Source organism: Columba livia, chromosome Z, assembly GCF_036013475.1.
Source record: "Columba livia isolate bColLiv1 breed racing homer chromosome Z, bColLiv1.pat.W.v2, whole genome shotgun sequence".
NCBI lineage: Eukaryota > Metazoa > Chordata > Aves > Columbiformes > Columbidae > Columba > Columba livia.
The window spans coordinates 21,987,655-22,131,833 of record NC_088642.1 but is presented as its reverse complement, the minus strand read 5'-3'; the positions used below and the strand labels follow the sequence as shown (position 1 = coordinate 22,131,833).

The 144,179-nt window shown below is 40.6% G+C and overlaps 1 protein-coding gene across 9 annotated transcripts; it reads left to right on the top strand.

Annotated features, from left to right (window-relative positions):
* Positions 1 to 52,453: 52,453 nt before the first annotated feature.
* LOC102086487 (LIF receptor subunit alpha) lies at positions 52,454 to 143,365 on the top strand. Of its 9 annotated transcripts, none has more exons than XM_065047588.1 (22): positions 87,651 to 87,803; positions 96,274 to 96,385; positions 108,961 to 109,011; positions 109,313 to 109,463; positions 110,173 to 110,293; positions 112,298 to 112,449; positions 114,175 to 114,338; positions 115,290 to 115,464; positions 115,742 to 116,011; positions 118,285 to 118,414; positions 120,219 to 120,382; positions 121,341 to 121,486; positions 124,236 to 124,401; positions 124,560 to 124,630; positions 125,035 to 125,248; positions 128,277 to 128,456; positions 130,051 to 130,152; positions 132,543 to 132,710; positions 133,355 to 133,516; positions 134,592 to 134,685; positions 135,238 to 135,316; positions 135,995 to 143,365. In XM_065047588.1, the coding sequence occupies exons 4-22, from the start codon at positions 109,385 to 109,387 to the stop codon at positions 136,631 to 136,633; spliced, it is 3,276 nt and encodes a 1,091-aa protein (XP_064903660.1). In that variant the 5' UTR covers positions 87,651 to 87,803; positions 96,274 to 96,385; positions 108,961 to 109,011; positions 109,313 to 109,384; the 3' UTR covers positions 136,634 to 143,365. The 9 variants fall into 9 exon arrangements, with proteins under 9 accessions (XP_021150987.1, XP_064903660.1, XP_064903658.1 ...); XM_065047591.1 differs by lacking the exon at positions 87,651 to 87,803 and adding an exon at positions 87,941 to 88,258; XM_065047589.1 differs by lacking the exon at positions 87,651 to 87,803 and adding an exon at positions 87,941 to 88,286.
* The last annotated feature ends 814 nt before the right edge of the window (positions 143,366 to 144,179 follow it).

Genomic DNA, 144,179 nt, shown 5'->3' with positions numbered 1-144,179 from the left:
TTGTAACAGATGTGAGGGGGAGATGTCCTCCAGGCAAGGCTAGATGGCGCAGTAGGTTAATGCATTGAAATTTTTCAGACGTTTTAAGGTCTTCAGATTCCTGTAAATTTCCACAGCCTCACATGTTTATTGACACATCGATGCATTGATTAATGTGGGAGAACTTCCTTGCTTTTTGTGGCTTTTCTGATTCATGATTTTTCATTTTCATCCAAGTAACAATCCACAAAGAAAAGCTTCCAAGGTACTTTCTGTACAAAACAACATAAATATTTTTCTCACTTTTTGTACATTGCCTTCCAAACAGAAGTATAGCTGAGGGTAAACAGAGTTTGGCTGCTTCTAATTTGGGAAAATTAGAGCTTATTTCATTCTTACTGCCCTCTTGCATACCACAGGGGTGTGTTTATAGATGTTTTGTATACCAATAAACCACTGTCTCCAAATACTTACCAAACATTAAAGAAATCCTCAATGTCAGCTTTTTCCCTCACCAAAAAGGAAAAATTTCTGAAAATACATTATTAGTGTGCCCTCAATGCTTCTTCCATCTACCATAAAAAAGTAGGCTGAGTCTAGTAGTAAAAAAATGCTGTTTTGCTTGGAAAAACTCAGAAGAACTACCTGGGCAACTTTGTGAAGCTACTTAGTAAGCTTCAAATGAATAACTTTTGTTGCCAAATTAGGTTGTAGCAGACTGCTAGTTTCTCAAATAGAGAATATTGTTTACATAAAAAGCTCAAGATAAGTGTCCGTCTCTTGTATTGTTATTTGCAGAAGATAACTAAGTGATGATTAATGAGTTATTTATATTCTTCAGAAGAGGTCAGGGTAGGAGTTATCAATATTTGAGCATCAGTATGTGGCATTTTAAATAACCCCAATTATCAAAAAGGTTGAGGGTAACAGTCAGATGGTTAATGTACTGAGCATTTAGCATCTGCTCCTGTGAGGTGTCAAGTGCCTTTGCAAGGTACTGAGTGCACTCAAATTACATTAAAATAATGAGGGAACTCACTTCCTTCCAGGAGATTTTCAGCCCCTGGCAGGATAAAGCTATTAGCACCCAGGCAGTAATGGATAGTAGGAAAAACCCATTTCCTTCTTTCAATTATATATATTTTTTTTTTTTTTTTTTTTTTTTTTTTGGTAGATTTCTACTTCTGAAATGGCCTGCAGAAGCTACCAATGCTCTGTAAACACCAAGCTGAGAGCTGAGTGCCTGAAAGCAAAATATTTCCTGTCTGCTCTGGGGCACAGGGTAAGCACAAAAGCTGAAGACAACAGAGGGAAACTGAAGAGAGCAAGAGGTCAGGAAAATCTTTGTGTGGCAGATTTAAGCCCTTCACTAGAATCTATTTCTGCAGCATAAGGCAGCTTCAGGCATCTCAGTGTCATGTGGCCTAGTCCTTCGTATGCAGACACATTGGTGTTAGCTCTCTGCTGCCAGGCTCTGCCCTGAGCTAGAAATGCAATTGTTAGGCAAGCTACTTCTGCATAAATTCCAAGAATCACAGCACACAGCTCATACCAGCACTCACATCTCATATTTGTAACTTGTTCCAGGGTAATCTACTTGTCCCATTATGGGGTTAAGGAAGAAGCTGGTTTAGATCCACTTTGATAGTGTTCTGTTAGGGTTCCCAAATTGTGCTAGGGTTCTTAAAATTGCCAGAGCTTTGCCAGCTTTCTGTGGTGTTTTCAACCACTACAAAACTGTTTCTGGCAGATATAGACCAAAAGAAAAGTAACAGTAGTATTCCACAGGAAAGCAATGGCGACTGAAAGAATCCAGGTGGATGTAGAAGTGTGAATCAAGGTGATGCTGCTTTATAACAGCAAATAACTCCTATTTTAGCGTTTTTATTGAGTCAGTTTTACCAAGCCAGTGTCCACACACTTTGTACTGTGTAATCATAAGATATAACTGCAGAAAACTGCATGAGGAAATATTCTGGAGTTTGAGTGTTAAGACACCCTAATGAAAAAGCCACCCATAGGCAAGTGTTTAAATCAGAGGAAGCTCTCTCTTGGAACCTCAGTCTCCTCTACGCCAGGTCCTTCACAAATATTGAACAAAGTGCATGTAAACTCCAAACAGTTGTGCAAATTGAAAGTAAGGGACAGCTGATGATTAGACGCAGAAAGGGAAGCACAAAGAATCAATATTTGATATGTGATAAGTAGCAGTAGTAGGAATATATGACAGTCTAACTATGGTTGAAATTTCAACAACCTTATGACACTGAGTGTGAAGGTGTTCTGGGGAAGCAAACACACTTCATGCACTTCTCAGGCTGCTCAAGTTCCATTTTAGGTCTATGTCATGCCACCAGGGCTGCGCCTGCTGAGTGTTCTCAGCTCCTCTCTGTGGGAGAAAGTAAGCCAACAAAGGCTTCTGAAGCTGGCACTGTGAGATAATGCCAGGACCCAGCTTAACCCCAAACCACAGATAGAATTGTGGGTCTCCTGGGGAGCCACTTTCATCTTTGTAGGACTATGCTCTTTCTCCACTCAGCTCTCTGAGGGATATGGTGAGTGTCTTGTGGTTCCTAGCTCTCTGTTTTAAGGGTCAACAAGGTTGTCTGTGCTTGGGTTAGTCCACAAAAGGCCTTGAAAGAACAGGTATTTGATATCACAAAGAAGGGGAATCGGTAGCGTGGTACAGAAAGAAAGGTAACCAGTGAAAATGAGAGACAAAGACAAAATGCTGGCGATAGTATACTGGATAGATATGAGCAGGTCAAGCTAGGCAAGGCTGGAGTGGGGAATTTCTTAGTGGCTGACAAGGGATAAAGCAGTCTTCAGAAAAGTTTTAGCTAGCTATATAGGTAAAAGAGGGTAAGAAGTAGAAATTATATGTGGAAAGGATGCTAAAAATTTGGATGTAACCTTCAGGTAAAGCCATGAGAGAACATAGTCAGGGATATTTCCTGGGTTATTGACTTGGAAGACTAAGTGGTGTTATCTCATAAAAGGACAGCATCAGAAGTGTGTAGTTTCTTTCTGAGAAGATTCAGAGTGCCATCAAATTTAGAGTTTAAGCAAACAGTTTAAAGTTGGAAAAATCTATGAGTAATATGGTGAACTGAATATAAATGAAAAGAACTGGACAAAGTATTAGTATATCTGGGTTTATTCTGCTGAATGGGTCACACAGTGAGCTTGTTTGTACTGACTTGGTAGTGGGCTTTGGCTCATCCTCTACCTCTTCTAGGAATTGTTCTTCATATTCTATGGTACATAGTAGCATTAAGATTATGCCAGGCAATTCAAGATTAGTGGAGGTTTGCTGCCGTGGTTTATAACTCAAATTTACCTGTTAAACCCATTGACATCATTGAAACACCAAGTCTTACTCACTGATGACACAATTGTGTGGAAGATGCTCTTGTTTCACCTCACCTCAGGAGAAAAGGAATGGTGAGAGACAAGTTATTTCTTTCTTGTATAGCTGACATGGTTGTTAATCCTTTGAGTGTTCAGTGAATGCTTAGATGTACTTTGAAGAGTTTGTGGTTGTACTGGGCTTGGTTCATTTTGACTCAGAGGAAGGGATTAGAGGATCATGATAACTCTGTTGTGATTGCCCATAGCTGCACGTTTTCTTTCTGGTAACGTGCAGTAATAGAACGCCTTGAAAGCTACTATGAAATTTGACCCATGGCTTACCTAATGGTAGACATCTCACCATATAGCAGTGAAAATGGAGTGTAGTTGTCTGAGTGTTGGTCAAGGAGGAAACCATAGATGAGAGGAGAAAATAAAGATGTTTAAAGATGACCATCAAACAGTGAGAAAAACATCTGCAGTATTTGAACTAACAACTGTAAGGATATATTATTTCTAGAAAGATTTTGATCTGCAACATTATGTTCAAACTTCAAAGTATGTATGACTTAATGGGCTAAAAACTCTTAAATTTCTTGAATTGGTGTGATCCAGATTTCACTGGTGCATGGTTAGTATTTCGGCTATAATATGTCTTAATCTGTAACAACCACCAGTCACAATCTAAGGGTATCAAAGGATCTGGTCTGTGCTACTTTTTGTGTATCATTTGAATCCCCTTCAGGTTAGCACAGTGTGAATAAACCATTAGGTTGCTCTTACCACAATTCATACCCCAGCCATCTGTAAATGGCTTGCAGGTTACATTCAAATCCTTGAGGGATAAGAGGTGAGTGGATCCATTTGCTGGGCTGCTTTGAATGGCCTTGTGAAAACGTAGTACCTCCCTCAATGTAAGGTATTTCTACCACTAGTCAAAGACTTTTTGTGGTACCTTTCTATAGCCTGTCAGTTCCTCAAAATCTCTTGAAAATGTGGACTGTATGACACTGTATCATTTTGACATAGATCTCAGTGGTTTACCCCTAGCAATACTACTACTTCCCTCTATTTGAATTCTTCCTCCCTGTCACATCAGCTTTACTGTTCAGTCACCATATCACTCTGACATATCTGTGGAGTTCCTTGTCCACTTGGCCCCATGTCCATTTCAAATTTTCTGTTTCTAGGGAACTCTCCCTCCTTTTCTTCTTCTAAACCCAGCTCAACCAAGTGATTTGTGGTTGTTCTCTGCTTACCTTAATTTTTACTTGCCACATAGCTGATTTTGTGTCATCCACAAAGGTGATTTCATATTTATTCTCAAATGAAAACTATTTCTGAAAATGGGGGATAGTATCCAGTCCTGGAAACTGATGACTGATGATTTTCCCTTGAAAAGGCCTCAACCAGTTATGACTCCTAGTGACTGCAGCTTTTAGAAATCTGGGAAGTGACTTGTTTTTATCCCTGCTGAGTATATACTTTTTCAGCGGGTTTTGGCTCAATACCCTCTCCTAGTTTCTGAAATTTCTCTCTTCTTCCAAGCCTTATTAGAAACAAGTATCAGCAGGCAGAATTTCTGCTCAACCAGTCTTCTAGAAGGATTTGCCCACCCAGAAGCATAACTATTACACTGAGAGGGTTTCTTCTGTTTCAGATACAATTACATTTTTTTTTCCCATGTTTGTTATCCTGATAGTTACAGATTTCTCTATAATTTTCTGCTTTCCTTGTCAGCTGTACGTATTTGTTCACTTCTAATTTATATTAATTAGTCTCCTTTTAATGCTTATTTTCATTCTTCATTTATTTCTTATGCTAACCCAGACTTCTAGAAAAACATTTCACCTTTTTGATTATGGGAGCATGGTTTTAGATTTTTTTGTTGTTGTTACATAATACATACCACCTGGAAACTTTATAATTTGTTTTCCTATTCTTTAATCTTCTATTTTTCTTCTAATAATAATTTCTTTAAGCTTGGCTAAAATAGTACTTGTGATATATGGCTTTATGTAGGTCTATAGATTTAAAACTCATCTTGATAAAAAAGGTGCTTGCCATACTGGAACAGAAGCAGGTCCAATAAAGTTTTCAAGTCTCAGCTTCTAATTCCATGATTGCTCTTCACTATTGTTAAAAAAACCCAAACCCTTAGCTCATGATGAAAACAGTTTGATGTAAGTTTGGGAAATTCTAATAATATTTTCTCTACATCTGCAGAAGGCATCCAACTTGTATTTTCTAATGCAGCATGCATGCCTAACCATTAATATTGTTTCTTACTAAGCTGAATGTTTATTAAGTGTTTAGCTATAATTTTCCAGGATGACCACTCCCTATCGACCTTCGCTATTACCTTCTACAGTGTTATATTAGTGAACTGATTCATATGTGTATTCCTTGGTGTGTGAGGTTTCAGTGATTCCAGAGTAGTCGATCTCTTCTGCACAGACCTTTTACATTTGCCCTACCAGTTACAGGGTGGTTTTATGTTTCAGTTACAAAAATTAACAAGAGAGACTGGACTGTTCCCTCTCATCCAGGGGAATTTCTGGCTCTGTTTATTAGTTACCTGGAGTCCCTGTTTTAGCATGTAAGCAATTAAGAATTTTGTATCATTTGCCATGTAGATTCAGTTTCACTCTTAGTTATATTCTTAGCTTGTACAACACTTGATTTGTTTTCCTAATTTTTCATATCTCTGCCCTTTTCATTGCTTACCAAATGTATTAGGTGCTACCAAAATTTTGGACCAGAAGGATTTTTAAGAAGAACACTGGAACATGCTGTGCTTGGATTTCAGTGAAGACATCTGGAACATTCAAGCACAGAAAAGCCAGGTTCTGCCTGTAGTTGTAAACTCAAACACAAACAAAAAATATCCACAGTCAGATCCATATCAACAATAGTCTGATTGTATCGTACAAGATTAGAGATGCTAAATTGAAAGAAACACTGTATTTTCCTCTTTTTATTAGTACACAGATGCAGTGACAATGCAAACAGAGTTTTCCAATGGTTTTATTGTACTTTGACACATAGGCAGCTTGGTAATAGTGAAGGAAAATGATATTAGAGCTGATCTGCTTTCTTCAAGACTTGAAAATCCGCACCTATACAGAGAGCATCTTGACTGTTCTTCTCAAATAAGATATTAATTTGAATTTAATAAAGACAGGTCTGTCTCCAGAAATCAGTGCTGCAAGCATTTAATTATCCCGGGCTAAAGCGGGAAGTATTGCATCAATTTATTTGCTACAGTAAGGCTGAAGGAAGTGTAACAGGTCACCTGCAAATCTTATGAAAAGTTAGGAATGGTAAGGCCTGCCAGAAATGACTGACTTTTTCATTTACAGTAAAACTTGCCTGGACTCATCTGTATTTGTGTGTGCGTGTGTGAGTAGGAGAGATAAAAATGAACCTAAAGATGCTACAGGATATTACTATCTGTTTCTAAATTGAAAACATTAAGATAGAAGAGCAGTGCTGCCAAAAGTCTTGTGTGACATTTGTGTACTCAGCAGACTCATCACAAGTTGTCCAGTGTCAGCAGGATTCCTTTGTATTTGACCAAGTTTTTGGAGACTTCTGGCAGAGGGGTCCTGGCCCTTATCTCACTCCAATAGGGACTATTCCTTTTGCTAAGAAAAATTCAACTCAGTGCAGTCACCCAAGAATCAAGAACAGGCAGGAATGGATCCCTGGCCCCCTGCAATATGGTTTCCTCAGTAACTCTCATATTTTGCACCTTCACGCTGTCTCTTTGGCTACCTAGATCAGCATCCACTCAGAATTTAGAATTTCAGCTTTGTGACAAAATACATTTGCATACATGAAATCATGGTTTCATGTGTAGGGCAGCACAAAACTCTCCCAGCAATAGGCAGAAGCCTCCAGAATTTTTCTTTACAAGATTTAGTCACAGGCAGAAAGGAAAGCCAGAGATAGAAGACCAACATGCAGACATGAAAGGCATATCTGCTGTCATCTATCTTTCAGCACTAGAAGTGGTTGCAGCCTCTTTCTACTTAATTAGATATTGCTAGTTCAGGGGATAGTTAGGGTGGAACAGGGAGGACACTGCTCAGGTTCTCAAAGCTGCACGTGGCGTAGACCCAGTTTTGTGTTGTGCTTACTTGGTCCAATCTTTATGCTTGGAAAACGGCTTTGAAAATCATGATTTTTGTGAAGATTGTTTTTCTTCACTGTAGTACCTGGAGCTCTCTTTCAGGAGCGTGTGGAGGAAAAATGCATGTAATGATTGGGACTTGCATGTCAAATCTGAGGTTGCAGTGGGGCAAAGTCTTCCCACAGCCCTGTTGTGGTGGCAGCATTATAGTTACTGAGCTTGCTTTTCCTCCTAAGCACGCTGTGCTCTAAGATGCATGGTTTCTTGCTGTGAGCGGTTGTGAGATCACACCATTGTTGTCTCTTTTGAGGGTGAGCTGAGAATGGGGATTTTTTTTTCAGCATGAGTCAGTGCCACTATTTGAGAAACGCAGCCTGCCTTTTGAAATGCCCCTTGTTGTAACCACGGGCCGTCTTTAAAATAGTAGATCACAAGACCATAAACCTTAGCTGACATGCTCATGATCTGCTTTTGTTTAATTAGTCACAAAATTCTTCTACTAGCCACCCTCCCCACTTGCCATTCAGGAGAAGAGGTCTATGATGCTATGAGCCTCTTAAAGCCTGCTAAAAGAGTAGGTCTGAGATTTTTAAAGAAAAAAAAAAGGAAAGTCCTTTGGGTCTCAGACCCTGTTAGGATGAGTGAATTTCCTGTTTTCGCACTAGTACTTCTAAGCCAGTTCTAAGTCAGCACTCCTGAAGGGCAGCACGTGGGCACTCGGGTGGGAGACTCAGGACTAGTACATAGGACTCAAATGAGGAAAGTGGAAACATACTGCTGATGACCGCTTGGTTTTCTTTTCATGTTTTTTCCTCAAAAAAATGGCAAATACATATAGGAAATATTTTCATTTATAGCAGAAGGCAGATGGTAGGCTATTTTTTGAATGCTACTGCAGGATTAATATCTTTAAATCCTTCCTGTAAGAAATGGACTTGAAGTTTATTTCTAATTTTACAGTATTAGGCAGACAATATTTCTGTGCAGTAAGTCCTACATATTATGTTCTCAGGTAACTTCTCGTGCCATTATAAAAATGCACCTATGGCTGTCTTGTTTATTTTCCATTTTTTCCCTCAGAAAGATTATTTTCTTTGTATCTTCATTCTAAAAGCACTTCTTTCACATATTATTTTTGACTATACAGGTATAACCTTTTGTTTTGGTAGCTGGCATTACTAAACTTTTCTTTTTCCTAGGTCTTAATTTTCTTGCCTGAATCAACATGAAAATAAAACGCTTGAGTATGCAGCACAAACCGATCTGTGGTGGAATTGTGGTCCTCATTCATCAAATAATTCTATCTATTCCTTTAAAGTATCTATTAAAACTTTTTAAGTGCTGACTACTATACACAATAACTTTCTGGTATTTGAATAAGCAAATACGGTCAGATTTCAGTAATCTTGTTGCAGATATTTTTATTTCCTCCCCACTGCCCGTGTTTTCATATGGATAGAGGGAGAAATCAGGGTTATATTTAAGAATTGACCATTTTTGGATTTGCTTTAACTCTAATTAGGAGATATGGATTGTCTTTCTTACATGACCCTGGACAAGTTTATTTCCCTATCTTTGTAGATAAGAACTTTTTTGTAATGTGATTCTGACCCACAAAAACTCTGTAAAGTACTTAGGTCTGCAGGAGCTGAAGGTTCTTGGAAAATAACATTGATACCAGGTCTGACAAGCATTGAGCATAGGTTTTACAGCAAGACCTGATGTTGAGCTTCCATCAAATGTATGTCTCTGCAAGTTATGTTTTTTTCAGCAATCCTTCACTGGCTGTCTGTGTTATGAAGACTCAGTCATGTTCTTCTCAGCATGAGAAACGTTTTTTTTGTCCTGATAAATAGCCTCCAGTTTCTAATTCTTAAGAATTTGCAAATTAATTTTCTAATTACACCCAAGCAACTTTGCTATACTGGAGCAGGCAGGATTTAGAAATGTTCTAAATGTCAGACTTTAGCTGTTTCTTGTTTGCAGTCAAACACACTGAAAAAGAGATCAAATTACTTAGTACAGGTTGCAGAAACAATTGTTGGTTGATCTGGAGTGAAGTCATCATACCTTACCTTTTTCTAGGCCTCTTCTCTGACCAACAATCTAGTTCTCTCTCTCTCTCCCATAGTGAGACAGGTTTATCTGAAAAGAACTGTGATCATTAAGCTCTAAAGTACAGTACCAGAAAAAAACAATAGTGTCTTTTATTCCACAATGTAATTTGTTTTGGCAACATAACACAACTGCACATTCCAGAAGCTTAACTGTATCATATGGATAAACTCATTAATGGAACTACGTTGCTGTAGTCTTTCCAATTTATTCTTGATATAATGAGCACCATTCAGGTTGCTGTTAACTGGAGCCGGGCAGATTTGTTCAGACTATGTCATAGTTCTGTTTTTCTCAGACTGCTAGGTGAAGGAGGTGGCCTTTCTTAGTCGTCAGTGTAACTGGAAAAAAACTGGAAAAAAAGACCTTTAAATGGCTAATGAACTTTCCATGGAACCACATAATCACTCCAAATGTCTGAAGAGAGAGTCAGGAGAAACCTGATGGAAACAAATGAGGTTCTTTAGTTTCTTAGGTTTTTGAAAAATCTTTCATAACACTCAGAACATCTAAATAATTTAATGAAAATAAAGTTTATACAAAGATCCTGACAAAATAGCTTTTTGCAGCCACTCTGATAGTATTCTTGTATCTCTTGGTTTGGAATGATTTCAAGAAAACAGCACTTTCTTGAAGAGAAACACACAAGGCTCAAGCAAAGGATAAAGAGTCAGTGAAACTCAGGGGCAGCAGCATTGATCCTACTACTTCCTCGTTTTACATTCTGGTTTTTTTTTGTAAGAAAGTCCTTGAGAAAATCTGGATTGAAGAAAGAAAACAAAAAAACAAACAAGCAAAAACCAACAACCACCAAAAAAACCCACAAAAGGTTCAAAGAAGAGCCAAATTGTGGCTGAATTTAAATTGCAGTAGATGGTAAGGCAGACTTATGCATTGCATTCTGATAAGAAAGCAAAGAAAGGGGAAGAGGCCTGAAAAAAAACATATTAAAGGGACACAAAGCAGGAGGACACTCAGTGGTAGGGAAGAGGAGATAAAATAGCTCCAAAGAAGGAGCCAGTCAAGTTTGAAGAGATTAAGAATGCTTGTTATTCCAAAAGAAAAAAAGAGAAGTTCATAAATTGCCTGACTAAAAACCCAAGCCTTATTCCTTGCAGCTGAAGGCAGCAGGAAAGGTGCCTGTATGGGAGTGGGCAAGTGTTGTCTATAAATGAGTGTTGAAAAAGGAGACTTTAAACAAAATCTCATCTTCCTTTATAACATTCCTTAACAATAAAATCTTCTTTATAGAATAGACTCACTCTGTGGGATTTTATTTTCATTCCATCTGCCCTTCTTCATGACTTCAAACATACCAGTATTTCTAAAAGCCAAGCTAAGTTCCTTCTAGGTCAGTCATGGTCTCCAGGGACTAAAGTATAAAAGGGAAGCTTTAGATGACAGCTTTATTGATGACATATGAGGCAGAACAGAATTCAGTGTTGTTTTCTATAGCTGTACTAGTTATGCTCTGCTGACAATTAAATATAATTTTCAGCAGTAAAGTAAGCTAACACAATCGTTTGGGGTGATTTCTTATCCCTTGAAAAGCTCTCCCATACTGGTGAAGTGTAATCACAGCACATCATCAGCAGATGACCTTGAAAAAAGAATTCGTGAGGTTGAAGGAACAGAATTGTATGGTTGCATATGTAAGCTCAGAATACTCATCTGAATATTGACCAAGATCTATGGAGACTACTATAGACAACCTGTAGATTCTGAAGAAGGGATGACAAATAAGGAGGGAACAGAGGAGAAAGAGCTTACCATCACATAAGAGAAAAAGAGGGAACTGGTGAAGGAAATGGATGGGATGGGATGGGATGGGATGGGATGGGATGGGATGGGATGGGATGGGATGGGGTGGTGAGAATCCTGACTGGACCTAAACAGAGCTAAAACCACTGCCTTGTACTGAGTACAGATTTCTCTACAGGTGATTAGGAATTGATGACCTGTGGAGAGATGGTAAAAACTCAGTGGATTCCCTGGGAAAGGAGTAAAGAAGTCTCTCTGAGCAAGGGCTGTATGTGTGGTGTATAGCTTCTCCAGGACCTGGGAGCAGTCTGCTTGTACCATACGTATACAGCAAAGAGCTGAGACAGAACGGGGTGTTCTCTAAGTGCCTTTCCTGCCTGAAATTGTTTGGATCCTTGACATTGGTTCTGAGTGATTAGCTGCTCAGAAAATAAGACATGGACAGTGGGACTCAGTGCAGACTCAGCATGTGTGCCAATGACACCAACCTGAGTGGTGAGGCTGGCATGCTGGAGGCAAGGCATGCCATTCAGAGGGACCTTGACAGGCTTGAGATGTGGGTCCATCTGAATCTCATGAAGTTTAACAAAGCCATGTGCAAGATCCTGCATGTGGGTCAGGGAAGTCCCAAGCACAAATACAGGCTGAGTGGAGAATTAATTGAGAGCAGCCCTGAGGAGAAGGACTTGGGGGGAGTTCAACATAAGCCAGCAACATGCACTTGCAACCCAAAAAAACAACCGTATCCTGGGCTGCATCAAAAGAAGCGTGGCTACCAAGTTGAGAGAGGTAATTCTGCCCCTTTACTCCACTCTGGTGAGACCCCATCCGGAGTATTGTTTTCAGTTCTGGGGCCCCAAACTTGAGAAGAACATGGACCTGGTGGAGAAAACAAAGAATAGGGCCCCACAGATGATCAGAGGGATGGAGCAGCTGTCCTATGAAGACAGGCTGAGGAAGTTGTGATTGTTCTGCCTGGAGAATAGAAGGCTCCAGGGAGACCTTCTAGCAGCCTTCCAGTACCTAATGGGGACCTGCAAGAAAGCCGGAGAGGGACTTTTACAAAACCATGTAGTGATAGAACAAGGTGTAGTGGCTTTAAACTGAAAGAGTAGATTTGTCTTAGATATAAGGAAAAAATTCTTCCCCATGTGGGTGGTGAGGCACTGGAACAGACAGCCAAGAGCAGTTGTGGGTACTCCTGGATCCCTGGAAGTGTTCAAGGCCAGGCTGGATGGAGCTTTGAGCAACCTGGTCTAGTGGAAGGTGTCTCTGCCTGTGACAGGGAAGTTGGAACTCAATGATGTTTAAGATCCCTTCCAAGCCAAACCATTCCATTGTTCTATGACATATACCACTTTCATAGGGCCTTAGCTGAATGCCAGTATTCATATCACACTTCAGATCTTCAGCTCAGCCTGCACGCACTGAAGCAATGCTACTTGAAATAGCCAGTCCTACCTCTCTGAAGATGGTATATATTCAACTCAAGGGTATTGAATGGGACATGATATGGAAAAGGGAACAAAGGAACACAATCTGGAAGATACAACAGCTTACTTCTGATACCAAAGCTAAGCTGCAAGTGATAGTGAGTGGAGTTTTACTTTTGCAGGCAATCTGATGTCTCATCATTGGGCCTTGGCATCCGAAAGCAAAAAAATTCTTGTCCATAAAGATAAGAATTATCTTTATTTGTGTACAATTTATTTAGTGTTGAAGAAAATGTTTTTTTTCTTGGCCTTTTGTTGTAGGCTATGTCTGTCCTTCTTGATGATTGAGGTAGTGTCGTCAGCCTCAGAGTTGTGAATGAGAGCAGATGTGACACAGCCTTTTGGGTGTAATTGACCAGTGGTTTGTGCTTTAAATGGGGCCTTCACAAGGGGATAATATTTCAATTTAAGCTTTCAATGTAAAATTACACAATTGTTTCAGGATCAATTGAGCATTTGAGGATAAGTATTAAAACAAACAAACAAACAAACAAATAATCTGGTGAATGTGGAGAAGCTTAACTACCTTTTCCCAAGAAGACCAGAGAAGTGAAGGGAGGATTATGGCTGTGGGACCTGCTGAAATTCCTCACCTGTTTTTGGACTAATAATGAAAGGATTTGAAGGGAGTCATTCAGTGTATGAATGCCATTTATTTCCCCAGCTGGTTAGAGAAGGTGGAGTTCAGACTTTTAACATGGGATCAAATGTTTTCTTAAAATCCCTGAGCCTCATTTAGAGCTTTGAGAAGATTTGAAGATACTTGCAATTCTATTACATCCAAGTTTATACAATCCGTATCCATTGATGCCCATCTGAAATACAGAAGGCCTTCCTTATAAATAGGGGGAATTAATGTAATCTGTGAGGATGCTAGAGTGCCATGGGAGCCATTTTGTCTCATTTGCTTCAGTGAACATTTTACAGATTGAGCAGCTGTTCAACACAAACACGTAATTTCTTTGGGCATTCAGCAGCTCCACAGTTCTGTGAAGCACACTGAAGAAATATCCATGTGAATGACTTCTCAAATCTGATTTTTCCTGCACAGAACTGCAAAAACTGCTGTACCAGCCTGGCTATATCAGCCACTGAATGTGTATTGAGAGGCCACATCCACAGACTCCTACTAGAACAAACGCTGAGATCTATATTTCATTTTGTTCTAGAGCTGAACTGAGTCTTTTCTTTTGGGCTGGTGGCTTAAGAATGCTTTCTGTCTTCTCATATAATGTTTCTAGGGATGAAGTCCATCCTTGTGATATTCTGCCAGGAAGGAAACCACACATTCAAGGTCATGACTGCTGTCTGACTGTTCAGTCAAGAGCTTGCCATGCAGCTTACCTTCCAAAACTCCTTAGAGCTCAGCTCATGACTTTTCATGGGTCTCTGTTTTCTACAACTTCTAATTTATGGCTGACCAGGACAATCTAGGGAAGAAATTGTACACAATATTCAGTTTCTGAGAGACTGTTAAGCAGTTTTAGGTATCTTTGGAGACTTTTAATAATCTCTTTTTCACTGCCATTACTAACAGTAATGCTACCCATTGACACACTGAAATGACAGTGTCTTAATCTCTCTCTAAATATTTGATGAGAGAAGGAGGACATTTAATTTGCCAAATGATAGTTTCATAATGCAAAGTTTAGGGATAACTACCACTTCTATTTTCCAAACATCTGAAATATAATTAGGCAATTCTTAAGTACTTCTGAGCACCCTGTTCTAGGATGACAGCACTGATTCCATGTTAAAGGACAAGTAATGCAAGTCTCTACATATTGTCTTTGAAAAGTGAAAGAGGTTGGCAGAAGCATCAAATAATGATACTTATCTCTTGGACAACATTTTGGCTGTAGATAATCAGTGGCTCTCCAAGTATTGTTGCAGCTTACTAAACTACAGCTGGTAAGTGCAGGCACCCCCACTTTTTCTTTTTCTTACTGATCTGGCACTAACCTTAACTGACTCACCCCAGGATACTGGTCACAATGAGGAATCAAAGCCCCTTGCTGTTGTTTGGAGATTCCTTTGTTTAAAGGACTTCCTTGTTTTCAGAAAAGTTTGGAGATCATGATGCCTTACTCCAGGGAGACACATGGAACAGAGCCTGTTTTGTCTTATATTGGATTCCACTTTCCATTCCAGTGCAGGATAGGAGAGACACAACAGACAAGCTAACACTAGTGATGCTAGCCTGCATAGAAATTCAGGGAAGTGGAATAACTATAACAGAACCATGTCCTCCCATTCCAGCTACCTGCATAGCTTTTATCCCTACAGGCTTCTCTCCATGCCCCAACTCACCTAGGACCAGTTGAAGGTTTCTGGGAAACTCCTGCAGAAAGTTAGCATTTCAAGGTTCCGCCAGGGCATATCAGAGCCCTACATCAGCTACTAATACGGGTTTATCTTTCTTGTCCTGGTGTTTTCCATAAGCCATATTTATTGCTTTTTTTTTCTGCTTGTCGGGTAAAGACAAAGGGGTTGATTCTCTGAGAACAGCAAATTCTTTTCATATAGACTCTGAGTAGTAAGATTGTAGGAAGCTACGTGGTGAAAAAAAAGTTAACCCTGAAATATTTCCATTTTTATTTCAGAAGTAAGAATATGCATTGAATTCCAGCAGTTTCCAGTACTAATTCTGAGCTTTATTTGATTCTTGATCTATTTCTGACCTCTGCTTTGTTTCCCAAATGGAACGTCCTTCAGCATCACTGCATTGTCCCAACTTGGACATTAAATTTAGCACTTCTGATCATAACCGAGAGAGTCAGAGCATGCTTAGAAGAACAGTAACTCCCAGCAAAAGCCTTTCTTGCCCTTAAACAAAAGAAAGCTTCAAAAATATCAGAGAATCACACAGTTCTTCAAAATTGTTTCAATTCCATAAGCATATTCCTCCCTCCAAAAGCACAAATATTCAGGTGTTTTCCTAAACATGCAAACTATTCTCAAGCAAGATTGTCGGAACTATCACCCAGTAAAGCTAGGATTAACTTTGCTGACAAGATATCTAGAGCTTTTCAATACCTTTTCCTTTCTCTGGAAAGCTCAAAGATATAGGATACTGTTTTTCTAGGAGAGATTCAGAACTGCCAGTTAAAAGTGGTAGGTATCTTCTGCTGTACAGAAATCTTAAAATACATTATTAAGTATGTTTAAGATAGTGTAGCCACCATATGGGAAAATCTTCATTTGCCTTTAGGATAACTAGAGTTTTATCTAAGTTTGTTCTGCATCTGGCCTAGCAGAGAGCTGACTCCAAGGGTTTCAGTAGTGTCACCTTTGGAACAAAATTTTATTTTTGAAAACTTGAAAGTAACAATTTACTTAGAAATTCCAAGGCAAAGCAAGTGAAAGTCATGAGTCCATCAGTGTTGTAAGAGATCTTGTGGGAAGGTCTCCTGGGGAAGACTTGTTCCAGCCACTGAAATCAAACACTGTTTTAATGTATAATAACATGTTTCCTTTCCTTTGGCCTGGCTTCCCTCTACAAAATGTTAAAGTGTAGCTGAGTGGTAAGGGAAAGAAGCCAACTGTCTCCGAGCAGTTCTACTGGGCTTTGTATCGCAGTTATGTACTGGACCACAGAAGTGCACAAGTAAGATCTCAGCTGTGCAACAGAGGTGAAAATATTGTCTATCCACTTACTCTCTCAATGATCTTCCAACACTAAAGTCAGGAGAAGTTTTCCCGTTTTCTGACTGCACAGATAGCCTAAAGTACATGAATGAGAAGGTGGTGCTTGAAACAACATAAAGCCACCACGTCTTGGTCCCATGCACATAGTTTTTAATACATCTTCTGTTAGAGCAGCCAAAGCATCCAACCTTCTCTCCAAATGCATTGATTTCATTATCATGCAGCACTACCTATGCTTCATCTTCATAACTCTATTTTTCTCTTTTCACTCTTCAACTCCTTTGAACTCATTGCATGCATGACTGGAACTACCTAGCACTGACAGCAGTGATCAACTCTGATCTCTACCCATGTTGAGAAATCACAGAATCACAGAATGTTAGGAATTGGAAGGAACCTCGAAAGACCATCTAGTCCAATCCCTCTGTCGTAGCAGAAACACCTAGATGAGGTTACACAGAAATGTGCCCAGGTGGGTTTTGAATGTCTCCAGAGAAGGAGACTCCACAACACCCCTGGGCAGCCTGTTCCAGTGTTCTGTCACCCTCACTGTGAAGAAGTTTCTTCTCAAATTTAAATGAAACCTCCTGTGTTCCAGCTTATACCCACTGTCCCTTATCGTTGGTTGTCACCAAGAAGAGCCTGGCTCCATCCTCATGTCACTCACCCTTTACATATGTATAAACATTAATAAGGTCACCCCTCAGTCTCCTCTTCTCCAAGCTAAAGAGACCCAGCTCTCTCAGTCTTTCTTCATAAGGGAGATGCTTCACTCCCTTAATCATCTTTGTTGCCCTGTGCTGGACTCTCTCCAGCAGTTCCCTGTCCTTCTTGAACTGAGGGGCCCAGAACTGGACACAATATTTCAGGTGTGGTCTCACCAGGGCAGAGTAGAGGGGGAGGAGAACCTCTCTTGATCTACTAACCAACCCCCTTCTAATACACTCCATTGGCCTTCCTGGCCACAAGGGCACAGTACTGGTTCGTGGTCATCCTGCTGTCCACCAGGACTCCCAGGTCCCTTTCCCCTATGCTGCTCTCTAATGGATCATTCCCCAACTTATACTGGAACCTGGGATTGTTCCTGCCCAGATGCAAGGCTCTACACTTGCCCTTGTTATATTTCATTAAATTTTTCTCCACCCAACTCTCCAGCCTGTCCAGGTCTTGCTGGATGTCAGCACAGCCTTCTGCTGTGTTAGCCACTCCTCCCACCTTGGTGTCATCAGCAAACTTGCTGATAGTACACTCTGTTTCCTTATCCAAGTCATTGATGAGTATATCGAATAATACTAGACCCAGTACTGACCCTTGAGGCACTCCACTAGGTACAGGCCTCCAGCTAGACTCTGCCCCATTGACCACAACTCTCTGGCTTCTTTCCTTCAGGCAGTTCCCAGTCTACCTCACTATCCAATTATCCAGTCCACACTTCCTCAGTTAGAAGCGAGGATGCTGTGGGAGACTGTGTCAAATACTTGGCTGAAATCAAGATAGACCACATCCCCTGCTTTGCCATGATCTATCTACATGGTTATGTCCACATAAAAGGCGATGAGGTTGGCCTAGCACAACTTCCCCTTGGTGAAGCCATGTTGACTGCCCCTAATGACCCTCATATCCTTGATATGCCTTTACATGGCATCAAGGATAAGTTGTTCCACCACCTTTCTAGGGGTGGAGGTGAGGCTGACAAGTCTGTAGTTACCCAGGTCCTCCTTCTTGCCATTTTTGAAGACTGGAGTGACGCTGACTTTCCTTCAGTCCTCAGGCACCTCTCCCATTTCCCAAGACTTAGCAAAGATGATGGAGAGTGGCCTGGCATTGACTTCAGCCAGTGTCATCACCACCTGTGGGTGCATCCCATCTGGACCCATGGATTTATGGATGTCCAGATTGCTTAATTGCTCCCTAATCCAGTCCTCATCAATGGAGGCAAACTCCTCCATTGTCCCAACTTCCTCTGGGGCCTCGGGGGTACAGAGCTCCTCAGGACAGCCTCCGACAGTGTAGACAGAGAGAAAGAAGGCATTCAGTAACTCTGCCTTCTCTGTATCTTCTGTCACCAGGGCACTCACCTCATTCATCAGTGGGCCTACATTGCCTCTGGTATTAGTTTTATCTGCCATGTATTTGAAGAAGCTCTTTCTGTTGTCCTTGACCCCTCTTGCAAGGTTTAGTTTTAAGGAGGCCTTAGCTTTCCTAGTTGCCTTCCTACATCCTTTGACAACTGTCTTATATTCTTCTCAAGTGGCCAGCCCTTCCTTCCATGATCTGTAAACTCTCCTCTTCCACTTGAGCTTGCCCCGCAGCTCCCTGTTTAACCAAGTAGGACTCCTGGCTCCCTTCCTTGACTTCCTACGTGTCGGGATGCTCTGATCTTGAGCTTGGAAGAAGCAGTCCCTGAATGCTAACAAACTATCTTGGACACCGTTACCTTCAAGTACCCTTTCCCATGGGATTTCCCCTAGCAATTGCTTGAAAAGGCCATAGTTGGCTCTACTGAAGTCCAGGATTGCGATTCTGCTTGGTATTCTGTTTCTGTCACATGAGATCCTGAACTCCACCATCTCATGATTGATGCAACCAATGCAGCCCTCAGCACTTACTGCTTCAACCAGACCCTCCTTATTAGTGAGGATGAGGTCCAGCAGCGCTCCACTTCTAGTTGGCTCATCCAACATTTGCATCAGAAAGTTATCACCAAGGCACTGGAGGAACCTCCTGGACTGTGGCAGGCTGGCTGAGTAGTCCTTCCAGCAAACATCAGGGTTGTCCCCATGACAGCCAGGGCCTGTGACTGTGAGGCTGCTCTCGGCTGTCTGTAGAAGGCCTCATCAACTTTCTTACCCTGATTTGGTGGCCTGTAATAGGCATCCACAACAGTATCACCCCTGCCAGCCTGCCCCTTAATTCTCACCCATAGACTCTTAACTCACTCCTCATCCATGCCTGGACAATACTCGATACATTGTAGTTGCTCTCTCAGGTAAAGGGCAACTCCACCACCTTGCTTTGCTGGCCTGTCTTTCCTGAGAAGGACATAGCCATCCATGACCACATTCCAGTCATGTGAGCTGTCCCACCGTGTCTCTGCAATTGCCACCAGGTCATAATCTCCTGCCTGAACACAGGTTTCTAACTCCTCCTGCTTATTCCCCATGCTGCATGCATTTGTGTACAGGCATTTCAGGGAGCGAGCAGAGCACACTGATTTCACCCTAGGGGGATGGGAGGCCTCCCAGTCTTTATCAGTTCTAGAGTGCTGCCCCGCCGGTGCAAGCCTAGCTACAGCCCCATCCCCCTTCAAATCTAGTTTAAAGCTCTCCAAATGAGCTCTGCTAATTCCTGTCCTTTTGCCCTGGTGAGATAAATCTTTTGCATGTATCACTGTCTGGACTGGTTCTTATATAACCAGTCATTATCAAAGAATCCGAAGCCCTGCCTGTAGCACCAGTCTTGTAGCCAATCATTTATGGACTGAATTCTTCTATTCCATCCCACTTCAGCACCTGAAAATAGAAGGAGGGAAGAGACAATAACTTGTTCCCCAGACTCGTTCACCAACCATCCCAAGGCCTTAAGATCTTTCTTCATTCCCCTCAGACTGCGGGATGCAGCTTCCTCCCCACCTGTCTGGAAGATCAGCAGTGGGTAGTAGTCTGTTGAGTGCACCAGGCTGGGGAATGTCCTGGTGATATCCCTGATCCGAGCTCCTGGTAGCCTACATACTTCCCTATGATGAGGGTCAACTCTGCGTATTGGGCCCTCTATCCCTCTCAGAAGGGAATTGCCTACTACAACTACCCTTCTTTCTTTCTTATCGGAGGCAGTCTTGAGGTATGGAGTCAACCACCTCTTCCTACGTGACCTTGTAGGTGGGTCTTGCACCACATCCTCACCCACTTCTCCATCAAGATCCAGGGCCTCAAAACTATTACAGAGGGGCACCTGGAGAAGCAAAGCAGGTAGGGAGGAGGGTTGCCCATGACACTGAACTAGAACTTGCCCTCTGTATGGGTCACCACAATCAAGCTTTATGACAAGCTCTGTCTGGAGAAGACCATGGTCAGCTGCAGTCTGGGACACTGGCAATAGGTGAGATGGTCTAACAAGCAAGGAGGTACAATCTCTGCAACCTGCTGCATGAGCTACCACACCCACTGCTGCAGCATATTGTGGGTGGTCCTCACTTGCTTCACACGCAGGTCGCACCTCTCAGTGCCTGGTGAGCAGTGACTAATGCCAGTGTACTAATATGGAAAAGGACAAGGATTGCAGGAAAAGCTGTTGGACTTGACAAACCACAGCAGTAAGGTTCAACTATTCTCCTGGAGAGATGGAAAGATGCCAGGGAGAAATGATAAAAAACCCAGATCCTTTGATTGGGTTTTCTACCTGACTGTTGCTGAGTACTATTACACCAACAGTATGTGAATTCAGGTCCATTGGAGGTCAAGATAAATTTGGCAGCTGGTCAGTCTGCAAAGTGCTTCAGCTGTAACTCAGTGCCTTCAGATGTCCACACAAAGGACTATGGCAAGTTGCAGTAGCAGATGTGTGGCCTCACTGTATGACATGCTGCTCACAGGTATTGAGAAAAGGATTAAGACGTTTATGATGAGATGCAACAGATGATTTAAAACAAACAAACTGAATGGGCTGGAGATGAAAAATCGGCAGCACATGAGCACGGTTTTAATCTAATGACTAGTTGCCTCCACTGGGCAAACTGCCTAACCTTGGTACAACTGAGTTGCATCATTTCAGGGAATATTGTCATAGATTGATTTGTACTGCAATAAAGTTACAGGTCAAAAGGTCTGAAACAGGACCTGTTAGGAATGATGGAAAGTTGGTTGTTTAGTCTGGAGGACAGAAAACTGTGGGGACGTGTGCTACAGTTTCAAATATGTTATATGCTGTGGAAAAGAGGAAAGGAATAAAATGTTGCAGAGAGGACAAGAAGTAGCGGGTACAAATTGCAACAACAGAGATAGGTACTGGAAGCGTTAATGTGAAGTTTAGTTGGTCTGTCTCTGGGTTAAATTAATTAGGATATTGTTGAATGCCCATCACTGAAACCAATAATTAATTAGACAAGGATCACTGAGGGTGGCATTGATACTATAGATGGGCAGGGAGATGACCTAGATGACCTCATGCTTTCTTCTAGCAGTAATTTCAGTAGTTTTTATGGTATCTCTGTGTTCTTAATATAAAATACAAAAGGCTGTGTACTTTAGAAGCTGGTCATGAAGGGCTTTTCCTAATCTTTAGGGCTGCTTGATTTTAGACAGCTGCACAGAACATTTTGCACAGAAAACCAGGATTTCTTCTCCTCTTAACCTTTTTATAGCATCCCATATTTGAGTGGAATATGAGCATCTCTTTGCCATTTTAGTACCTGTGTGATAAAGAGGTTTATTGTTTTGTTTCCCTCCTTGTGTTTGCCATCTCTTGATTTTTTTTTTTTGCCATGTTGCATTGTCACCAGGTTCAAAGCAGAGAAGGTAGAGTTGGAACAAACTTTGTAAACATTGACAGTGGTTCATCATACCATATCACCAATTTCAGTTTCTAAGGGTTTCTTTCTGATTCTCAGGATTGTATATGATAAACAAACATGCTATTAGCTATAGTCAAGACTCTCCTAAGCCTAAACAACAGTAGCTAGTCCAAACGTGTAGAGGTTCACAGGGAGTAGAGTGATCAGGGAGCCAAGGATCTGTCTAATTCTCCAGTAAAGTAACACACCAAGAGCACAGAACTAACAGGTTACTTTTCACTACTTGTTAGTATTTTAGTAGAGAGAAATAGCTCTCTCAACTGTTCACTGCAGTCTTTTCCTCTGCCAGTTCTACGCTGGTCTTTGAAATAGCATTATGTCTCTGTTTCCCTTCAGACTCCATGATGAACATTCATGAAACTTCTTAAGTCAATGGTGTGACTTTTTGCTTGAGTATAAGGATCTCTGAGAGGGGAAATGCATGAAAGAATACAACAGGGTGGTGTTTGCTTGCTTTACTTAGCTTGCCAAGAAATTTAGGCAGCTATAATCTAAGGGTGCAAATATCAATGCCACTCAGAGACACTGGACTCAAATCCAAATAACCATGTTTGCATGGCAGTCTGTTGTGCTCAGACCTAGTTCAGATGTCCCTAAACATTCCCATAAATGGTATTTCTATTAGTTTGTGCTTTGACCGAACCTGGATAGATCTCCATGCAATCAATACAAGGTCTCATATTGTCAGACTGTCCCATTATCATATTGCAAGATTTAGTCCAAATCTTGAAGTTTTTGAAAAGAATGAATAAATTTAATAAAACCTGTTTTCTTCTTATTTTACCATTGGGAATGGAGGTGGTGTTTTACCAAAACTAGGAAAAAAAACAGAGGAGTGTATCAACACTTCTTTGAATAGTTAAAGTTTGGCAAAAGAAAATTAAGGTATGTAACAGTGTAATTGAAACAAACAATGTTGCCAACTGTCTTGTTTATGGTCAGATCTGTATTTTTCTAGAGAAAAAAACAATGATCAATGAATTTATTTCTGATTCTTAGAGTCGATAACTTTTATCTTGAAGTTTATACCTTGCTTCATTGAAAACTAAGCTTTGAATGTGACATGACCTTTGCATTTCTTATAAGAGCCAGGTCACCCAAAGTTATTAATAATGAAGTATTTGAAATTCTATTCCAGCTCTGGGCTGACAAGTGGCATGCACTATGTTATCAGTTGGCTCTCTCCTGCATACCTTCTTAGAGAAGTAAATAGCTGGCACAGTTGGATGCCTCTGGTTAAGATAATCTGGGGACAAGAGCAGGGGAGCTGGAGATATTGGAGACCTGCCTACACTATTTGTGGTTCTAACTTTTGCTTTTTATTCGTTTCTAATCATTAGCCTGATTAAGAATTTTAGATGAAAGGTTCAAGGAAAAGGTTAAGTGCAATTCCTTTTACCTTTTGTGCAGCTTGCAAATCTGAAACCTAAACCTAAACCAACTCCTATGACCGTATGACTCAGAGAGAGAAGAGGAGAGGAGAGAAGGCAAACCAAAGAGATGGTGACATTTGTGGCTAGACTCTGAGAATGTAGGAAAATTGGAGCGTGGTAGGTGCATGGCCTTCTTCTGGAAAATATAGAAGACCAGGAGAGTGAGTCACCAAAATGTTTTTAAAAACCTAGCCCCAGTGACTTCCATTTTCACAGTACTCTGCAGTATCAAGGCTATCCAGTGCCTTCAAGAACAAAATTAGCTGTCTCTTCCCCAACTACAGAAATACACGTGGGCACATGGGTTTTGTATAATAGATTCTCATAGAACTGAACACTATTGCTTGTCTCCTGCTTCACGTACCAGATGCAGCTAATTAGTTTCACTTAGTCAATGGCATCTGCACATGTGGCTCTGAGCAGGGTAGTGGTCATTCTACAATATTGCAGCCATGACAAGAAAGGAGAATTTGTCTGTACCTCATAGAATTGCCTTTCAAACAACAGAGTGCTTCCAGAGGCACATGCCAAAATGGCAGACAGTCCCAGCCCCACTGTGTCACATGTTGACCCCTGTTTTTAAAGGAAATACTCCCCATCATGTGTCCTAGCATGCCTCTGTCTGTCAATATCAAAGAGAAAGTCACTGGCAAGGTCTGCAAACGTCCTGTGGTGAACAGCTGATTTTCTTAAACATTGAGTCCTCTCTTTAGTCAGTTGTGTATTGTACTAAGTTCCTGTGTTAAACATGAGCTTCATGGGCCATGTCAGCAAGAGGTTTTATTTGTGACTCCTACAGCCCAACGTTATGCAGCCAAAGAGTACAACTACATAGCAAAGAAGAAATAAACCTCAGCTTGCATTGCTGTAGGTTTTCTTAAGCCTATATTGGCAAAATTATTACAAACTGATAGTAATATGTCATTTTGGGTAGATCTCATCCTTTTTTTTAAGTGACAATTTTCAAAAAATATATCAGGTGAAACAAGGGTGGATTATCACTGCATAAAAATAAATTAATGCATTATTAAATGCCGGAAGATGGTTTTATGCACATGTTTTTGCTGTGCCCCAATGCCAAGTAAATATCATAGAATCATTGCATGACTGCATGCAAGTGAAAATTTATTACAGGTAATTTCTTTGGTGTGTTTTGCCTTTGGGCAGGGATTGTCTGTAAAAAGGTTATGATTTTCTAAACTTGAGTCATACTTTGCATGCAAAGCAGCTAGAAATAATAAGATTATAAAACATAATTTAAGATTACAGATTTCATGTTTTTAAAATCCTTTTTCTTCCTAAGAAGTCAGTGTTTATAAACACAGGAAAATCCCCAGAATATGCTGGATAACAAGACTACACGTAAGTTTGGTATTTGTTAGGAGACCTCTTCAGCATGCTGCTACCTAAAAACAACATGGTAGGCAAGAAAATAATATATTTTCCTCTTCAACCCTTGAGGGTTCAATCATTAGTCTGACTGTTTATAAGAACTGTCATGCTGACAAGCCTGTTAAGCAGACAAGATCTCTTGTCCTATATCCTGTCTCTGACAGGGACCAGCAATAGATCCCTAGCAGGAGCTGGAACAGTGTGACCTGCTGCCTGATATGCTGTCCTAATTGTCAGTCTTTGGCAGCTTAATGACCTCCTGAGCCTGTGGTTGCATCTGGACACTGCCTAACAGCCACTAACAGATTCAACGTAATATTCTTCACTTCTTTCTTGTGCGTGCAAGCATTGCATTTTACTGCGTCTTGTCTGTGCGTTCTCCTGGGAGAAGCAGGTCAGGTAACAGAGAGGACATTTGCTTTTGATGGCCCTCCCTCCAAGAGCACCTGAATGTGCTTACCAGGAGCAGGACAGAAAGGTGGGGAAACAGCAATTTCCTTGGTTCAGTGTGGAGCAGGCAGAAAAGAGACACAAAGGTGTTACATCTGTTCCTAAAAGAGACAGGCTTAGGAGAGGACCTCAAACACTGAGCTGCTTCTCAGTTACTAAAACTAAGTACATTCTGGCTTGTGCCAGCTAGCACTTTCTGAATATACTGCCCGAATATGATTCAGGCAATAGCATGTGCCAGGTCATTCCCAATAGATATTCATATGCTGAAGCCCTACCCCTGAACACAGCCCTTTTTTTTTTTTTTTCTTTCATACCTTAAATTGAAAGAAAAAACAAGTAAAACATGCTTGAGAACCACATAATCACCACATGGAACACAAAGGAGACCTGGAGCCAGCCCTGTGCTGTGTGAATACTGTCATTTGGCCCAGGACATGGGAGCAGTCCCTGCCCTTGGGTCACTTAACAGAAGGAATGGATCCAGAGACACTGGGAAACTGACGAGAACACTGGGAAACATACCCCCAGCCAGATCTCAGAGGTGGTAGAGTGCTTTTTTAATGAACCTGAGGAGTTGTGTGCAACTCTTTGCATGTTGGAAGTCCACTACACGCTGGAGCAAGAATAAGCCTGAGTCCAACAGCAGGATAATCAGGATTCTTAAAGACCTTCTTAACATCTATTCTGCTTCCATATGAGCTTCTCTACTTTAGAACAAGTTTGTTCTCCTCATTTATTTCCTCTCACCTCAAAAATACTAAAGCTTAGCCAAATTCAAACTATTGTCGCCTTCATAGAGGCACCCTGAAGTCTCCATTAGACCCATGTTCTGGCACACTCATAAATCACTGATGTGAGCTGTACTTTTCAGCTGTCCCGAACAGAACATTTGCCTTGTTCCACAGAAAAAAAATATAGGTAATATTCTACTGTCACTCCTCTGGGTAAGTTGTCCTCTATACTACTTCCTTTTAGTGATCATTAAACTTATATAGCACAGTACTTGGGAGTAGGGCCTCTGCCACACAGCCTAGGTAATGCAGTCCTGAAAGGCTGATGGACAAGAGGTGTAAGTAACTCTTTAATCACAGGTATAGCAGACATAAAGGACCTCACATAAATTTCTCCTCCAAAGGGCAATGGCCTTTCAAACTATCTCTTATCATAATACTGATTCAACCAAGCTGTGCCAGGCACCATTTTCAGACAAGTCAATCTGACACGATTAATTTAACTACATCTTTTCCATTTTGTTTCTACTGGCTAGCACTAGCTACATGTGGTTAAAATTATGTTCGTTCTTTCTGTTTCTTGTTTTCAGAAATCTGAATATGTTATTTCTGGAAATTGAAAAGTTATCTATCAGCAGACATAAATTCCTGTAACAATATCATCTTCTATCATTGAATTCACATATTTTGCTTCGTAATTGATCTCACAAAAGTTGATTTCTCAGCTCTCCAAAAAGAAATATTCTGATCTTGAAGAAAGCACAAAAAATGTAAAAGCTTTTAAAAGGAGAAGAAACATTTGCTGAAATAACTGCATGTTGGGCATACATGTAAGAAATATTAACACTTTCTTGTTCATGTTTACAGTGACCTCTTCATTCCTGCAAAGGAAAGAAGAAGACAGCCAGGATAAAGACAGATGTGTAACCTGAGAAAAAAATTAAATCTTAATAGTGCTGAATTTATTCACCCTATAAATCACTTTGGATGCCTCTATCTCTGAATACACAAGACTGTCAGAGTGCTTTCCAACACCTCATCAATTTGTTGTGGAGAACAAAACAGAATGCTAACTTGGGAAAGTTCTGTTTTTCCATTGGCATTCTCTGGTGCCAGCAAATCACTAACCCCCTGTCACAGCTGAGAAACCAACATATTGAACTTAGCTGGACAAAGTGGGGCCTTATTTGAAAAGTGCTCAGCTGAGCTATTGTCCGACAGGAGGAATATTTATAGAGAGAATATTAATAAAATTCATAAGCATGATGAGAAAAGGCAAAACCAATCTCTTGAGTAAAAAAAATGAAAAGGGCAAAAGTAGAAGTATTTTCTTATTGACTCATTCCCTGATTCAGCACAGTAACAACATACAGATTATTTTTCTGTGCTGCAAATGGCATTTGCTAAAAAGCAGGTTGAAGATGACTGAAAAAAAAGTTTTAGGTGTTCAGAGCCCATAATATCACAGTATCACAGTATGTTTGGGATTGGAAGGGACCTCAAAAGATCATCTAGTCCAATCCCCCTGCTGGAGCAGGAAAGCCTAGGTGAGGTCACACAGAAACAGAGAAGGAGACTCCACAACACCCCTGGGCAGCCTGTTCCAGTGTTCTGTCACCCTCACTGTGAGGAAGATTTTTCTCAAATTTAAGTGGAACCTCTTGTGTTCCAGCTTGATCCCATTACCCCTTATCCTATCATTGTTTGCCACCAAGAAGAGCCTGGCTCCATCCTTGTGGCACTCAGCCTTTATATATTTATAAACATTAATAAGGTCACCCCTCAGTCTCCTCTTCTCCAAACTAAAGAGACCCAGCTCCCTCAGTCTTTCTTCATAAGGGAGATGCTCCACTCCCTTCATCATCTTTGTTGCCCTACGCTGGACTCTCTCCAGCAGTTCCCTGTCGTTTTTGAACTGAGGGGCCCAAAACTGGACACAATATTCCAGATGTGGTCTCACCAGGGCGGAGTAGAGGGGAAGGCAGACCTCTCTTGCTCTACTAACCGCCTCCCTTGTAATACACCCCAGGATGCCATTGGCTTTCCTAGCCACAAGGGCACAGTGCTGGCTCATGCTCATCCTGTTGTCTACCAGGACTCCCAGGTCCCTTTCCCCTATGCTGCTCTCTAATATGTAATTTCCCAACCTATACTGGAACCTGGGGTTGTTCCTGCCCAGATGCGGGACTCTACACTTGCCCTTGTTAAATTTCATCAGGTTATTCCCCGCCCAACTCTCCAGCCTGTCCACGTCCCGCTGGATGGCAGCACAGCCTTCTGGCGTGTCAGCCACTCCTCCCAGCTTAGTGTCATCAGCAAACTTGCTGATAGTACACTCTATTCCCTCGTCTAAATCGTTAATGTATATATTGAATAATATTGGCCTCAGTAATGACGCCTGAGGCACTCCACTAGATACTGGCCTCCAACTAGACTCTGCACCATTGACTGCCACTCTCTGGCTTCTCTCCTTAAGCCAGTTTGCAACCCACCTCACTACTCTATTGTCTAGACTACACCTCCTCAACTTAGCTGTGAGGATGCTGTGGGAGACTGTGTCAAAGGCTTTACTGAAGGCAAGGTAGACCACATCCACCGCTCTGCCATCATCCATCCACCTTGTTACATTCTCATAAAAGGCTATGAGGTTGGTCAAGCATGACTTACCCTTGGTAAAGCCATGCTGACTGCCCCTAATAACCCTCTTATCCTTGATATGCCTTGAGATGGCACCAAGGATAAGCTGTTCCATTACTTTCCCAGGGACAGAGTTGAGGCTGACTGGTCTATAATTACCCGGGTCCTCCTTCTTGCCCTTTTTGAAGACTGGAGTGACATTTGCTTTCCTCCAATCCTCAGGCACCTCTCCCGTTTCCCAAGACTTGGCAAAGATGATGGAGAGCGGTCCAGCAATGACTTCAGCCAGCTCCCTCAGCACCCACAGATGCATCCCATCTGGACCCATCGATTTATGGATGTCCAGACTATTTAATTGCTCCCTAACCCAGTCCTCATTGACTAAAGCAAACTCTTCCATTGACCTGGCTTCATCCAGGGTCTCAGGGGTACAGGGCTCCCCAGGACAGCCTTCGGCAGAGTAGACAGAGACAAAGAAGGCATTCAGTAATTCTGCCTTCTCTGTATCTTCTGCCACCAGGGCACCCACCCCATTCATCAGTGGACCTACATTGCCTCTGGTATTAGTTTTATCTGCTATGTATTTGAAAAAGTCCTTTTTGCTGTCCTTGACCCCTCTCGCCAGCTGTAATTCTAAGGAGGCCTTGGCTATCCCAGCTGCCTTCCTACATCCTCTAACAGCAGCCTTATATTCCTCCCAAGTGGCCAGCCCCTGCTTCCATGACCTGTAAACTCTCCTCTTCCACTTGAGCATATCCAACAGATCCCTATTCAACCACACAGGCCTCCTGGCTCCCTTCCTTGACTTCCTATGTGTGGGGATGCTCTGATCCTGAGCGTGGAAGAAGCAATCTCTGAATGCAACCCAGCTATCTTGGGCCCCTTTTCCTTCAAGCCGTCTTGCCCGTGGGATTTCCCCCAGCAATTGCTTGAAAAGGCCGAAGTTAGCCCTGCTAAAGTCCAGGGTTGCAATTCTACTTGCTATTCTGTTCCTGCCACACAAGATGCTGAACTCCACCATCTCATAGTCACTGCAACCCCAGCAGCCCACAACTTTTACTGCTTCAACCAGACCCTCCTTGTTAGTGAGGATGAGATCCAGCAGTGCACCTCTCCTAGTCGACTCCTCCAACATCTGCATGAGGAAGTTATCGTCAATGCACTGGAGGAACCTCCTGGACTGTGGCTGGCTGGCTGAATGGTCCTTCCAACAAACATCAGGGAAGTTAAAGTCCCCCACAACAACCAGGGCCTGTGACTGTGAGGCCACTCTCAGCTGCCCATAGAAGGCCTCATCAACTTCCTCAGCCTGATCTGGTGGCCTGTAATAGATGCTCACAACAGTGTCACCCCTGCCAGCCTGCCCCTTAATTCTGACCCATACACTCTCAACTCAATATAGTGAATTCACTGTTTTCATTCTCTTCCTCAACACACATTCAGAAGCATGTCTGCTCTGTACCTCAGCAACTTGATGCACAGACACTTCAGACCATTACACCTATTAAAACTGATGAAAGTTCTTCAGCTGAATTCCCACATGCCCTTAGCTGAAAACACACTTTTGATGGTGTCTGAGCTTGTTTTGCTTTATGAGTTTTTCTCTATAAGTTTTTTACCTTCTATGTCTTTAAGAATTGCAGCACAGTTTGCATGTTCTGCAGTCACTATGTCCACATGTGACATAGCGGCACTGGTGAGGCCACAGCTCAAATCCTGTGTCAGTTGTGAGTCTCCCACTACAGGAAAGACATTGAGATTCTGGAGAGAGTTCAAAGAAGGGCAACAAAGCTAGTGAAGGGTCTGGAGCACAAGTCTGATGAGGAGCAGCTGAGGGATCTGCGGCTCTTCAGCCTGGAGAAAAGGAAGCTGAGGGGAGACCTTGTCACTGTCTATGACTATATGAAAGCAGGTTGTAGTATGGAGCGTGTTGGTCTCTTCTCCCAAGTAGCAAGAGATAGGACAAGAAGAAGTGGTCTCAAGTTGTGCCAGGGGAGATTTAGATTGGATATTAGGAAAAATTTCTTCACAGAAAGGGTTGTCAGGCATTGGAACAGGCTGCCCAGGGAAGTGGTTGAGTCACCATCCCTGAAGGTGTTTAAGAGACGTGTAGATGAGGGTCTTAGGGACATTGTTTAGTGCCAGTTAGGTTAATGACTGGACTCAATGATCTTAAGGGTGTCTTCCAACCAAAATGATTCTATCGTTCTGTGATTTTATGTTGTAATCACGTATTTTCCTCATTAGCTGAATTTTAGCAGAGTTACTCTTCATGCTTTAAGGGACAGGGCATGAAGTGTTGACATACTGCACTGATCTGCACTACTGTCTCCACCTGCCGAATGAGATCCTGACTTTGTTCATTTATGGTAGGTTCTATTAATTTACTGACTGCCTTCAGTTTTTGTGGTCATGTTTTGCATCTTATTTTTCTGTAAGTGCTTTTCTTTTCCCTCCTTTTTACCTACTATCTTGATTTTCTTCTCAACTGTATAATGAACAGAGAGTATTTTCTCATTATATATTAATGGCCTACATGTTCCCAAAGCTTTTAGCAGATCTTTTCACCTGAAAAAACATGTGAGGAAGCAACATCACAGGTCTTCAAAACAGAGCTGTTACTTTTTGTTTTGTCAGTGACTTTTTCCCTGTTCTTTTAATCATTTACATAAGATTATAGACTGTTCTGGACAAATTCTGATTTCATTTAAGTATCATTATGTACAGCAAAACTTCAGGAAATATCTTGGTTTTTACAATGGAGATTGCAGCTTGGCCCAATGCACTGAATAGAAATGTGCAAATATTTATGAAAAAAGACTGCTAGTTTAGTATTTGATCTTACATGAACTCACCCTAGTTGGTGAAGGATCCCTAAAATCTGTCTTTGTCTTGTGTGTCATGAAGGAACAAGAGAAGACCAGTCTACAAGGCAGGACAAACCAAGAGCAACCACAACATAGACTGTGCTCTTACCAGCGCACAGCCCCATCACAGCTAAACAGACTGGACAGAATAAGGCTGATGGTAACTGGTTCCATCAACAGCTGCATACAAGAGGAGGTGGCGAATGAGGTTCAGGGTCCATCCAAGGAGTCTGGTGAGGAGCACCAAGAGATGGGACCAGAGGCAGGACTGTAAACCAGGCTAGAGCATAGGTCCAGGAGTCATCTAGGAGGCAGAGCTGAAGGCAGGTGGACTGACAGCATAGCTCAAGCAAGGAGTGAAAGGCTCAAGTCTGAGAGTACATGTAGCTCCTGGGTCATGGGAAGAGGGTAGAGATCCCAGGTGAGGTGGGTCAGAGCAATTAAGACCTGTTGGTACAGTCAAAGTCCTGACAGTGTGGTCTTGGATTAATTTCTTAGTGCCAACTTTTTCTGCTTTTTCATCTAATTCCTACCTAGTTCAAAAATAGAATCAAATGAGCTGTTTAAATGTCTTCAAAAACCTGCATGTAAGTGCAAATGATACTTATCTGTTATACACCTAAGAAGCTTTCAAGCACATCTTTGAGGTCAGTAAGCAATTTATTCAGTCAGCAAATGTTTGTATTGCATTTAAGCTTTAATCTCTCTGTCTCCTAGCTTTGTTTTCTTTAAGACAGCGTTCTCATGAAGATTAGTTAGTTCACATCTGTATTGCATGTGAGAACAAAAACTTATACAAAACACAAACTGTTATGCTAAGGGTTACTTTACCTGTTAAACCTGACATCAGAATAGATATTCACACCGTATAAGCTGAATGATAGATCCAGTAGAAGTCATTTAAATTCCTCCACCTCCTTGTGCTTGTGCTTAATCAGTTTGTTCCGCACTAACAAGCATGTGGAAAGTCAACACAAGAGAAGTTTCCTTGCAGTGCCTCAGTAGGTGAGACAGAGGAGCAATGGTGAGGAACCGTGAACGTCAGATGTGCAAAGCTTGACAGATCCATACTTTTTGGTAATAAATACCTTGAACATCCATGGTGCCTCACAAATCACTCAAGAGAGAAAGAACAAAACACATGAGAGTGCAAGTATGAGATGAGACTGAATTCAGATTGAATGTACTTTGTAATAGATAGGGACAGGTCTTCAAAGTCATGGGGACGGAACCTATTGCATCATTGATCTTGCAAATTCCAAATGTCATCATCCCTTTTGACCCGAGTATTGCAACTGAGACATATGCAGGGCATTGAGGGTGTCTGTGGGAGAAGAGGAAACTGTCATACTTTGAAAGGAAAAATGGTAGGGAATACAGATGAACCTCTAATGCATCCCTTGATGTCTATATCTAGCAAATATTATGCACCTATTTGTAATTTCCAAGGCTCGTTTTGAATTTTTAACAGTTCAGCTATGTGGCTGTATAGCTGAATTACTAATTTTGTGGTAGTGCTGTCTTTGGAAGGTGAGTCATTAATAGCTGATTTTTGTAGCAATCAGTATGTTGAGTTAAATTTACCCTGACATGACTGATCTGCTCAACAGGTCTCTTTATGGGATTTCCAGACAGTAATTCACATCCTCACAGTGCTGAACACTTTCTATTTCAGGTCCAGGTATCCAGGCAAGGCTTAACACTGCATTATTTCACATTTATACTGGTAGAACTCCTTTGGACAAGTTGGCGTAAAACTGGAAGAATACAATGATAAAATAGACTTCCTATTGATATTTTCAGGACACTAAGAGTACCTCCCTAAGATAAGGATGAACAGACATATTCTGTTCCAAATTGCTGCCTCAGCATGTATTTTTCACGTATTGCTTTGGATCCTTGAAGCTTTGAAGTATTTGCTGTATGTTTCTAAGCACCCCTATTGGGTTACTCTGATTTGGTTTTTCCCACAGAAAACTGGCATTAAGTGGTCCTTTTCCCAGAAATAATAATCTCATTTACTATAAACTATTTTATTTGTAGTACCTTGGAGACACTATAATGCTTTTACATATAAAAGAATGATTTATTTAAAAATATTTTAAAGCTTGCTTTCAGTGGTTTTTTTTCTTATTTTAAAGTGGAAATCATTGAACTTGATAGGAGAAGAACCGCTATTATAAAAAAGTCATTTATACAAGAATAATTTCATGTGAAGGGACAGAAACAAGGAAACACCTTTTTCTTAAACATACAAAGGAAAATATGAACTTTTTATAGGTAAATAAAATGAAAAGTAGATGAAACATGTAAAGCATGCACTGGAATGAGATTTTTGTTGACATTTACATTAAAGTTTACAGCTGTCTGCATGAAAGAGATGCCTGATAATAAGGCAGGTTTTCAATATCAAACTTGTCCCAGCATGACTTTGATTTTTAGGCACGTACATCTGGCTAAAAGGAGAAAACTTCAAACCCCAGTTTTAGAGGGAAGGTGAGGTAATGGTACAGACTAAGAATTTGCATAATTCTTACATAATCCGGGAAAGAGAGCAGTCAGGTGGGGCAGCTCAGTGTACACTGGCAAGAGGATGCATAAAATACTCCGGCAGCCTAAAAATAAGACCATTTTGTTTTCCTAGTATTTATGAAATATGTTCCAAATGAGGAATTGTTCTGTGACCCTCTAAAGGGCCCCAGTGTACCTTCTAGAGACCTGAACAAGTTGGCCCAGCCCAGCCCCGTTTTTCTCACTGAGGGGCTGGGACCTGCTTTGGCAGCTTGTGGCAGGGTGAGATTTCCAGGGTGTGCTTCTAAATAAGCCATCCTCTCAAGCTGCATGGGTGACAGCCAGGAGGTCGAAAGGATTTAGCCCTGTCTGTTTAGCACTCCTTAAATCCAGGTCAAATGCAGAGCAGATGCAAATGTTGCTCCTCCAGAAAGACCCTGTGATGAGTGGCTGTGTGATGGGAAACAGCATACATAGCTAATGGACCAGGCAGCACAGGGGCTGTGGGACATCATACGGAAAGGGCAGATTGTGTAGCATGGAAGGCTGAGTGGGGTCTGGGCCAGAGGTGTTAATGCTTTCATATAAATGCCATCAATTTTATTTCTAATTGTTTATTTTGGTTCCTGGTAGCTGCCTTCAGTTCAAGGCTTAGATTTGATACCTAGAGGAGAGCGTGGTAAATGCGTGTAAGCACATATGGATGTGTGTTTGCAAGATTACTGCTCCTGTTCAGCAAATGCACTTTATTGCCATCTGTCAGGAATTAAAAGCTAACACACACAGATCGGTGGATTTGATGTGCTGGGTGTACAGACCTTTTTGGAGACATTCCTAATTCAAGGACTTTGTCCCACTAGTGGCAGTCAGACGTCTTCTTGTGTGAAGGGGTAGCAAACTTGAAGCCAAGCCAGAGTTACAAACCAATGTTTATCCTGTGGGTCATGGCACACATTACAAATCATGCTATCAGGAAAAAAACCCACAACAAAACAACAACAAAAACAACAACAACAAAACAACAAACAACAATAACAACAAAAAAACCCCACCCACACACACACAAAAAAACAACAAAAAACCCCTACCTTTTCTGAACTGACAGTAAGGTTTAAAGAGTAATTAATAAGAAGTCAAAGGTTATGATGATTTTGCTTTGGTCCAAGTACTTTCCCAAAATTTTGATGCCTGTTTCCTATGAATACTTGATTACATTTTTTTATGGAAGCAGTTATCAACATTTACATTTATCATTGTACTCAGATATCACCATGATCCTTTGATCTGACTATTCTTTGAACAATTATGTGTGTATATAGAATGCTGTGTTATGCTTGTAAACGTAAACATACTGTCTGAATCATAAGTAATTACTGGTATAGTTTGTCTTCCTACATACTTAGAAGAGATGTGCACTTTCCAGGTAAACCTGGAGATCCCATTTTGGCCTTCTCTTCTCCAGGCTGAACAGACCCAGCTCTCTCAGTCTTTCTTCATAAGAAAGCTGCTCCAGATGCCTCATCACCTTTGCAGCTCTCTACTGGACTCCCTCCAGTAATTCCTTGTCCTTCTTAAACTGGGGAGCCCAGAACTGAATGCAGTACTCCAGATGTGGCCTCACCAGGACAGAATAGGGGGGAAGGACAACCTCCCTTGACCTCACACTTCTCCTAATGCACCCCAGCATTCCGTTTGCTTTCTTGGCCACAAGGGCACATTGCTGACTCATGGTCAACCTGTTGTCGACCAGAACTCCCAGGTCCTCCTCCTCAATGCTGATTTCCAGCAGGCCCACCCCTAACCTGTACTGGTGCCTGGGGTTATTTCTCCACTTGCCCTTGTTGAACTTCATTAGGTTCTTCCCTGCCCAGTCCTCCAGCCTATCCAGGCCTCGCTGAATGGCAGCACAGCCTTCTGGTGTATCAACCACTCTTCCTAGTTTCATATCATCAGCAAATGTGCTGAGGGTGCACTCTGTCTCTTCATCCAGGTCATTGATGAACATCTTGAACAGGACTTGACCTAACACAGACCCCTGGACAACCTCACTAACTACAGTTACATCAGCAACTCCAACAAGACTCTGCACCATTGATCACAACCCTATGAGCTCTGTCATCCAACCTGTTCTCGATCCATCTCACCATGCACTCATTCAACCCACACTTCCTGAGCTTGCCTATGAGGATGTTCTAAGAGACAGTTTCAAAAGCCTTGCTGAATTCAAGGTAGACAACATGCACTGCTCTCCACTCATCTACGCAGCCAGTCATACCATCACAGGAGGCTACCAGGTTGGTCAAACATGATTTTCCCTCAGTCAGTCCATGCTGACTACTCCTGATAACCTTCTTTTCCTCCACATGCTTGGAGATGACCTCCAGAATGAGTTGTTCCATCACCTTTTCAGGGATTGAGGTGAAGCTGACTGGCCTGTAGTTTCCTGGGTCCTCCTTCTTGCCCTTTTTGAAGACTGGGGTGACGTTGGCTTTCCTCCAGCCCTCAGTCACCTCTCCTATTCTCCAAGATATTTCAGAGGTGATGAAGAGTGGCTTACCAATAACATCTGCCAACTCTCTCTGCAATTGTGGGTGTGTCCCATAAGGGCCCATGGATCTGTGGATGCCCAGTTTGCCTAAACAATCTCCAACCTGATCCTCCTCAACCAAGGGAAAGTTTTCCTTTCGCCAGATTTTCTCTCCTCCTTCTGAAGTCTGGGATTCCTGAGGGCCAGTTTTAGTGGTAAAGATGGAAGCGAAGAAGGCATTCAGTAACTCTGCCTTCTCTGTATCCTCTGTCACCAGGACACCCACCACATTCAGCAGTGGACCTACATTTTCCCTAACCTTCCATTAGCTGCTGATGTGCTTGAAGAAGCCCTTTCTGTTGTCCTTGATATCCTTGGCCAGATTTAATCCCAAGTGGAGCTTGGGCTTCCTCACCACATCCCTGCATATTCTAACAGCTTCCTTGTATTCTCCCCAGGTGGTCTGTTCCTTTTTCCTCATTCCATAAACTTCCTTCTTCCACCTGAGTTTTGACAGGAGCTCCTTACTCATTCATGCTGGTCTCTTACTCCCTTTAATTGATTTATTGTTCACAGGGATGCATCAGTCTTGAGCTTGAGTGACGTCTGAATATTAGCCAGCTCTCTCGGACCCCCCTACCTTCTAGAGCCCTAAGCCATGGGATTCTTCCAAGCAGGAAGCTGAGGAGGCAAAACTTTGCCCTGCTGAAGTCCATGGTTTTAGTCCTACTTATTGTCCTGCTTCCTTCACACAGGGTCCTGAACTTTCATTTGTCACTGGATCAGTTTGGCAAATGCTCATTTTGAATGACTAATGTTGAACAACTGGACAGGCACATAAAATAGCCGTGAAGACGCTCTTTAGAAACATGCAGTACACAGGGAATAGAATCTCTTCTATATTTACCCCACAGCAGATACTGCAGATGACTACAGTGGGCTTTTTACTTTATGGAGTCCTGTCAAAACAGGGTGCAAATCTTTACATTCAATATATGCACTGTACAGAAGCTACAATAAAGAGGAATGGCCACATTGATTTTTCCGGTAAGAATTCTGGGTTTTTTATTCTTAGGTCTCTGAGAGCTAAGTTATTAGCTATCAGTAGAGGTTGCAGGATGTTTGAACTCTGCTTTTTAGTGGCAAGAAAGTGAGATTAATGGGAGTTCTAGTGTCTCTCTGCTGACAAGAAGCCCATTTCAATTTTGCTGTTAAAGGAAAGCGCCACATTTCTCGTAATTTGCAGGAGAGCCATCAGCTAGATATAAAGAAAATAACATATATTCAACTTCTCTTCTGAGACACAGCATCCTGGTTGTCACACTTACTGGCAAATAGGCATGCAAAAGCACTACACTGCTATGTTTGTTGAGCAGTTATGTTCAGACTTTAGTATATTGGGACTTCAAAAACCACCTATCTCCACCCCCCACACCAGTCAATTAACCCACGTGTTGACTTTGCATTCTTCTCCTAGGCTTCTGTCTTGCATGTTTTGGGGTTTTTTTTCTGCCTACTGCAGACAGTTTCACAGAAATCTGTACTGAAACAGGGTCAAGCCCTGCGTCCTTTCTCAAGCAAATTTTGCCCAGTGAAGCTTGCCTTTGGGAGCTGTGGGCTGTGGGGAGTGAAACCCTGCACAAACCATTCTGTCTCCACTGGTTTGTGTGCATAGAGCTGTAACACAGACTTGTATTTGCCCTGAAAGCTTGTCTGGCACCTTTTGATTGATTGTGCAATCATTAATTTCCTCCTTTTATTTTCCCAATCAACACGTACCAGCACTGATAAGAGGCTGCACAAAGCCTTTTAGCCTATGTGGTTTCTGTAATGGAGTGTCTACTCCTAGGCTCCTATATTTCATAGAATCATACAGGATCTCATGTTGGAAGGCACCCATAAGGAATATTGAGTCCTTGCTTCTTGCAGGGCTACCTAAAATTAAGTCATATCAGTAAGAGCATCGACCAGGTGCTTTCCTGTGAACTCTAAAGTTGTTCCCAAGAACCAGTATATCATAAGCCATTCTCGGACTGCCACACCTAGATTATCCAAGAATGGCTTGCAATGTGTTACTTAGATCCCTCAGTTCTAGTTTTTAAGCCAGTCGTGATTAGAGAGCATCGAATAGATAACATTGTTTTCCCTTGTGAAGAGCAAGAAGGAACTGACTGAAGAGGAAGATAGTGAAACCAACAGTGCAAACATCTCCCCCTCTTTTGCTAGTGCCAGAGGGCATTTTGGTAACAGTACCCCCTCCTCTAACCCTCCAAGTTTTTGAAAAATAATCGGTTTGGAAGCTTTAGACCTGAAAAATTTCAAAAATGAAAATGTTTGTTGAAAAGATACTTCTCAGTTTTTTGTTTGTTTTTGATCTGAAAATTATTTTCTGCTCTGTTTTACTGGAAGGCAAGGTAGACCACACTGTGCATAGTCCAGGCACTTCAGGAAGGCAGGTTTCCTGTCCTCTCAATAAATGCACTGTGATTGCTGCCCATTTACACTTGTTTCTCATCTGTTTCTAGCTGCACAGGTGTCTTCAATTATGAACATTTTCATAAATAGCTACCGTGTTTAAAACTAGAGGCAGTGGAAAGGAAGCAGGCCCATTCTATTGTCATCCTAATGTATGTGAGAAAAAGTAAGTAGGAAGACCTAAGCTGCTCCTGTCTGCAGGTTTTATGAGATCTGCTAAGGCAGAGAAAAAGAGAAGCAAGTGCTAGCAGAGGCGTTACAGTGAGAATATGTGACAGCAAGTGTCTGCCAGAGCAGCGCTTCTGAGGTCCCCAAAAGAGTCTTAGATTTAGCCTAAGGATGGCCAATCTAAGCTGCATACATTTATGGGACAAACACAGCTTTTCAACTTTTGGCTGCTCTGGGATTGGGAAGAAGAAGGTAACATTGAATTTGAGGATCCTGGGATAGAAGGAACTGAAAAGGTGGAGTGGAAGGGAAGAACATGTTTGTTAGGAAGCGGATAAAATCTTGACCAGGCTAATTAAGGCCTATTGGTGTACTTGGCCCTGACAGCCATCTAGGAATATTAGGTTAGTAGTGATGATTGCTGCTGAGGAGAAAGGAACCATATGAGACTGTTGCAGCAATGAAGGCAAAGAGGGAGTTGGGAGGAAGGAAAGCAACATGTTTTGGAAATGCTGTGGAACACAGGCAGTAGAGGAAAAAGGGGATATCTGGATGGAAGACATAACCTCATACTGAGAGATTACAGTCTTCGATTGCTCAACTTCTTGTTATAAAAAAGCATCAGTGAAATACTAAATGAAGCACCACCATAAAGTTTATGGCTGTTTCACACTGGAAATCTTATTTTGCTGTGCTTTGCTCTCAAAAGGTTATCTCTTCTGTGCCAGGAGGTGCTATAGAAACACAGAGTGTCTAGTAGGATGATAAAGGTCTGAAGTAAAGTTAATGGGTTTTGATTTTGTTTCATTCAGAGCATAACACACAAGTTGAAAAACAAAGCCATGTTCATCGAAGTTTCCTTGTTTCCATACGTATTTTCCACAGTCACTCTCTGCACTAATTTTAGCCCTGTAAAACAATGGGAGGAAAAATGTACATGACAGAGTATTGTACAGGAGGCAATAAGAAGGCTTTTGCAGCTTCCCAGGCTTCTGAGTCACACATGAGATGTCTAAATCTGTTGTTCTTTGGAATCCCCTTTCTTGTTTGAGTATACCTTCCCTGTTATTGCCTGAGCCTGCAATTTTACTCTCTTCTACAAAAGTGTTATTGCCACCACCTAATAAATACCCATGGCTTAGTATTTCTATGTGATCTGCTTAACAACTGTTTTGATATGTTCTCCTAAAGCACCTCTTACTGCATGCCTTACTGCAATCACCTTTACTCAGAGAATAAAGTGGCTTCAGACTATCTCAGCTTCTGGACTATTTTAACTTCTCTGTTATATTTGAAGAGGTATAACCCAGGCTCTTCAGGCCTTATTTATAGTAGTTATAGTGATGCACTTCCTTCCTTGGGGAAAAGACATGTACACTGGCAAAAAAGTTGTTTTGTGGTTACTGCCTTTACCAGTTCCCGGAATTCGATAGCTTTACTGTCTTTTAGGCTGGTACGACTATGGCTTTATACCTTGCGTCAATGTCAGCAAAATACCTTGCTTCTCATGTGGGCAGAACATACACAGACAGTTACAGTTATCCTGAAGAAACTTGTTTTGTCTATCTAGGGACACCTCTGGGGTGTCTGCCAGCACAGTTGTCAGAGATGTGTGTGATGTTTTTTCCCCACTCTCTTAACAAGCGTGCCTCTGCCAGTAAAACTTCCAAGTTTAGACTGGGTGTAGTGTAAATGCAGTTGTATCATTGAGGGTTGTTTCTGTATTAGAAGGGGACTATGTTGTACTGTTGTAAGTAGCCTTATCGTCATGCTTATATTAGGGGCTTTATCAGCATAAGCACTTTGGTACAAGTGAGAATTAGGCCATTTGTCTATCACACACCCTGCAGCTGACGAAGGAGCCCAGTTACAATCAGCTCTGAACCTCTGAGGAAAAACTGCAGGATTTGCTGATTGAGACAAGATTATGTATCACTGGAGAGATTCACAGTGTCATGCAGTTGCAGTGGTGGTTTTGAAAAAAGTATGGGAGCCAAGTGCTAAAAAAATCCAACTGTTAACAACAGCAACCTTATGGGTCACTACATATTTCCTGGCTGGTGGCATCACCCTTGTTTGCAGGGTTTGTTGGGCTGGCCAAGGCTTTTTGGTCTTGATACTTCATGCATTTCTTAATGAGATATGATTCTGTAAGCTTTTCGAAGGCTTTCTTAAGGCTACACCTAGATTTCATGCATTTTATTTTCAATAAGATTATTCAAGAGAAACAAAAGCTCCGTTGGCAAAACACTGGAGTGTAAGAACAGCATGACAGGATGAAGAGAAACACAATGAGCTTACAATTTTAATAGCTTGCTTATGAAACTATGGCCCTGTCATGCCCAGCTGTGTAATCATAATACCTGTTCATGTTATGTTCCTCACCATTTTTTTCCATTACAAAACACAGCTGAAGGAAACCTGTAAATATCTTCCAAGGGCCAGAATTGTCTGAAATCTGTCCTTTACCTGTGAAACTCAAGCCTTTGAGCTTGGAGAGTTTTCTGGCAAGGACATGAATTTGTACTTAGCCTGGTTTCAGTAGGATGTGGAAAAGATGAAAGTAGCAATATATCTGTGCATGTCAGTGCTCACAAGAGAGGGTGTATAGGAAGAAAAAGCAGCAGCAGGATCTGACTGCCTGCAAGGCAAGATTTCTAAGCTTCTCATAGTATCTAGTGTATAGACTCCAGAGGCGATGTTTCTGCTACTACCTGAGACACCCCAGCTGTCCCTGTCTGTACACAAAATATTGCAATGCTTTTCTACCTTTTAATAGTATCATGAGTATGAATAGTATTTATTCCTTCTGTAGAAATACTTGCAAACTCCTGAGAAAATGTTAAAAAAGGACTGACTTTTGTCTCTCTCAAGCAGTAGTAAACTGTTTTGGATGGGCAATAACAGGGTTTAAAGGCAAAGATTGTGATCTATCTAAACCAACAAAACTTCTGCCATAGTCCAGGATGAAGAGAGACACAGTCCTAACCTGAAACAGGAGAAAGCCTGAGAGAGCATTTGCTTGTCTTGCCTGACTCTGACTACGGGAGAGCACTGCAGGCTCCCACCTCAGCACCTCACCCCAGGCTGTGTGGTGGCCAGGCACATTCTTGCATTGCTCGCATAACTAGCATAAAGCAACCCTATCAGGAGAATTAAAGCAAAGTGAGAAGCTAAAACATATTCACTAGTGTTTCAGCTGATCTGTTTGCTCATTTTGGTTATCTTTATAAGAAAAATATTACAGTCTAGTTCTCCCTTGTAGATGGTCCAAAATCAAATGATGAAGCTCCCAGCATTTTTTCTTAAACAGAAATAATGTCCAGCATATACAACAGACTAGGCAAGTTGTGTCTGGTTGGCTCTGTTTGTGAACTGAAGAGCAAACTTCTGCCCTGTCTTACATAAGTTTGCTTCAGGGTAGAGACCCTTCAGCTCTCTCTAGGCTCTGGCAGTTGCATGTGAGAGCAGGAAACCCTGTGCCGTCCTTGGCACATGCTAATATTCTGCCACTAAGAAGAAGCAGTTAATAAAGCACTGAAAGTTAGCAGTTAATAAAGTACTTTTTCTCCTCCATGCACACATGGCTCTTTCTGGTAGGAGCGGAGTTTTAGAGGTCGTTGTTCCAGCCCTTTGAACCTCAGTGTTCTGTATATCTTTTGAAACATTCTGTTCTTCATTACATACAGCTTCTAACCTGTTTCCATCAGCACATTTGGTGTAGTAATCTGCTCTCTGAGTCTCAGTAAATATGACCTATCCAAACTTTTAAGATGACTATATGTTTAGTCTCAAGTTCTCCAGTCGGCTCTTCTACTCTAAACCCATTTCTCAGGGGATGAAGTGCAAAAAGCAGTAGTGAGTTTCTGTAAATGTCTGGAACTGGTCCGAGGAATTTGGTAAAATTTGGGGGATTGGAATATAAATGGTACAGTGTGTTTTCTGTTTTTGATTTTTCTGCCTCTGCATTCATCTATAATTTGTGGAATCACAGTTAAGTCATGTTATGCCACTGACATTTTTGTGTGGTGCAATCATTCCTGATTGCTGTCTCTGCCCTTTGCTAGCTGGTTTCTGTCTGCAGCACAGCTCTCTTGAGACCCTGCAACTGAAAAAAAAAATAAATAAAAAAAATAAAAGAAAAGGAAGAGAGTACCAGCAACACACCTTATTTTCATTTTATGTTCATCTCCGAATGTTTGACTTAAACAGGTCTCCTTGTCATCTTTCTAACTGATTTCTTCCAAAGCAAAAGAAATTTGCTCTCATTAGCAAGTCTTAAGAAGCTTTGGTTGCTGGAAGGGACGCAGTTCACATTCTAGTAAGGCATGTGCCTCACCATGACAGTCCACATTCTAGTAAGGCATGTGCCTCACCATGAAGGGAAATGAAGGCATGATTCACATGAAATCTGCCCTGTTTCTGTATTGCACCATGTGAACCTCTCTTGAACTCCTGGCAGGCCCTAGCACTGTGTGCCTTGCTGTTTCTGGTTATTCTCAGTGTCCCTGGGGTAGACAGGTTGTGAAGGAGGCCTGTCCACCGATACAGACAGTGCTTTCTGCCAATTCTGTCCTATGCTGGCCTCAAACAGCGCAACAAGGAAGCTGTTCTCTGAACAAACTATTGCTCATAAGGTGAATGAAAGACAGTGTTGTGGCCTGGCACTGGAAATGTCAACCAAGGTTTGCTGGCTGGGAAATGTTGGGAAGCTTCCTCCACTCTGGCCATATGCCCACAGTCTCCACAGCCCTGTACTCCCTGTCCAGATGCCTGCATCTTCAAGGTCAGGAAATCTGTAGACAATACCATCCTACAGCCAAAAGTGTTTGTGACCTCGGAGGCATTGCTTAGAATGTATGAGCAGTGTTGCAGCAGGCTTTTACAAAGGCATCCGTCTCTGTGTCACTGGCATATTGTCTCACATAACATTTAACTCCAGATGGGTTTTAACCATTACTACAGCATATCTGGCTCTGAGAGGACAAAACATAATGTATAAAGTCTTTTTCATTCAGATTCTCCAAAATGGTGAGCTGTGTATGAGGTCTTTTCAAATACACTTTTAACCAGACACATTCTGGACAGTCAACCTGGTGATACTAACTTTAGCCAAATACCTGCTAGATTCTTCCTGAGAGTAACCATCTGTCCTGGTTTTGTTAAAAAAACAAGTTTCTCTTTTAGTGAATTTTGCCTGTCAGCTAAAGCCTTCATATTAGCTGCATTTTCCTGAAGAACCAGATACGTGTTTTGGTAAACATAGCAATGGAATTCGAAGTTGTTGATAATGAATCGATGCACCTCTCCTGAGAGGGGCAATAAGGAACAGGTGACCAAGAAACTGACCAACGGAGTATAACATTCCATTCACGTGAATACTTCATGTAAAAATGGGAGATCACGAGGATCTCGTCCCCTTTTTTGCTTATGGCCAAATTAGGAGAGGACCCTGCGAGTCGTCCCTGCGAACTGAGGCCTAGTGAGAGACTGAATCCAGCTCTGGTTGGCTGCAGAATCCAGTCCAAGACTTAGGGTGCCAGCTCTGCAGTTGCTGGGACTTTCAAGATTGGTTTTGTATATTTTGTATTCTTTTCTCTGTTCTTATTGATAGCATTAGTAAAACACTTTTAATTTTTCCAACTCTCTTCTCTCCATCCTTCTTTTCCTCCCAATCACCTGTCTTTAGTGGGAATGGGGGAGAGGGAGGGACTGAAGGGAAAAGCAGGGGGCAGGGGGTTAACAATACATCTGCCACTGTTCTATTGTCACCCTGCAATCAAAAGCTTGACACCATCTCACCAGTCTCAGCTGATTTAATCTGATAAGTCGTTAGCTGGTGCATTTGTGAGGCAAGACTGAGAGCAATGGTGAGAGAGGATTCACTGGCAGCTTACTTTTGGCATACAGGCACTGGCTATGCTTATGATTTTATATAACTCATTAATACAGAATGAGGGAGCCAAAGGTGCTGGAGCTCATAATCACACAGGATTGCTTGGCAGCTTTCTGTGTGGAATTTGCACTGTTTTAGTTCTTCCTATCCTCCTTATAATGCTATGGACTATGGTCCGTAAGACAAATGACAAAAGCGTACTTTAAAAGCATTTGTTTCCAAGCATACATATGAATACCCACAATGAAAGAAACAAGCAAAATGGAAGAAACTGAAGTAATAGATGAACATGCAAAGTTTAGGCTAATGTTCATATGTTTATAAGTCAGAACCTATATAGCAGCTTTTCCCCATATGCCTTTAGGATAAAAAAACTAAGATGCATCCTCATGAGTTTATTTCAAAGTGGTTTTTTATTTGGTTAGTTGTTTTTCCCATGGTGTTCTGTATTGTTTGTTTGTTTGCTTCCTTGCTTGTTTCTAATTATGATTTATTTAATATGAATGCTTTATGTTCTTTAAATTTAGCCTTTTGGACATTTTTAGCTACTTTGAGTTCTTCTTATAAGTGACAATATCTTGCATCCCCATCTGTACAAGAAGGCAATATGAATAATGAGTCTTTCAAATAATGTGTTATTTAGATCAACCCCATGAAATTTGAAAATACCACCCATTTTTTTGTGTATGTTAGTGCCTATTACCATAAACAAACTCTAGGCTTATGAAAAAATTTTACTGGCAATGTAAGCCCTTACATTTGAAAATCTGATCTTTAATATATCTGTGTATTAGTTCCCATTTGTAGAAACAATGAGATCTAATTGGCCTCTGCAAATTTTTTTGAGTAATAGAATTCAAGTCTTTGTGGGACCATGTTAATTAGTTAATCTGATATTTTACTGAAGACTGACTGATACATGGAGTTCTCCAAGACCAGAGGGAATTTTTTTTCATTCATGCAGTTAAATAAGAAGGACAGTCTTCCTTGCAGTTGAAATACAGCCTATTTTTCAGAAAACAAATCAATGTAAAGACTTAAAGGATTAAGTTTGTCTTACATTATTTCAGCTTTAGTCTCTGGTGTTTGTGTAGGTTCTCTCTACAGTCAACACAGAAACAGGTATTGCAGTCTGACATGTAAGAATGATGGGCTCTATCACCTCCAAAAGACGTCTCTCTGTCGCCACTCACTACAGAGGGAACCCAGACAAGTAGCTGACGACAGATTTTCACAAGCAATAATGGAAAAGTAGATGCCATCCCAAGTGCTAGTGTGGACATATGGCATCACCTCTAATAAATAACACATATCACATTTTATTTTTAATTTTTTTTTTTAAGTATGGCTTCCCACCACAAACACTTGCCTGTATCCTTGGTAGATTAAATTGCCAGTTAGGTAAATGAGAACTCCCCTTCTTGTGGTATATATCAGAAAGCAGTGACTCCACGGAGTTTCTGATCTTTTCCACAAACTTAGTAGATCAATTTATTTTTAACGTCCATTAATAAGCCATATTTTCCAGACCATGAAGCATCTCTGGTGAAATGCAAAGAATTAGAAAAGAATCCTGCAAAAGACCCTTAGAGATTGTTTTGTCACTCTCCTTTCCCAGGGTAAGATCACCTCCTTCCTCCAGACAAAATGTTTGTCATTCTTAACAGATATTAGCACAGTCTGTTCTTTAAAGCCTCCAGAGGTGGAGATTCCCCTTTGGATTCTGTAACCAAGCCAGGCTAGAGCTTCACTATTTTTTAGAAGAAAGAATTCATTAAGATTTAAGTTTCTCTGTTGTGGCTGCAATTTAAAGTCCATTATTGCACCTTATGTAGTCTTCTACTCTCTGGGTGTGGAACAGTAGTGGTTTTCTCAACAGCACATACAGGAAAATACTTCACTTTTCCCCCCTCCCCTTGTTTCAGCAGAGTGCAAAGAAGCATGACTATCTGATTTTTTTTTAACCTCTATGTGGAGTATGTGTGTTACCTGATGATCTGTCCTTGTCTATCTATGCACCACTAACATAACTCCTCGATAATTTTATGCTGATGAGATACTGAGATAAATACATAGTGAAACCGTTCACCTAACTTTGGGATACTAAGCATAGACAAAGCATGACTAACAGTTCTTAATAAGAACGGGCATGCTCAAAATGTAATCACCAGGCTAACTAAGTATAGAAATAAAAGGCATGGCTGTGGCAAAAGCGTTCTGCTGATGGTTTCAAGTCGAATGTCTCCAGATTAGAAGAGTGTCAGACAGTAGTAGCTGACAGGCTATTGTTCTTTCCAGATACAGAATCTGCTGAGACAGGAAGGTGAGGAGATAGGTAGCTAAGTTTTAACTTGCATGCAAAGCACTGCCAGAACAAACAAGCTTTCTGGATCATTTCCCAACACAGAATCAGGGGTATCATTTTACTTCAAGGATGTATTAACAATAGAAGGCTGCTGAACTGATGATCTCCCGGTCATACAAAATGCCACAAGCTTCCAGAGTTGTAATAATCTAGTGAAAATGATGGTCCTGTTCAGCAGAGAAAATGCATGACTACAAGCCAAAGGAGGTGCACTTATCCTATTTAGCTTATCTTTCTGCAGCTGTGTGTGGTGTTTCACAGGGATTTAGGTCAGTATCCTTTCCACAGTGCCCCTTCTGAGTGGTTTAGCAGTTACTATATTACTGAAGAATATAGTAACTCTTCAAGTCCACCATTTATCTTGTGACAAAAATATCAGGAATAGAATAGAATAGAATAGAATAGAATAGAATAGAATAGAATAGAATAGAATAGAATAGAATAGAATAGAATACAATACAATACAATACAATACAATACAATACAATACAATACAATACAATACAATACAATACAATACTCATTATTTAGGTTGGAGAAGACCTTTAAGGTCATCACGTCCAACCATTAACCTAACGCTACCAAGTCCACTGCTAAACCGTGTTCCTAAGCACCACATCTACACATTTTTAAAATGCCTCCAGGGCTTAACCACTTCCCTGGGCAGTTTGTTCCAGTGTCTGACAACCTTTTTGGTAAAGATGTTTCTCCTGATACACAAACTTCTCCTGGCACAACTTGTGTCCACTTCGTCTTGTCCTATTGCTTGTTATTTGGGAGAAGAGACTCCATGCTACATGCTACAACGTCCTTTCGGGTACTTGTAGAAAGCAATAAGGTTTCCCCTCATGCTACAACGTCCTTTCGGGTACTTGTAGAGAGCAATAAGGTCTCCCCTCAGACTCCTGTTTTGTTTTGTTTTACACTTTTGACTACAGTAAATCTACAAGTAATCCAAGTTCCTTTAACCTTCAGGCTGTATGCATACCAGCATAGCACAGTCTTCTAGACCAATGCCAGACACACAGTGTGTGTATCACAGAAAGACATGACCTAAAGAGAGACAGTGCTTGGTATAATTGGAAGCATCTTGGAGTGTTCCTGTGTAAGTATGTGATCTTTGTAACAATTCCAAAGCAGGACTCCACATTCTTGATTCTCCGCTTAAATCTGAATGGGAGCCTGAAATGAGAGTGTTGACTGTAACTGCGACTGTGAAGTATCAGGTGTTTAATTATTTGGACACTCAAACCAGATATGTCAAAAAGAGCACAGGATCAAGGCTTACAAAGCTATACACACGCAAAACCTGGTCTAAAATTCTGTGAACTTTAGAGAAAGATAAAATAGTCTTTCATTGAATTTCTTTCCTTCTGAGCATTCACTTCTCTCTGTATGTGCTGCAGTGTTACTTGTGGTGCCACAGAGAGTCTGTTTCATTATCAGGGTCATGGTTTAATACCTTCATAACCCCATACTTTAGAACATATGGCAAAACTAGAGCACACAATATCTGTGACCGCTTATAACACCTCTATTTCTGAAACAGTTTTTGGCTGGATCCTCCATCCAAATATTCACTAGGTGAAAAGCCTTCTTGTATGACGCATGGCTGGTTGACCATGAACAGTAATACATCAGATAAGCTCAGTGCACTGAAAAAAGCAGTGTAGTCTAAGAACAGTGTTATGAGGGCATAGAGAAAAATAAGTTTTGCTACTGAAAATGAATTGTCTTCCAATAATGTCAGTATGAGAGTGAATGAAAGCTGAGGAGAAGGCAGATAGCACAGTAGTGAGTAAAGCTGCAGTACAAACCTAGTTAAGGAAAAATTAGATCACACCTTTATTGTATTAAAATTACATACTAATTTCATTATGTAAGAACTTATAATACAGAGATTTCTAATATTATTATATATATAAAATATCATACTAGAAGATTATGGATTTAGGAGGAACTATCTCCTCATACACACAGATTCCAAAGTAAGAGACTGCATTAGTCTTTAAGACTGTGGCTGCTAAGACTGGATCTTGTCAGTTCTTTGTGTGTACCCATAGGCCTTCATTGCCTTGACCAGCCTCACCGGAGGCCTCCACCCACACTCTACTCTTGGAGCCAGGTGCCTTTTTTAAGCTCATGTCAGGGGTTTAGTCCCTGATGGAGGTATGCTGTAGAATTACTGATCTCTAACTCAGCCACAGCCCAGCCTATCAGTGGGTCCCATTCATCCTGACCTGCAGATCCACTTGCTTGCTTGTTCTCAGGTCTGTCTCACTACTGTGAACCTGCCCCATGATCACTCAGCTGTGTCTTGCCTTGTGTTGCCCTGGTCAAATCTGATCCTGGTCGTGAGCTATGGATTTACCTCCTGGCTCAACCTCGGAGCCACTGTATCACCATGAACTGGTCTGATAATCTGGATGCTTTTTTGAACTCGGCTACCACCTCTCAGTCTGTCCTTCGTACCTTGCTTGGGCAGTGTGGGGTCCAGACTTCTGTTGGCCTTTTATCATGTTCAGGTCCTGAGTCCCCTTCCCTTAGGGAGCAGCCAGCCCTCACTGTATCCTGAAAGATCTGTCCAAAGAAAAGTTACCCATGTTGCTTCTCCAAAGTACTCTGTTCAGATTACAGGAAAGTTCAAAATATTTATGCTACATTTCCAAGACCCTCTAAAAGGATGCAATTTCAATCTCTTTTCTGCATCTCTGCAATCTCTGTATTGTACAGAGTTTATTGTATAATATTTTAATGCTTGGTAATGCATTAAAATACTCCAATATGGAATACCTCTGTATTCTTATTAGCTCATATGGAGCTATAACTAGTGCATCCTGATTCTTGGGCTGAGTACACTTCTAGGAGATACGAAAATGAAAAATCTGTTTCCCAAAATGGCTTTACAAAGACTTAATGTATAAGCTCAATGGAACTAGCTAAGGTCTCTAGCAGTATGTTGTGTTGTGCAAACCTGACATCCCAAGTTTTCCATATTACTAATGGATGTAAGTGTCATATAAATATTTTAGTGTGAAGATCTCTCTATGTAGTTACATTATGTGTGTGTTTACCAAAGGCTGTCACAGGGAGGACTTGCTGATGGAACTAACAGATCTGATGGAAGGAGTTGTACATGAATGAGTGTTTCCTGCAGAGAATATAGATTTTCATAAAGTGTGGATTGTGAATGGATGATCCTCATTCATTCCTCATGACTGAATTAAAATTGTATTCATTTCTCCCTAAGAATGTAACTTTAGAGATAATTTGTCCTCTGTTCATGTTAAAAGTTGTATCTGTTAATGGTAAAAGACTTCTAAAACCTCCTGGAAGGAAGGAAAGTTAAATAGTTGAATCAGAGGCCTGAGCAAAACAAAAAACAGCTTAGTATTGTCTTAAGGAATGAATGAAATATTGAAGACCTTCTTAAGTTTTATTAGATCTCAGACAAACTCCTGGACTGCAGACAGTTTGTAGTGTTGTTGGTTTTTTTTTTTCAAAAATAAAATGGGTTCAATTACAGTCTGTGCCATTCCTCTACAGTCTATTATTCAAGTTTCATTGTGCTAAAATCAGGTTATGAAAGGATCCAAATAAATGTGTCCAGTTTTAATATAAATACATCCTTTACTCATATTTGGCATTATTAAGGAAGTAACTGGTGTATAAATACCTAAATATATTGAGAAGTTGGGGCTTGGCTGTAAATTTTGCACAGATGAATAGCATTTTTTTTTTTCTTTTTTCCAAATATGTAACTCTGTATGTGCCTGTATATAAGTAAGGCAGCCCCATTGGTATAGTCAGACTCATACAGCTGTGGTCTTTCCTACATGTGTGATACCAAGAACTGTGCTGGCAGGATGGCACAAGTTGCTCAGATGAGATAGGGGAGATTAAACTGACGGCTGTCTACTGGCAAGTGGTTGAGCAAACTACTGTCTGTACTTGAAAAAGGAATTATGATACAGAAACATGATAACATGGCTAATCTCTTTGAACAGGGAAAGCAAAAGTTTGCCTGCTCCCTGAATAATGTCTGACTATTCTGGGAATACTCCGGTTTGACTCTGAAAGCTGTGGCTTCAGGAAGCACAAAGTGAGCAGAAAATAAAGAAATAAAAATACACACATTCCCACACATTCAAGCAGAACAGGGAAAAATAGAAAGGGATAAACACTGAGTTCCGTTTATTTACTTGGTTGTGAATGAAAGTCACTGTGGCAGTCAGTCACAACACGGGCCTTGAATTGTTTTTCAAAGAGGTGAGGCAGTCTTTGCTTAGAACTAGAAGAGAAGTACTGGTTTGAGACAATGTGCCTCAAAGAATGTGCCAGACTTTCAGAGTGCTTGTGCCTCATTTATGTCCTACTTAAGCCTGAAGCCTTAATTAAGTCTCTATTATTATGGCATTACTGGAGACTTCTAAATTTAAGTATTTGAGTCTAGTAATTATCCAAAGTCATTTAGGTCAGTAGCAGTTTCATGGACTTCAGCAAACTTGAGATCATGTCCTCCAAGAGAGTATTTAGTTGCTATGTACATATACACAAAAAATACACAATATATACATAATGTGTGTATTTCTACAGAATAAAGCTATATATTACATACAGCTTTTCCAGATCTACTAAACATTAGTAAAGAAGGTTAAGTGTACCACATCTCTTTTCTTTTTTTTTTTTTTTTTTTAAATTTTTTTTTCCTTAAGATGACCTTTTTCAGAAATGAACAATCCGGTTTTTGCAAGTTAACTATTACACAGTGAGTTATTAACTTTAAACACCCTTAATTCCTGAAAACTATGTGGTAGAGACATTTTAGGTTGGGGCAACTCCTCTTACATAAGAGAGTTTTTCTGCCAAGTTATTACCTCAGATGGTCTTTATGGTGTCGGTGAATGTTTATACAGAGATTTCTCCTCCTCAGACAACAAAGGGCTACTGGAGAGTGCAGATGCCAAGCATATGGCAAAACCAGGAAAAAGGCAGTCTTGTGCTTGATAAAATTGAAGAAAAACATTTCCAAAAAGAGTAGAGAAAGGAAGCCAAATACTGAATGGTGATCCTGTCTCCTGTGGAGTCCTCCTCACTCCTGCTGCTTCCAGCAAAAGCAGAGATCTCTTGACACCTTGCAGAAGCTCTGAAACACCTGGCTGACTCTCAAGGGTAAGTCTAAACTTGCCTATGAGTTCACTAGAAAAGCACTAGTATGTTTTTCTTTTTCCACCTGATTTTTCTTTCAGTTTGCCTAGAGAGGCTCTGGTCAGTGCAGTTTCAGTTTCTCAGAAATTCCACCAAACAAACGCTGATACGCTTGGCTTGCAACTTAAAGTGCCAAGTTAAGCAGCTGTCCTGAAGGTCTTGGGCTCCCTTGGGTGCCTGAGGTTTCTATGTCCTTGTAAAAAGAATAGAGAAGACTACATAAATACACACTCCTTTATTTTTCTGTTTTCACTGGTTTGCTGGTCTAGGGACAGCACGTACTAGCTAACAAGTTCTGCCCTGTACTATTGTTATCCTAAATTGCTACTTTTTGGTCAGACAATTAGATCAGGCAATTAGAGGGCTTTGTTGTTAGGTTCTCTTTTAACGTGTATTTAGGTTATGGTCAGCCTGAAAAGACTACTGTGGGTGTCTGGCTAGATCCATACTATAGGGCTCAGAGCTACTCAGTCAAATTCTCTTTTTTCTCCCAGCCAATAAAAATATCAGGGTGTCTAAGAAAGAAGAAAGTGAGGAGTTTCTCACTAAGCTGTAGTCAGACTATTAAGAAGTGCTAACTATGAATGAACTGAGGGAAGGCTGGAGAAGTCCTACAGATGAAAACTGCTTTGGCCTTAAAAAAGAGGTGTGAGCACAAAAAGCTTTCAGACACTGGCTTGCTTCACACTCCCGCTGGATTGAGAATGCTTGTAATTGATTTCAAAGAGAGAGATCATGCCAGCATTTGCACAGAAATGCTATTTTTTGTATACTTCAATATGTGGGACCAAAGTTCTGGCCCTTCTGTAGCTTATGTAATGGAGTAATCTCCAAGGAAAGGGAAAATTGGCTGCTATATAGATGTGGAAACACTCATTAATCATGGGATCAGCACTCTAAACATTTCCTGTTTATATCCAGAGTGACACTTCTTTAAATTACGTTGCCAGCTCCAATTTGGCATTGATGTCTTATTTTGTAAAAACAAGCTGTTATCAAATTTAACAGAAATAGAACAGTTTCCATGAAGAAAAGGATTTTGAATGGCCTTTGCTTCAGATCTTGTTTCAGAAAACAAACTTTCTTCAAAAGTTGTGATCCAGTCACCTCAGACTGAAAAACTGAAGAGAATCCAGTTGAAAAATATAAGTTTGGAGTTGTCTTGTGTTGTCCACTTCATGAGAAAAACAAAAATTAATTATTATAGAGATTTCCAATTGACTGGCTCAGCTAATGGTAAACGAGCCTCTGATGGATTTATTTCTAAAGAGAAACCGCAGTTGTACTGCTCACACACCCAGAAACATCCATTCTGATTCTTGTTGTTTGTTATTAATGCTCTTTCAAAATTGCCATGATCAACAGTTCTCTCTCTCTTTATAAGACACAGATTTTAGCATATTTGGGACCACTGCAGAAGTACATAGATAGATTTTGCAGGGAGAAAGAAGGACAGAAAGAATTGGGGGGGAGGGGGCGGAAACAAAACAAAACAAACAACACAGCTGAAAGCCAAACTTTTTAATATGCCATTTCTATCACTTGTCTTCAGCGTGGCAAAGCTACACTTCTCAAGCTAAACGTATACTAGGAAATTCCCATACTAGGAAACAAAAATCATTCTTTGGCACTGAGTTTAACTGTGTCTATGCTGTTAAGCTATTTTGCCCTCCCAAACAGGTTGGATGTATACAGACTGCCAGTTGTGACTGATTCCTGGAAGCATGCCTGGGCATTGTTTGAGAGAGCCCTACTTCGCCTTAGCCAAAGCCATACACCAACATTCAACTATTTTGACAGCTGAACACTGAAGGCAGTTGATTTTCAATGTGCACACAGGTTTCCTGGCACTACGTAGTTTACTAGTATAAACACAGCTTAATTGTCCCCTGGACTGTAACAACTATGGACACTATAACAAAATAAAAAGTGCAACAAAAGTTCAAATTATAAAATAACCTGGGTTCAAGGATCTCTGTTAATCACAAAGCTTAATCTTGACACCCTGATATACCTCCTCTTCCTCCTACACATATCTAACCAGGGAAGGACCCATGTGGTAGGATGCTGGCAGGCGTAGCTGCAAGCTCTGTATTCACTAAGATATGTGTGGCTTATAAAGGAAGAGGAAAAGGACTTTTTCAGGGAAGATAGTGAAGCAACACATCCAGATTCCAATTTTTTTCCCCTGCCTCTGTGTCTGAGCCACCACATCAGTGCATGAGAACATCATTCCCCAATGTCAAACTCCCATATCTCTCACCCCTTGGAAAACAGGTGGGTGAGCAATTGACCTGAGACATGGTTGGTTAAAATATAGTAAATACCAGAACACTATGTCTGTTCCTGTTTCTTATCTGTTCTGCTGTTTCAGCACACAAAAGAAACAGACTTTAATGGCATATAAACTGTTAATGGAAGTGTGAGTCTCTAGTTATATTCTGTGTGAAGCAATTGTGATTCCCAGAGTTTGGTTTGCAAGGTAAAATCTCTTTAGCAGTCTCAGCAGAAAAGTATTGTTGATGCTTCAGTGTCTTGGCATTGTTAAATCAAGTCAGAAACATTTCAAGAAGGAAGGCTGAAGTTTAATTCAAGCAAATTCAGTTCAGTCTAAGAGGAACTGTTTCAAATTCAGCGGGTTACATCAAAAGAGACTACAGAATAACTTCGTCTAGTAATAATCTGTTAAGTGTTTTTTAAGCTCAGGTCCCAAGATATGGCCAGCAAAGGAACTGTAAAACTTTGGCTTTCTATTCAAGCTGTCCTAACATACATTACCCACAACAAAGCATTCAGCCTTTGCCTCTACAACACTGCCTTGTTACATGGCAGGGCCAGGAATGTAGGAATGTGGCTCCAAGCCAAGCTGGTGGGGAAAGAATTCCCTCGACCTGGAGGATTCCAGCTCTCTCCTTGCCTGCATCTTTTGTTCAGCACTTTGTGCTGTTTGCAGTGTGTCCTTCTCCATGTTGCCCACAGCTGTTGTTCTCCCTCCTGCATCTGCCATTCTGGGTGGCCTTGTTGGGTTTGTACATTGCAGGCTAGCCAGGATGTGGCTACTGAAAGGGCAAATGCAGGGGAGGCCAGAGCTTGGCTATATGTGCATAATATCAAGTCAGACAATGTTCACAGGCTGAGAATACCACAGTGTTTGAGCTAAGGGAAGCTTTTTGTTTGCTTTTCCTTGCACTAGTGACTGGGTTATTTCAGCCTAATAGAAGGCTCTTTCTTTTATGCTCTGTGAATCCAATTCATCACAAATCAATTACAGAAAGCTTATAGGTTCTTCCCTCCTGCTCCTCCCAGGAAGGGCAGCTGAGAATAATTACCGATGAATAAACTCAGTAGTTTCTGGAGGACTGTATTCAGTAAGCTCCAAGTTTTGCCTTCTGCTTCAAACTCTCTTGTTAAAGGAGAGAGATGAATTTCGGGTTCCGTAGTAGTAGTAGGAGAACAGGCGTTTTACACTTTATCTTCACCAGCAGGCAACTCCTGGCTGCCCCTCTGATGTGCTCTGTAACTTTGAGAAGCATCATCACCCAAGGTCCTCTCAGGAGGTAAAGCCAGTCTCTTCGTTGATACAGAGATGGAGTTTTTCTTCACAGTTCTCATCTGAATGTACCAATTTCTGGGAAGTTTAGGGTTAAAGAAGTGAGTGTTTTGTTGTAAAGACAGGAACTGTTGTGAATTTATGTTAAAGTTGACTGAGGCACATCTCTCACTCTAAACTCAGTGGTAGTTTACAAAGGAATGAAACTAATCAGCAAGGATTTAAATTACATCTTTTTCCAAAGCCTGTTTATATTCTTTGCTTTAATCATACTTTAATTGGGCCAGCAAATAATAACGTTGTAATAACATTGTGCCAGATAAGCCACTTCAAAAACAGGAAGAAACAGAAATTACAAACACTGAATTGGCAGAGAAGACTACCACTAGAAATTGCCCAAACTGGTGCCACAATGTCTGCAGACATTGCAGGGACACAATAGGAGACAATTCAAAGGGGATAGAAAAGGTTTTGGGGGCAGTGTGTTTGAGGAGGGGATGGAGAATGGCAGCCTCTGAGATTATTTGATGTGCCTTATTTAAGGCCATGTTTTAAAAAGCATTTAAGTATCTGAAGAGTCAGTTTAGTATCTGTGGGATTTCAGATGGGAGCACGGGATGTAGATGTTTTTGAGATCTTGTTAGTCACCATGCTGCTGCTTTAAATACTGTAAGAGTATGACATTTTTAGAATGGTTTCTCAAAAGCACTTCGCGACACTGAGGGATGAAACAACAAAATTTGAGGGATGCCCAATGTTGTGTAAACACTGAGCAGGCTCCGTTCCCTTTCACACTGGTAGAGGTATGGAGGTCCAGTTCTCTGCGTCCATGTTCCCACAACCTGTTATTTAAAATCCCTAGGCCTAAAGGTAAATTTTGACCTACAGGAGATTGCTCCAACAAGTGATGGTTTGTTGCCAGCTTTCTAATTTCCTTTTCACCTTGCAAGAGTGTTGTGATGCATATTTGAGTTTGCAAATTGCTCTGGCAGGAAAACACTCTGTCAAGCAATATATCGTGTGCTGTAGAATTTGGTTTTAGTCCAAAGAGACAGAAAAGCAGCCGGAAGAAGGCCAGAATTTTATTCAATCCCCTGTATTTCTGAATTTGTATAGAATGCAGCTAAACAGGTCCAGAAATCTCCATATGTTGGACAACATGTGAATATGCTTAGTTGCTGGTTTTGAAACTGTATGGGAATCTTTCGCTTGTCGTTGGCTCTTGCAGGTCTGACACGTTCAGCGGCTGTAAGCTGAGAGAGGGGCAGCAGTGAAGTTCAGGCTGAGCAAGGCAGATTGAAGGTATGCCTCTAGGTATAAATGGTGCCTAACTCCTAGCACCTCACCTCTTTAGATATATGTGACAGCAACAAGTGGATTAATTCACAAGGGATAGGAAAGGATACTTCGTTCACTGTAGTGTGTACAGCAGAGGAGATATGAATGTTTGTGCAAGGAGAATACATGGCAAACACAGTGGCCACAGAGAACAACCTCTGACTCATTATATGGTTATTGGCTAACTTCTTTAACTTAAAATTTCCTCTTGGTTAAATGGAGAACATTGGAATTTTGGAGTTTGTACATTCTTTCATCATTTAATGGGGCTTAGAAGGAGGTGTGCTTAAACTGCCTATAGAGTACGGACATAAAAGAAATTGCTGGGTTTTGTGCTAATTCAAACACTTGGAGCAGCTTTGATTTTTGCACTTAGCCAGTCCCAACTATTATGTGTGAGGAAAGACCAGGTGCTAGCAGTTTGATTTTCTGCCACTTGCTAGCTGGCAGGATGCAGGAGGGCTTGGGCAAGGGAAAGTCAGATTTGTTGCCTTTCTTCTCAGCTTTGAAGAGCCCACATGACTTCCAGCACATATCATGTTCACTTTATAAAGAGAAGTCTTCTTTGGCAGGAAGATAAAGGGGAATAGGCATGTACCTAGGGATTAACACATACAGACATGCATATTATCTTGGAATTAAAGTCAGTGTGTGTGTGTGTATATTATGTACATATGTGCATCATTGTGTATATACATACACATAAAAGCAACAGTGTAAATATGTTTCCACAAGGAAAAGCAGGAAGGAATTAATAGCAGTCTACAACACAGGCATCCACAGCTGAGCTAGTCACTCCACACTTCCTTACAGTCAATGGCAAGAAACAGGCACTTAGCAGAGCATAATTCATCTTATCATCCAAAATTAATCACATTTTTCAAAGGTTGTTTCTGTCTATCATCTGTAAAGGAGCACAGGACAACCTTTTTGGCAGCAGAGATCCATGTTGCAGAGGTGTAACATGAAGTGAAACTAATCCCATCTTTCTTGTCTGAGCTCTCCAGAGTATTCCACATACAGTTTACCATATTATGTGTTGCTTACAATGCTTTTTGTGTGACCTGAGTGCTCACTTGCTGAAAGCCAATGAGTAAACCTGATCTGAATCCAGCTGAGAATTTTAACAGATTTCTCCACACAACAATCCCAGGATTTATTTCAATGGGTAGTGCTTTCTCAAATGTAGTCTTCAGTCTAAGGGATCTTCAGTTTATGGAGGCTTTTTTTCTCAAATTACATTTGTTTATTGATCTACATTACAACGTAGATCAATGTAGATTGCAGAGACAGTAGGGTTAGCACAATAAGGAGAGCTCTGTGTCATGGCATGGGGCAAGGGACAGGAATCTGTTAAGCAAATATTTCTGCTAAAATTCGTGTTAGGAGAGAAAGCGTGAAGGACTGGTTTGGCATACAGCTGTTACCAGCTGAATGAATTTACTTCATCAGTAAAATAAGCAGAGTAGATGCCCATCTGCTGCATACACAACTGACTAGAATGTTAGAGGGCATCCCCCATGAGGAGCTAAACAATCTATGTAATGTAAATGTTCACATTTCAGTAGCATCTACACTGACCACAGTTTTGCATAACATAAGGCGCATCTCTGAGATTCTTAGCACAGTTTGGGTTGAAATAACGCAGAGAAAATGTCTGATGACACGAGCCTGGTTACATATCTTCTGCTTATTTATACACACAGATAGGGACACAGGTGAAACACAGGGGTTTCCTGAGGATACCCAGATTCACCCTACCTAGCTTCAGATGCTCAGATGCCCAAGTCACAAGTCTAGCTGTCTTAACTCACTGTGGAGTTAGTGGAGAGACAGAAGGAGGAACCCCCAGAGACCACTTCAGTTTTGGATTTAAATTAATCTCAATAGGTCCCTCTCTACACTGACTATAGAAAGATTCTAGAATAACTGAGCACCAAATGTAGATGCTCTGGTTAAATGGATGAATATAGATGCTATTTCTGTCAGCGTCCTAGTAGTCATGATATTTGTAGGATCCACAGAAAGTCTAGATTCAGCTCTGCATTTGGTATTTCAAGGAAACAGCATATTTTTCCCTAGTTACTCAAGCACTGATGTGTCAGTCAGCAGCATGTCACTGTGTTTGCTGATAATCTCAAGACCTCTTTCCTGACAGTGCTGACAGAGGAGTACGTGGTGTAGATTTTTCAGGCTGTACTAGCTAGAGAGAACAGTACTTACAAACAGTTTATTAACTCCACTTGCATTAGGTATTTACACAGAGGATGTTTACTGACTGTCTTGGATGGAGTTGTTATGGCAAGTGGTTGCTAGGAGGCAGGGATGGATTCATCCTAAACAGAAATAACATGACATGCAAGTACACTGTCCTCTGAAAAAAAGCCCAAGATATCCAGCTAACCAGACCAAACCTGATGGAGGTACTACAGAAAATTTGAAAGTGTAACACTAGGAATATGTAGATCAAGGCTGCAGGACCCTGGTTTTTTGCTTCTAGTTTTGACGATGCAATGCAAAAAAAAAAAAGATAATGCTGCCCTGGATAACGTTGCAAAGAACAAATGGAGATTCTGTCACATCTAGCAGACTGACTAGTGAAACATGGTATATTGTCAGGACTTAATGCGTTGGCCCTAGGAACATGTTTTCCCCCTTTTGATAAATGCTATAACCAGTGTCAAACAAAAGGCTAAGGTATCCTGCTTGGAAACACGCACTATGTTTTCTCTGTTATTCTTAGAGATTTTGTAAGGAACATTTATAATGAGGAAGTATGTGAAATTTCTGCAAAACAGCCTTTTCATAGCCTTTTCATATTCTCAGAGGTAATTTTTTGAGTTTTTTTTTGGTGGGGTTGTTTGGGCGGAGGTGTTGGTTTGTTTATTTCTTAAAGGGGATCTAAAGTGCTGGAGAGCAGGCCACTCCATCAGGGATTGGAAGGCACTTTCATCCTCTTTTCCACCATTCAGTTGAATTGAGAGGGACTTCTAGAAACCTTTCCTCATCTAGCATGTTTGTGATGGGAAATAGTATTTCACTGACCACACGGGGTGCTCTTTGCTATTGTTGAAAATAAAAAGAAGCCTTGTGCAGTAGGTAGTAGAACCTACATGGAGCTACTGGAGAGAGTTCAGAGAAGGGCCACGAAGGTGATTAAGGGATTAGAGCATCTCTTCTATGAGGAAAGGCTGAGAGCTGGGGCTGTTAAGGCTGGAGAAGAGAAGGCTCAGGGAGTGATCTCACTGATGTCTATAAAAATCTGAAGGGAGGATGTAAAGAAGATGGAGCCAGGCTCTTTCCAGAGTCACCCAGTGACAGGACCAGAGGCAATGGGCACAAACTGAAACACAGGAGGTTCCATCAGAACGTGAGGAAACAGTGAAGTGTTTTACTGTGCTGGTGACTGAGCTAAGGAACAGGTTCCTGAGAGAGGTGGTAAAGTCTCCAACCTTGGAGACTTTAATAGCCATCTGGACATGGTCCTGGGCATCTGGTGACCTGCTTGAGCAGAAGGTTGAACCAGGTGGCCTCCAGAGGTCCTTTCCAAGCTCAGCCATTCTGAAATTCTGTGTATGTGAGCCTGGAGAGCATCTATGGATTTGTAATTGTCAAAGCTCAAGGGAAGGAAGCTGCCCTTGCACATGTGAGAGATTGACAGCTGGGACATGGTAACCCTGGCTGTACATACAGACTGGTGGACAAGATGCTGGAAAGCAGCTCTGCAGAGAGGGATCTGGGGGTTCTGGTCAACGGCAAGTTGAACATGAGCCAACAGTGTGTCATGGCAGCCAAGAGGGCAACCGTGTCCTGGGTGCATCCAGCACAGCATTGCCGGCCAGGCAGGGAGGTGATTGTCGTGCTCTGCTCTGCACTGGTGTGGCCTCACCTGGAACACTGTGTGCAGTTCTGGGTGCCACAGCATCAAAAGGATATAAAGCTACTGCAGAGTGTCCAGAGGAGGGCCATGATGTTGGTGAAGGGTTTGTAGAGGAAACCGTATGAGGAGCAGCTAAAGTCACTTGGTTTGTTCAGCCTGGAGAAGAGGAGACTGAGAGGAGACCTCATGGTGGCTACAGCTTCCTCACAAGGGAGGAGGACAGGCAGACGCAGATCTCTTATCTTTAGTGACCAGTGACAGAACCTGAGGGAATGGCAGGAAGATGTGCCAGGGGAGGTTTAGGTTGGACATTAGGAAAAGGTTCTTCCCCCAGAGGGTGGTGGAGCACTGGAACAGGCTCTCCACAGAGGTGTCACGGCCTCAAGCCCGACAGCACTGAAGAAGAGGCTGGACAACACCCTCAGACACATAGTGTGAACTGTGGGGTTGTCATGTGCAGGGACAGGAGTTGGACTCGATCCTAGTGGATCCTTTCCAACTCAGGGCATTCTGTGATTCTGTTATTGTATGTTAGTGGGGAAGAGATGACTTCCAGCTTATCCTTGGATGTCACTGTCCTTGCAAATTCTTGTTATCACACACGGTAGCACCAGCTCTTGCAGGAGGTGGGATCTGTGGACCAAGTCGAGCCACATGCCTGCTACACAAGAGGAATAGCTGAGAAAAATTGTCTCACTGTTACCAATGTTGGGTTATTTGTTTGCACTACCATGAGCCAGCTTGCTTTGGCTTCTTTCCAACTCTGGGACCCAGCTGCCAGCAGCCTGGTTTGGGTTCTGTAGATCATTTGTTTTCTTTTTATTTTAAATATTGCAGACCCAGAAGGTTAAAAAACTTAAAGGAGAAAACAAATTTAATAGCAATGATTCATAACAGTTAAGTAGAATAAGAATTTCTTTCATATGTGGGATGTTCATAACGAAGTGTGTTTGGTAAACACCTGGCCTATGTCCTCCTATTACACCATGCTTGAAAGAAATCCTGTGCTGCTCCTCTTTCTCAAAAGAAGAAGGCTGTGATCCAGGACACGTACCACTAAGGAGTCCTGCTAACTTTTGCAAAGTACCCTAGATCCTTTCCATAGCCTTTCCCTTGCAAATTCATCAGATAAATAAGCCATAATTCTGCTTATTTGATGGGAAAAAGTTTTCATTAAACTTTTAAATAAGTTGAGATTCTATTTGTTTAGACTCAACAGGAGAAAAGAGGTCATGTGAAAATGACCTAGGGCTAAATCATTTTTGGGGCCCTTGAGCAACAGTCTTCTTACTGAGCAGAAGCAGAATAAATGTGGTAAAAGATCTCATGCATATGAATGAAATAATTCTAGAAGTGTTGGACCCAAACAGTCCTGGCAAAACACAACTGCACTTTTGCAGTCAGTTGCTCAGTTACAGTTGCAGTCAGTTACAGTTTTTGTGCACCTCAATCATGGCTTTTGTCAGGCATTGGAACAGGCGGCCCAGGGAAGTGGTGGAGTCACTATCCCTAGAGGTGTTTAAAAAGTTTTTAGATGAGGTTTTTAGGGACATGGTTATGTTTGGACTCAGTGATGCTGAGGGTCTCTTCCAACTGAGATGATTCTATGGTCTACATCCCTTGCAATAACAGGATCTTTTCTGCATGATACAAACGCCACATCCCAAGATGTATCCAAAGACCTACACAAACAGTTGTGGTACGGCTCCCTAATACAGAAAGGCTGTTTGAAAAGTAGGCAGAAAACCACAGAATCACAGAATGTCAGGGATTGGAAGGGACCTCAAAAGATCATCTAGTCCAATCCCCCTGCTGGAGCAGGAACACCTAGATGAGGTTACACAGGAATGTGTCCAGACGGGTTTTGAATGTCTCCAGAGAAGGAGACTGCACAATCCCCCTGGGCAGCCTGTGAAATGAAAATGTTATATGATCCAGAGTCCTCTGTTTTCAAACTCGATCTTTTTTATATACAGAACATGGCTAATATGGTCTCTCTGTATGAACTGAGAACTGTAAAGCTACCGGGGTTTGTGAAGGGTAAATGCTTCCTGATGGTATTTTAAAGCACATGGAGGCAGCCTTGAAACAATGTAGCCGCTCAAGAAATTCTTTAAATAGCTCAGGAAGTATGATGAACTCTGAGTCTGCCAGTGACAACACAGGAAGAGGAAAACCAGAGATTAAATAAGACTTTGGTAGCAGGAATGATGGTGGGATAATTTATTTTTGCAGGGGTTATCACATGCTTGACTCTCATACAGGTAGACTCTCACTAATAAAGAGGAGATCCTACCTTGATGAGTTACGCTCTTCTAATATAGAGCTGTTTCTGTAGTAACAGATAGAAACCACATTTACCTTGGTTTTGATGGCTTACTGCATGTGCATCTTTAATAGTATATTTACAGAGAAAGAAGAAGAAAATGAACAGTGATTTGTAGGAAAGGGACAACATAGGAACATTGTTTGTTCTGCTGTCTTACATGAACACACTGACAAAATAAAACTTGGTAAAAAGATAATTCTGGCTACTTTTTAAAGAAGTTTCCCTTACAAACTCAGAGCTTTGAGCTCCAATGTCCTTCTTATGCTGGGTAGAAAAACTCTTGCTATCAGACACCGTATTTAATTATAGTTTTAATTATAGTCCTACCACTAGAACAGTATTCCATATTATGGGGGGAAAAAGCCTTATTCTTATTAGTAGTACATTGTTGCTATTAACGACTGCAGAGTCCAGATCCCTCTCCTTTGTCTGTTGATTTATGTGGGTGTTGCCTCACAGAATTAGCTGATAATCTCATTATAGCTAATCCTGTTTGCTCCTTCTGCAAAACAGTCTTGCCATGACTGGCAGAGCTCCCTTTTCCTCCTATTTCTCTTTTCCCTTAGTTATTTTCAGAGACATTCTCTAGAACACATGGACTTTCAGGGTGAATGTTTATCCTGTTTACTAGCTATAATTCCAGCCTAATCAAATCCACCTCTCTGCCCTATCCCTTTCAATAGATATTTTCTTTGAGCCAAACAGCATATGAATATTAGCTGTAGCTCTTTCATGTTCAGTTCACATAACTGCACTATTCTGAAGCAATTAAAGCTTCTCAAATGACATTTGGGTTTACATTATCTTTTAGGCCTTTGAAAAGTGATATCCATTACAAGGCTTCTTTTGGGGCAACAAAGTAAAGAAGACTCATAAAACTAAATATATTTTTGGTAACTGGATGCTAAGATGCTTAATAAGGTAGATTCACTTAATCCTGGATATTTCTAAAGCATTACTAATCACAAGTATATTTTTGATGACCAGCAGCTCTTGATGAGGTTACTAAAAGCACCTAAGGGTTGTTGAGGAGAATACAAGAATTAGAACCATACACACAGTAAAGAAAGGTGAGAAACAAAACCACATCTACCTATTTACCTTCTTAAGTGCTCATTGTATTCAACAATAGCATATCTGATTTGATGTGCATTTGCATAGATACACTTTGTATTTAGTGCTTGTGAAACATGCTAAAGAAAATGAAGACTTCATGACTATTTGTATGACCTAGGCAGTGAATAAATACAGAAAATAAAATAAAATAAAATAAAATAAAATAAAATAAAATAAAATAAAATAAAATAAAATAAAATAAAATGAGAATAAATCCCACGATTCCCCTGCAGTTACATCAGACAGTATTTCCAGGCTGAGACAAACCAAAATATCCTTCAGAAAAGGTCTGAATATAATACTTGCATCCCTGCACTGTTCGGCAGCTCTGCTTCTCTGCACGTGAGGAGCAAGATGTCTTAGATAACAGCTAACAGGAGACAGACTTACCTGCCTTTTCCCTAAGTTAGTGTTTTTAGCATTAACCTCATAGTTGTTAGCTGCCCTGTGATGAAACAACATGCTGTCACCTCTGTTAGCAGCATGCCTGTGATAACGTTTATTACCCAAGACTGGCAAACCAGGAAATTTAACATTTTGAGATGTCAGTGTTTTATCTACTTTTCTATTTGAAGCTAGTAGGACTTGTTGACTCCTCTTCATATTTATAATCACTCTTGTGCCTTTAAACAGTAAAAGCTTATACTATCTGCTCAGGTTTTCTGGCCCACTCAACAAAACTGCACTTTTTTATTCTTTAATATTGGGTTGTATTTATCTCAAGAATATAAAACCAGTAAAGACAACAGAGAGTCTTTCTGAAGAAACTTTCATTTGATCAGGCAATAAATTATCTGGTCTTCCACTGAAGTCTTCGAAATTGTTTGACAGTTCCAATACAGAAGTACTGGAGGTAGGTGAGTATCTTCTGCAATAGCAACATTCTTTTTTTTTTCTCCAGTCTTGTAATTCTGTAATCAGTCTGTAATTCTTCATCTACACCAAACAGGGAAAGAATTATTGGGGAAAGAACTGCTCCATTTTGATTCAGCCCAGAAAAAAGTAGATAAGATTTTGGGGCATTTAATAAGAATAGTTCCACTCAAAAAATCTTACCTTCAAACTTTTGGACCAAAAAGTGTGATATAAGACTACTTACAGCTTTAACACTATGTATGTTTTAGGCATATTGGTCATGAGAAAATAATTTCAGCCTATTTATACAAGCTGCAGTTTTGTTATTAAACAGTATCTCAAGATCCCCTGCTCAGAGCTGCCATGCAAGGCAATGAGTGATGTTTATTCCTTATGATTATTTTGCATGCAGAAATATCTTGAGGCTTTGATCAGGATCCACTGAACACACAATCCTCACCAGGAAAATTTTCAGTCTAAATAGGAAAGATCATCCGATTGTGACAATGCAGAATCTCACTGAGAGAGAAGAGAAAAGGTCTCAGCACAGCCTCCAAAGTCACAGTAACTTATGAGGACCATTAAGTGCCTGTGTATTAGGGCCCATATTTCAGTACAAATTCACCAGTAAGAACTTCCACAGCAGAGTCAGTTGCAATGCAGCTGTCTAACTGCTTAAAATCTTTGTGCTTGACTTCCTGCATTTAACATTTCTGAAGTTTCTACTGTTAGGCCTCTGCATTTGGCTTCATTCAGAAGTCAGACAGCAAGAGTGGGTCCCTGTAAGTGGAAGAATTTGTTTTAAAACCTTACTCCAAATTATTTAAAGAAGAAAGAATTTAAATCTAGTCCTGCCATCTCCCATTTGAGCACTCTAGTCACTGCACTTGAAAGCAAATAATTTAGGCTGCTAGATATTTTAGGCTGTTCAAGTTTTTCTGCTTCTCATAAAATGCTGAAATACTGCTTGGAGCACAGACAGGAATCCCAGTGCTCCAGCATAGTGTCCTAAACATCAAGAGACAGAAACAGTTCTATTTTTATAGCCCAAAGACTATTTCAATAATTTATATGAAGAGGGATAACATGGAGGAATTTTGCCCTGTTTGACATAAGAAAGATCTGCTCTCAAATTTGAACCAGAGGAGATGTCAGGTCACAGGTATGTGCTTTAATTAACAGGTTATTAAGTTATTAATGGAGGCCATTTTTCCTTGAGAACAGCTGATCTGGCTACAAATGGATCCAGCTGAGAAGCTGACAAGCAGAAACAGGAGGAACACATACACAGACTCCCCCATCACGTGATGGGAAATATGTCCTACTAGATGGTACCAGTGTGGGGAGAAGGGAGATTGTGACCCACTCAGTAAGTACACATCCTCTTATTGTTTCCTTCTTGGTCTGCTCTAAGCAGATTCAGTACTCCTAGGTCTGCGTGTTGGCTTCTGGGCCTCCAGTTCTTGAGTCTGTCATAGGCAAAATACATTGGATGTTCAACCAAAGCCTGTTATTTCTGTCTAAGTGAAGAAGGTACACATTCTCAATTATAAGACTTGTAGTATTCACCATCAGTGACTTTCTCAGAGATTAACAGCTTCGGATGCATGTGAAACTGAGCCCAGACCTGATTTCCACGCTATTGTCTTGCACTTTACAAGGTCTCTTTTTCTCTACTCATCTCTGGCCCTATGGAAATGATTCTTAAGCTAGAGGTAACAGATTTGCAATCAAGTATATCCTGTGGTTGTATTAATGTGTAATAATTTACAATAAGAATCCATTAGAAATGTATCTATTAAAATGGCACAGGAAGTGTCCCAAGTACTTACCCATTTCAGAATTTTCCTCAGTTTCACTCGTTTCTCCCCTTTAAAATCTGAGAGCTTTTGAAGTGCAGAGCGTCATCAGAGAATATTCCCTGGGTACTTCAGGATGTTGGCATGTGAGGTAAAGGCTTTTTCAGACAGCTGCTCTTCCTTCTGCTGCCCTCTTGCTAATGCCAGCCTGTTTATCTCATGTCTGTTCACTTGTACCTGTAAGAGTCTTGCAAAACTCTGCACAGTTGGGCAGATTGGGGAAGGAGACAAGGAAACACTTGTATATCCTCTCCAGTTCAAACCCAGAAGACAAACACATAGAGATACTCTCTATGTGCAACTTTGGGGTATAACTTGGTTTAGGCTGCTGAGAGCTCTGTAGGGGGACTTTGTAAAGTCTTCTCTACCCCACAGAATCACTATTGGTTTTGAGATGATGACTCAACAGAGCATTTCAGAATAGAGATATGTTTTAATTCTATTCTCAAATCCACCTGTGTTCAACAAAAAAAAACCCTAATTATACACTTGAATTAAAACTTGCTTATATAATTTGCTGAATCAGTCCTCTACAGGCAGCCTTCTTTTTATTCAGTGTTTTACTTCCTACTTCATTGTAGCTGTGATCCTGGTATCTCAACAGCAGGAAAGTATGGCCCTGAGGCTGTGCCCTAGTATTACAAACAATGGAATTTGAGATAAAAACATTCTGAGGAGAAATTCTAAGTCATGGTTTCCTTTTAATAGTTAAACTGGACCTGCAGTGGCAATACCATCCTGCAGATATGCACAATCAGACATAGATATATAGATATACCCAGAGAAAGGGCATTCATGCTGTTATTACCTAAAAGGACACAGAGGGGTTTTTTTTGCTTTACGGGAATTCCCACAGACTTCTAGACGCGACATTGATGAGAGCAAGCTGTCTCTTGCCTAAACAATTTCAACTGATTTTATTAAGAAAAAGAAATCTTGGAATAACATCTGCTTTAAAAGATAATTTCTTTCTTATTCTGACATAATAAGTGCTGACAGAAAAGAGCATAGATGTATATCTTCTGTGAGATGTCTCAAAGTCTCTGACAGCTGCATTCAGTGCTGTATTTGGGCTGTGATTTTCAAAAGAGTGCAAGGATGTAGGTACTCACATTCTGTGTGAGTTGGGGCCTTTGTTCTTTAGGTGCCTTTGAAGCTTAGACGTAGCATTTGCTGCAAGAAATACTCTTTGCTGAATAGTAATCTTTGCTAGACGTACAAGTAACACTGTTACCCAGGCTAGGAGCACTCCAAACAAATATAGAATGACATGCACATGATAACCTTGCTAATAAAGTTTGTGAAATCTATGCTGGTTTACTCAGACAAGGAAATCAACAGTGTCATGGAAATAAATTTTATAGTGAGTGGTGCCATGGCCATGGAAAGAGAGGTATTATACCCAGGTGGTCTATAAGGGCTTATCGTACCAGCAAGGGTGCTGGAAGAAGGTCAAGGAAGAGGATATTGTATCTCCACTGATATATTGTCAACCCACTGAAACGATATTCTCAACTTTTATAAGGTTTGAAAGCAAACAGGAGCATACTGTCTGACTCTCAAGCTGGTAGAACATCCAGTACATTAGGAATAAAGAAATACTTAACAACATAAAAGATTAACTCTGTGCTGATTGTGATAGTAGTTTTCAAGAATCCTGCAAAGTGTAGCAGCAAAGTGGTGGTGGATGGCTGCAACACTGAAGTAGAAAAGGAAGAGGTGGAAGACAGTGAGAGGCATCTTAATGTTTATCATGTAACAATTAACAACGCTACATGAGATTAATTGGTTTTGTCAAAGGTAAGGATACAGTTGGATAACACAGAAAGTTTCTTAATAAAAATGTTCCCAAGCATATCCATTTGTCTACAGAAGTGGCTCCTACTAATGAGATTCCATGTTTTGTCTCAAGATGCAAACCAAAGACAGGAAGCATAAGAGCTGATCATAGAGTGATAGCATGAAAGTGATAAGCAAATTCAATAGACAAGTTACAGATACAACACAACATTCTGGACGTATATGAAAAATAGGCTAGAATAAGTAGGCTTCAGGAGACATCATGACAGACTGAAACAACATATTTTAGGGTAATTCCAAGTAGGAGGAACAGTTCATGGGAATGTAAATGGAGACAGACATGCAACAGGGAGAATATAGCTTCCAAGTTGGTCTCATGCTGCATGTGATAAGGTCAAAAAAAGACCTAAAAGGTTGTAGGACCATGCAGAATTTGGTGTACCAAATGGAGCAAGAGGAAAATGCATATATGTGGGAGTATTTTATGAGAGCTACAACACAGGGAGACAAGAAGACCAACTGTAAATGTGATAAAGGAGAAAATGCAAGAATGCAGTTAAGGACGGAGGAAGGGAAATCTTTGAGCTAATGTTACAGATAGCTGAGCTGTTTGTAGGAGAGAAATTTATAGGAGATTTAAGAGGCATTTTGAACTCTCAGCAACAATGAAGAACAAAGTGTTGGGAATTTTAGAACTGGCTTATTGAAACCAGAAAAATGATGGAAAGGACTTTGTGGGATGGTGGCATAAGATAGCTTAAAGACTGTGCAAACTGACTGTGTTGGACTGAGAATAGCATTTCTCCAGCATTTTTAAAGAAGCATTGAAGTAGACAGTAATAAGTATCACAAAACTTCCTGCTCATTGCAGTTTATAAATTTCTGTTTGTGACATTTTTTATACCCAGCCCTTACACAGAAGAGATAACAGCTGAATAGCAATGTAGTTGCTGGAAAACAGGAGTGGGAGTAGACAGAAAGATTGACTCCATGTCTTCTTAATGTGTCCTGGGAGTCATAGCACACTTATAAAATTCGCTGGAGAGACTGAAATTAGATGACCTTCACCAGTCCTTCTGATGTGACTAATAATTTTGGTGACTACAGAAGAAAGAAAATATGACACACAGGATAATTGGAGACTTGAAGGAAGTAGAAAGAAAAATGGGACTTGAGATAAAGATAAAACCAACTATGGGCTTTAACCTGACAAGAGGATTTTAGACCAGCTTCTCTAGCAGCTGTTAACTGTAAATATGAAAACTTTGGTCACTGAAGTAACTCAGAGCATTGACAATCAGAATACCAGTGAGAACACTCATATTAAGGCAAATCTGAGGAGGTAAATGTGTGTTCCTTTATTTTAAAATCAGAAAAACAGAGTTTAGGACATACTAGACCATTGTCATGTATTTTGTTTTTTGCAGAAGTGACACTTGGTCACTTACTAAAAAGACAGAGAAAGAAACTAAATAACTTCAGAAATAAAGGATGTGTGGGTAAGATTTAATTAGGAATGATGAGGGGTCAATAAAGAACACGACTAGTTATTTAATCTCCATAGCTTCTGAGGGCTAAGTGTGTCTTCAGAGTGATACAAGACAGCCCAAGAAGCACGTGGAGAAAGCCCTTCCACTGCTGCTTGAGGCTGGTCAATCAAAATGAAGTGGAAACAGTAAGTTGAAACTATGTTCTTAATGTCTGTGATGAACTATGCAAAAAAAAACCCCATGCTCTAACAGAAAGGGTTTTGGGTAAACTGAGAAACAATGGGTCCTTATGATCTCTGAAACTGTGGATGAAGCAAGTAAATAGGAATGAATGGACCATCAGCAGAGACTTGTGCTTTGCAGGCATAGCCACACACAGTAAGAGACAGTCTTATAACAGATAGAGACATCATTATTATGGTCTGCCAAATGATAAGCAAACCAAATTTTAAGCCATTATCACCGTTAACAACATTCCTGAGTTCATTCATCTGGATCTCAAAATAAACGAAAGATGACCATCATATTGTAAGAGGTTCAACTTCAGCTTAAGCAAAAGTTTGAACATATTCGCCAAGTCCAAAAAGATGTGGAGAATGTCCAGCTGCCACTGATGCCAATGCCTCTGAGGTGACAGTGAAGTTGGGTTGTAGGTGCTTATGATGCACACTGTACTGCAGGACTGGTTACACACAATATTGAAAGTAACAACAAAAACTGAAATGTAGCTTACTGCTCATTTATAATATGGTGCAGAAGATGCACAAGGAGATAATATGCCCAGAATTATCAAGCAGGCTGTGGATTGCAAGACAGATTTAATGGCCATTATGAAAGAAAAATCTTTCCCACTTATTTTCTGGAGACTCTATCTTTTTTTCCTAAGTATTTGAAAATGCACCCACTGCTGCCCTGGAATACACAGTTGTGAATAATAATGCTCCTGGTTCTTGCATTTAAAACATTATCCCTGGAGCCAAACAATACCTCTGCAGCAATTTGAACTATTACAGAAGCAGTTACATTGTGGCTTTCCTCATTCAACAACGCCACATTCCCGAAATCAGGACATACAGGTTTTTTTTTTTCCTTGAAGAGTGTGTCTAAGTCCTGGATGCTCATACTCGAGGATGCTCCCCAATGTATCTAAAGCAGGTACACGTAAGTTGTTGTTGTCCACTCTAACACAGCTAACCACCAGCAATTCCCAGACTCTTATTCCGTGTGATTTCATGGAACCACAAAGGGAGCACCACCTTTGGACTTGGAAATGGAGCGAAGGGTATTTTCCTTCTGTGAGTGATTTTATTAAAAAAATTACTTTTAACTAGCAGTTTTCTTCTAAGTTCTATCTACAACTGATAACAGAAATAAAAGATACATCAATGCCTTCTGGGAAGATTTGGTAGCACAGAGAGAAGAGAAATTATTTTACAAATACCCTCCAAATTTGAAGACAGAGTACAGCAAATGTGACCATACAAGCTGAAATGAATTTGAAGCTAAATCTGTATTTTAAGAATACAAAAACAACTTAGAGTGAGTCACTGGAGAGGCAAAAGTAACCACAAAGTTTGTGCACAGTCTATACAGTGAAAGTGACATGGTTTCTAAAACCTTCAATTTTTGTTGGTTTAGGGGAACTAAACACATCCTTTAAACAAAACGTTGTATTTTTGCAAAGTTCATGCTTTGCAAAAATGAAAAAATTATTGAAGACAATAACTCTTCAGTGCTGTAATCATAACAACTGTGGGAAGGGTATATACTTCTGAAAAGCTTACACACAGGTCACCCTGGAAATGAGTATCTTAACCATGGACCTTGCCTGAAAATTATTAGTTGAAGATAAATAATACTTTTTGGTACAGTTGCTTTTATAGTTCAGAGAATCTCTTCTAGATAGATTTCAAGATACAGTATGACAGAGAAGGTACAATTTTATTAATTTCATAAAAATTAGGATCCTAGTTTTTGCCACATAATGCTGAGCTCTAGTGTGGCCACAGGCTTGCGATCTAGACTGTTATCTTCCAGAAATCACTAAAATTTCTCTTCATGCAGCTTTTTTTACCTACTGAGAACACATCACGCCTCTTTCACAAGTGGAAAGTCTGTATAAATTTTTCTCAACAACTCACCATGACAGAGTGAACTGCAGCTTATGTTTCAGCATTTTTATTGAGAATATTCTGAATATGTATTGTGTTTTCATTGCCACAGGTAGTTAAAAGTCTAATAGTATCTCTCTGAAACTGAATAGACTGAAAAATTTTTACTTAAAGTGTTCTATGCATTTGGCTCAGAACTCTGCATACTTGAGGCAAATAATTCCTTAAGTAATGTGTGTTACAGAGGCAGTATATGTCTTTTTCACCTGTCTGTGAAAGCCAAGTCGCTTTGTAGAAAGTCTTCAAGTCTCATCCAGTAACAAAAACACTGTAGGAGCCTGAATCCTTAATGCAGTAATTGACGCACTTTCATGGACTAATGGAAACTCAGGTTCTGATCCTGTTTAAAGGGCCATTTATGTGAAAGAGTACCTGGATTCAGTCCTTGGAGCAAGGGTTAGAATTCAGATCTCCCCTTCTCTTCAGAAGTACCCAACTTAACATATTTAAAATGTCATTCTTATAATCTTACCCTGGAATCTGGATTAATCTGTGTCATTCGTACTTTGTATTTGCTCTCTCTAGGCATCTTTTGCAATGAGAACACTGATGTAAGGCAGTTCCCTGAAGATCAGAGAATCAGTTATGAAAGCCAAATGCACAAGGGCGAGGCAATGTGTGACTTTGAAGTACCTAACAAAAAAGCAGATATTGGAAGCCAGCCTTTCCAAAAATTTGTTCAAAGACTTTTCTAGCCTCAGGTCTGTTTATCTCAGTAGGCATCTGAAAATAGCTCACAGCATCTGGAACAGAGTAATTTCCTGCAAACTAATATTCAAAATTGTAAACCTCCACTCATGTAATGTTACTACATGTATGTCCTTCTTGCTTGTAAAGTACTGTGTGTTAAGGATAAGACTGAAAAAGATACAGATGCTGTTTAGAGCACAGGAGGAAATATGCTGAAATAGCTCATTATTTGGCTATTATCTATGTAATGCAGGGGCCAAAAATGTTGAAAACAGATTATTTTTCCCTGTGTATATTGACAAAGAAGAGGTTACCCAAGGTTTTCTATGCATTTGGCTCAAGGATGCTGCAATATGAGAACATGTGATTTGTTAGGGAAATCCTATGTGACTCTTCTACAGCAGCTAACCAAGTAAACAAGAAGTGAGCTGGAACTTTCTGTACAAGGACTTTTACTGGAATTGTTCAGAAGCTTTTGAATATACTCAGGTTTCCTTGGGAGGTTCCCTCCGTGTTAGATCTGTTGCTGCAGGCATCATCAGTCAAACAAATGAACTTTGAGCAACTTAAGATTTTGGACTTCAGAAAAGGTTTTTCACCCCTTTAGAAGTTCATGGTCATTGTAGTGGTTTCCATGTGAGTTGATATGCTTTTAAAAATATGGCCTATACTTCTATGTTTTTATAGGAAAGAAATAGCATAAATATAAATTAATTAACCTTTGACCGTAACAATCTAGCTGATGATCTTAATGTATAATATGAGTATTTTTACAAGGCCACAGTTCACCTTTGTGCATATATCCACGTGTGGGTTTTCAGACATTCAAGGTGGCATCTGTCTATGTCATTAAATCTAAAATAATTCAAAACTTCCTATCTCATTCTAAGCTTTCATCTATGAAAACCACCAGTGTAATTCTTTTCTTGACTCTAATGGAAAGTATATGGACATCCCTGAATGATGAAAGCATCGAGTCTATCATGATCAAATTACACCTCTCAGAAGTCAATGGTGAATTCTTCTTATAAGTTCATAAGCAGACAACATGAAGAGTGTGATTATTGCTGAAAAAGTTAACTGAGCAGAGCACCTCAGCTCATTATTATAAATTATTTTTAGCCCTCATTCAGCACTGATATTTCCAGAGGTACAATAAGATCTGCACAGTTTCTGTAACAGAATTTGGACATTGATTTTAAAAATTATTTTAAAATTTCACTTATTCTAATATGAAAGTGTTTGTGTATATTTGTTGGTGGTATACATTTGTGTATATTTACCCCTCTTTTTTTCCCGTTTCTTCTCACTTAGTTTTCTTGTGCAAGCACTTCCACATAATTTCAGAGGCAGGATCTGTACTCTGAACTGTTGGTTTGCGCTTGCAGAAACAAATATGAGTGGTGGGCTCCTTTACCTTTAAAATTCATCTCCTTGACTTTAGACTGACTATGCCTGTTGGGTTATGCTCAGTGACAAGAACACAGTAATATTTTATGCCAGAATCGGGGAACTACTGGGTTTGCAAAGCCCTGTCCATTGTCCTCAGAGTAATCCTCCATTTCCACCTTAACCACCCCATGCTTTCCATGAGTTTCCAATAAAATAATTGCCTGTGAAAATTATTTCTCATGCCATATATACTGACACTTCTAAGTTGTTTGAGTGAAGAACAAAAAAACCCCAAACTCTAACCTCTTCAAAAATGCATACTTATGCAAGATTTATTTCTAAATGCACAGCAGATACTTATATCTACATTTTCAGGTTTATTGCCTCCCCTTTAGGCTGTAGTGGTAACCATTCAGGATTAAAGTGAAACATCACCTTGGACACTGAGCATCTGTTCAGTACTCAGTAGTTATACTTTATATCTAGAATATTTCTAACATGCATGTCTCCTGTCATTTTGGGTAGTTTTATAGGAACCTTCCAAGCAGTATTTCTTCTCCTACCCCCATTTCACTTGAGCAACTAACAAAATGCAGGCTGTTGTAGAGGATTCCCATTCAGAGAATGCAGCAGTGACAGAGTCAGACCTTTTGTGAAGTATTTTAGTTTACTGGCAAAGAACCTAATAACCCTGTAACCTTGGGTACTCTGGGGTCTAAGAGCTGGAATCTCTTTCACTACTCATAATTCCCTCTTTCAGCCAGCACTCTCACGAGCTGTCATCTAACTTTCTCAGGTGCCCGTCACAAGTGCTTCTGCACTGACATCTGTTTTTTTCATGCTACTTTCTCTTCCAGTTCATTTATTTGTCTGTTGGCTATACAGACCTTCACAAATATATACTAGAAGAGTCCTCCTACAAACCTTTGGGGTAGGAAAACATATCTTAGTTGAAGTCAGTTTCTGCTCTTTTCTACAAAATAACAGTAGACTCACACTTTCCCCGGACTATTTTTGGTTTCAGTTGTGCTATTCTGAAGTGGTGGGAAACTGGACAAATGTCTTAGAGATGCTGGAACACCCCAAGACAGTGCTGTGGCTTCACCTGGAAACAGCATAGCCTATTACGTCTTTATATGCCTTTTGTAAATCTGTGAGATCAGTGCTGAAGGATTTGCTTTGTAGGGATTCCAAGCTCTTGTAATCAAAATCATGTCAATATAATCACACTCAAGAGTGCACTGAGGAAGCAGAGACTACTGATGGCTAAGGTAGCTCTACACACTTTCTTTTCTCTAGGTCTGAGTCTGCACATCTTCTCTTGCTTTTCACAAGCCATCCGCACCTCAGATTTTGCTGGGTGAATGAGTCACACAAAAAGAGTGTAATGGAGGTCCTCTTCTGCTCGTGGAACATCACAGATTCTTCACTATCTAAGTAATTTTGTATTATTTTAGATGCTGTATATTCATTCTTCTGAACCAATTAAGCTCAAACAGGAGATTGTGAAGGTTACAAAAACCACAGACTGTAAAGATAAAATTTTGTGGAATATATTCCCTTGACAGAGTTAATTATTGCCTCACTTTCTGAGGACTGTAGAACCAAATTGAATACTTCTATTATAATAATTTTTAAAATATGGAAAATGTACCAGGCTGGAACTAAAGGAAAGCTAACTTTGTAAATAAAGGAACACGCCCAATTTAGATAGTGATTGTTCACAGATCGGTCAGCAATTAATACTAATGTACTAAGATTATGCAAGAGATGCCCAAAGTTGTTTCTCTTTTGCCTAAAAAGGAGGATTTCAAAGACAAAATCCTTCCTTCAGAAAAAGCAAAATACATTGACCTTGAAACTTGAAAAAATTATTCAGTGCTCCATTAATTTCAAAAGTAAAATTGTAAAATCACAAATTATGTATTAATTGCATTTGTTTGCAAGAGCAATCATTAACACACATCTTTTAAACATCATTAATTGGCTTTTAGAAATAAAATTATGGGGGGAAGAATGAGTCATAGTGGTAAAGAATCAATCTTTCTAATGATAATGTCATTAAAGTTATCCCCTCAGCTCCTTTCATCTTTTTTCAGGAGAAGCTTTGTGAGGGCATAGGTCATACTATAGAGAGTTCAATTATTTTCTCACTAAAACTGACAGCACATGTTTGCATAGACTTGATCTGTTCCTGCATCCATCAAAGACAAGGGATTCATACTCACTTTGCTGAACCAGGTTTGATATTAAACATTTATGCTAGTAAATATGTAGCTGTTTTATGTCCCTTAACAAAATTTAACAGTTACATAGCTTTATCTTTCCAGATTGCTGGAAGCAGCAAATGACTAGCTAAACACAAAGATAACCCTTCCTCTCTAATCTTGAGAGTCCTATGCTTCCCATTTGTTTCCAGTACAGAGATTTCCTGTGAAAGAAATTTCTCTGTACAGAGCTGCAATTAGAGGAGAAAATTTCAGGCATCTCTGCGAGGATATTTAGTGGATTGGTTCTGCAGCTTATGGTTTATCTCAAAAGGTAGGAGCAGTGTCACGTTCAGTCAATGACTGCCACAATATGAAATGAGGGCTAGCTCTCCAGAAATTTCTGTGACACTTGGGGCCCCAGAGAGTAGTCCTCTGCAATAAAGTGTATGAGTAGCCCTTTAGCCAGCTTCAGAATAATAAAAGGAAAGAGCAATAGAAAGGGGAAGAACAAAAAGGAAAAAGCAAAAACAAGGAGAGAGAAAGAGAGAAAGAAGCAATAGCATTTGTAGAGCCATAGCAAGACATTTTTTGGTGTTTGAGGTAATACTGTACCCCAAACTTTCTCTTCTTAAACTGAAGTGCTTGCTTCTGGGTTGGTCTGAGACTGTGCTGAGTAGTTCCTATTGGAAGCACACCTTATTCTTGTTCTTCCTCTTACCAGCTCTGGGAACCCATCCCACAGGTGAGCTGGTACAAATTCCCCCTGAAGCCTTCGGTAAACTCTCTCTTTCTGTAACCAGAGCCAGCTGCACTACCAGGATAGACTTCACATCCATGTGAAATAGTAACAGCCAGCCTGCAGACTCTCTGGCAACCACTTCTTGAAAAAAAACAGTCATTTATGCAACCACTTGTGGAGCATATAAACTTATCTCCTAATCTCACTCTGGAGCTGTGGACATGGAGGCAGTGAGATACCTGCTTTCGTATCACTGCGGGACAGTGCTGCTTTGTACTCCCAGCTCAAACCAGTAGCATCAGTCCCTGCTTCCTGAGAGTCGCATTTTCTCACTGCTGCCGAGCTCTGGTTGGCACTCACTAATGGCTACTGTAGCTCCTGCCTCCTTCAGATGTGGAAGGTTTGGGGTAGATTTTTACCACTTGGACACTAAAGAAAAACTTGTCACTGGCATAGCTGATGTTAAACTGTAGAAGGAGTGGAAACTTCAGCAAGTCTTTCTGTCAAGGCTTTCTTGTGTGGGTTTCTCTGTGGCAGAGATCAGGCCATTCTGGAATAGATCAACATAACAAGTTGTGTTCCTCTGAAGTCTGGGAAAGTGATAGGATTGCACAAGATGGGTCAAGTCTGCTGCCTGTAATAAGGCACAGAGTGAATCATTGTGTGACTGTCATAGGTAAATACAAGTGTCTTTCCAACTTCTTCAACAAGTCTAAGTATTCTGTGTGAAAAATACATGGCTTCTGCACCTGAATACACAAAAAAATGCATACCCTGGAATGAGCACCAGAAGTTTGAACTTCCCCCTCCCTGCCCAAGCACTGTTGTTTGCACAATCACCTTCACTTCTGCTCCAGCTTTTTCTGCCCCTCTAGTTTCACTTTCGTGTTTTTTTACCGGATGTCCGTGCTTCAAAAGCAGAGTGGACAGTGCCCTCTAGTCTGATGAGGTGGTCAGAGCACCCTGTGGAAATGGGGAACGTCCTCCGGAGCACCCTTACTCATTGCACCCAAGCTCTTCCACTTCCGAAGCAAGCCTAAAGGCTACCACCATTGTAGCTGGAGGTGATATTTCCACCAACATCTGATGGCATCTGTTGTTTCTCTCATGTGACTTCAGAGGGAGAAAGTTCTCTGGTGTTTACATCCAAAAGAGGATTTCAGGCCACAAAGGCCATTTGAGGAGGCCTGAGGACTGTGACTAGGTAGCACAAGATGTAACACAAAAGTCTGATGTTAGTGTCATCATCTCCAAAGCTAGGAGAGACTCCATCTAAATGTGACTCTACACAGTGTGTATATTCTACATTTCAAAGGTAAAGAGAGTTTTCCTTGGCATCGGTCTTGCTAATTACATGCATAAGAAGAAAGACTACATGTAAGGCCAGGGGTCTGGAACAAGGCATGGTGAAACTTGTGCCTGCTGGTGTGTGTTAAAAGAGACAACAATACCTCGGTTTACAGAGCTGTGTAGGAAAGCAAAACTGAAAAAAAGAAATAGGACAACAGGAATTTCCTTTTGGCTAGAACAAGTGCCCTGTGCTCAGCAGGTTGCTTCCTGTAAGCCTTTTCCCCTGTTCATTAGATGTCTGTAAGAATCCGTAATTATATATTCTAAGTTCAGCAAAGACTGTGTCTGGCTTTTGATTTTTTGAGTTCTCAATTTTCCTTTAAATGAAGGAGAACTAGCAACCTAACCAAAGTATGAGTGCTGAAATGCCCATAACTTGCACATGTTCCTCTCCAGGCTGCATTCCACAGCAGCACCATGCATAAAACAGGGAAGAGGCACAGGCTGAAGAGGCATTCAGCACTTGAAACTTGCAAAAGCCAGCATGCCAGAACCAAACACCTTTACTGGGGCTTCACTGAAGTACCTCTAAAATTGGAACTAGGACACTAAAAAAGTCTTCCTGGATATACGTTGTCCTAAAGGCAGGTACTCCTCCCAGGAAAGGTAGTTTCTGTGTTCCAGGGGGTACCCAAATTACTTGGTCATAGAGGTTTGTGGAAGATGAACATTACTCTAGTGCTGAGATACAGGGTCACAAAGAGCAGAGTCCAGATGATCTTTGCAATTAGGGGCACAGCTCTGCTCCCTCAATTGTGTCTATGTTGCTTCAGACAATGGACAAAAGGCAAGTTCCCTGTTTTCCTCAGGTCCCTACTGTAAGTTCATCCCAGCTATTGCAAGTGTGCTTGAGTCCCTGGCCATGCCTGAAATACTCCAGTCTAGTGGCTAAGGCACATAACTGAAGGCTGAACTCATCACTTGTCGCAGTCTAAGGATAGCCTAGAGCCCAGGACTGTAGTTTGACACACGGCAGGAGTGCTCCTTCAACTTTTGCCCTCAGCTATTTATTCCAGACCTATAGTCCTTCAACTTTTGCCCTTGGCTGTTTATTCCTGTTTATTCCTACCTCCTACCAGCCTTCTAGTGGCTCAATGTTTGTCTTCAGTGTAATTCACAGCAGCAGAACTATTCAGTTAAATATACCTTGAGGGAATTTTAATTAAAAGAAAAAAAAAAAAAGGAATTGTTTCTTTGATCTGTCTTACTGTGTGGAGGTATGCAAAGATTTATGCTACAATGCAGTTGAGGATCATAGGGGAAGTGATACAATGGATGCTGGAGTTCATACTGCTGTCAGAAAAAGTACCTGCCAAACCCTAATCTAGGCTCATAGATGTGTTAACTCAGCCTGTGCCTCCTGCATTCACAGTGTCTGCCTCAAGAACGTGCTTTGCAGCCTCCCTGGTGAGCTATGCTTCAGAAGACGGAGCACCAAACACAGATAAATGGGAATGGGTTGTAGCTCAGTGCTGACAAATGGGGTTCTATAACACAGGGACGCTTTTTCTCCACATCTTAGGTGACCCAAGTGGGGAAGGAAGTTGACCACACATCCAGCTTGACAAAGATGCGGAACAGGACAGAGCATGCTCAGTCGCACAATTTTCAGCATGTATGTATTATACATTTCTGGTATCCCCAGTGCTGTCTGCACATGTTCTAAGAAGTGTTCTAAAGAAAATACTTTTCTGCCTGAATAAGCTTAATCTTACAGCCTTGATGCTACAACAAAGCATTCCCTGGGTGGGCAGCTCCTTTGCTTTACTAGGGATGTGCAGAGGCAGATTGAGATTGCAGCCAATCTGCAAACTATTGAAAGCAACGGTGCTTGTTATACCAGAAGGGAGGACCTAAGGACGCAGATATGTAATTAAGTGAGTACTAGGTTAGGATCTTACATCATTGGTAGAGATGTTTTTGTATAAAAAGAAAAACACAACGGAGGACAAAAATAGGTCCCCCTTGATGGAAACTCCTGGAACAGTTACAGAATTTGCCACAATATTTAACGTAGGGTAACCACCTACTTTTATGAAAACGTCTTTCAGCCTGGCTTTCAAATGTGGGGGGATTGTCTTCTCCACTAGAATTAGAATTCCTGTTTATCTACAAATACAAACCTCTTAATAGCCTGCAAGAGAACTGTGTTTAACCAGGGCAACTGAGACACATTAAACAATAACATTTCTGAAGTCAGGCCCAGAAAGGATAAAATTGTTTCTAATACATTGATTTTGCTGTTGTGTCTTCAGTATATACCCTAAGGTATTTGCACATTGTTTAATGCTATAGTATCCCAAATTCTGACAAACTGTGCTGAGCAGTACTGATACCCACATCTGAAAAATTACATGGAAAGACTGACAAGATGATTGCCATGAACCATGCAAATATAGGTCTTCATACTCTCCTGAAAAGCATTTGTTACATATCCCCACCTCCTCTCTGGCAGAGCTGTCTTTGTCTTGCTCCTTCATGCTGATGCATAGAAATTTTGTTCCAAGCAGTGAATGGGCTTACAGCTCAGTCCAAGGATAGTATGGGAGAAGGCATATTCCTTTCCCTGGATATGGTTCAGCAGAGGGAGAGGGTGTTGCTGCCTGGAAACTTTGTGAAGGGAGAATTTGAAAATTCTAGCCACTTATTCAGGGTTCGCTGAAGCTGGCAGCTCAGCTGAGCTACATGAATTCTGGTTGAATGGCTCCTGTTGATGTAGAGATCAGCTCTGGAGTGCATGCAAAGTTCATAACAGCTCAGGGTGCTTCAAATTCATCTGACATTCATCAGACATGTTCAGGCCATGTACCAGAGCACAGAAAATCTGAAGCGTCAACTTCCTAAGCTTTGTAGTACAGGGTATATTTCTTTGTGGGATTCATAGAAATAGAGAAAGCATAGCAATATTTAGCTGATAAATTGGTGAGCATAAAGATAGGACTAACAGGAATAGCACTGCATTGGAAACAGAGCCAACACCACAGTGACAAGAATTACTAAATAAGGAGCACAGCTGAAAGTTGCACAGAGCAAGGCACTATGTTTGAATGTAATAAATAGATGTTGGGGAACCAGTGGAGGGCCTTGCGATATTAAGAGTTTATGAATGTCTGAGATACTCTCAGTATCTTCTGTTTGCAGCTTCTATGGCTATTACAAATCTAAATTAGCTTCTGATTCTTATAAATCCTATTTTTTGTGATGTAATTGGGCCTTGCGACTACTGTGCAAAGTAAGCCTCTTAAATTTCATACCCATAAATCAGACTTAGTTCTAGGACTGGTTCCACCAATCCTTCCACAGTTAGTAAGATTGTTACCATTTGTTGGTGTTTCTTCAGAAATGTATATTTAGCTTCATTTCTTTCCAACAACTATGTTGTATCTTATTTCACTGACTTGAAGTCTGTCCTCTCATGCTACTGTATGAGACTCAGCAGTGGGTTGCATCCAACATGATTAAGCATGTGCTGAACTTTACACCACCAGTATAATCAACTGCAGGATGGCACAAATGCTTAGACTGGGAAGCAATCAGTTTACAGCATGTACGTTGTTTCAGCAGAGTAACTTCAGCAGTGCATCCCTTCTTGGGCACTATTTCACAAGTAGCCACTGTAGACATTTGCAACTGAAGAATTAAGACTCATCTGAATGAAGTATGAATGGAAAAGCCTGTATGTGAAACATCAGAAGATGCACTAGAGCAAGGGTGGAAAGAATAAGCATTAATGGACATGATGGACATGAACAACAGCAGTCAAATGAAGGAATGGTGAAAAGTAAGTTTTTTTACATCCAGCCCACAAGATAAGACCAAAAATTCAGTCCCCTTGCTCTGATAAAGCCACTAGTCACAAAAAAACCCCACAAAACCATGTTCTGACAACAGACAGTACCCATAAAGATGGCAAAATGAGGGAATAAGGCAATGGGCAGAAATTTTTCAAAGATTCCTGGAGGATAAGGCAAGCAAGGTTATGAGGCAACATCATTGCCTAACAACTGCTTGGCTCAGGCAAATATAAAAATGTGTTCAAAAAAATGGTTTGTTGTTGCCAGTGAAGAGAGATACAACACACTTACTGAGGACTCAGCAGTTTGTGCCCCTTGCCCTCTGCCCTACGCACAAATAACCTTGGTCAGACCATTTGGAGAGGAAGATCTTGACACTTGGCAGTGTGTGGCAATGAGATCCACCTGCTAGCATTTCTGTACTGCATGGGAAAAGCTTTACCTTCAGTGCTGACCATAAGGGTCTTATTACTGGTAGTGCATCCAGTCATCCAGTATTTCCACACCGTGTATTTTCGAGGCATTTTATGTAGAATTTTTCCAGTGAAAGGAATGCAAGTGTCTTCAATTTAATTATTTTTGGCAAGTAAGGTTTTTCTTTCCATTTCTTTTTAAATTCAAGGCACTATCTAAGTTAGCACAGGTCAGTAGATCAAAGTCCTAATTTCTTCTCCCTGCAAACACAAAAACCGCAGTAGACCCTATGGTTTTCCTGTTCACAAGGGAGACCAAGGAATTTTTTGAAGCCATTTAGCAATATATTGCCAACATGTCACTGGGTTTACAGGCATAGGTCCCTACTGATGAAGAAAATTCTTTGTATTTGAAAAAGATTAATTACAAAGAGTTTATAGCTCTGGGGTCAGTGTACTGATTTCCAAGAACAGCTCTGTGCCAGCTTAACAACACAGGGATGCTTCCACTGAGACCTCATAGGAAAGAGCTGTTGCTTTGTGAGTGCACCAAAACACACGCACTATCCATGGTACGCGACGTTATTCTTGGCATGAACAGAGGCACCTCCGGCTCTTATCTTAGCCAGTGTGAGTTTTCTTATTGGCTTTCCTGAATACTTTTGTTCAGACCCAAATTTGCTTTGTTGGTTGTATTATATAATAACCTTTTTTTAAAGAAAGCAAGAATAGATAGTCCATAAAAAAGAATCACTGTCAGACCTTTGCTGGTAATATTATGTATTTACAATGTATGGTGTTTGTAAATGCTGGTAGAAGTACTACCTCACACATTTCTGCTTAAACTGTATGGTTTGTAAAATGTGCATACAACTTCTCAGAAAAGGAAGTTTTTTAATATTCTTTATTGGCTGGAGGAAAGCGGGTGCCAAATACAACTGTGAAATGGGAAACAATGCACAAAGGAAAAGTTCCAGAACATCAACACATCCGTTTCTTTCCTCTGCCATAAATAACCAACACACCCTTAAATACAAGACTAAATGGCTCCAGGAAACTCCCATTAACGAAAATGTTCTAGTTGGGCTTCTCACTTTCATTTGGAATTTACACGCTCCAAGAAGTTTTTTCTCACCTAGACAGCAGATATGTTGTTCTCTAAGTAATACTAAGCTCTGAGAGAAACTACGATAAACTAAAACTAGCCTACTATCTGGAGACACTTAAACCTTCCTCTCTCACTGTCCAAAAAATCAATGTTGAAAGGCACATCCCTGCTGCTATTAAAATCAATGACAAAATACAACACTGAGAGTATAAAGGCACAGTGTGTGTTCCAGCATCTGTCCTTCAGTTTTCTGGAAACTAGAGATAAGGCAGGAAACAAAATAAATGGCCTGCATATATGTACTATCTTCAGATAAGTTTCATTATAAAGTATAGCAGCTATTATATTTTATAAGAAAGGTCTCATGATGAGACAGGATGCATAGATAGCATATTTTCTGCAGATCAGAAGTAGTAGGGTAATTAGACCAGTCATTTGTCTAGAGGATAATTATAATAAATTAGCATATTTCACTGTATAAAAAAGATTTAACTGATACCAACCATCTGTAGCTTTATCACGTTAAAATTTGTCCTATACAGACTTGTCTTAGCATCAGATCTAGAAGTTTCTTAACTTCCAACTGAGTCATTAGAAGTTCAGTCATTAGTATAATATCAAAACCTTAGCATAACTTCAGAAACTACCTCTACCTCTGATTTCTCCTGGCAGTTCCTTCTAATTTCACAATCACATTTTTCAAATAAAAAAAACCAAACCCACACTTCTTTCCCCAGTTCCTGTATGGAATGTCTGTGAGTTACAGGGAAAATGCCTTGCTAGTTAAAAAGAGAAAAGAACAAAATCTGCTATTACTTGATTTCATCATATAGAAAATGAGACAGATCTTCCAAAATTACTCATGGTACACATGGTACAGGGCTTCCTGACAAGTGAGATGCCTATGAGCCATTACTAAAGATGAAAAAACATGAGCTGTAGAAAAAAAATCTTCTACAATTTCATTTAACATTTTCAAGGCCTTGGAAAGAAAGTCCTTCTGTAGCTTTCATGGCTGGAAACCTGCATTTGTGCATCTGTCATCCATGGCACAGGTGCAAGTTGCATCCTTCTGAGCCTGGGATGCAGACCCTAGGGAGGGCACCAGGCTGCAATTTATGAGATTTAGAAACAGAAAGGCAGAGGCAGTCCTCCCTTGGATGGGTCATGTACCATGAAAGGTTCATGTTCTCCCCAGCCTTCTGGTGGTATGGATACTCTCAGTTTCATTGTGATTTGCCAGCTGTTGCACAGAAAGAGGGCAGGAGGGCTTCTGGGCTAGAATGGGAGCAGGGTACTAAATGCAAACAGTCTTAGGCAGCTGGCATACCAAACCTCTTGGTCCTTGGAATGAAGTCCAGACCACAGAATTAGTGATCCAGCAGACATTGCCAGTGGAGCAAAATTTGGGACTGTGAAGAGCTGACTGATGTGCTGGAAAGGTAAATGCTTAAACCTAGTGGATAGAAGACCCTAAAAGAACTCGCTTAAAGTCCGCCTGTCCTTGGAGTTTTAATGTGCATCAGGAGAAAACTTCAGCTTCTGCTTGGAATTCACCACCAAGGGCTTCTCTCCAAATGCTGTTTAAAAAAACCCATACAAACCAAAACAAACAGCCTTTTTTGCCAAGAATAGTATGTGTATAAGGACACGACCCTTTCTCTTGAGAAGGTGACACAGGTCAACAGAAGGACAACTCTCAGGGTACAAGGCCTGAAGTCAAGCATGCTCTTGAGGCAGAAGATATCTGAATTTACATTCAGATGCATGACCTAAACACAGGTTCATGCATCTCTTGCTGGCCTACTGAAGATTCAATGCTCTTTACACAAGCAATAACACTGGAAAGGGAAGGAAATTCTGGAAGGTTTCTTCTCTACAAAATTGCTTGTATTCACTTACTCTAATCAGAGAATGTGCAGGATGGCAGGAGACTCTGGCTTTGGGAACCTGAAATAATCTACTTAGCCAAGATGGTGCACAAGTCTGGCCCAGGACCTTCATACAAGTATTTGCAGTTCTTTATCATGTAGGTACTGAGAAAAACAATCTACAGTAACTTGTAAAACCACTGTAGCAAAATGTTGGCAGAAAAATGCAAGGAAAACTGAACAGTTACTTTTCCTCCCCATTCTGCTGTGGTTTACTGGGGAACAAAAGAGGAGCCACAGGCTTTCCAACACTTCTGATTTTATGGGCCTCGTGGTATATATTTTTTTAATTGCTGGCCTCTTGAGGCTGTGGGATTGTGGGGATTTCGAGTTTAATTTAAAAGAGAGGCTGGCATGTAGTTGTTGTGGCTTCGAAGAAATGTTGGAGGTCACGTCTCACATTTCAAAAAACAGAGGCAGCTACAAAAATAAAATTTACCAAAAATCTTATGGATTTGGAGAGCCAGCCCCACTGCTTCAAACCCTGGAGGGCTGGCAGCACTGGAGGTATTTAAAATACGTTTCTAAGAAGGATATTTGACTCGTGTCACAGAGAGAACCTGAAACTATCAGGTCAGATCCGTGACTTCATCCACCCCCGCAGCACGTTCTCAACAGCCCACTGGGGACTCATTGGAACCATCGGTCAGTGGAGGATCTGCCACAAGTTAGTCCCGATGACACCTCGGCAACACAGCTAAAGGCGGGCGTCAGACAAAGCCTGGATGGCTTCGGCCCGGTGAAACCAGGACTACCGGCGGCGCTTCTCCGGTGGAGCGTGGTCCCCGCAGCGGGGCCGGCCCGTGCCGCGCCGGGCTGCTGCGGCGCCCCGGGGCCAGGGTCGGGGGTGGTGGCGGCGGGCGGTGCGCGGCGCAGGCTCCTCCCGCGGGCAGCCCGCCAGCCCCCTCTCCTCTATCCCTCCCCCCATCCCTCCCGCCCCGGCTCCATCCCTCCTTCCTGTCGGCGCTGCGCACTGCTGCCGGCCGGAGCTGGGCCGCCCGGGACCGCGCCGCGGGAGCCCCGCGCACCCCTCGCGGCATGAGGCTGCCGCAGGGCACGGTCAGGCGGCGGCGGGTGAGTGCCGGGCCCCGGGCCGGGCGGCTTCTCCGAGGGCGGCCCCGCGGTAGGGCTCCGCTCGCACCTGGGAGGGGAGCGGCCGGGGGGGCCGAGATGAGAGATGCACCCTCCATCCCTCCCTCTGACCGTCCCGGGGAGGTGCCGGCGAGGAGGGGCGAAGGGGCGTTGACAGCCTAGCCAGCACCCGGCGGGGCCGCAGGGGGTTTTCCAAGCCCCCTGCCTGGCTCCCTGCTTTCCTGCTGCCGCGGGCGCTGCGGCTCGGGGCTCGGCCGGGGGGAGAACAGGCGGCGGCTCTGGGGGCGCGGCCGGGGGTCGCAGCCGGTGCGGGCGCGGAGCGCGGCAGCCTCCCCCGGGGTCACGGGGGAGAGACCGGCGGCTCTGCCCTGCCGCTGCCTGGAGCCTGCGGCTTAAATACAGGCTGCATTTTGTCAACAGCTCATTCTGGCCGGCAGGTTGGTTGGTGCAACGACTGAACAGCGGGTAAACAATATGTATGCCTCTTTTTCTGCCTTTTTTTTTTTTTCTTTTTTTCTTTAATAAGTAGCACCCTCCCAAAAAAGGAGAGCTTGGGATACAAATCTGGAGCCCCTTTTGCGTTTGAGGTGCATCCAGACATGCTGTGAACCTTGCAGCATGCCAGTTGTGCAGACACACCGGTGCAGTGACAGCTTGCCGTGTCTGCTTTGAGTGATTGAATTTCTAATGTGTTTAGAGAGTGCGTTTAAGAAAGATCTCTCTAAGCTTCTGAGGTAGTTCTGGAAAGAAGGTCATTCCATTGTTAAAATTCAGCATGTATAAGTAAATTTGAACTGGGCGTATGGTGCTGGCATTTTGTGTGTTGCTTTAGTAGGAGCTGGTGATATATGTGGTTCGTTTGTTTTTTAGTTGTAATCGGTGGTGCATGACGGGGAACTTTGCTATAAATGGGAGTAAAGCTTTGGATAGATTTTACAATATCTTCTAGTGCCAGGGAGAGTTAGGCTGGGAGCTGTTGTTTAGGAATTGTCACTTTGATTCTTTTCCACAGACTTTCACACTTGAAATCTCCATTGCAAAAATAGTCAAATATTCATATTCTGTAACAAAGCTTGTGGTGTCCTGTCAAATTCCCTTAAATGAAGCATGGGCATTCGGTAGCTTTCTGCTGTATTTGAAACCCAGCTTGTGACCTGAGTATGGCAGCCTGACTTACCCTTGACATCTCACCTGGAAGTCCATTCTGCCTTTTTTTTTTTTTTCTCATTATAAAAGAATTCTTTAAATTTTTCTTAAGCCCTTGGTTCGACTCCACAGCATGAATCCAAACTGTTAATCAGACTTAGCAGTTGTGGGGAAAATTAAGGTCCATGCCATGCCGTGTTTCCTCTCAAATCAAAATGTGTCAATGCTGGCTGAGACAGTAGATCCATCACCACACATGTGATTTTTATATAAAGCTTTGCACATCCTGTAGGTAAGAATGCATGAATGCCTTGATTTGCAGAAAATCTGGCCTTGTGCTTAACTTCTTTGCCATTGTATGGTGTGTGTGGTTTTGGTGATAAAGGTAAGCTTTGATTTCTGTACGGTTTTAGTAATAAAGGTAAACATGCATAGAGGTCTCCTGGATCAGTCCCTAGTGTGAATCAAGATCAGAAAAAAATATGTTTGATCGGGAAAGGATTAGGATGTGGAAGAGACAGAAGCAAATGCTGGGAGTGTATCCACAGGATAAGTAGTACCATATCCGCAGTTGACTGTTATTCCTCAGCATCAGTTGCCTGCCGTTAGCTGGATGGGGAACTGCAGGTCACTTCTGAGAGGTGTGCTGAGGCTACTAGGAAAAGACAGTGTGATGTCAGTAGGCTGCAAAGCTATACAACTAAACTGCAAAATGTTGCAGAAGTCCACAACTGGAAAGCGTAAAAGTCACTAACTTGGCGCTGGTTTGGAGTATAGCTTTTAGGCAGTCAGTATATCACCTGATTTTGTTTGATTTTGCTTTCTGTTTACTTAGTCTTCCCATCGTTTCATCTTATCACTATTCCACCAATTCAAACTTTTATCAGTGTTATTAAGTGATAACAGTTTCCATTGTGCACTCTCCAAAGATATTGCTTTAGTCACTTAGAACAACCAGTGGCAAGCGCTATCTATGAGTTAGATTGTGCAAAACCCTTTTACAGGTCTGCTGAGGAAAGGGACAGGCTTAACCTTTAGATGAGGGCATTCTTGCAAACTTGCTGAAAGTGGGAAGAGCCATATGAGTGGAGATGCTTTCCAAGAAAGAAAGAGAAACATATATTCACAAGTGGCAAATCTGCTGCTGCTACTTTAGCAGGTCGTTAATGGAGCTTTAATTTTCAAGTGCTTGGTGAGTATGATCTACGGCTATAAGGTCATATCTGTTTCAACATCATGCAGCTCAGGGCTTTAGTAAATATTAAGAAAAAACCTAAATTCTGAATTTATTGAAATGCATAGATAATGCTAGAACAGATGCTTTAAATCTGTTAGAAACAACTCTTTAAGAGCATGAATATTAGACTGTTTAGTCCAGTGGGTGACTGACAGCAAGGTTTGTGCCTTTGGAGAAGATGTATTTAAACTGGCTATGTTGGTAAATATTCCACATGAAAGGTGAAATTGTATCTCAAAAAGAAAGTGTCTGGCAGTCTTACACAATAAAGATATTTATAAATAGTGAGTCTGTCTTGCAGAGTGCAGTGCATCACAAGGCTGATGCAGATGTATTATGTTTTTCTGCAAATGACTCAACAGATGATGTGACCAGGTAGATGAGATTCTTTTCCACTTCTGCTATATGCTAATGCTCAGAGGAATGCAAAGAACACTAAATTCAGCAGTTCCTGTTGTGTTGATACGTTGGTTGGATAAAAGCAAAAATTGTCTGATACAGTTTTAAATGATGGTTGCTATTGTCTTGTAATGAGCTTATTAAGCTGTTGAAAGGCAGCTTTTGGATAATGGAAGGGAAAACAGAAGAAATCGTGAAACTTCTTGGAGTTAGTTTGGTTCCATGTTCAATAACAGACATTGATCTAGAACACAGTTAAAATAGAAACACCAGGACGTTAGATTCAGACTGACGCTGAAATACAGAGGTGATTCAAGTGAAGGGATGTTAATTAGCAGTACAAGGAAAGGTCTGATGAGGGGAGGTTAAAGTTAGGTGGAAGAGTTGAGAATTTGAACCGGATACTGGTGGCTCTCTGAGAGGGGATACTGTTGCGCTGAATCAGACATCGAGTAGCATGCAGGGAGACATGGAGAAAGAAGTATGAAAGACAGTTTTACTCCTGTTCCGATAATTCGCTAGAATTAGTTGAAATGATTTCATATTTTGCTGAGTCTTTTCCTCTGAGATTTAGTAATGAATCCTTTTTGACTGTTAGCCATCACATTTCTGTCTAAAAATAGAAATAAATTACTTCGAGATAAGGCTTGAGAGGTGATTGTACTCTGTGCCACAAGGCTGGTTGACGTATCTCATTCCATAAACATTTTAGTGTAAAAAATATGAACAAACCTTGGGAGCAGGACCTAAAGCGTGTGGTCCCTCGATTCCAGTGAGTGCCCTCTCACAAAGACGTGGAGTCTTGTGCTGATTCAGTGGTTTCTTAAACCTCAGGGAGAAATGCCATCTACAGAAAGGCTGGAGAAGTCTCCGTCCTAAGTTGTCTGTTACTTTGGATAGCCTCTGGCTGGTCAGAGGTGTTTCCCATACCTTACCAAGTGCTGCAGTGGCTGCCTTAGAAAAAGGAGCACCACTGCTGCTTTCTTTTTCTGTGTCTTTAAACAAAAGTGATTGCTGCTGCTTTTTCTGGAGAACCTGATTCTGTGGTTCTGCACACATTTTATCAGCAGACATAGGGTAGGGAAACAATTGCTTTGTGAATCTTGAGTGTCTAAGCATCAGACAGGTGTTGTTGCCTTGTCAAAGATGAGACTCTGTATTTATGCATGCTGATGCCTACAAAATTTATCATTACCGGTCTTTTAATTTTTTTTTTTTTTTTCTTCCTTTCCCCCCCCCCCCCTTCTTTTTTCCTACTAATACTTAGTTGCAGCTAAATAGGATTTTGAAACATTTGGTTTAGGTTTAGGCATCAAAAGTTTGGTTTTTGTAGATATTTAAATGCCTCCAGGGATCTCTTCCAGAATCTTACAGATCTCTTCCAGAGCCATTAGCATGGCAATGATGGGGGCCACGTAAATTCCTAGATGGCCAGAGGCGTTTTCTTCCCTGCCTTTTGCGGGGTGGAGGGGCAGCTAGGATACCGATCACCAGCAAACAGCAGGGGTTCCTGTGTTCTTTGCCTGCCTTACTTAAGTGACTTATAAACTAGCAGATATTAATTAGAATGAATGATATCTGGAGGTTCTGACCCTGAGAAGAATTCCCAGGGACTGTTTTTCATATGCACCAACAGATTGTTGCTGATCATCACTGTCACTCTTCCCTGGAAAATTTGCAGTCCCTGAATTTGTGGGAGCCCCCCTGCTGTGTGTCTGTAAAGTCCTTGCACTTCCTGCAAGCGCCAGGGGCTCTCAGCAGGGACTTTTGCCACTTCACTGCTCTCTGCCTTTCCGTGCTGCAGTCTCTTGGAATCACCCCTCGTAGTGGGTTTCACTGCAAAGAGAAGATGCCTAAACTAAAAATAACTCCTAACCCATCGGCATGAATGTTGGTCAGGGTGTATGGTTTTGAAGGGCATATGTCTCCCGACCTTTCCATGCACGGTCTGGAGCTGGCATTGGAGTGAGGTCAAAGACTGTTGCTACAACAGAAGCAGCTTTCCCTTATCCCACAGGCAGAGAACTGCTGAGTTGTCAGCTGTTGAGTCCAAATTATGCCTTTTACCTCAGGGAGCACAAGTTATAAAAGCACGTGCCATGGAGACAAGGACAGCACTCCAGCAATTCCCTGCTCTTTGTGCCTCACTTCCTACCCTGCCAAAATTGAGACCCACAGCACAGCCCGCAGCAGAGAATGTGAAGCCTGTGTTGCCAGCTTGGTGTTAGGGGAGTATTTGGGAGCAGGACATCTTCCCCCCTTTCTTGGGCTGGGTGTCGTCAGGGAGTAGAGTCTCCTTTCTCACCTGTAAACCCAGTGATTTAGAGTCAGCTCCTGCAAAACTAAGAAGCACAGCCTTTTAGCCAGACTTGGCCTCCTGAAATTTCCTGAAGTCCTAGGTAGCTAAAGTAGCACTTTCTTTGACTTGCTTTTATGCTGCAGCATTTTCCTCACCAGCCAAAGAGTTTCACTGATATAGTAACATTGATTAGAGAATTATTGTGAGTTTTTGACTTTTGCGGGGGGATGTTTCTATATTGATGAACAATGTTATACCCGTGTTCTTTCCCAGTATAGCTTACTGCATTTTAATCATCAGTCAAAAGCGCTTTCTTTTGGAACATACATATATTCCTAAAATAGAGGTATATATTTTTGCTTGCTGCATACCTACAGCTGCACTGGTAATAGTGTTGTAATATTGACTGAACCTTCATTGCTTCATATCAAGGTAGCCTGGTAATTTGTAGTGCATGATCATGACATTTAAATAAAGCAATGTATTTGTATGATTTCTTTAGGTGATAGACACTGTCTGAAAAGTATGCTGGAATGCTTCTTGTGCTTACATAATTTTGTCATTATTGCACAAGCTGCTTGAAGGTATAATAAAATTACGAGTAATGGGTGGTTCAAGATGGTTTACACTGTCAGTCTGGCTCAGAAATGATCCATGTTTTCCTTCTGGTCCTCAACCATCCATCTGAGCTAGTTTTGCTCCTTGAATAAGTCAATTACTTCCCTCCAAGAGGAAATGTAGGCTCCTTGACTAGTGAGCATGGTTAAAAGTTTGTTTTGGATGGTGTGGGTATGGCCTATGGCAAATTTGGCTAGCATGGTGAACTGGCTTTGTGCCCTCAAATGCCCCCTACGTTATACCCTTGGGCACACCATACATTTCAGCCCAAAGCTTTAAAAACTACTTTCTCTTCGTTTCAAGTGCTGTGAACATAGAAGCACAGAAAAAGCTGTTTTGGAGCCAGATGGTGACATGGGCCACTTGCTGCAAAGTGGTCTAATCCAGACTTGGGCATGTAGGCCCCAAACAGGGTGAAGTTCAGCCCATCTGCAGCATTTAGGTTGGGGTGAAGATATCTCCATGTTGCAGTCCACCAGGGTGGTTTGAGCATCTCTGATATTCATGCTTTCTGTAACTTTACAATCAGCATTTCTAATTACTGTCATGTTTGAGAGTTCACAGCACATCCCATTGTATCTTGGAGACCCCAGAGGAGAAGGTGATTTGCCCAGCGTGGGGCTGGCCTGGGCAGGCAGTTGCCTTTTGGGGCTGTCTGGTGGTATCTGCCTTAGCCTGGCAGCCCTTCTCTGTTCCAAACAGGATTTACTTGGTCCTCCAGAAGCTCTTGTGCCAAGACAGCCATGCTGCTCATCATGTGATGTAACCCTGTTTCCATGGCTGACCATGGATTTGCCCTTCTTGAACTGGGTGATCTAATGGCCTCTCAGAACTATAAAATCAGTGAGGACAGAACTTCAAAGTATCTTTCTCAAATAATTGATCTTAATATTACTGCAGGGCAAAAATGCCGCTTAAATCAAATGAACTTCAGAAGAAAATTATAGTGGTAAGTATTATAGGTGGGGCTTCTGCAGACTCTGAAGCCCAAAGGTCAATGTAAGTTATAAGTATTCCAACTACAGCTAATTTTTACAATATTTCGTTATTTGGATCAAGTTCAGCACTTGTGGCAAAAGAGATGTTTGACCTCTGAGGTTTTACAGCTCACTCTGAAGCTAAAACCAAGACGATAAGCTTTTAATCTTTAATCCTAGGCAGAGAGAGGGGGAGAGAGGAAAAACAAAAACAAAACAAAACAAAAAAGCCCAAAACAAAAAGAAACAAACAAAAATGCTGAAAACAACCCCCCAAATGTGATTTGTTTCTATCACAGAAGTTAGTGTTGTCTTACGTGCGACAAGCACTAAAGTACTGTGTGTATGAGGTGGACATAAACATCAAACTCTTCTACTTTTGCTACATTTTCTGCTGGTTCTGAGGATAATAATATCTGTTCCCTAGAGTCCACCTGTTCCTCTTCCTCTTCCCCTCCTTCCCTATGGTCCATACTCTTCCAAAGGTCATGGCTATGAGAAATCTTTAGTGCACAGATCTCCAGGCACGTAACTCATAATTCATCTGCTCGAACAGCATTGTCATGATTCCCAATATAGAAAAGCATCTCCTCCAAATTAAATGCAATTTGCCTGTTTCTTTTTCAAAATGTTAGGAAATTTTTGAAAGAAGATATTTTTGACCAAATGTTGCCTCATGTTTCAAATGACAAGATCAGTCTGGATGTAAATTCAGCAAGCCAAATGGCCCTTATTTTAAATCCTACCTCAAAATCTGTAGTTTATCCCATGTATATTGTCTTCTTTCACCATTAAAATGTATATTAATGTGAGATATGTGCAAGACTTATGTCAGTCTAGACTGACATTGGTGTAATGTGAACCCAGGACTTTAATCTGGGTAGACTTGTATTGAGCCCACATTTAGAACTCTTTTAGGAATGCATCCAGTCTTATTTTTTACTTCGATCAGTTCACCCCATTCTTGAAGAGCTTTACCAATACTTAATTAGCTTTTCTTTTCACAGTATGCACTTTTCAGTGGAGGTCTACTAAATGGTATTGACTCTTGTATCTCATACATTTTGCATTGTATTTAAATCCTTTTTCTGTGTAGGTAATTGAGAACTGTGATCAAGTAACCTTATTGAACTAAATCGTTGCATTGTTTTAGGCTTTGCATCAATGGATGATCTCTCAGACTCAAACTGCTTTAAGTAATCGCTTAGTTCTGTGTATAAATCGACATTGTTCTGGATTAAACCATTTCCACTGCTAATAGATAGCTTGTTTTTCTCTTGTACTATTTGATCAAGAGCTTTTGTGAGGTAGCCTTACCTGTACAGAATAAGTTGTGAGGACTCTTATTTTCAGTGTCTTTCATGTATTTATTTACTTGAACTGTGGGAACTGAAACTTTGAATATTCCAGTTGCTTTCCCATATTTCAACTAATGAGTGGTGCAGCTGGCATTAGTATGAGAAGAATGTATCATTGAAATCATTAGATTCTTGTATATTATCCTTTTGTCCTGCTGTATGCATGCTTGTTAATCAGTAGGTAACCCTGGGTTGGAGTTGGGGAAATGATTGCTGCAGAGAAATTGCAGCAAGCACTCAGCATTACAATAGCTGCCTGTAGAATTATGCCACTAATAGGCTTTCAGAAAAATAGCCTTGATTTTCTTCTCTATATACTTAAACAAGGAAAGTATGTTTTTAATTTCATGTATTTTCTGAGCGATCCTCCAGTGTAGCATTCTTCCTGATGGATTATATATGAATCTTTTAACTTCAGGTACCTAGTGTGACTGCCCATTTCTGCATTTGGCTCTCCCATACTGAAGGCTAAGGACCGAGCCTGTCACAGGCTCCTGCAGCTGGGCTTCTGCCAACCCAACAGTGCAAATGTGAGTTTATGCATGCCTTTATTCATAAGATAGGATTAGTCATACTTAGGTGTTTGCAAATTCAAGAGCAATATGTGTATATATGTGGTTACTGAGGCTTATTATCTTTCATAAATCAGCAGTCACAAGCAGCACTCCACAACTTTGGAATACCTTCTTGTCAGAAGGCACAGGTGATCTTATGAAGTATTGAGGGGCATCTTTCAGGGGACTTGAGAAATAAGATGAACAAGATGCAGCAATCTAAACTCAGATATTTGATTAGCTGATCACTTTAATAAGAATTTAGCAGGTATTGATAATAATCACCTTCAGTTGATCTTTTTAAGTAATGTGCATTTGTTTTTACCATCTTTAATTATACTTGATTGATTTTCGTTTGGCTTTTATTTTCTTATTTTGAAAAAAAGATACTTGTCACTTGCATTCTTAATATGTATATCTACCTCCGATTTTTTTCATGTCTTCTTCCACAGCTTAAAAAGACTTTCTGCAGATAGTATTCTAAAGTCAAATATTTATGTCCGTGAGGCATATGCATTATTATCTAAATATGTTCTGCAAATATGATCCTTGTACAGATCCAGTGTATAGCTCTTTAATATGGAAAACTGGGAAAAGCAGAGTATTCTCCAAAGATGTTTGAGGTGGTGTTATTTTTAAATGCTATGTTCTAATGACTTGCCTTTGGGTTGAGGTAGATTGAAAAAAGCTTTTGTAGAAGAGGATTTCACACACACACACACACACACACACACACACACAAAGATGTTTACGTTAGAGGTTTTGCAGGTGTCTGGATTTAGACAGGTAAACTTATAAGAACATGCTTGACCTTGTGAGTTATGCACTGTGTATCTGGATGGACCTGATTAGACGCATAAAGAGCAGAAATTTTCCTAAGGAATATATTACTGGAAAAGAAATGCAAAACGAACTGAAGCAGAACACGCCATTCATATAAGTACACCGAAAGCTCAGCTGTCCAATTAACTCTCTCATCTCTGCAGTTAGGTTTCCCCTCACCCTAGCCTTCTCCCCGCCTGCCTGGGCACCTCAATCTGCAGCTACCAGAGAGACCACTGAGAATTGTTGCACGTCTCTCGTTCCCACAGTCAGACTTGCTCAGCACTTTGGAAACAATAGCTGCTTCATTGCTGAGTCGTGAAACAAAAGGTTAAACATATCAGCAGCAATGCCTGAGAAATGTGATGAACAGCCTTCTGTGGGAAGAGATTTTTCCATGCCAGTGTGTAGGTATACAAGATTTGTTGGTGGTAGAAACTAGTAAGTAAGAAATCTTTCTTTTGTACATCATCTGCCAGAGCAATACTGTGAGAAGTGAACCGTGAGATTTACTAATAATAGCAGGAAGGAAGAACCCTGTTAAACAGAGATAGCAAAGTTGGAATGACTTGTGTGTGTAAATTCCAAGGTTATTTTTCCCCCTCCACAGCCTTTTTTGTAGTCACCCTTGAGAAGAGAAAGGAAAAAAAAGGACCTTCAGGAGAAGAATCTTGCTTTCAAGAGAGCATTGACAGAGAAGCGACAGATGCAAGTTACAAATGATGTAGTGTTGGTCATGTGAAAATGATGCAGAGATGTGAGATGAAGTGCAGTTGTGGCTTTGAAAATTTCTGTTTTGTGTTCTTATTCTAAGTGTGAATCATGTCAGGAGAGACTTATGGAACTGACTCACTGTATGTCCTATTAGTAGCAGTCTCAATTTTCTATGAGCTGCTTTCAGTTTTAAATGAGGTGAGGCATTGTTAGCCTTACAGGCACTGCTGTCTCAGCACTTGCTGATGGATTGTTTACAGGGACTCAATTCACTGCTTTTGCTAAGTTCTAAAGGGAAAGACAGAAAAGCATTGCTTTATTTCACAGCAATAAAAATGATACATATGAGTACTAGCCATCTTACGTATTTTAAAATGTTATGCTCTTCATTGCTTTTCTCCTTTTTCTGAGAATTTTAATGGCACAAAGTATGCTCAAGTGTTTTATCCCCCTGCAAAGTACTTCATAGCAGTATTTTCCATTCTGAGACCCTCCATTAAACAGTTGAAGAGCTGCTATCTTATTTACATCATGCAAAATCAAGAAATATTCTAAGATCCAACCAACAGACAAGATGGAAACTTGTCATTTTGAGTATTATGAGCAAATTCAGGATTTTTTTTAGTATCTTTTTCCCTCTCATGGGCTGAGATCTCAGTCTGTTTGAACCAGATTTGAAGTCATTTAGCAGAAGCTGAAAACAACATTTTAACTTTTCTATACAATTTGTTTTATAACAATGTTCTTCCTAAACTGAGTATTCAGCCTGAGATACTTGAAATTGAAAGGCAGGTGTTAATTTAATTGTAAGACAACTACATCTTGTGCCTTTGTCAGTGCTGTCAGTGATTTCAGTTAGGGCAATGCAGTTAAGGAAGTGCTACTTGCTTGTAATGCTGGGGATAACATGCAGGAGTACACTAGAACTAGGCTGGTGAGGCTGTCTCTATTTTGGGGATGTGAAAGTCTATTAGAGGGGTGGAAAGGATAACATTAATTAATCAGTTCATGTTGAGGCACTGAGTTGCTAGCTCTGCTGCTATGAGAAAGGATCCACAACTGGACCATAAGTCTCTTGCAGGGACCTGGAGACCTGTGTGAGAGGAGCAGAGTGGACAAAGGGGAGCAGTATTAGCTTCAGACAGCTGGATTAGGTCTGCCTGTATGTCTTTCGGGTCCATGACTCCCACGGAGTCTGTGATCAGCAAGAGAATGAGATGGTGCCGATACCATGAGCAGGTATGCATGTGGGAGAGAGAGTGAGTCTCAGTTTCCAGTAGCTGTGCCCGTGTACATGCATGCACAAGTGCAAGAGTTAATATTTATTCTTCATATCCTGGCAATGGTCTCTCTTGGGTCTCCGAAAGTTAATTAGGAGAGAGACCAGCTCTGATGTGTATCAGCTGTAGAAGACAATATTTCTGTTTCTGAGTACTTAGGATTAATTCCTACGCTTTGCCTCCTTAAAAGGAAGATATGTATGTATATGCATACATGAAAGGCTGGAGGGGAATAATGTACAACTAAAACAATATGTGAAAGAAATAAATGCCAACTGCTATGTAATTGTGCATGGACAGACTTGTTCTGATAATTTCGTACTATATTGTAGACCTTCCTTCTTTGGAGAAGTTGGAAGGGGATGGCAACACATGAGCATTCTCTTGGGAATGGAGCAGAGAAAAAAGCATTTGCTCATTGCAGTGGAAGGGTAGCCTATTCATGATAACATGCTGCAGTATGTCTTCATGTGACATGTCTGGTACTTACTAAGAGTGGAAATACAGCTTTTAAAGTCTCAAGAAAGATTAATACAATAATAATTTATCAGAAAATATAGATCTGTAGTTTCAGGAACTGCCCATTCCCTCGATTACTAAAAAATCAATTTATTTCTCGTAAGTGACTTTCATTCCTTACATTCACTCTAAAAGGATATTGCATAACTGTTGCTAGTTATTCCCAATATATTATTTAATGTGAAAGCCACATTTCAGTATTTGATCTATTTATATGTTGTTTGTACACATGAAGACAGACTTTCTTTGGACTTAGTTCGTTGTACCTTAAAAATAATTTGAATACCACAGGTTTTATTGTAAACAATGAAGGATTCCAACCCTCAGGTCATTGCCGGTTGTTTAAAAAAGCACACTTGGAATTGCTTCAGTGATTATCAGTGTTCTCTTATAAAACTAAATAGGCTTTTCCTGTGATGGAAAGAAGATTAAAGGTCACATAGTTCAAAATAAGTTTTTGGACATTGCCAGATTAAGGAAAATAAACTCTTTCATTAATAAGGTCAACTTCTTTAATGTTTAGTAGTTCACAAGGACATAAGAGCTGAAGAGAACTGGCAGGGACAGAATTATGTAGATAATATTACTTTTCTGAGGAACAGTGATTTCTTTCTGCAGCCCTTTTGGTAAAGTCCGACTGATGTGGTTGAGCCCTTGAGCCTCACGTTGAGGTTCACACAGTTGACAATGTGGGCAAATGATGTTTTCCTCTGAAGATATGCTTCCTTGAGAACCACACAGAGACTGACAGTACCCCCTAAAAATGAAATGTACTTTGGAATAGTTTGTGTTTTATTTCAGTTATGTGTCAGCAACATTCAGCAAGCACTGAAGAAGTGGGAGACCTCTTTGTAATTTCATTTGGTTCTAGGTTTATGGACTGCAAAAAATGTGCGTGTATTTGTTTCTATGATTTGTACCTGTATTAAGTATTGAAAAGGCATAGTGTTTAGCCACAGCATTCATGATGCGGTGTTTTTTATAAATGCAAAGTAGTTGGACTCATGTGCCTTTGCTCGGTGTACTTGTTCCATACTACTCTGTGAAGTGCAAGAATTCAAGGAAGTGTGTCAACCATGAGGTCACCAAATTCAAGCATATCAGGAAATGTGTGTAGTTGTATCAGTTTTACGCAAATACATAAGTTTAATCCTTTGTCTTACGCAGTATTAATTTGCCAGTTGTAGTAAGTATCAATAAAATTTTTGAATGGGTTAAAATACTAGTGTGTAAATGGCTCTGAGCCGTTTCCTTCCCCTGCACAGCACAATAGCCTAAATTTCTCTTTTGGCTGGTAGTGTCCCTTAACCTTCACCCCTTTGCTTTTTCCTTTGTTCAGATGATTAGGTGTTTTCCATCTGCACCTCTATGGGAGAAGATTCTGTGCTTGTTAATTTGCCCTGACTTCCTAAGGATGTTGGGCTTATCTGATAATACTTTGTCTGTCCTCTTACCCCTGGAATAACCTTTGAACATGCTGCCCAGGTTCAGTTCACTCAGAATGAGGAGGTGACATCCAGCATACTGTGTCCTTACAAGCTGGATGGAACTCTGCAGCTGGATAGAGAGACCCCACTGAGGAAATAGCTGCACAGTGAAGTCAACCTTTACTCAACTGCAATCCAGGCCTCTCTAGCGTGCCTTCTCTGATGTCTAATAAGGCTCAGGGAGTAATCTGTAATAGCATTTGCCTAGTATGTAACAATGATAAATTGTGAACAGGCTTGCAGATATTCCAAAACATATTTAATCTGGTTTTGGTAGTAGTAGGATTCACTGTGTTTCTCAGAGTAGTTTGTTTTCTCTGGTTACCATCTGGACAGCAGTATTATGTTCCTAGTAGTGATGGATGTGCTTGTATCTAACCTCATGCTTGGTGGCTAATTGATATGGGCAAAGACTTCCAGACTCAGAGTTAGACAATTTTCTGTTGTCAGTGTCTTTGTTCTTCCAAAAATTTCATGCTAGGAACATCAGATGCAATGACCATGGTGTACCCTGGGCAATGTGTGGCAAATGACTCCAGTAGGACTAAGAATTTCCAAACTTGCATATGATTTAGCTGAAAACAGGCATAATTCAGTGAAAACAAAAGGCAAAGTGTGCAAAATGCATTTTTAGCTTGGAAAAACAAACTAACAAACAACAAAAGTCATCTGATAAGTTCAATTTTAATTGTGGTAAAAACTAATCATGATTTCCTACAGCATCTCTGTTTCATTCTGCCCTTTAATTCCTCTGCTCTGCCTGACTGCTCTGCCTCTTCAATATCACTGTGCCTCTTTTTTATCTCCAGCCCAGCTGTCCCAGCAGGGATATTCTTCCCAATTCTCTCTATAAACCACCTGGCGTGTTCTTGTTTGATGGGTTGTTCTTTGTTTGACATGAGTAACCTGAAGGAATCTTCCATTGTACTTTCCAAATCCTTCTCAAAAATGATTCCGTTGCTATGATTAAGCTAATTGATGTCTACTTCTTCTGTATGAGGGGATGCCTAAGAGTCTCAGTTTCTTTCTGTGTGCGTATGTGTATTGTGCTCTCTAACAGGGACAAAATGCTTTAGTAATATCACCCTTGAATGACCTCAGACCTTTCTGATCCCTGTCCTGTGTGTAGTCTTCATCCATCACCCTCCGGAAGTCAAGAAATCCCATGCAAAGAGATTTCTCTGAGGGTGTTTCTCATGCTCATCGCTACCTGGAAGTATCCACCAGCTTTCCCAGTCTGCAGCTTGATTATTTCCATTTCCATAATGTTTAACAGTCCTGGGATTAGAAGAAAGGAAGAACTGGAAATACTGGAAAGCAGTTGCAGCTGCATATTGGCCTTAGACTCTGAGCCAGGTGAAATAGTTACTCCAGCTAGGGTGCACCTTTACTGTCGTTGGTAACACTTTTGGCGAAAATGTTTACCTTTGTAGATGGCGCTTGTGACCAGGGACTTTGAAAACAAATTTGTGAAAGTGTCAATCCTTGTGTTGAGCTTGTGTGTTGTGTCCTGACATCTCACTTCACCTTGCAGAGCAGAAGCAGGCTGAGGTGGGGGCCGGGTAACTGTGGTGGCTTCCCAGCATCTCAGAGGTGGTGCTGCTGTTTGACAGCTAGAGGAAGCAGTGAGGAGGGAATGTTTCTCCTCGTGCTTAACAGGAAAAAAATAAAACAAAACAAAATTTGTCTCAAAGGACTGAAATTTTGGCCTTGTGCACCCCTGCACATTTACTATATGATGTCTTGACACCTTGTATTTGTTTTCTTTTTCTCCGCTGCAGATTAGGAGAGTGCAGATAGGCAACTTGAATTATTTTATCAGCTTCCGGAAAGAGAAATAGCAGATTCTTAAATTAATTCCTCAGAACCGGGGAAAGCCAGATTCCCAAATGGGATTCAGCCTTCATTTATAAACGAGTTTTAGTGATTCATGTCCTGTGAATCTTTTATAACATGGAATGTTGCCATGTTATAAAACAGAGGGAAAGCCTGAATTTAGATTACCAAAGAGAGATTTTTGTCTCAACTTTGGAAATTTTTTTGAGGAGGTGGAAGAATGTACTGTGTTGAAAAACAGCCAGACCCCCTCAAATGAATCTTATTAATTCTACTTTCATTTCTTTTTATTACTCAGTTAGCTTTAAAGTCAAAGACTGAAGGCTATGGGATCAGCAAAGCTGTTCGAAAGCAAGCCAGTTCATCTTCTGTTTCTGTGTTTGTTGTCTTTACTGTCAGCTGTATTGGCATTTTGCTTGGTTTCCCAGAAATATGTACTTCTGGCATGGTCTTTCAGATAGGGGATTTTTTTGGAAGCTTTCTGTTGGCAATAGTAGGATATGTAATGTGATATATTCATTTTTATCTGGATATAGGCGTGTTTGCTTTCACTTTGAGGGTTAAATTAGTATCTTTGGGCAGAGACAAGTAAAATGAGTGTTTTCCACCTGCTAAGCAGCATAATATTTCTTCCATCAATAAGGTTTTGATCTAGGCACATGCTTAGCACCTGCTTTTCTGACTGGCTGTATTTGGCGTAATGGCTGTTCATTATTGCAAAAAACAGAGCCTGCCGTCAGTCTCTAGAATTTTTTGGTGGTGTGCTTTGGTGTAGTTTCCTTGAGACCTTTTATTGCTCTATTTGCTGGTAAATTATTATGACTATACCCTTAACTGTGGAGAAACAAACAAGTTGTAACTTGAGAAAATTTGTCAACAAAGAGATTTCTTCTACTATGATTAATACATGTGTTTTTACTGGTTTCATGCTTTCATTTCGTATTCTCCACTTACAGTTTCCCTAAACATTTTGTATAAGCTGCCTTTTTAACCGTTTCTTTTCTGGTATCTGCTTGTGGAGCACAAAAAAAAAAAAGTCATAAAAAATGTGGCCACTGATCCTCAATTCATAGATTATTTATTTATCAGAGCCAAACCTGGAAGGTTGTGATTGTCAGATCAGATTGCAGGCAGAAAGCAGGCCAAAAAGAGTTTTGATTTTTTAATCTGTTTTGTTTGTTTGTTTTCAAAGTGGTTTCCATGCACTTGACAATGAAATATATTGAGCTACCAGAAAACTCAAAAGTAGAACAGAGCTTTGGAGAACTTCTATGCTCAGAGAACTGAGCTGTTACAACTAAGAAAATACTTCTTTTTTTTTTTTTTTTTCCTTTGATGATAACTGAGCATTTGGTCAGCTATGCTTTAAAAAAAGATACGCAGAACCAGTTGAGCCAAGAAATACATAATATGAAACACAGTCAGTAGGAGAGATACCAGTTATCTGTTTTTCTCTTTGAGAGGTTAAGTCGAAGGAGACTGGTAATGTCATAGCATGTCAGTGTCAAACAGCTGGTGCTGCCCTCGTTTTCTCACCTTGTCACAGAACCTTTAACCTTCTTTACAGCTGTGAAGGTTTTGAAGGAAAGCAGTCCACTTTAATGTCTCAAACGTACTTTTCCTTTCTTATCTATCTGATCATCCATAGGTGCACTATGTATCAAAACATCTTTAAATATAATCTAAAACTGCACAGTTGGTATTCAGCTGTTTTAAATAAGGGCCACCCTCCTTTGGCTTCAGTGATTAAGAATCTGAACCTAACTGTTTCTTCATAAGTTTATCTGCATAAAATACAATTCAAAGTTACTTCTTCCTAACCACAGGCACAAGGGTAGTTCCTCTGCATAACATAAAGCCCTGAGCAAAGCCAGGACATCTCCATGTAATGTGACTTCCAGCAGTTAATGTGGAACCCTGCACTTAGTAGCAGCTCTTAAATACAGGTAAACATATCTTGAAGCCTGCTGTGCTTTTGCTGTTGGTATGTGTGAATGATTTTTGGATAAATACACAATGATGTTCCTTAGCATAGATTTATAGGAGGCTTTTTCCTTATTTTAAAATTTTAAAGTGAAAGAACTTTTTGGGCAAGACCTTTAAGATTAATTTGCTGTGCAAATATACTCATGCTAAGTCAGGAGGTTTGCAGTCCATTTGAGGATGAGATTGGAGTCTGAAGTACTAGATAAACAGCTACGTGGCAGCTTTATACAGTAGTATCCGGGGCTGGAGCACACGCTGTAATTGAGTCAACAAGGTCTGAATGTCGAGAGAAAAGCAAATATAGCATGGACTGTGTAAACACGTGCCACGCATAGGTTTGCCTTAGAAAAGTTCCTTCATTGTGCTTTGTAATTCTCAGGCCGCAGGGAACAGAAATATTTCAAAACCGAGGATGCAGCAGATTTGGTCCACAGAGAAATATTCATTCCAGAAAATATCAGAAATCTAGAAACAGGCTGAGAAAGGGTGAAAAACATACAGAGTTTTTAAGGGAGTAGCTAGTAGAGACCTGGTATCAGCCACCTTCTATGTAAGAGGTTGCTGCAAGGCAGAAGATAAACCATTCTTTGTCTGCTGAAGATAGGACAAAGTAATGTGCTTAAAATGGAGCAAGAGATAGTTGTATAGCACATTGGGAGCACTAATAATAGTCCCAGTGAAGTGACATGAATAGATTGCCCAGGGAAATGAGGTTGTTATGGGATGTGCTATTGCTCGTGTTTTTTAAGCTGAATGTCTGTTAAAAATGCGTTACTTGCAGTTGCTCTTTCTGGAGGAGACAATGGGCTGATCCCTCTTTGCCTCATTTAAAAAAAAATATTTACAATGTAAAGACATTTACACTTCGTAGCAGCTACTGGTTACATTCCAGCTAGGCCTGGTCAAGGTTTTGCCTTCCTCTGACAACATTGAGCTTTCTTGTCCTAAATAAGTGTCTCTGACTCTTACATTGTCCTATCCATTTTAAGAGAATATCTGCCTAGAGGACAACGTGCTTTCATATCTATCCAGGGTAAAGAAAAACCTCCATGCCTTGTTTGAATTAGCCTTGGAACTGATTGAAGGCAGCTTTCATCCAAAGAAAGTGAACTTCCTATTTATAATTACTTGAATTATTTTGTAACTTTAGGATTAAAATAAGCCTATAAACGGGGATATTTTCTTCTGACTAATGACATTTAATTATGCAACATGAGGCTTCAAATTGCCAACTCTTCAGCAAGCTATAAAATGTGTATAAGAAGACAGAGTCAGGGAGTCTACGTTTCTTACGAAAGATTGTGGTTTACAAGACACTCATCATGCTCTGCATGAGAGTACATAGGTTCACTTCAATGCCTGACTCTGAAACAGAAATTAAAACCGTGCTTGAGTTAGGAGAATTTGGTATGACTCAAATTTCTCGTAATTCACAGCTATGATGTTACTCTTAAAACTTCTGCAGTACGAGAGGCTACTCAGTAAGCTATATATTGGAAGAGTATGCAGACAACCAGAAGATTTTCTTGAAACACGTGTAGTTGCTGAATCAACCTTGTAAACCTGGCATGAGCCAACAGATTTTGCACAATCCTGTACAGATAATGTGTTTAGAAAGTGAGAGGCTTGGGATTTAATTAACTTCACAATGCAGGGTTTTTTTCCTTCTAGTGGCACCAGTGCTTTCCTTTTTTCCTTTCTTTCCTTGACTTCTGCCAGGTGATAGGGGACTGTCAACTAATTTTGATTTAAAACTTGAGATTTTGATTTGGGTTTTTTCTACAAACCAGAAATGGCCTTTGAAGAAGTACTGAAAACAAACATGTAATTGACATGTACATTCACAGTTAGAAAATGGTCATTTTATTCTTGTAACTTCCAGGTCTGCCTGAGTGGTCTTCATGTTTTTTATGAAGTTAAAGGTTTGTAAGCCAAGTTTAAAGCTGGAGGTAACATCCCATATTTTCATTAGTAACGTGGACAAATACTATATAAAGACACTGAGTGACACCAAAATGCAGTGGGGGAATCCTGGGGCAGATATTATATTTTATGTGCTGGTGGGTTCTTGGTGAACATGGATTTGTCAGACTTCTTTCTTGATTTGGCCTCTAACAAGTTACATGGCATGGATATTGCAGTTTAGGGATATATAAAAAGAACTGAATGTGTGTTGGGGTAGTATAGCTTAAATCAGTATGTTTTTAGTGAGGTGTTCAGGTAGCTTGAGAACATGGTGAAAATAAAATAATTGTTAAGTTTTAAGGGTGTTTCTTCCCTGCAGATTTAACACTGATCTTTACCATTTCTCAGGTCCTGTGCTGCCTGTGCCTTTCCCTCATTCTGTTTATTGCAGACCTAGAGAAAAAAAGTGGCTGCTTGTGAACAACTCTGGATTATTTGACATAGTGCTGAAATGTTTGTCCTTGCACAGAGCAGATTGGTGAGAGCCAAAACAGCATTTCGGGCATTCCCAAATGTCCCCCGAGAGAGAATTCCTTAAAAAAGAGTAATAAAAAAATATACAGTTGTATTGCAGGGATGAGGGAGCATACTCCTGGTGCCACAGAGGACTTCAGTGGAGAGATTTTTCTTTAAAAATTTCAGAGGCTTTTAGGCAAGGTCTGTTATCTGACAGTGATGTCATCTAGCTTCAGAAGAGACTTCTAAGACAAGATCAGGAGTGTTTCCACTGGAGACGTGGAAGAAGTAGCCTGGACAAAATGTTTTGAGTTCTACAAAACTGCTCTGTAGAAGGGGCTGGCTCAGCTATATTCTTACATGAAGATGTCCCTTCTACTGTTGTTCACCAAGGGAAGGCCTTTTGCAATCTGGGAGTGATGGTCTCTGTGAGGGTGCTCAAGCCCTCAGAGCTTTCAGGTGGCAGGGAAACAATGCACCAGGGATTGACTGGGCTTTAAGACAAGCTTTCCTGCAGTTTTCTTCTTGAGAACAAAAGTTGATGGTGGCTGATGTGTGGGAACTGAATGTGTTTCCCAGATCCTGTTGAACAGTTGAACTTCTCTTTGTAAAACACGTAACCCATTAATCTTCAAATAAAACATTACAATGGAGTATTCTAGATAATTCTCACCTTAAGATTAATATTTATAGCAACAAGTGTCTTTCAGTAGAGAAATGCCTCTTCTCTTTTTTTTTTTTTTTTCCCCCTCTAGAAGTTATTACTTAACACCATATTGAACCTCTGATCCTGGGTGATCAGATCTGGTTCTGCAGTGTCTTGAGCATCCCATAACTTCAAGGAGGAGCAAATGTGAGCAGAGGAGAGAGAATAACAGATGGGTTGTACTGTCCCCTTGAACCCATATCCGAAGCAGAAGACATTTCTATTCATGGTACACAGGACGCTTTGGGAATGTGACATTTAATCTAAGTTGAAGGGACCTGTTCTAGGGGAATACCCTGCCATGCCTTTTCTCTTCTGGAATCATAGAATCACAGAACAGTTTGGGTTGGAAGGGACCTCTAAAGCTTATCTAGTCCAACCACCCCTGCAATGAAAAGGGACATTTTCAACCAGATCAGGTTGCTCAGAGCCCCATCCAGCCTGGCCTTGAATGTCTTCAGGGATGAGGCACCTACCACCTCTCTGGGCAACCTGTTCCAGCGTTTCACCACCCTCATTTTAAAAAATTTTTCTGCATGTCTAACCTGAATCTCTCTTCCTTTAAAACCATTACACTTCGTCCTATCATAACAGGACCTGCTTAAAAGTCTGTCCCCATCTTTCTTAGAGGCCCCTTTTAAATACTGAATGGCCGCAATAAGGTCTCCCTGGAACCTTCTCTTCTCCAGGCTGAACAACCCCAACTCTCTCAGCCTGTACTCACAGCAGAGCTGTTCATTTCTGATCATTTCTGTGGCTCCTCTGGCCCCTCTCCAACAGGTCCATGTCTTTCCTGTGCTGAGGGCTCCAGAGCTGGACACTGGACTCCAGGTAAGGACTCAGGTAGTCCTGCAGAAGGCCTGTGGATAACTGGGTTTTACATGTCTTGATTTTTGAGGTTATCTTTGAAATGCCTCTCTGAAAACATGTTAATCAAGGAGTGGTTGGGGCAGTGAAAAGGTTTATTTGCCATACAAAGAAAGGGAAGGAGTTGCTATGCCTGGGAGCAGTACTGAAGAGGAAAAATAAATGGAACAAGAAGTGCAGCTCTGGAGTTTCAAAGGTGGTTTTTTTTTTTTGTTTTTTGTTTTTTGTTGTTTTGTTTTGTTTTTGTTTTTGTTTTTAATTTTAGATCTGACTAGCTTGTTGGAAGATGACATTTATTCCTGCCTGAAGCTGCTGTTCTGAAAACAACAGTTGAAGAATGTGGAAGAATTCAAGCCTCCGCTGCCTTTTAGTACTAGCTATTTTATGTTTAAGCTTAATATATAGCCAAGAGATAGGTAAGTTTATTTCAATGCAGTTCACTAGTTACTTTTTTTTGTATCTTCTGCCCTGACAGCATTTATGTTGCTTTCCTACGATTTGTATGTTCTAAGACTGTCACCTTTGTGGTCCTGCACCATCCTAGAGATGGAGATACTACTAGTCCTGGTCTCTGCTTTCCAGCAACCAGTGGTATCTGGTAAACCAGTGCGAAGTTGGCTGTTAAATTCTCCATAATGCAACTGTGATAGTCTGCATATGCAGTTGGTGTAAATGTCCACATTGAGACCTTCTTGCTGTATGTCAGGTATCTGCAACAATTTCACACATTATCTTCAATTGCCCTTCTGTCACTAATTGCCTTCTATGTGAGACAACGGATGAGAGAAAAAAACTCATTAAGTTTATCATCAAAGCTTGTGGTTTTGCCATTGGCCCAAAGCCTGCTTATTAGGCTAGACTCGGAATGGCTGTTGTGGAAAGAGACAGCTGCCTGTGTCATTGGACACAAGTATAAACCCAGATTTTAGGTACTTCTAGAAATCTGACAGTCTGTGGTTGTCTGTAATCAGGCACACAAATAATTCAACAGTTTTAAAATAGTGGCCAGACATGCATGCAATAAAAAGATAAAAAGAATCACTCTAGATGTGAACAACAGCAGGTGTTTTACGCTTGGTAATTTTTGACCTGCAGTTTGTGTCTGTATTTCTTACATGACTTCAGGTTCTCTGGGGCACTTTCAGAATTTAAAATGCATAACGCACAATTTACGTAAAATGATCTGTACTTGGGATGTCTCGTCTAAAGGAAGACATGGACAAACTGACTTCTGCTACACTACCAAGTAAGTCTGCTGGATACCTGATTGAAAACTGCCTAATTGTGATGAAAGTGTACTTATTCCTCAGTCACTGCCCATGGAATTTGTGATGCTGTTGTTTCCGAGCATCTCCCCATCAGTTTTCCTTGGGTGGTGCTCCCTCCAGGCACTGTTAGCTCAGGCAATGGCAGGGTTTCTGGCAAAGTCTTGTTTCATGCTAACAGTTCTGCCAAAATCTCCTGCTTGGTCTCTTCAAAGGGCTGGAAGAGCTCATTTACTCAGACTTCATTTACTCAGACTTCTCTGTGTGTCTGCCTAGCCCTTGCTCAGAGTTTTCATGAGGGACATCTTCATACCAGGTTCAATCCAAAAGGAAATTATAGTTGGAACAAGTGAATCCTGATGCTATGGGCCAAAGTGGTAGAATATATGACATAAGTGTTGAGATTCACATGTGGAAAAACATGAAAAATCTCTTTACAACCTTTATAAATTTTAAGCTGTCTGGAGAACACAGTATTAGAGGAAACATAAACATTATTCCACAACTACAATAGCTTTCTCAAAGTGAAAGCAAGTTGAAAATTTTGAGAAAAGTTAAAAAAGTTAAATCTTCAGTGTGTTTTTCACTAATGAGAACTACATGTGCAATTCCCCATGCTGTGGGTCTGCCAAATACTTATCATGTGCTAGGGATGAGTTCAAATCCTTTTTGCATCTCGATCCTGCCCCCAATCCAGATATTAGTACTGTCTTTTTTCCTGTAAATTCTGCAGTCAGCCTAGACTTGTCCTTGGGGTCCCAGGGCTTGGCTGCACTTCTTCCACCTACATGTTTGATTTTCTGCATCTAGTTATTCCTCCTGCATTGCCAGATATCATTTCTACACAAAAGAAAACCAAAACACATTTGTGTGACATTGCAGCCAGGGTTCAGGAATGTAGAGTTCACGAGGTACTGCCCTCTAAACAGGAACAGTTGTGTAGCTGCTGCCGTTTCTCCTTAGCAAAGCAGAACAGGCTTTGGTCCCCGAAGCAGAGAGGCTGAGGACTGAGCTTAATGCAGATCTCCCTGAGGGAAAGAGATTTTGTTTTTTCAGTTACCCAAACATCCTCTAGTAATATCTCAGTACAGAAGAGGAATAGCCTTTCTGAGCACTCAAGTCTCAGCTGGCCTCCACTAGCCCAGAGTCTTGCATGGATCTTAAGAGTTCAGCCCAAGCTCTTGACTCCAGTTGATGTGAGCTCCAGGGTCTTGTTCCAGTTCATAAGTGAGTAACTCCCTCAGCAGGAAGTCTGGCATTGTTCTCTTTGCTTGCCTTCCTCCCATCATTCCCCCAAGAGGAAGGTCTGGATTTTTCTGAACTTTTTGCCTTTCTAGTTGTATATCAGTGATAATGAGCAAAGGGACTTGACCCATCCATTATTGTTTCCTGTACATATCTATGACCTGCAGACAAACACCAGATCACATTGTGCTGAGCACTGCACAAACAATATGCACAGCCTGTATTTCCATCTGGGATCTTAGCAGTTCTCTCTACTGCCCTCAGCTCTTTCTCTGTGAGCTGAGCAGCAGAAGGGAGCTAAAAGATTTGCTCTGAGATGGGGACACAAATGGATGAACCTGCTCTTTGCACCCGTATGCCATCAGTTTGAGAAGTAATGGAGGGAGAGAGAGTCAGAAAACATAAGGGGAGGGGAAGGTACTTTTGGATTAATTTGCTTATTTTGAAATATTGATTCATGGTGACTGAAGGTTTCAAAAATGTGTCTTTTGGTTAAAAAGTCAATTTTTCAGTTCAAGGCTTAACACCTAGCTAGCTGCATTATACAACTGCTACACAGGGAATGCCTGTTAATTTGATACTAACCAAAGCCTATGCAAGTCTTACTGCTTCACAGACTTGCCATGGAGCTCTGTTATATTACAGAGAATTTGTGTTTTATTAGTGTCCTAGGAACAGGATTTAGCTTGCCTTAGCTTCCTTCAGCTGAAATATCTGCTTAATCCTCTCTGTCTTTTCAGTGACCTTCCGCCTTCAGTGTGTTTTAAAACTAAGGAGAAAAGGGTTGAGATTCCAGTCCCAGAGAGCTCCACCACGGTGACAATAACCACGAACAGCATTTCTGGAACTGCTTTGACTGCCAAAGAATTTGAAATTCAGAAGAAGGACATCTGTATGTATGAGGTTTTATGTGTGTATGTAAGGCCTTTATACAGTGATTAACAATGCTCCAGAATTGTATATACTTGAAGTTTTCTTTGGTAGTGTTCCTGTATGTAAAATGTTTATGTGCTGAGTCCATATGAATCTGCCATACCTAACAGATTGTTTGCTCTCCCCTTCAGGGGAAAGAAAACCCCTCTATCCATAAATCATAGCAATCAAGAGCAGAATATGAGGAAAAAACCAAAGTTCAACACTGTTACATCTTCCTCTGCTTGTTTGTTCATAATTGTAAATTAGGAAGGATTTGTAAATAAATTCCTAATCCACATACCCAAATACCTGCATCAGGCATAAAGTGCGTTAGCTCAGACCTAACCCAGTAAAGGAAGAATGAACTTCTTAGTGCCTGTTCTCCAATTTTAAATGCTGAACTGCTGCAGAATTAAGTAGTTTATTTTTGGAGTATCACAAAATTTTAAGGGCAGCTATGTCACTCCTGACAGGATCATGTTTTCTTAATATATGCACAACTTACCCATTCTGTTCAAAAGTATATGAAACTGAGCAAATGGACTTATGCTTGAGAGGTAGGCTGCGTTATATTGCAGTCATAGATGAATTTGACTTTTCCCCACTTCCTTCCTCCCAAGGGACGAAGTTGTAAGCTGAAGACAGTGTTGGCACCATCTGCTATACTTGCTCATAATTTCTTCTTTGGTTTCTGTTTTCCTGGTTATTTCTTTAGTGTAGTGCAGTCAAAATCTAAAGTCAGTAGCACTTCTTATCTGTGGCTCAGTGTTCTCTTCAGCTGAGAGCAGCTCAAGAACTTTGACTAAACTGAACTCAAAAATATGAGGGCAACACACTGGCTTCTTCAGCGTCTTGCTGATGTTGGGCAGGGTGGGTCTCTCTGATTCTGGTTATCACAGGTAGTGTGTTGACCGTGCTTTGCAGGCTTTCAGAGCCTTGGCCAGACCAAAGTTGCATAAATCACACATTTTAAAACTAGAATTTATCCTGCACCAGGCCCAATTAACTGCCATAACCCTTGTACTACCATAACCCTTGCCTGGTACTCAGGCTCTTTCTTGGTTCACCATGACCCATTCATAGAAGAGATGCTTCTGTTTAAGCTCCATGCCCTGTCGTCATCACCATGTCATACCTTCGATATTTCTTGTAGCTTAAAATCACATTCCTCGTGTTTTTCTTCAGAGGCACATGTGAGCTTCTTCCACCCTGTGCTTCTGCTTTCCTTTCTCCCTACTCTAGCTTCTGTTGCATGTCCCATTTTTCCTGCTGGTTGCCAAGCCCCAGTTCTTCCTTTGGGAGATTTTCCATCATCCTCCCTAGATGTGTTCTCATGTACACTTCAAAGACTGATGCCATGTTTCCTTTAGCCCTGCAGCACTGAATGAAGATTGTGAAAGATATGTCTTCCTTACTATGCATTATGGAGAGTCATATTCATGAACAGTTACTCACACATCTGCATGTTGATGTGTTAGAAGAAAATGCTACCTGATGACTCACTAGCACCTGTCCTTTCCTGGGAACTTTCATGTTCAAGTAATGACAGAGCCCATCTTATTCTAATTACAGAGGTTGAATTACATGTTTGCATGGCTACTAGCCAGTTGAGAGCAGAGACGTGTGGCTGTTAAACACCTGCAGGGCTGGTATTGCTGACTAATGACTTGGATGTGGCTTTTTTCCCTCTCTCCTTTTCAAGCATTTGTTCCTCTCACTCCACGCATTCTTAGTTTAACACCTGACTTTTCAACTTCCACGTTAAATCTGAAGTGGAGTGATAATGGATCAGTCTTCCCGTATGGACTGGATGCCTTTTGGCAGATTCAGATACTCCGTAAAGAAGCAATGGAAAAAGTCACACAAGTAAGTCCTTTACTTTGTTTGTGAAAAACATATGTATGATGTGTGCCCTTGGTAATATTCTGGGAGGTGATTTGAAGGAAGCTGAGAATAATGAAGATAGTAGAGCTTTGCAGAACCTGAGTGTAGTCATGCTTCTGGTAGGTAATTGCTTGTTAAGTTTCAAAGTTTTGAAGACAGTGGCTACCATACTGTCAGTACTTAGTCATAGGTATGTGTTTGTTGTTGTGGGTTTGGCTTTTGTTTGTTTGTTGTTTTGTTTGGGTTTTTGTGGGTTTTTGTTGTTGCTGTTTTGGTCTGTTTTGTGTACATGTGTTTAAATTAGTACAGGTTTTGCATGTTTGGGATTTTTGGGGGGTCTTTTTTGGCGTTTTTGGGTTTTGCTTTTGTTTTTGTTTGGGTTTGTTTGTTTGGTTGTTTTGTTTTGATTTTAATTACTATTTGCATATGACTTTGGCAGATATTTTACACCATTATCTCTGCTTTGCTTTTACAACAGTGTCTGAAGTCTTAGTGGTCTTTGAATGTTCAGTTTTTTGTTTTGTTTTTTTTTTTTTTTGGCAATAACAGTTATTTCAGGCTAATTTATAGCTTTGTTCTCTAAGTTTTAGGAATGGAGAAGAGGTAATATGGTGGCCTGGGACTAATACTGGGAGAGGCCCAGGCTACTGCGTTGCAATATTTACCTTTTCAAATGCTTGGCGAGTTTCCTGCTCTCCTTCAAATGTCTGCCCTCTGGTATTTCTGGCTGGCAGTCTACCTGGCTGGTGGCATCTTAGGCTTCTGTCCAAGTAGATTCACAACACAACTAAGTTAGGTGGGACATTCCTAATATCTATTAGGAATTTGTGTTTTACTTCACTTAATTTGCCATTCTGTTGACACCTGGAAGATGATAACTAATTGCTCACAGGTGTTCATAAACTCTCTCTTTTTTTGGGGAAAACTTTGTAGGTAACTTACTATTCAAAACTGACTCATGAAGACATCATTCTTTCTTGGAACTGGACATCAGATATGCCTTTGGAGTGTACATCGCATTATGTGAAGATTCGCTGCTATATTAATATAACACAGTTTGTTGGCCCCAAAGATTGGAGTGATTGGAGCCCCGTAGCAGAGGTGCCTGGTATGTTTGTTCCCTTGCCACCACATGGACTTTGACTGCTTTATGAAAAGTAAGCCAAAATCAGAGGGAAAACATTAGGCAGCAATGGGCTGCTGTTTCTAGTTGTGTTTTGATGAGAGAAATAATGCAAGCCTTAGTTAATGAAACCTAGTAAACATTGACTTGTATGCATTGGAGTGCTCCTAAGTCACATTTTAGCTGATCAGCAACATGTTTATGGCAAATTGTTCACATGAGGATTTTTTGGTTTTATTTTCTGTTCTTTGTTCTCTGCTAGGAAAAGATACTGAGCCCCATGGGAGTGGAGTGTTTCCTGAGGACACTGTGGTGGCAGTAGGTTCAGATGTGACAATTTGTTGTGTCCATGAAGAAGGACAGCAGATACAACGGATGACTTATGGACCAGAAATATACCCAATGATACATCTGAGCAGTCGGAGCAGTGCAATCAGAGTACTAAATGCCAGTGCTTCAGATACCAGTGGGACAAATGTAGTGTGCATACTGTCTGGAGATGAGATGGATGGAACTGTCTTGTTTGTAGGATGTATGTACTGTTATGTTTACTAACCTTAGGAAAGTCAAAATCATTTTGATACTTTTTTGGTTCTGGTAGGAAACAAATAATATTGTGTCCTTTTTCCACTGGCCGTTGTTTTCTGAGGGTGAACTGGGATTGAACTTGTTTGATTTCACTGTAGAAACTCTAGCCCAGGGGTGTCAAATTCATTATCACCAGGGGCCACATCAGACTCGTGGTTGCCTTCAAAGGGTCAAACGTAATTTTAGGACTGTATAAAAGTAGGAGTAGTTACACTTAATACAGTCCTAAAATTACATTCAGCCCTTTGAAGGCAACCATGAGTCTGATGTGGACCCCAGTTGACACCCCTGCTCTAGCCCATGGAGAAGACACCAAGGCTTTGAGAATGAGGAGATATCCTTGTAAATCCCCTTCTCTGAGAACCTGGTCCAGTGCTTCACTCCTTGATTTTTTTATCTAAGGCACTTCTTCATGATCTGGAATACTTAGTAGCTTATTTCCATATGAAGATTCATCCTTGGTCTCTTTCACTTTAGGTTTACATCTGTTCTAGTTTGGTCCATGACAAGGTGAGAGTAAGGGCAAGTGAAAACATCAATTTAGCAACCAGTCAGACGAAGACAATAAAACGGTTAAAGTAACAACAGGTGCTCACCAGGGCAGTAGCTCCCTTGGAACTGATCACAGCAAAAGAACCCAGCTGACAGCTCCTCTTTCCTGGAAAATCTTCTAAATATTCTTTGAGTATTTTCTTTAAAGATACTGAATAACTGTATATCTTCTCTGTGTTATCATACCAGCCCCAGAAATCTCTTCCAGATACAGACACCTCTTAAACTACTGGAAGTACTTGGTTCTTCTTTCATATAATGGGTCACTTCAGAGCTTTGCGTGGTTTCCCCACGGGGGTTTGTTGAGTTATCATCTTCCAATACCTGCCCATTAGAATCCTGTTCCCCATTACAAATGCCTGCCTTTGAACTTAGGGTCCTTGGGGCTGAGGAGACGAGAGGAGAGGAGAGGAGACTGGGATTACTTTGAAAGTGTGTACCTGACTCCAGACTGTGCCTCTTGTCATGGACTTTCTGTATTAAGTGTGTGATAGCAAATGAAAAACAACATTCAACCTTTTACAGCTCCTCAGTGAGATGCCATTTTTACATTGTTTGTGCAGTATTTTTTTTTTGTGGGAGAATCTTAGAGGTAAATAAGTCAGTGGTTCATGAACAAAGGCTGTGATAATCCCATAAGTTTTTCCCATACAGTGGTTTTTGAAGAGCTGGGATCTAGTGAAGTCTGTTCCTGACAGTGCTGCTTCCTTTGGTACCTACTTAGTGGGAGGGGAGAGAACTTGTCATGATGCTTTTGCTTACAAGAGGCATTTGGAGAAGAAAAGGTAGAGGAAGTAAATATGGATGCACACCACCTTGGTTAAGTCTAGGTCTGGCATATAAGTGTTCTTTTTGGTCTGCTGCTCATAGTCTGAACAAAGCCTGCCAATGTTGCCTCTTCTGTTAGTGCCCCTTCTCTAGGGCAGCTGTGTGGATATTTTTGTATTACCTCTTGGAGAACAGTGTATCAGACTGGAAATAAGTTCCCTGCTTAGTTTTGCCTTAGCATGGTTACCCTCTCTGTTGGGAACACTGCCCATCTTCTTCAGGAAGGCTCTCAACACTGTTCTACTATGGGAGCAAAGAAAAAGCTTTACGAACAAGCTTTACAAGAAAAAGATGGGCACTTCCAAAGTGATGGTGAAGAGAACAAGCCATTCAGGCCTTGCTTTAACTTTAAAATTCAGCAAGAAATTAATGCTAAAGGCAACATCTCCTTGACATGACTTGCTTGGACAATTCAAAGAGGTGGTGGGGCTGGCGTGTCAGAAAATGTGACGCACAGCTGACAGCATTCCTGTGTTGCTCAGCGGCTAAACTGATGCTCATAATTTTGTAAATGTTTGGCAGAGTGTCAGTGAAACACTTCCAGGTCAGAGCCTGGAGCTTGTGAACATATCTGCATGTGATTTACCAGATTACCCACTGAGTTAGAAGCCTATAGTCAAATGTTAGTCAGATGGGGTTGATAACAATTATCCATCTGTTTTATTGGGGTTTTTTTAAAGCATATTACTTATATGGTTGGAGCATAACTATTACCATGTATTTGTGAGACATGCAGTCTAGACCCAGGAGAAGGAATGGTGATGCTTTCAGGAAGCTAATGACCCACTAGGATGCCAAAACATTGGCTAACTGTTTTGGCTTTCTTTCGTCCCACAGATGCCCCTGATATTCCCCAAAACCTCAGCTGTGAAACATCCAACTTCCTGATAATAAAATGCACCTGGAAACCAGGCAGACCCAGTGGACTATATGGAAAACGAAGAACAAAATACAGTTTATTTGAAAGGTAAAACAATTCAGCCCTAAAAGGAGTAAAAGGGTAGAACTGGAATATGTCTATCGCTGTCTGTGACTTACTGCTCCATGCCTATTTAAATGAGATAGCCTCCATATTTACAGCCTAAAATACTTCTCAAGAGTTTTTGGAGAACCCTTGTTTAACTCTGCAAAATTCCAATTGGAGTTAAGGATGACTTTTTCCAAAGATTTATACCATCATGGACTCATGACAAAATAAAGGCCTTAGTGTGTCAGGCTACTGGCCAACATGTAGATAAGACCACTATGAAAATACAGGGAGATAGTAGAAGTCATTCACTATTTTTTTTTAATTTTATATGCAACCTGTTTCTGATCATCTGTCAGCCATTTACTGAGCTTCTGCTATGCAGAATGACAGAAACTTGCTGAGAAACAAACATAAGACAGGCCATGGGGCATTTCCCAAATGCTACTAGGGAAAATAGCAACATACCCATTCTCTTCCCAGCATTAAAAACTAGCTAGTGCTGACCAGGCGAAGTGCATGTTACCTGGAAAACACTGAAAGAGATTAATAACACTGGCGTCATCCACAGAAAAATTGAAGACTGGTGTCCTACCAGTTTGTCTTGCATCATAGGCCATGTGAAACCTTAAAAACTAAAAACCATTGTTTTCGAATAGCACTTGCAAATGGAATTCTTTGGTGATTATGGTTAGAAGTTAGTGAGGAGTTAACAAGATTCCCGTGGCAAGGAGGCTCCTCCGTAATGCCAAAGGAGCAGTCAGGGAAAGGAGCCAGGAAAGGCCTGAGTCACACAAATTGATGGGAAATGGAGTCTCATGGTGGCTTTGAAGCAAGTCAGAGGCAATGAGGCTTTAGTTATGGTCACAGATGTCATCCACGATGCTAGTGCTAAAAAAGTCATTGGGAAGCGTGCAAAGAGGTGGACAAAACAGAGCAGGTATTCAAAGGAATGGAGCTCCAGTCACTGGCTGCCCATATTCAGCTCATAAACGAGGATGTAGTTCAGACTTGTTTTGCTCAGCCCAAAGCTGTGAGAAGTTTAATGTGATGTATTTCAGGGTAAATATTCTCATCCTTGTTCTCAGCCCACACCGAGCTATTGAAATAGGGAGTGTGGTGTGGAGAGAGCTCAAAACTCAACTAGAACACAATAAAAATGCCTGAAGGAAGAAGTTAAACTTCTGCTACTCAGTGAGAGATTTACACAGATTGTACGTAAAGCAGCTTCTATATACATGCATATATACAGAAACACAGTTTAGATTTTACCCCTAATGATGCAGCTCTGGTCTTGGCCATTACCAGACTGGCTCTCCTGCTTTTGATTTAAAACCAGCCAAGACTAGTGGATGTATCCCAGGTAACAAACCTTAGTTTGGATTTGGCAGGGCTGACAGAAAGATGTAATGTGTGTCACATTTCCCAGTTCAGAAAGCAATTAAGAACATTATTTAAATGCAAATGTATGCTGATCTGAACAAAGATACTTTAAATCAGAATCTTAGTTGTGACTTGTGAGGTGGTTTTACAGGACCTACCTGTTTTCCAGGCTTTTGAGAAGTGAGAGGATGGAAATGCTATGCTAGTGGAAGAGGAGAGTTTCACGTGAGAACAGGGCAAGTCATGACTGATGCCACTTTAACCTGCGTTGTGGTGTTAGCTATCCCTCTGCAGTCAAATCACTCTGTAAGCCATGTGTCAGTGAAACCATCATTCTTTACTGTGTTTTTGGTCTAGACTTCTGACTGTTGCTAAAAATTGTTCAAAAATTAAGTTGTTCCCCTGCCATTTTACTTTGTAGAATATCTGGTAAAAATGTTTCATGCGAAGTCAATGAAATGAACAAAGAGCGTGTCTGTGGCTTTCCAGTACTGGCTGATCAAAAAACCTACGATTTCATATTAGGCGTCTCCAATCCTATCGGGCAAACAGAGTCATCACTCATGGTTGATCTAACTCGAAGAGGTAAGACTTAAGATCTATGAAGGCAGAAAGATATATTTACTGCATGCTAGCCATTTGTTTGTTTTGGGTTTGAAGAACTCTGATATGGTAAACTTGTCATTATTTTGCTTTACTGTCACCAGTGTTTTGCTGCATTCAATAATTTGAACTTGGAAAGAAAATAGGTTAAGACATGTCCTGAGGCAATGATTAGGTGTACAGGGAGATGCCAGTTCTTAGCAGCAATCCTACCAGTTTGGATACACAGCTGTACGGCTAAATGCTACTTGTGATGTAATAATTATCCAGTTACTCTTTATCTATTACTTCATATTCTATTACACATCAATACTTAAAAATTTAGGTGCATAAAAGCCATGATCATCTGCTGTCATGGTTTGTGGAAAGAAATAACTTCTTTCATTAGACCTTCAGTTTAAACAAGGAAAGGGAGAAGATGACCACATTTCTAGTGCTGTCTTCCCTGCCAGTTTTATTTTTTTTCTCTGATTGCTATGAATAGTAGTACTGAATATTATTGAAAAATTATGTGAAGGGACTTCTGGTGAGGGAGGGGTCATTTAGGAGCCCTACCCTGTCCTAGTCTGCAGATTTCAAGTTCCAACTTAAAAAGTTCCCAGAAGGTGAGCAAGATCGAGTACATTTCATCCATCACTGTGGTCATCTGAAATAGCTCCTGCTTCACTTTTTTGATAAAGTAAGGAGAAATGTTTTTCTGTGTTTTGAACTTGCTATCACACTTGCCAGTACGCTCTGCCTTAAGTAAATCTGTTTACAGAGAAGACCATCAGGAATGAGACTGCTTGTGGATACCTTCCCAGCACCAGCTGTCCTAGTTGCTGATCAGATCACTTATTTATCCTTGTGATTCTCCTAGATCTTTTAAATTAAGATTTTTCTGAACTAAAGTGAATGTTTTTTTTTCTTAGAACTGAGGGTTTTTTCTTTATTTTTCAAGTTCATCCAAAAACTCCAGAAAAGTTAACTGTTTTTGGGAACAGCTCTACAAGCATCCGTCTGCATTGGTTTATAAATGGCAGCTTTGCTGAGATCAGGCTTCTGTGTCAAATTGAAATTAGCAGTGGTCACTCTGAGCGAAAACTGGTAAGTGTTACTTTTGATGGATTTTTTTTTTTTTTTTTTTTGGCTCAAATGTTGGTCTTTTTCCTTGAACTAATCACATTTTAAGGTTGTTTTTTTTTCTGTAAGAGTTTCATTCTGGTCATCTTATTAAATGATTAATGCAGTAATGACTAGAAGTTCGTCTACTAAAATCATAGAAGTTCTGCTCATCTCTGTTGTTGCCTGCTTTCTCTTTTTTTGGGTTGGTTTTAAAGAATTTTGAGGAAAGTCAAATTACCCATCATGTTATTTAGTACTTGGGGAGGGTGCAAAGTGATTTATGCTGACCCTTTAGGTAACAGCCCTTGTGCTTTGTCCTTCCTGGTGCAAACTTCATTAGAACATGCTTCTTCTTATAAATAAATATTTATATAAACAGATTGTCTGTTGCAGTCTGTAGTTGAACTTTTATTTTTTTTTTTCCCTAAGAGAACAGTTCATTTGCTTACTGTCAGCAATTGGCATGCATGTGGCTGTAATATGGAGCTGCTAAGCCTTCTTGAATGTCAGTGATGCAGAGAGGTTAGGGAAGGATTCTCCCACTGGGTGTATCAGTAGGAAATCCCGAGTGAGAACCTCTGGAGCAAGGTGGTATTTCTGAGTGGCATTCAGATTTTCCAGCATAAGGCTTCCAGCTGCTGCCTAGCTTTGGTACTCTGCATCATGGACTGGAGCTGCATATTTACTCTGCTGACTGTCAGAGGACCTTAGGATACTATGATAATTTAGACACCAGCATCAGATAACTGAGTGTAGGTGGTGGGAAAATATCTTCATCTTCCATATTGCCTAACTTAGTGAGGGGTGTCCTGTGTCCCTGGCGAAGGCTGATGGCAGAACTGCATATTCATTTGGCTTGAGATTTACTCCCAAATTCTTTGTTTCAGCATTCAGAGGGAGTATCTCAGACAGCTTGGGTAGACTCGATTACCAGGTCTTGGTGAACAGAGCCTGCATTTGTAATTTGGGAACAGTAACCTCAGAAGCTGCTTTTTTACAACACTTGTTTGATTTTCAGTAGTGTTCTATTACCCATTGTGTTTAATTGCCTGTTGGATAGATTTGTTGGGCACAGACTTGAATGAAGTCACTAAAGCCACAGAAGTGATGCAGCCAAGACTGAAGATAATCATTATATACATTGTCTCTAAAATAATAGGGTAGAAGTTATTGCATGCTCTATAAGAATATTTTTTAAATACTTTCAAAGCACTTTAAGGGTATGGAAGCTTTAAGCATTTCTGTTTCCTCCATAATGATGTGTTCAGTAGTACCCAGAGATTAGGTACTGCAAAGAAAATCAGAGATATCTTTGGAATTTATAGGAGGAGGGTCTGGCTTTTAGATGTGCATAACAGTTTTGACCGATGCGCTGTGTTGGATTTTGGTGTATAGTCTGAGATACCGTCACCTGCAGTTGTCTGCATTTCTCTGCTCCCAGCAGTTACTGCTTCTGGAGCAGTCAGCAGGGGAAAGAAGCACCCGAGCATCATCCATCCCCAGCTCAGTTAGCTTAAACTACTAAAAGAGCAGGTTTGCACAGTTCTGTCTAGCCAGAGTTCTGCCACTCTAAGCCTGGGGCACAGATTTGCTTAGGAGTTCTGCTACCAGCTCAGCCATCTGGGGCAGTGGGAGATGGAATGGTCTTACGCTGCCAAAGCAGTCTGATTCACTGCACCTGTATAAGAGCCTGCAGATACAGATACTTTGAAATGCCACAGACAGCTTGGTAGAAGCTTCGAAGCCTTGTTATGTTGTCTCTGGTTGCTTAATAAAAAACCTCTGAGAGTTTGCTGTAATAAACAAAAGTAGCTGTGAAATTGTTATGGGGTTTACATGGCATTTTGAGGATGTTTTCAGAAGCTTTTTCATCCGTATGAGAGATTGTTTGCTATTTTTTTGTATTTTTCAAGTTGTCATTTGGCTTCAGAAATGCACAATTAATTGCATTTTAAAGTCACTTGGAGTCCAGTTTTTGGCAGCTGGGGTGCACATGTGTTATAATTAGTTTCAGTAAAAAATATTCCCAAGCTTAGGGTTTCTTTCAGTAGTCATGAAACCAAAATACTACCTAGACTCACACCATTTTAGGAATAATAGGAGAGACTAGTCCTGTTATAAGAGCTGTGAACAGAGATCACATAGGTAAGACTTAGATTCTATCTTTAGAAGGAAAAATGACTGCTGAGAAGGCTGCATGACAAACATGTTGCTCAGACAGATAGTCTCTACCGTGCTTCTGTGCATGTGTCTTAGGAAAAAGGCCACTGTCCACCCAGTTTGATGTGCATGTACACAGTGGAAGTAGAGGTTCTGAAGACTAGGGGAGAAGTCCTGGCCTGCCTCATATGCCTCTGCATATGAGAGAGAGGGAGACCGGCCAGGATAGATGGGAAGCAACAGCCTTCTACTGTGTGCGGAACTCATCCCATTAAAGTCTCATCAGTGTTACCTCTCCTTTTCATGCTTTACATCTCAAAGGTGCTACCTACTGTTATATTTCAATTTCTGTGCTATATATCTGCCTTTATATTGTCAGAGCTCTGAAAAATTTTCCTTTGTTTAAGATTTTTCTTTTTCATTAATTTATTTGTAAGGCTGGACTGCAGCTTTTCTTCACACTGTTGGTATCCTTGGGGAAAAATATCACCTTTTTAGGTGTTAACTTTCAGCATAACCTAGGAGAAAATAAAATATATATAACATGTCAATTTCTGTAAATTTTTAACAGCACAATGTCTCTATGCCTGGTGGAAAGTTTTCGGTTTACACAGCTCAGCTGAACACATTGCACCCATATACCAAATACCAGTTCAGGGTGCGCTGTGCAGCTGCTGACCACTTCTGGAGGTGGAGTGACTGGAGCAGGGTAGAGGAACACACAACACTGGAAGCCCGTAAGTTTAATTAATTGATGATAAAATGTCAAACTTGTGAAGCCATATGTTTTAAAATTAGCCATCTAAAAAGCTAACTTTTTCATAGAGGTTAAATTGTCTACTATGCAACTTGGAAAAAAAAACAATGAAACAAAATAACTTTTTTTTTTCCTTAGCTCCTGCAAGAGGACCAGATATCTGGAGAGAGAGAAGTCCTTCTGGAAAAAGTCTGAAAATCTTCTGGAAGGTAGATAGAACACTTAAACTTTTAAAATATTATGTAATGTAAATATGAAAAAACACTTCCTTACATATTTGTAAATGAGTTAAGTTTATAGTCAATTAATTAGACTGCTTTTCTCAAATCCATAAACAAATATTTTTCCTCAAATAAGAATCTTATTAAAGTTTTATAAACATTGCATTGAAAAGCATTTGGTATGAAGAATTAAATTTTTACACATCCCAGCTGAAAATTAAAAACTTACAAACTTATGTGTTAATTCTCAAAGTCACACTTGAGTAACTGTCTTTTATGCCTTGTAGACCTGTGCGTTCATCAAACTAGATCAGGACATTAAAATCAGCTTATCTTACGTCTTCTTTTGTTTATTCCATTTTGGTTTTAACGCACTCTTTATCTGTTTGTAGCCCTTATCCCTTTCTGAAGCCAATGGAAAAATAGTGTCTCATGAAGTGTCCTGCTACCTGCTGGAGTCGCCACTGGAGTATAAAGAAGTCACTGAACCCTCAAACAGTACGGAGATAAAACTTGGAAAAAATGACTGCATAATTAGTGTTGTGGCCAAAAACCATGCAGGCTCATCTCCTCCTTCAAGGATAACAAGCATGGAACTTCCAAGTGGTGAGTACCCCCAGTAGAGCGCTAAACACCTTCAAAACTTGGGAAATAGCCGAGCAGGTTTGTTTATTGAAAAATTAGATTATATGTGCTTAGTTTGTGTTTGGTTTCTGATTTATTTCCCCACCCAAATATACTGTGTGGGAGAAAAAAAAATTACTGATTTGCTTTTAGGGTAGCCACTTGCTAATTAATTGTGCTCTGTGTCTAAAAAGAGGGCGATAGTGTGCAGTCTCTGCAGCTCTGTTGCACACTTTTGGAGACCTCCTAGGAACAACAAGTGTGGGGCTTCAAAGTGTTAGTGTGGATCTCTGATGTTTAGGGAGCTCAATTTGTTTCTGTGTGTTCTTGTTGAGACACCGAACAGTGTTACATACTAAAGAGAATCAGAATGAAGTTTTGAGGGTGTTGTGTGGCTTTGTAAGGGGGGAATTGTGAGTTCAATGCTTGAAAGCTCTGCAGGAGAATATTAATTGGGCTGGTTGGTGAAGTGTTGGCATCCTTGTATTAGGAGCTGGTGTTTGAAAAGGAGGTGGAACTTTGGCTTCCCAATTAAAACACTCCCTCTCTTGCTGTGGGCTTTTGTAAAGAGAAATAGCTGAGCCAGATAATGATTCTCTGTTCCTAACACTGAGTTTGGGGAGAAGATAATATTGCCTGTGGCTGTTGAGCGTCCATGCTTCCCTGCACACCAGGACGAGTGTAATCTCCCAAAGCCCAAACCTTTAGCTCTAGATCTGGCCAATGCTCTGCAGGGAGGACAGATTTACACAGCGAGACCCCTCTTCTCATTTGCCAGGAGCATGTATGTTGCTGCTTCTCCTCCCCCACCCAGAGAACAAGTATCACAGTTGCCTGTCTTGCAACTCAGGTTCTGATAAGACAGGGCCATCACTTGTAAGCAGAGATGTGCTTTGACTGAGATTCACAGTGAGAGAAAAAAAAAATTTGTTTCTATGTGAAGGAAAACCATTGCTCATAATATTTCTTGTGCTTCTCCAAAACACCAATACCTAAAATTATATTAGTCTGCTCCTTGGAGGGAAAAGCAATTGCATGGGACAGCTGAATGAATGAAAATGTTTTTATAGCTCTCCTTCAGCAGTGAAAGAACAAGAATCTGGGAGTCTGGGAGGTCTGTGTGATAAGTTTGTGGTGTGGGACAGCTGATGGCAGATGGATCTTTGCATTCATTTATAGCTTTCTCTTGGATGTCTGAGGTTCCCTTTGGTGTTACCCAGCTTGTACTCGTTGAAGATTTGGTCCCAAGTTGGTATAGGAATTATCTGAGTCACTGACTGGAGTCATGAAAGATGACTCACTCACTGAACTGGATGACATTTCTGCCCAAACATCTTTTCTGGCTGCTTCCCGTGTACAGTCTGTAAGTGCTTTTAATGTCCATAAGTGAGCAGTGGCTCTGAAGCTTGAGATCTGCTGAGGTTTTGTGAAAGGTGAAAACACAAACAAAGGGTCCTCTGCCTTAATTAATTTGTCACTGTCTCTGAAAAGTGGTCTGTAGAGGGTTGAGGCATATCATCTGGCTGTTACAGGCTTCCCTACCAGACTACTACTGTGGTGCTAGTAGTTGTTTCTACTAGTCTAGGTTGCAGCTATAAATACACCAAAATAAGCAGTATTGTCCTGGGTGCATTTCTAGTCATTTGGCTCACGAAATAAAACTGAACGTGATGTATTTAAGCATTTTGTATAGAGTATGTGCTCACTGTCAATAAGAAGTCTTTCCTGTAAATAGGAAAATTAAAGCAGTCTAATTAGAAACATGCTTTCTTCCAGCGTCATAGACATGTTGTTACACTAGATGCATAGTAATTTTTTAGGGAAAAGACTTCAAGAATTGACTTGCTTTTTCTAATTGTGTGTCTTTCTTGCCATGAGCAAGCTAGAAAATAATTGTACAGTTAGCTGTATGTTAAAATTATTTCAAAATAGACAGTTTCAAAATTCACAGCACAACTGTGAGAGTGAAGTTTTGGCAGCACTGGTTCTTAAAAACTGCCCTTGCCCTTCAGCCTTCCATCATTTATGGCTTTAATAACATGAAATAATAGACTCCATAGGGCGCATAAATGAGAACACTGAGAAAGCAAAAACTGGAACCCTGAGATTGTTTTTGCAGATCTGTCGTGGGGCCAGTGCTGTTGTGGTGGCCTTTGGAAAACATCCCTTAGCTCAGCAGGGTCCCATCTGATGGACAGCCTTGGAGGGAAGCTGCAGGAATCAGAAGTCGTTCCCAGATCTGAACACTTCAAGGGCAGCTGAACTTTTAATAATCAGGAACAAGAAAAATAGACTGACTAAAGGCAAAGTTGTGGGGGTTTTTTGTTTTGGTTTGTGTTTGTTTTTGGTTTTTTTTTTTTGTTTATTTGGGGTTCTTTTTGTTTGGTTTGGTGTTGGGTTTTTTTGTTTGGTTTGTTTTCATTTTTGTTGTGGCTTTTTTGTTGCTCTTGTTTGGGGTGGGGGGGGTGGTGTTCGGTTGGTTTGGTTTGTTTTTTTCAATTTACTCTTGGTGTACTGAAGCCTCCATAAAGTTCACCCAGGACTTGACTTCTGCTGTTGATTCTTGGTGAAAAATGGTTGTCTATGGTCAGGTGAGCAATAGCAAAGCACTTCGAAAGAAGCACAAAGCAAAACGATGAAATGACAGCAGGAATTTATAGCTGGAGGCTCCTGCCAAATTGTTGTCAAGTCAGATTTTAACCTGACATTTGCTGTAAATCTTTACCTTGAAAAAGTGCTTCTTAAGCCAGTCCTGAGCTGCAGCACTTCTCATCATCATACTTAAGGCTGGTTGAGGGATTTGCTGCAGGCTATGTCTGATTTCCAGCGCGTCAGATAGCATAACTGAGTTCACTGCTTCTAATTTCACAGTACCGGGAGTGCGCCCCTCATTCTTATAAATGACTGCAGTTTATAAAACCTATGTGCTGTGGCTGGAAGGCTTTCTTTCAGCTTGGACTACAGATAAGTGTCTGCTCTCTGATGGATTTTTGTGTCATCTTTGTTGCAGACAATGTCAAAACAGATCGGGCCGTAGCAATGGGGAATGGAATTTTTATTTCTTGGAATTCTTACCCCAATGTGACCTGTGGCTACGTAGTAAAATGGTGTCATTCATCTGGGTCTGAACCCTGTAGTGTGGACTGGCAGAAATTTCCTTCAAATACAACAGATGCAGTGATAAAGTCTGGTAAGTGAGAAATAATTTTTTGTGAGTCTTTCTGGATGAGAGCCTAAGCAGTGAGTGGAATAAGAGTGGCACCAATGCTATAGGTTGAAGATTTTTGCATTGCTATCTGCTTGTGTATATAAATGCACACCTTCTTAGTACTGCTTTTATTTTAATTTCTTACACAGCCTTGCGAAATCCAAGTATCAGTCTTGATTTAACTGTTACTATCCTATGTTTATTAATGGTTTTGAAATTATTTCTTCCAGCTGCTTGCAACAATTTCCTAACTCAGCTTAATGCATAATGGTTAATCAAGGGTTTGGGGCGTTATTTGGATTTGAAACATAAACAGCACTGCTCAGGATGGAAGAAAGACTAATCCATTGTTTTTACATGAGGCAGATTTTTTTAAGTGTGACCTCCATGTGCTGGCTTGCTATCAGCAATTGAAATTTCCTGGAACAGGACACATTCCAGCTCTCTAGATGCTGGTGGGCAGACCAAGGAAGTGAAACTCAGCTGTGGTGGGACTAGTAGGAGCAGAAGAGGAAAGAGAAGACCACAAAAATATATAGGAGTTTTCTATGCTGTCTTAAAGGGTATATGTTTGCTTTTTTAAAGAGTTTAGTATAAAAAGTCTCTATTAGAGAAAACAACTTGGAGCTGTGTACATAGGAAAGTTGAGGGGGAGTGAGACCAGGGAGGTGAGGCAGTGTGTATTCCTGCCTGTAATTACAACACTGTGTTTGTGTCGTTTTCATTTGTGCTGGCTAGAGCTTGCTTATTCTAAGCATACAATACAGTATCTGTCCAACAATGCACCTCTACTCCTAAGCTCTTCCCAGGGATGCTTCTTGCAGCATGTCATGGGAGTTACCAGGCTGCTAGAACTGGGCTCAAGCTGGCTAATCCACCTCTGTCTGCACTCAGTCCTGCCAGGTGAATCTCACAGGCTGGACCTGAGCTCTTGCAAACTCAAGACTTCTGTGGAGTTTAACAGTGGTTTCTTGTTTAGAAAAGATCTTGAAAGTAGTGTACAGCCCTGAGTTGAGGAAATCCCAGGAAATGGTCAATTACCTGCACATTGTAGTATCAAACATCTATGCCTCCACCAAAGACATGTGAAATGGAAATTTGATGGCTGTGTTTTGTAGCATCAGTTCACAGTTCAGGCCTGGAGCTCATCACTAAAGTGCTTCACTATCACTTTTGAGTTTTCTCTGAATTTATTTTCTACTGTTGCTTTAATAAGCCTGGGTATTTCAAAATGTGTTTGTATTTCTGAGGAGGAGGCAGGTTCTCCATGGCTGCTGTGGGAGGAAAGGAATTGTTTCTGGTAACTTCAGTTTGTGTTTCCCTAATGAAAGAGCAATTTATGCAATTTGAGTAGCTTATTTTGAATCCTATTTGTTTAGAACCAAACTTTCTCCAGGAGCTAGATTTGCTTACTGCTTCTAAACCATATCTGATATAGAAAAAGTATTTACACCTAACACTGTGGTCTAAGATTTTGTAATTTTTTAATGTGTATTTATGTAAATCTGCATCTCGTGAAATCTAAAACTATCACTCTTTATAAGTGAAATATTCTTACAGTGATTTTCTCTTGCAGCTCTGTTTAGACCTGGCGTGAGATACAACTTTTCACTATACGGCTGCAAATCCAGTGGATATCAGTTATTAAAAAACATAACTGGGTATACAAAAGAGCTGCGTAAGTGCACTTTATCCTTTAGGAAAGTGAATTTAGACCATGTCTATTTTTAGTTCAGTGTTGGCAGAAGATTGAGACCAGAATCCTCATGCAGTACTGACTTGTGCTTGTATTGCAATTACATGCAAAGAACATTTCTCCAACCACTTCCAGTTCCCAGTATGCAACAACCTTGTGTTCTCCTGCTTGTGTGGTGCCACAGGGTTTCACAGAAGTTTGCTCTGAAGACAGTGTTAGTCAGAGTTGAAAGCACAGGCGTAAATTGAACCACAGGGCTGGGGTAATTTCTGCATGAGAGGAGGCGACTTGCTCTGATTTGTCAAGTCAAAGTAAACTTCTGAGCACATTTGGTACAGCTCAGCAAATATGAAAAGTGTCCACAACATTTCTGTTTAAAAACACTTCTTAGACCAGAACCAGATGACACCAAGTTGGGTTGGAGTGTTGATCTTCTGGAGGGCAGGAAGGCCATACAGAGGGATCTGGACCAGCTGGATCTTGTATGAGGTTTAACAAGGCCAAGTGCTGGATCCTTCACTTGGGTCACAACAAACCCAGGCAGCGCTACAGGCTGGGGGAAGAGTGGCTGGAAAGCTCCCTGGCAGAGAGGGATCTGGGGATGTTGGTCAACAGTGGCTGAACATGAGCCAGCACTGTGCCCAGGTGGCCAAAATGGCCAGAAACACCCTGGCTTGTATCGGAACTACTGTGGCCAGCAGGACCAGGGCAGTGATTGTCCCCCGGTACTCAGCAGTAGTGACCCTACCTTGAATACTGTGTTCAGTATTGGGCCCCTCACTACAAGAAAGACACTGAGGTGCTGTAACAAGTTCAGGTAAGGACGACGAAGCTGGTGAATGGTCTGGAGCACAAGTTTGATGAGAAGCAGCTGAGGGAACTGGGGCTGTTTAGCCTGGAGAAAAGGAGGCTGAGGGGAGACCTTCTTGCTGTCTACAACTACCTGAAAGGAGGCTGTAGCACGGAGGGCGTTGGTCTCTTGTCACAAGTAATAAGTTATAGGATGAGAGGAAATGGCCTCAAGTTGTGCCAGGCAAGGTTCAGGTTGGATATTAGGAAAATTTCTTCACAGAAATGGTTGTAAAGCACTGGAACAGGCTGCCCAGGGAAGTGGTTGAGTCACCATCCCTGGAGGTTCTTTAGGGACATGGTTTAGTGCCAGTGTTAGGTGAATGGTTGGACTCCATGATCCTAAGGGTCTTTTCCAACCAAAATGATTTTATTATTCTAGAGCCTAGAGGACAAGGCACTTTGAGAATTGCACTCGTACTCCCTGCAGTACCAACCCTGTCTGGGTAACTGCAGTTTCACCCAGGGCTGGGCTTTGCTTGCCTGGAGATGCATTAGTGTCCCAATGCTTTCTGTTCCCAGGAATCCAAGGATGGCTTTACCCTATAACATCACAACTATATTTTATTGTAACTACAGCACCCATTTCACTTTGAAGTGTAATGTGTTTTCTGCTAAAATAATTTGCTTGGAAAACTGAGCTGCTGACATAATCTGAACCCTTAGAAATGCTGTTTATTTCATTGCTAAGTTCAAAGGTGAGGTTAAGGCCATTTTATCAGAAACTCAGCTTTCAGCCATTTGTATCTCTGTAAAAATCCTGAATGGTTTCCCAGAAGTGGAAAGGTAAAAGGTAAAAGGCTAAAGACTTTGAGGGATGAAAAATGCATCAAATATGCAGAAGAAACTTATTAGGAACTGAGAAATATATTCACTTTACATGGGAGCATAGATTCATTCTAAAACTTCAGAGTTGCCTTTGGACAGATAACCATCAAGACAAAAATAGATGCATTCTTAAACAGCACTGATAGATCAAATGTCAAAGTCCTCATGCTCATGACCTTACACAAGATCTGATGTAACACTTTCAGCGGGGTACGGGTATTGAAATGACAACTTGTGATGCCTGCTAAGAGTAGTTTTTTTGAGCTGAGATAGACTTGGTAGGAATGTAGAGTTTGTTTAATTTGAAGTTAAGACATGAAGACAAAGAGTTAAAGCCTTTGAAAGCTAATTAATTTTTATGTTCTGAATGTTTATACAATCTTTGGGGGTTTGTTGCAGGAAGAATGATATTTATGTGTATGGGTCTGTAAGAACGCTACCCAAGAAGATTTTGTTTTCAGCTTCTGTTAGGAGATAATACTGCAATAATTAATAACAATGAGACCAACATACTTGTATTTTTGTAGTATCACCTGCTAAGTCTTTTCACATGTTCTTGACAGTGAGGGAAGAATTTTCAGAAAAAGCTGAAAATGCTAGCCCTGAAATGAAACTGATGAAGCGCTGACATGGATTCAGCATTTAGTGATAAGGTGGTCTCTTACTAGCTTTTTCATTTGTGATTCTCCCTACAGCTCCAAAACGTGCACCAAATTTTACTGTAGAAGAAACTTCTTCAGATTCTATATTGGTAAAATGGGAAGACATTCCTATTGAAGATTGCCAGGGATTTTTAGAGGGATATCGTCTTTCCTTTGCAAAAGGTGAAAAAGATGCTTTAAAGCCTAGGCTTTCGGAATCAGGTAAGTGAAATTTATAGATTACTCACTCAAGCTTTTTTTTATCCTTTTTATTCTTTTTTTTTTTCTTTTTTTTTAGTAATTTCACATTAGAAAAAGATGCTTTTATCTCATTCAGTTGCATTACCCATTGGTATAATTGGCCCATGATATATGACAGAGGCATTTGAAATAATCAGCAACTTGTGTCATTACTACAGTTGTTTTTTAGTATAAGGCAGAAGTTGGAGAAAACTCTGCCTCACTGAAGCCATAAAGCTATGCAGTGACTAAGTGGCAATATGACACACTGCTTTGTGTACAAATACCCTGAGTGGACAAGACGTGGGGTAGGTTACATGGCTATATTTTATTGCCTGTATTCTTCCTGTACCCATCTTATAAGGAGATCTCTGTACAGAACTGGAGCCTGACTCACATTAACATAAGAGGATAAGCAGGGGTGTACAAAACTAAAGTCAACCTGCAGCAAACACATATGCCTGTGCTGTGTAAGCATTGCTAGGTCTCTTTATTTCAGTTTTTCTTCACACAGATTGTTCTTCAGGTTTCATATGCTAACTTTAAGAAGGGCTTGCTAAAGCCGAGGCTGTCTTTGTGAATCCTTTCTTATAGTTATGCTTTTCTTACTGCTTCCAAACAAACAGGAAATCCGGAACTTAAAGTTAAGAATATCACTGACTTAACAAAGAAGTCTTTGAAAATACTTGATCTTCAAGGCAAAACAAGTTACCAGCTGGACCTACAAGCCTATACTGCTGGTGGGTTGAGCCCTCCAAACAGCCTCTATGTGGTGACAAAGGAGGACTGTAAGTTGAATATCCCTGTTCATTAATAGTCTTCAACACAGGGGGTACACAATGTATATAAAGCTGGCCTTGTTTTTCTTCTGGTCCCCTTAGGGAGTTTGAGCCTACAGTCTAATTTTTAATTTATTTAGTTAGTTATTTTTAAATACAGAACCTGGTGTAGTTCAGGGTGAGGAAAAGTTCCTTTCCTATTATAACTACCTTGTAGATCATGGTAATGTATGCAAGAAAAATAACTTCTAAACTGCTACTAAATATGGTGGAGTCTGAACTTAGTCTTCTCAAGCAGCTAGTTGTTTTTGTCACGTTTCCCATGATGAATGTCTGCTAATACATGGTGGGAAGAAAGACATTCTGGAGATATTTACTAGTTTCAGAATTATAAACAGATGCCTTTCTGCTTTGAATTCAGTTTTATCGATCCCCTGACAGAAACAAATCCAGAAAGACGGTTAAAAAAAATACTGACTTCAGGGAATGAGAAAAAAAAAGTATTTAAATGTATTTTAAAAAAAGTATTTAATATGAAAGATCTAACACTTGGGTGCAGCTAAAATACATGAAAATTCAAACTTGAGGCACTTAGCATCAATGGAGGAAGGCAGCAGGAATGCAACAGAGCTAAACCCTGGGGATTACAAGCATTGTAAACCATATAAAAGGCAGTGCAGTTTGTGCAATAAGTTGTTGGCCTGTAAGAGCCATTACCAGGGATTTGGCCAGCTCAAGTAACCTGAAAGTGCAATTCCAGTGCTTGCTGAGAACAGAATTACAGTGGCAAGCAAGCAGTCTGTGTTGCACATTAAGCCTTTTGCAAATAAGCAGTCAAAGACAAATATCTGCAGATTCCTGTAGTTACCACTGAATCAGCTCTGTTTATGGATGGACTGTTGCCCTTCCAGCAAGGGGGAAACGTATGGTATATATACGCTTCATCATCACTGTTTGCAAACCACTGTTAGATGAGTTTGATGAAACAGTCTCTATTCTGTGCGAATGTTAGAGAAGGTATAAAACTTGCTAGTAGCTTTGGATATGTATTTACTGCCTTTTCTCATTTTTTTTTGTCCACCAGCTGTAGGGTTAATCATTGCAATTCTCATTCCTGTGGCAGTGGTTGTGCTGCTTGGAGTGGTGGCCAGCATCTTCTGCTACCGAAAGAGGGAATGGTAAGTGCCTTCATTCAGTCATAATCTTTTCCTGGATGCGTTTGCTTCCACGCTAGAGTTTTCCATGATCTTAGTTAGTCTTTGTTTTCTCCAAGTAACCAAAGATGTCAGTGGGCTTTGTTTAAAGGTGGGTGGCAAAAAACACAACGGAGAAGGTGAGGGAGAAATTGAGTTGAGGAGAGGTCCAAGTGTGGAATGCAAAAAGGTTTTGTTAGGAGCTTGTCTCCCAGTGCACACTGCTTACAAATAACTCCCAAGTGAAAATAAGCTAGAGACATACTATAAACTGTTAGCCATCCACAAACATTCAGGTAGACATCCCATCTTCAACTTCTCATAAACATGGCATATCAAGTTCTCCAGTTTAAAAAATAAAAATAAAAGTGTGCTGTTTTTTTCATTAAATACTCAGTGAAAGTGAAACACACTTAATCTTTGTGCCAGATGTCTTCAGTGTTCTGGTTTAAAGGGAAATGTCTTAACTCCTTTTGTGTATTGGCAATCTGTTTTGGGGTTTGGTAACTTTTAAAGTTTGTTCTTTCCTCTTTAAAGGATTAAAGAAACATTTTATCCGGAGATCCCGAATCCTGAGAACAGTAAGGCACTGCAGTTTCAGAAGAACATCTGTGAGGTAACACTCATTTTATGTCTAACATTTTAAACTATTAAAAGGTATTGTGAGTAAAGAATTGTTTTGCAATCTTTGAGCATTCTGCTCCAGATGTAGGAAAAACTGTGGCAGGGGGAACAGCACAAGTGACTGAGTAACTTTTTTCAGGTCCTATCTAGAGCTTTCTTGTTGTTTGTGTAGTTGCTTGCAATTTTTGAATTAGGAAAGGACTGCTCTATTTCTCTCCTCCTGCACTAATAGGAAATGTCAATACACAATAATGATGCGGGAGTAACCTACCTGTCTTTGTCATAGTGTTAGGAGAAGTAGAAAGTGTGGAGAAGTGTACATGACATTTCCCCATCCTCCTGGTAGACAGAGTAGCTGGAACTGGGTGTAACATTTAAGTAACTTCCTGGAATGTGCTATACAGAGCCAGAATTTGGGGAAAGAGTTCTCAAGCACTGTCTGCAAGATCTAGAGTCTCTTTTAACTTGGCTAAAAACTTTTAAAATTAACAGGAATATGTGATAAGCCACAAAATGAAAACTAAACCACTTCTTTTATATTATACTAATGTCAGTGAGATGAATGCAAGCCACAAGCCAACACACTGGTTTAACTTGGGCAAGTTATTGCTTTCAGAATTTCCAGGTCTTTTGGCTTAGTCTCTCCTCCTTCTCCTTTTTCTCGCTTCAGGGGAACAAGACACTTAAAACACTGGAAATGAACCCCTGCACCCCCAATAGTGTTGAAGTGGTGGAAACACGGTCTGCAGCTCCCAAGATTGAAGACACAGAAATTATGTCCCCAGCAGCAGACACTACTGCACCTGAAGATGGCTGTGACTCAGAAACGGAGAATCATGTGGTTGTGTCCTACTGCCCCCCTATCATTGAAGAGGAAATCTCAAATCACCCTATGGATGAACCTGTGGTGTCATCTCAGGTGGTTTACATTGACATCCAGTCAATGTATCAGCCTCAAATTAAACCAGAGGAAGAGCCAGAAATAGACTTAGTAACTACAGCAGGCTATAAGCCACAAATGCAGCTGCCTATCAGTGTTCTGAAAATAGAGAGTTGCTCGTCTGCAGAGGAAGAATTGGACAAAACTGCAGGCTACAGACCTCAAGCAAACACAAATGCCTGGAACATGGACACTCCAGACTCTCCTGGATCAGTTGAAAGCAACAATGAAAACGCATCTTTTGGGAGCCCATGCTCCATTAATTCCCGACAGTTTCTGCTTCCTCCAAAAGATGATGAAGACTCTCCCAAACCCAGTAACATAGGGTGGTCTTTCACACACTTTTTTCAGAACAAACCAAATGATTAACAGTGGTTCCTCATTGCACCTGAACCTGCCTTCAAAATAAGCTCTTATTCCCTATGATGTAAAGAAAGGAGGAAAGAAAGCGCAAAAGGCATGAATTATTCTTGGAGACCGTCAGCACAGGTTCTAGTGAGCTGAATGTTATGTTTAAGTTAGTGAAAGTGTTAATGTTCCATTTTAATAGAAGCTGAGAGGCCAAAGTTATAGCAATTTAGTTATTACTCAAGTAAAATATACTGAATATAAGGAGTATTGAGTTTAGAGCTCCTGATAATCATAGTTAAAGAATGCTGCCTACCTTCACATAGTGCTCCAAGATTAATATGGTCTTATGCAACTTATAACTGGGAAAGATTGCCTCGCTTTGTAGTAGTTGTTCTCAACCATGCATACTCAAATGATACAGCTCCAACAGATTTCCTTACTGAAGGTGTCATTTATCACAAACCTTAGCCTAACACATGGAAATGATGTGGTTGAAAACTGTTGAGATCTTTTACTTAGGTATAATATAAGAACAGATGAGAGTGCTATTTTTTTTCTTCTCCCGTACAGAAGGGTATTGTCACAGTTTAACATTTCTGAAGCAACAGCCATTCAAATCTGTTGCTTTTAAACTAGATACTAGTTTCTGTACCTACTGTACAATGTTTATTCAATGTTTGACTCAGGGGTACAAACTTGGGGAAAAAAAGTGTAACACTGATTTAAACCTCAACAAGAACTGCATGAAGTTTAAAACTTTTCTTTAAAAAAACAAAACAAAACAAAAAAAACAACAAACAAGCCTTAGAATGCTCTATATTTTTTTCTGTTCTTTGGTTAAGGACTTAATCTTTCCTAACGTATTGCACTAATGCATTTTGTATTTCATAGCTTCAGCTCCAGACCTTCTTCAAAGTGGTACAGCACTCCATTCGCCCCCAGTTTTCAGCAGTCTTTGCACTATGCAGTAATGTAAGCCATGGGGAAATCTCTATCTACTAACATTAGCTGTCCAAGCAGTTTGGCATGTAAAATTAGAAGCAGTAGTACTAGCTCCTTGAGAACAAATTGCTCTTTGGATAGTCTTTATTGTATAAGCTTTGCCACTTGCTGCCTGACTGTTCTCAGTGTCTATCCAACAGGACCTTCTCTACAAATCCTAATGGGGAGTTCAGGGTGGGACTTCTCTAGTGGCAGGAGAAATCCAAGGAGGCTTTAGTGCCACTAATTCTACCTCTCCTTTACCAGATGTGATGCAAAGAAGCTTAAATGATGTACGTCTGTATGCTTAAAGAAGTGTTCAGAACAATCATCTTTGAAAATGCTTGTATTCACATATGCGTCTCCAGGCAGCTGTAATTGTAACATTTCACTGTGTAAACTTCAGACTGTGGCACACATGAATTTCACTAGCGTACAGGAGAAAGTGCTTTCTACCTTACCTGTTCCTTAACATAAAACACAGTGATGAGAGGTTAAATGGTAAAAAGCTTGATCAAAAAGGGTCTCCATAAAGTCCTAACCAAATTTTTTTTTTCAGATTTCAATTTCCCTAGCTACTTTGTGGTTTGTTGAATAAATAAGATGGGGGAATGGTTTTTTAAACAAGATCCCGAAATGGATAAGGAGGCTGAATTGGCTAAACTGCTGGTTGTAGAGATGAGAGAGCAGGCTAGGAAGATGGCTAGTTTGGCAGACGTTTGGTCTCCAAACCATATGATCTGGCCATCAAAATAAAGCCAACCATAAGGTTAAACCTAATTGCAGCAATGGATGATGCAGTTTCAGATGGTGGTATGTCTCTACCATCTGTGTAGAATGAAAATACAGAGGAATTTCAAAACTGACAAAAAGGCAAACCACTAAGTAGCATCCAAATCATCATCAGTAACAACTAACAGTGTGTGACTCCTGGAAGCATGAAATGTGAAGAAAGTAAAACCATACCTGTCTGCAGACCTGACAGACTGCAAGGTGTGTCTGAAAGATGAGAAAAATGCAGATAGAGTTCTGCTTTTGAGGTTGAATCTTGGAATTAGCAGAGCTGTGAGTGAAAAGACAGACAGGCAGTGCAAAGAGCTGATGTCCATCTGTCACCAGACATCACCGCAAGAGAAAGTTTCATGCCTAAGCTATTACTGCCTCTTATTGAGAACACTATGTATAGATAAAAGGAAGCATTTCTGCCCTTTGTGCTCAATAGCTGGGAGGTGGCTATATCCTGATAGTAACAACCCTTTCTTACAATAACTTTTAGAGCAGATTTCTTTTCACTAGTGCAGATTTGGCTTAATGTGTTTATCTCCTAAGATGAATTTTAGATTGTGCTGTCATATGCTTTTAATTGAAAGCAGAAGATGTCAAGGACCGAATGTATGGGTAGTGGTTAGTGTTTTTAATGGAGCAGATTCTCAATGTAGAGTTGCAATCAATATTGTATGGTGATCCAAACAAACAAAAAAAACCCTCTGTAGTGGAACCGTTGATCATGAAGAATAACTGTGCTTTCAGATGGCTGTGTATTGCAAGAAACAAAACCAAACTGAAGTTTGAGAGTATTAACAATTTTCAATTTGGCAGACTGGAATCCAGGGCAGCTGCAGAGAACACGTAGAACTCACAGGCAGCAGCCTAACACCCTTCACAGGGGTTCCATGATGAATCAAACACAACCATCACATACTCAGGTTTTCCTTTGTGCTGCTCTTCCTATTCAGTAAAGGCAACAGCATTTTAAATTGCTTCATTTCTTAGTGATTAGGTAGGGGAAAGGTCTACAAATATAGGGAGTGCCTCAGTGTTAGTAAAGCATTCTCATCTAATTTTCCATCACTTTTAAAAAAAAAAAAAAAAAAAACAACTTTGACTATATGTTTTGACTGGTGTTCTGACTTCCAGGATGTAGGGCAGAAGAGTCCTGTTAATAGCAGTGGTTTACCATACACATCATTTTGTATCCACAGCAGAAGAGTGAAGCAAATGGAGTAGAGGCACAGACTTGTGCATCGTATGTAGCATCGCTTACTGTTGCTTAATGCTTATGAATGACTAAGTAGTTTTCATTCCAGCACTTGAAAGCTCAGCTGTTTCACCTCTGTGGTTTCCTTTGAGCCTATTCAATGCTGACAGTGAGGACTCCTTTCAAATGCCTATCTCAGATCTTCAGCAGTGAATCCAAATACCAGATGGGTAGTGAGAGGTTGTGTGCTAATTCAGTGATCAAGCAAAAAAACCCCTAGGTGCATGGAGCAGTAAGGATGACTGACAAGGACTGTCAGGGAATGGACTTGATTTCTGAGCCCAAGTGCTATGCTAAAAAAGTGAAACGTCTTTAGGAATACCTTCATACCAAATTCACTTTTGAAGCACGATGCTGTTTAGCCTCTAAATGCATTGATAACAATTGCAAGAGCAAAACCTTGGGTTTCAGAGGGAATCAGACTCGTTCTGCTAGTGCCTTTGAGCTTCCTGGTGAGCCTCTTCAGTCAAATTGTTTCTAAAAAATTTTAAATTGATTTTAAAATATTTTTTTTTAAATAAAATAAATTAAAAAAATAAAACTAACTTCTCGAAGGAGTATGACCAGAAGGGGTTGTGTCCAAAACACTCTTACTCCTAACTCAGTACTTCTATCCTCCAGTTGGATTAGTGCCTAGAGATGTAGGGTGTTAATACTAAGCAATTTCTTTCTGAAGCAAATTATCGGTGCTGCTACTTTTTAATTTTGAGCCATGCCTGTCATATGTGACAATTGGGGATTTGTGATGGGTTTTTGTACTGTTCACTGTACGCATGGAATATAGTCATGTTTGATGGAACATCGTGCACTCTCCTGTTTGACACATTCATTATTTTTTGTTGTTCTGACATGCAGGGGGATCTGGGACCTTGGTTTTCTGTGTTAAATTTTGGGATGGTAGACCTGCATGTGATATACCTCACAGAACTACTAGTTACATATATCAACAAAATAGTAAGCTAATACTACAAGCAGGCAGTGAATTACCTGCCCTGCTATGCAGTGCCTGCGTAGACAGACTTAGGACCCAAGGACTGACACCTGCTGTGGTAGCTGTCTTTGTTATCTGTAGTTGCTGTTACCATGGGTAAACCATTTCCAAAGGGAACCAGTAGCCAAGTTGTCTGTCACGGCACAATTGGCAGATGCGCCGTGTTTCTTTGTCTTTGGTTTATGTGGGGGACCAGAGCTTTCTTCTGCTGGGAACATGGCAGCTTCTGCTGACCTCGAGTTCTAGGCTGCTCTGAAGAGGCACGTTTTTTGGGTTTTTTTTTTAATATGTTCAGTGGGTAAAGCTTAGGGCTGTGGTGTTTCCTGTGATCTTGTCCTTCAGGACATGAACATGAATAGTAGTGAAAAAGAAGGTAATTGTATGCATTGAAGGGGGAAGGTGTTTAGACATCACTCTGAAAAGGAAATGAGAAAGTAAATAGAATATTTGTATACCTGCAAGTAGATACCTGCAAGGGAAAATACATAGGAAAAACGTAACACTTAAAGAATTGGATTGCTAACAAGCCTCCATGTACTGTAAATCTATCAAGAGCTTTCCATGTAAAAGCATCCTGTTCCACCACAGACTTTGAAGACGACTTCAGTGCAAATGGCATTAATCTTTTTAACACTAGGAGAAGTCCTAACCTGTTATGCACATATGTGCTTACACATTATGTACCTAGGTGCATATTGCAGAGGAAGTTGGCCTGCCATTCCCAAAACGATTTTTTTCGAAGCCTTGTACTTGAATATATCCCTTTTGAGATGCAGTTTTCATCGAGAGGAAACAGCTGCCATCTGTGCTTCTCCCAACACAGCACATAGAGTTTGTGCCGCTGTGCGTGAAGTGGTGCCTTGTGTGGCTGATGCTCAGAGATGCTGTCAACAGTTCACAAGATCTGTGGTTGGCTTTTTCTTTGCCTTTTCCTTAGCAAACCTGGAAACAGTCCCAGACCATAAATGGCAGACATGGATTCAGAAATGCCAGAGTTTCTAAATTCTGATTTCCTCATGCTTATGCCTGTCTTAAATTTTTAAATATTTCCTTAGAAACTGGAAAACAGTTTCTTCTGTAACAATTTTCTTTCCTCTCCTCCTGCGTTTATATAACTTTGGATTTTCCCCAGTGTTTCTAAGATAGCCAGTATTTGTTTCCTTTTTGCGTGTTAGGCAAACAAACTTTAGATGATATTGGCAGGGGTTTCTGTAACTTCTTAAGTTGTCCCAGGGTGCATAACAATACTTTTTCCCCACAAAAATGTCTATTAATTCCTTCTGGTTTTACAACAAAAAAGTCTGCAGAGAGCTATTGTATTTCAGAAGGCAGAGGCTCAGCATCCCAGTGCAGGTGAGCGGGTCTAATGGCAGGATGCTGCAGGAGAGGACGGGGCTAATCCTTCTCCAGTCTCACCGTCTCCTTGTTACAGTGCTGCCCAAGTGACTTAATGGGGCAGCAGAGCAGATGGCATCCCTAGTTGTGACACCCAGTGTGATATCCAGCAGAACTAGGTGGCTTTTTGGACGATCCCAAATCTGCATTTCAACTGTTGTTACATGAAAGGAAGCTTCATGCACAACTTACGCAAGAAGGTTCAGTACCTTCGCAACTCATTTGTTCTCATGTTGTGCAAAATGTAATAACTAAAACTTAGCCATGGACAAAAGAAAACATGAGATCATTTTCATTATTTGGGCTGAGAAAAAGTCAAAAATGAAATAGCTTAAGCAGGGCAAAATAAAATATAAACTGGTAAGGTCTTGCACATTTTAGTAGTAATACAAAAAAAAATCCTGCAACGTTGTTTTGTCAATGTTTCCTTAATGTGATTCCAGAGTGGCTTGGGATGAACAACATTTTGTGCTTCATATTGTTTCTGAAACGTTTTTAAAGATGGGGATAGCAAAAAAAATAACTGAACTGACTTGTGTCTGAAATCCTACCCGAAGGTAACAGTAATTTGAGCTTTGATCCTGTTGTGGCCCACAAAATAGCAGAGCTGGTGGAGTCCTACAGGTCACTGAAAAAAAAGTGTGTTGTACTATAATGCTGTAACTTAAAATATATACTGTGAACAAGTCCAATGTTTTTTTAGCTCTTTTTATACCATACTTTTTACAGCGTAAATAATTTGTTTAGAGATGTTTTATGTTCTGTTTTCACAAAGATTTTTATGGATTTTTGTTTAACACTAGTGAAAGTATTGTTTGCCAATTTGAAATAGTTATCTATAGAAATTAATGCTGAGAATAAATCAATAAATCAAGCTGACAAAATAGTCTTCCTAACACACTAAATTTAATCAATCATTTAACATATTTCTGTTGCTGAATGATACTGAAGTTTTCCAGCTTCCAAATCTGCCACTGAAAAAATATTTCTATCACAGTTTAAGCAAAATCATCACAAGGCACTTTAGTTAAGTTGTAGTACACCAGTAAAGTACTGATTCAGCAAAGTCTATCAACATAAAAATTTTTGAGCTAATCAATTAAACAAATGCATGCTTGAAAAAGGAAGCGTGGGATCATGTTGGGGATATAATATTCCAGTGTGGTAGATGACATTTAAGACTAACCTAACACTAAATAACAAATTTGCATACATTTTAAACCTAGTTTGCTTGGCTGTTGAAAGTCCTGTTGTATTGCTTGAATGTCTAAAAATACGCATGTATTTAACAATTTTACGATAGTATTGCCATGGAATTTAATAAATATATTTTCTTACACTCTTACATATTTTTGTATTCCTTGCTTGCATGTTTATTTTTAAGTAAAAGTTAAATTCTGCTCATGCTCCAGTGCAGAATTATTTTAATTTTGTGCCAGAGGAAATAACCACAGGATCTGGCAAGTGCACCTTACCTTCTTAATTGAGGTGGTGGGTAGTAACAAGAGTGTTCTCTGAGCAGCCTCTCCTGAGCACAGCATGTTGTTGTGTGTACTTACATAGGTCACTGCGGCCCTCCTGTTCTTGCCATGTGATGTAATGATAGGAAGAAGGCCAGCTGTCTTACCTGTGCCCTCCTTGGCTTATGGCTCTAACACAGCTGGGCTTTTAAGATGCGATGTACCTGCAGGCTTGGGCTAAGGGTTTGCAGAGTTGGACAGCCATGGTGGACAGGTCTGTGTCATGGACATCCCTATTCCAGCATCAAGGATGTAGTGGAAGCAAAGTTTTTACAAATGACGGTGGTGAAGCACTGGAACAGGTTCACCAGAGAGGTGGTAGGTGCTTCATCCCTGGAGACATCCAAGACCAGACTGAACAGGGCTCTGAGCAACCTGATCGAGGTCCCTGCTCATTGCAATGGGTTTGGACTAGATGATCTTTGAGTGTCCCTTCCAACTCAAACAATTATATGATTCTAGGAAGAAGAGGCCAAGGCTGCATGCTGTGGGGTTGGTTTGGGTGGTCTAAGACACCTCTCAATGTGTTTTAGTGGAATGGAGATTATTAGCTTCTATAGTGACTGTAACATGGGCCCTATGTTTGAGGCCATTTATGTCACAGCACGCACTTGTCCCAGTGGTAGCCAAGGAATTTTG

Excerpts from the sequence above, each read along its gene's own strand:
- LOC102086487 (XM_021295312.2), top strand. The coding sequence starts at position 109,385 with ATGTGGAAGAATTCAAGCCTCCGCTGCCTTTTAGTACTAGCTATTTTA. Across the intron at positions 112,450-114,174 it reads AATTCAGAAGAAGGACATCT|CATTTGTTCCTCTCACTCCA; the intron begins GTATGTATGAGG and ends CTCCTTTTCAAG. Across the intron at positions 134,686-135,237 it reads TGCTACCGAAAGAGGGAATG|GATTAAAGAAACATTTTATC; the intron begins GTAAGTGCCTTC and ends TCCTCTTTAAAG.